At 42.6% G+C, this 111,818-nt stretch overlaps 2 protein-coding genes across 3 annotated transcripts; one reads left to right on the forward strand and one right to left on the reverse strand.

Annotated features, from left to right (window-relative positions):
• The first annotated feature begins 25,647 nt into the window (after positions 1-25,647).
• LOC129178575 (adenosine receptor A3-like) lies at positions 25,648-38,501 on the forward strand. The gene is made up of 4 exons (XM_054770914.1): positions 25,648-25,879; positions 30,190-30,255; positions 33,957-34,321; positions 34,409-38,501. Exons 3-4 carry the CDS (start codon positions 34,036-34,038, stop codon positions 35,320-35,322), a joined length of 1,200 nt encoding a protein of 399 aa, XP_054626889.1. The 5' UTR covers positions 25,648-25,879; positions 30,190-30,255; positions 33,957-34,035; the 3' UTR covers positions 35,323-38,501.
• A 16,166-nt stretch (positions 38,502-54,667) lies between these two features.
• Positions 54,668-79,587, reverse strand: dhodh (dihydroorotate dehydrogenase). Of its 2 annotated transcripts, none has more exons than XM_054771739.1 (9): positions 79,528-79,587; positions 73,091-73,303; positions 72,825-73,024; positions 68,536-68,618; positions 68,177-68,364; positions 62,542-62,655; positions 60,600-60,753; positions 60,376-60,535; positions 54,668-56,299 (listed from the first exon to the last, which is right to left on the reverse strand). In XM_054771739.1, the coding sequence occupies exons 1-9, from the start codon at positions 79,543-79,545 to the stop codon at positions 56,227-56,229; spliced, it is 1,203 nt and encodes a 400-aa protein (XP_054627714.1). In that variant the 5' UTR covers positions 79,546-79,587; the 3' UTR covers positions 54,668-56,226. The 2 variants fall into 2 exon arrangements, with proteins under 2 accessions (XP_054627714.1, XP_054627715.1); XM_054771740.1 differs by having other exon boundaries at positions 73,091-73,300; positions 79,528-79,575.
• Between the last annotated feature and the right edge of the window lie 32,231 nt (positions 79,588-111,818).

The following is a 111,818-nucleotide window of genomic DNA, read 5'->3' on the forward strand; positions in this document are numbered from 1 at the left end:
ACATATTGGGAATGTGTTCTGGGGTTGTGGCCTCGGGGACGAATACCAAAGCAAAGGTCAATTGGGAGACGCGGTTCTTGTCCAAACATAAGAAGAGAAGGAGCTTCACCTGTTACGTCATTTTTCATACAGTTATACGCATGTACAAGTGGCCTCACATATTTCCTCCACTCCTCCTTTTTCTTGTCCTCCAAAGTTCTCAGCAGATCAAGCAGAGTTCTGTTGAACCTTTCCCCTTGGGTGGTAGGGCGCTGTGCGGGACTTAGCTATACCAGCATGTTTACAAAGCTCCGCAACAAGTTCAGACTCAAAACAAGCTCCTTGATCGCTAGCCTACGAAGAAAGCCATAGTGACTGATAAAATTCTCCCACAGCACCGTGACAACAGACTTAGCAGTCTGATCTCTTGTTGGATAGGCTTGTGCATTATTTGTATAATGATCAGTCAACTAGTAAGTTTCTAGTGTCTTTTTTGTCAGGTTCTAATGTCAGAAAGTCAATGCAAATTAACTCAAGAGGACCACTAACCTTGATGTTGACCAGTTTAGAAGCTCGTTGGGCTCTAGCTTTTCATCTCACACATCTCTCACAGCTTTTACAGTTTGTCTCAATATATTTAGCCATTTTCGGCCAGTAAAATCTTGCTCTGGCTAGTTCCACCGTTCTTTCAATGCCCATGTGACTGACTGTGTCATGGACACCATGGAATGCTCCCTCTCTATGACTACTGGGCATGACAAGCTGATGAAAAGGTTCACCTCTTTGGTTATTGACTCTTCGGTGCAACACTCCATCCAGTAAAAGCAGCTCTCGGAGTAACAGAGCTACTTCGGACTCCTCGCACATCCTTTCTAGTGTCTCAGTGTTGACAGAGTGTTGACTGTCTCTTCATTCAGGACCTGGAACTCACCAGGTGACAAGCTAACACAATCTAGTGTGCTCGAGATTCTCTGATCCTCATCATCTGGCGATGGTTCATGAGGTCTCCTAGAAAGTCCATCAGCATCAACATTGTGCTGATCAGCCTTGTAATGGATGTCAAAGTTATACATTGACAGAGCTGCGAGCCACCGGTGGCTTGTGGCATCCAACTTTGTACTAGTCAACACGTATGTCAAAGGATTGTTATCTGTCAGTACCTTGAAATGAGCCCCATATAAATAAAAATTGCTCACTGACTGCCCATTTAAGGGCGAGAAACTCCATCTTATGCACAGGGTAGTTTTTTTCACTTTAAGAAAGACCACGACTAGCATAAGCCACAACACTGGCCTGACCATCTTGTACCTGATACAGTGCTGCACCTAAACCAGTCAGGCTGGCATCAGTATGGAGCAAATATGGAAGCGGCCAGTTGGCGAAAGCAAGCACAGGTGCTGATGTTAATTTACTGATGATAATGTGAAATGCAGCTTGACATTCAGATGTCCATTTTTCCCCAAGTGACTGGGACTGTTTTCTTGGCCAAGAATTGGAACTTTTGTACCTAGGAGCTAGATCTCCTTTCAACAGGTCGTTTAAAGGTCTGACAATACTTGCATAATCTCTCACAAAACGCTAGTAGTACCCAGTGAAACCCAAGAATGACTGAAGTTGTTTGACTGTTTGTGGCCTGGGCCATTCTTTTACAGCGGCAACTTTGTCAGAATCTGGTTGGATCCCCTGAGCGGAAATGACATGGCCTAAGTATTTCACAGAGGTCTGAAAGAATTTGCATTTAGAAGGGGACAACTTAAGACCAAATTCGGCAAGGCACTTGAGAACTTTCATAAATCTCTCCTCATGTTCTTCAAGGGAGCTTGAGAATATTATGAGGTCGTCAAGAAAAGCCACCACTTCTTGGAAATTAATGCCTTCCATCCCCTTCTCCATGGTTCGCTGGAAGGTGGCTGGCGAGTTGGTTAAGCCTTGTGGCATCCTGCAAAACTGCCACGTACCAATAGGTGTGGTGAATGCTGTCGTTGGTCGGTCAGCTAGTTCAACATCAAGCTGGTAATACCCGCTTTTAAGGTCAAGTACAGTGAACCATTTAGAGCCTGACAGCAAGGTGAATGTTTCCTCTATACGTGGTAGAGGGTAGACATCTTTTTTGGTCAGGTTGTTAAGCCTGCGATAATCCACCACCTTCCGCAAGAACAACTGGAGAGGCGTAGGGGCTATGACACCTGTAGCCAAGAGTTCCTGAAGATGCCGTTTCAAGTCATTCAAGTCATACATGACAAAGAGTAGTGAGATTGTATTCTATTGTATTCAAGGGCCAACTCATTGACGTGCTCACTAAAACTAGTGGTTAGGTCACCAATGACACGAGCAAGAGGCACGACATCCTCTCTGAGTGGCTCACTTGAAGACTTGGGTGGACAGTATTTATCTACTTGAATAACCTCCCAACATGAACCCTCAACCTGATACTCTTCTAGGTGAGAATGCTCACCTAGGAGGAAAACAGTGTAGTGTCATGCAGTGATGGATTGAGCGGACAGGCCTGGCACACACAGGTGGCTCTCCTATACACTTTCTGACCATGTGCGAGCCTACAGCACTCACTAGGGGCACCATGGTAACCAATTAACGACTGTCGCAAGACTGTCGTAAAGATGTCTTACAGACAATCACATACAATTATAATGAAACAACGAATGCATGAAATTTAGTAGCATTCTACTTAAGTTATAAGAACAGAAAGTGGCATTAATCCCTGAACATTACATATAGAAAAATAACATTTCTTTTAATTACACAAAAACAGCTGGGTTACAACTGCAGTAAGGTGCTCCATTAGTGACAGGATGATACAGTACATCCAAAGTGTGTGCGAAGGAGAGATATCGCAGGTCTTTCCTTCCTGCAGCTGTCACACTACATAATATAAACTGCTCCAATCATCATGTACAATTACTGTGCAATAAACCATGCAATTACCATGCAATAAACCAGTGCAATAACCGTGCAATAAACCCGTGGCTGACCAACATGTACATAGCTGTAAATAGTGTATATAACTTCTTGATTTGCATTACCTTGATTTTGCACTGTCTATGCTCTTGTGGGCTTTTGTACCCTGCTTTTGCTGCTGTAAACCTGGGATTTCCCCTTGTGGGGCTAATAAAGGCAAATCTTATCTTATCTTATCTTATCTTATCTTATCAAAGGAGCAACGCAGTAAGTGTCAGTAAGGCAAGCAGTAGCCGGTCGTTACCGTGCAGGTGGCGTAATGAGCGTGGACGCCGACTGAGGGAGGAAGGGTGCACCTAAACCACACACACAGCCACAGCTCCGTCAATGACGTCTCCTTGTAGAAAAAGGGGAGATCAGGCACAACACACACCAATGGCGAAACTGTTGACATAAATGGATTACACAGGTAGCTGGACGCCACAAACAGCTAGGACCACATATAGCACCGGGAGAATGAGACCACCTGAAGCCAACAACCCGTTTTGCAATAACAGGAACTCTATAACAATATAACCACAATATAACTACCTACAACTTTCTAATTAATTTTCATAATTAATTGTCATGTACAAACCAACCCTTTATTTCCTGAGGATCCGGCTTACACGAGGCGACCAGAAAGGGGCGTACCTCAGCAACAACAAGCAAGAGACTGGGGATGGTAACACGGCCCCTCACTCATGCGTTTGACTCGCTGTGGCGACTGCCGACAGGGGCAAAGCCGAAAGACAAAAAAATTATGGTGGTTCAACTTATAATAATTTCACACCTGATATAGATTGCGATGTGACAATAGGGGGGTGCACTTACACACTTAAACAATGGTATCCAAACATTTTCCGCGACGAAGGAGGAGGAAATTTCTGCTGTTGTTTTTTTTTTTATTTTCAAAATATTTATATAATCTTCGGAAATTTACCTCTCGTAATATTATGACTTTATTCCCATAATATTATAACTTTTCCTCAACCTAATTTGCCAAAATCTTTTTGTTCAGTTTTTTTCCCATCATATTACTCATAATATTACACCAAAAAGCGTATATTTTCTTTAATATTTCAACTTTACGCTTCTAAAATGACATTATTTTTCCTCATATTACGTTATTTTTGTAAAATTACTTTTTCTTCTTACATTACAACTTTTTTCTCTTAATATTGACCTTTATTCTTGTAAAATTACTGCTGATTTTTCCATTTTTGCTGTTGTTGTTTTTAGTTGTCTTGTTAAATTATATTAGAATGTGCCGCGGGCCAAAAAAAAAAATTGCACTTAAAAGACAAAAATGGTCCCTAATGTGTATTTTCTAGAGTCATCAGCCTTAAATGATATTAGGGCGTTATTGGTGGAATTCTTCCCTTTGAGAGCCACACTAGTCTAAAAGAACACACATACACAAACACATGCACACAGGCGAGTGAGAAGCCACTTTACACCTTGCTGTACGTATATCAGGCTTCTGCTGAAGGGAAGGGGACAAAAGGGTAAAGCTGGTGTTAGTGTTAATTGCCTTGAGAGAGAAAAAAAGATGGTGGCGCTTGTGTTTTTGTTTAGAAGAGGTCAAGCTCGGAGGAGAGCGTCAATATCAAGCAGGAGGTTAGGGGGCTGTTATGACCATGACATGCATGACTTTAGTTACTACAAAAGCACAATCTCTATTAATGTATTCATACAAAGTGCAGATTAAATTATTTGTATACTTGCTTTGACAATTTAAAACTCTGGATCTACTTGAGGGTTCGGCCTGTTCAACATGCCCACTGCTTCAACGCTGCTTCCCATTAATGGCAAATAGAGGGCTCATTCTGCTCTACCACTGTGACGTGTCCATGCAAAGTTGCAAAAAGTACGTCAGGATCTAGTCTTTTGGCATGCCCACCACAATCCTGAGTTGCTTCTACAGATGCACTATCGAAAGTGTCCTTACCGCCTCCATCACTGTTTGGTACGGTAACTGTACAACACGTGATAGGAAGGCACTCCAGCGGGTGATCAAGACCTCACAGAACATTGTTGGGGCAACCCTCCCCTCACTGCAAGACATTTATAAAACCAGAGTCCTACGCAGAACACACAACCTCATCAAGGACAGCACACATCCACAACACTCATTATTCACACTCCTACCGTCAGGCAGACGCTACAGGAGTTTGAAGTCCAGGACCACAAGGCTGGCAAACAGCTTTTACCCACAGGCCATCAGGCTTCTCAACGAAGCACTCACACACGCCGCACGCAACACACACTCATAACACTTTATTTATTTATTACTTATTTATTTGTATATTTATTTGTATGAATGTCTCTTCTTTTTGTTGCTGCTTAATTTATTGGTATATATGTTTATCTTTATGTTCTTATTCTTTCTTGTGTTTTCTTTCTTTTCTTGGGAGAATGAACAGAATAAGATTTTCATTGCATGGTATTACTGCTGTTTTACCATGCACATGACAATAAAACTCTCTTGAATCTTGAATCTCTTGAATCTTTGTCTCAGAAGAGTAAAATTAGAAGACTTTTGTGCTAATACTGGCATGAAAATTTCAGATTTAGCACAGCCTTTCCTTCCAATAGATATTGCAACACCTCTGCTCCATTCTTTGGCACTGACTGATTAAGACTGATCGATTTGGAGGTGATTTATCTTTTATTTAGATTATTAGCTCAGTATGCATCAAAGTCCTAAGCAAATCCTAGACCCGCCCTCACATATACTGTGTAACTAAAAGCCCTTTATGCAATAACAATTTCGTAGTAAATATCACAAACAATTCCAATTCATTCAAACTATCGTCCAGTTTCAAACACTGAGCCATTAAAAAAAAAGTTAATTCAGTGGCGGTTCTGGCTTGAATGAGACTCTTGGCAGAAACGATGTGCACCACCCCCATCCCTCCTGCCTATTTGGAGGCGGACGATGGCGAAAACGAAAACATGCACATGGCAATATACTGAAGCGGGCACAATTACTTCATTTTCATTTATTGTGTGATTAGTTTATTATCGTCCCAGGCGTAGTGCCCACGAGACAGTTTTTTTTCTGAACGAGAACTCTTGTCACGTTTTAATCCCGCGAAATCTTGTGACATGAGATCTTGTGACATCCCTAAAAGCAACTATAAATGATTCATTGCCACAAAATGTACAAAATATAATCAAAACATTTTAACTACAACACAAATAGAATGAAATTATTTTTTTTGCAGTGCACAAATTCTTCAAGTACAACCTCCCCCGAGCCCTCCTTCCCTCAGCCTCAACACACTCAGTCCCACAAGTGTTGTTTACAAATGTTTTTTCCAACTGCAGAAGGTGCTCCAAAGTATTTCACAAGCTCCCCTTAAATTGCATTTGGAATATAGTATATTATTTACACAATTAAAATGCTTATTCAAGAAAACAAGCACAGTTAGCCTCTAGCCACCAAGTCATATTAGCTTATTTGATCACATGATAATAAAATGGGAGACATAAAGTGATGATATGATATACTGTAACTCCATACCTTTATCTTTGGCCCATTACTCCTCTTCTTTCTAAATTGTGTACCTGATGGCTTTCACTTTCTCTTTTCTCTGGTTTGTTGACACAAATAAACATGCATGTTAGGTTAATTGGAGACTCCAAATTGTCCATAGGTATGAATGTGAGTGTCAATGGTTGTTTGTCTATATGTGCCCTGCGATTGACTGGCGAACAGTCCAGGGTGTACCCCGCCTGTCGCCTGAAGTCAGCTGGGATAGGCTCCAGCATACCCCCGCGACCCTAATGAGGAGAAGCGGCATAGAAAATGGATGGATGGAAATTAACAACACTTTGTCGTTATCTCCCACCGTCACTCACAAGTAGTGAAGGCTAAACTAACCCATATTGACTCACAATTCCCTCCTTTTTATTTCACAGTTTAGTAGTGAAATAACATTTATTTGGGATTCGTGATCAGCTATAACTGATCTAATATCAAGAATGAAATTTATTTTATTTATGAGCACTTACTGTTGTAATGTGCTTTTTTACCTTAAGCGATGAACCCCGATTGCTGCTCAGTATGGTTTGACCCATGTCACGTGGTAGACATTTGATGACGTTTGAGCATAATGTGGCGTGCGTATCCCGCCTGCAGAGGGTACCCATCTGCCACACATATCCTGACTTGATGCACAAATGAGTGCTGAGTATAAAGAAATGTTCCCCCATAGCCCCCACCCCACCTTGGGGCACCCCCTGGGGAATGCCGCCCTGGGCAATTGCCCATGTGGCCCTTAGCTAGAACCACCCCGGAGTTAAATACATTTAACATGTGATAATTTATGCAGCAGTCCATTTTGAGGTAGATGTTGTTTATTTAGACACTGCCATGAAGGTTAACAGGCAGACAGTTCACAGCCATCAGTCATGCGTCCTAATGAGCATGAGAGAGTTGAAGGTTGTTGTGACAGCCACAGAAAGTGTGACCAGTATCCATTTACATCCTTTTATTACCTCCATCCCAGCTATGTCATTCTTACACATTGTGTGAAAAACTGTGTGAAGACTGTGTTGAAATATATATACTGTATATAATGTATACATATAATGTAATTCAGGTCTACAATAGCCAAACATGTACATAGATTTGTGCCTGTGCCTTTTCATTTCAGGCAATGTAATTAAAAAAACAACAACATTTAATTCTTAGCATACTTTGAGTTGTTTTACAGAAATTACATTTTTTTTGGAATGAAATCAGTATTATTTATTTACACGTCATTTTAACCCTACACTACATAATTTTGCTTTCAACAGCAGCAAGAGACTGTCAGTGTTGAGCGCTCTACAGGAGTGATGGAGCCACAAAAGTCCACTCTGAGACTGGTCCAAAGTAATGGTCTTTGACAGGGATATTAATATTTTAGGAGCCATGGAGGCAAACCTCCCACACCCTTCTGTAGAGCTGTTAAAAGACTACTTCTTTACCCCCAAGCTGCCCCTTTTGTTGGTTCTGACAACCAATAACTAAAATAGATCAAATTATTCTGGATAACCTTTAAGCAGCCAAAGGACTAGTCAGTCATGAAATCACCTTTGTTGCCAATATAATATACGTGTAGTTACATTTATTTTAATATGTAAAATCAAAGCCGATTGCATACTTTCTGTAGTTCGTTCAATGTTTTAAGGTTGTTCAGTGGATCTCCGCACAGTCGCAATTCAGCATTCACGACCCTGCAAATTCACAGATTTTTGGTCAAAAAAATATTTGTTATAATTCTAATTCTACAGCATGCATGTACCACTGTAATTTTTTTTACGTTACAGTCGTCCCTTGTTCTTTGCAGTTAATTGGTTCCAGACGCAACCCTTGATAAGTGAATTTCCACAATGTAGGATTCAATATTCAATACATCCCCCCCTCAGCGGTCGCTGCTGCAGCTATAGAGCAGATCCACACCATCGTCTCTCAACTTCAGAACCAGCACCCCCAATCCCTCCTCCTCATCTCCGGTGACTTCAATCATGCTTCCCTGTCCTCTGCTCTTCCCACCTTCACCCAGTATGTCAAATGCCACACTAGAGACAATAAAACGTTGGACCTCTTGTATGCAAACATCAAGGATGCATACACCTCATCCCCCCTCCCCCCGCTGGGTCGTTCTGATCACAACCTCGTCCATCTCGTCACAGACTACACTCCAGTAGTGAATAGGCAACCCCCTGTGAAGAGGCCTGTGAAGCAGTGGTCTGAGGAGAGCAGTGCTAGGCTCAGAGACTGCTTCCAGACAACAGACTGGGAAGCGCTCTGTAGTCCCCATGGCAGTGACGTTGACAGCATGACGCACTGCATCACAGACTATATCAACTTCTGTGTGGAGAACACTGTGCCCTCCAAGTTGGTGCGGTGTTTTCCCAACAACAAACCCTGGGTGACCTCTGAGATTAAGGCCCTGCTAAACAAGAAGAAGAGGGTCTTCAACTCAGGGGACAAGGAGGAGTTGTGCAGAGTCCAGAGGGAACTACGGCACAAGATCAGGAAGGGGAAGGACTGCTACAGGAGGAAACTGGAGAAGCGGCTGGAGGAGAATAATGCCAGGGAAGTCTGGAGAGGCCTGCAGACCATCACAGGCCATGGTAAAGGAGTGGGGAGAGACCAAGCCAGAGGGGACAAGATCTGGGCAGATGAACTCAATGTGTTTTTTAACAGATTTGAGTCTGCCCTCCCTCCCTCCCCTACCAACTCACCACTCTTCACCCCCACATCCCCATCCCAGCCATCCTCTACTCCCCTCTCCATAACTGATGATCAGGTGAGAAGTCAGCTGAGGAAGATCAAGGCAAGGAAGGCCCCGGGACCGGACGGCATCAGCCCTAGAATCCTCAAGGACTGTGCTGACCAGCTCTGTGGAGTTCTCAGGCACTTGTTCAATATCAGCCTGAGCCTGGAGAAAGTCCCGGCCCTGTGGAAGACCTCCTGTGTGGTCCCGATCCCAAAGACACCGCGTCCCAAGGAGCCTAACCACTTCAAGCCTGTTGCCTTGACCTCTCACCTGATGAAGACCATGGAGAGGATTATCCTGCAGCACCTGCGACCCCTGGTGGGCACTCAGCTGGACCCCCTGCAGTTTATTACCGGCCTCGGATCGGAGTGGACGACGCAGTGATGTACCTGCTGCACAGATCACTGCTACACCTGGAGGACAGCGGGAGCGCTGTGAGGGTCATGTTTTTTGACTTCTCCAGTGCCTTCAACACCATCCAGCCGGCACTACTCAGAGTGAAGATGGAGAGTGTGGGAGTAGACCAACACCTGACTGCATGGGTTATAGACTACCTCACCAACAGACCACAGTATGTGAGGCTCCGTCACTGTGTGTCTGACATGGTACTCTGCAGCACAGGTGCCCCTCAGGGTACGGTGCTCTCCCCTTTCCTCTTCACCCTCTACACCTCGGACTTCACACACAACTCCACACAGTGTCACATCCAGAAGTTCTCCGATGACACAGCCATTGTTGGTTGTGTTTCAGAGGGGAATGATCTGGAATACAGGACGGTCATCAGGGACTTTGTCAGCTGGAGTGAGCTTAACCAGCTGCAGCTCAACACCAGCAAGACAAAGGAGATGATCATTAACTTCCAGAGGAAAACACCTCACTTCACACCGGTGAACAACCAGGGAGCGGACATAGAGTTGGTAGACAGCTACAAATTCCTGGGTGTTCACCTTAACAACAAGCTGGACTGGTCCGTCAACACCCACGCCCTCTACAAGAAGGGCCAGAGTCGCCTCCACCTGCTGAGGAGACTGAGGTCCTTTGGTGTGTGCAGGACTCTTTTACGAACCTTTTATGACTCTGTGGTGGCCTCAGCCATCTTCTATGCTGTGGGCTGCTGGAGAGGGGGCAGCACGGACAGGGACAGGAGCAGGATCAATAGGCTGATCAGGAGAGCGAGCTCTGTCCTGGACGGTCCTCTGGACTCCGTGGAGGAAGTGGGGGAGAGAAGGATGTTGGCTAAGCTGACATCCATCATGGACAACACCTCTCACCCGCTACATGACACTGTGGGTTCCCTTAGCAGCTCCTTCAGCAGCAGACTGTTACACCCACGGTGTAAGAAGGAGAGGTTCCGCAGGTCCTTCATACCGACCGCTGTCAGGCTCTACAACACCTGCACCACCTGAACCATGTTGTAGTCACGATGCCTTACTTTACTTTACTTTACTGTTCTCTTTACTTGTCTTGCTTGCTTGCTGCTGTAACAAGTAAATTTCCCCACTGTGGGATAAATAAAGTACATACAATACAATACAATACAATATTAATAAATGGAATATATTCGTAGTTAGATTATAGAAAACCTGTTTATGACCTTCTAAATATGTTTTTTAACATTATTATAGCCCTTGAGACATGAAATAACACCTTTACACTTGTATTACCCAATATAGTAGATATAATAACAGAAAATAAGCCATTTTAGACATAAATAAGATAAGATAGACTCACACATTAGCAGTTAGAACAGCAGCGTACTTCCTGGTATTGTCTCATCAATGTTACGTTACAGACATCTCAACACCAGTGTAGAATACTACTCTACTGCTGCTGTTTATTGTTAAAGAGAGACTCACGATGTACTACAGTCGCTTTACTAACAAGCAGAGAACACATGCAGTGAACATTCACAGGTGCTGCTGTCGGAAACGCTCTACACTGCTAACCAAGGACTAATAGCATCGTGATTAGTAGCATTTTGTCCACCGTTAACTCATAATTAATCACATTTAATCACACATGAAAAGTATTTATCTATAATAAATAGGGATGTAAATCTCTTGGTAATCGATTCCATACGCAACTATGATAACTACAGTGAACAAGGCTGACAGATTATTTCCCTGTTTGCCATCAATGGATGTTTGCATGAATCACCAACTTCACGCAGACCATTAAAAACTAATTAAAGATCACTTACATACACAGTACACATATAGCACAACAATAAATATAGCAATCTCTGATCAATCTATGTCAATTTCAGTCTTAAAATAATGTACCGATTTAAGCATCACCTATTTCTGGTTTAACCACGCCCACTTCCGGTGTATGCCCCGCCCACTCAGAGTAAAGCTACAGATAAAGATAATTTAAATGGGTGAACAGATACAGATACAGATAGTGGTGTACTCGCTCATCCCTAGAGGATAGCCACCTGCCGTGGCTGGGAGAGTTGCATTGTAGGCGGACACATGCTCCTAGCAGCCCCCACACTGCCACGGAGCTCTGCAATATAGAGCGGGGTTAACCACCCGCCATGGCCGAGAAAGGGCACGCTTTAGTTAGACACAAACATGGCAGGCTCTCGGCCAGTTCAGTAATGTAAATTCCTCTCGCTGGCAAGAGATTTTGAAATACAACTTACAATTAACAGGCTATTGTGGTCGCTATCTAATCATTGTCTAATCATTTATGAAATGTGTTACGGGTCCCAGGATATGGTGCCACAATAGCAAGATACAAAAATCTGTAAGAACAGATAAAGATGGATAACAGCAACGAGACACGGAGCACTCAGTTCTTCGTCCGGACGCGTCTTGTATTGAAACTCAAAATTCACATACTCCATTCACATTCTTCCAGTCTCAATGGTAACATTAAATGCAAACAACATTCATCCATCCAATATCTTCATTACATTTCCCAAAATATTTTCACTCTATGGTAAATCCCATTTCTGGTGCTGATTTCACTGTTTTGGTTTTACACTTGCAACACAAACATGTGAACATACACCATCACTTGACATAAACGCATAGAATTACATAAGACAAATAATACAGTTCTGTTCTGCTGCAGTTTAAAGAAGCAACTTGTTAATTTGCTACAATTCTGGACATGTGCATTTAGTAACAAATTAATCACAGATAAAATATAATGTGTAAATGTAAACCCTTTTTGACAACTAATTAAATATAATAATGTGGGCGTGGGTGTGTATGTGTGTGTGCAGGAGCCCAATTAACGCATACAATGAGCTTGCCTGTGAGACAAAGGTCAGGGCTATCCGAATCCAAAATGGCCACAACACGGCACTAACTGCTGCCTAAAACACGGTCCTACCAAAGTTCTCAGTTTCCAAGCACTTAAAAGGCTCTTACCTCTTTCAAATACTTCCAAATACTACTTGTTATGGCGTTAAACAGATGACCTGTAAGAACAGATAAAGATGGATAACAGCAATGAGACACGACGACTCAGTTCGGCAGTTGGGCGGAAGTTCCCACCCAATACAACAGCTTTTGTGACAAAGGCTCCACCTAAATGCTGCCCCCACTGCATAATATTTGTTTTTACATTTTTCACAGTATACATATATGACAAAAGCACACATTTTACACTTGTTGAATCAAATCAACAAAATATTTGCAATGTTTTTTTTGTTTTTTTTGGTGTATGACAAATGCAGTAGATTGCTGCTAACTTAGATATCGGTGTTAGCTGGCTAGCAAAAACCAACAGTTTAAAGCATGGCTAATATTTAAGTGGACTAGCAAATGATTGAATAGCTAATAAAACATGAGTGATGTTACTTTAAAATCAATAATTCTGTGTAATTACTTACATTTACAGTATATGCTTGTTTCGGTCTCTGCTCTGGTGTCTTGTTTGCGGGTGTTGTAGCTCTGCCTACCCTTTAATTTCAAGTCTGGTACCCCTTACCCCTCAATTTAAGGAGAAATAGGACACCACTTGATTCTCGTGAATGTGTAAAACCAAAGGGAAAGGGGTAAGATGAGGGGTATGGGGGTAGAATTGGGATTCAGCCTTAGAGTCAAACCTTAGATGTGTTACCGAACCAATCCTACCACCTGGGCAGAACACTTTGTTTGGATTCAGTATACACACAAATCTATGAGCAGCTCTGCACTGGGTATGTCCCCCTTTGAGGCCACGCTAGGCTATCAACCGCTGCTGTTTCCTGCCCAGGAGTCCGAACTTCATGTGTCATCAGTGCAGGCCCACCTTGAACGAGCCCGGCGTGTCTGGAAAGAAGCATGCGCAGCCATGCAGAGAACATCGGAGGAAATCCCGGCCCCACAATACGGTCCCTTATACCATGTTTGGCTCTCATCCAAAAACATGCCCATCAAGACTGACACCCACAAACTCGCTCCCCGTTTCTAGGTCCTCCTCCCATAGAAAAGATGGTCAATCCCTCCGCAGTGAAGCTCAGGTTCCCCCCCACTTTACGGATACACCCTGTATTTCATGTTTCTCAAATCCGTCCTGTGTCTACCAGCTCTCTGTCCACTCCTTCGAGACCCCCGCCTCCTGTCCGCCTCATTGATGACCATCCAGCCTTCACCGTCCGGTGTATCCTTGATGTTCGTCAGAGAGGGAGGGGCTACTAGTGCTTGGTGGATTGGGAGGGTTTACGGCCCTGAAGAGCGTTGTTGGATACCCCACTCTTTTATCTTCGACCCTGACCTTGTCCCTGACTTCCATCGCTCCTATCCAGACAAGGCTGGTGGGTTGCCTGGAGGCGCCCATTGGGGAAGCGCTGTCAGGATCCCCCAGAGCCCTCCTCCTCTTCCTCCCCTACCAGAGCCCTCGTCCCCCTCCTTCCATTGACTATGTAACGGATGCCAGCCTGTGAGGCTGCACAAGTGTACGTTGATAAAAACTCACTCTCTCTGCCTTGAGAGCTACACTGAACACGCGTTCGACAGTCCGGGCTTTTGGCCGTGTGGTCAGCACTTTTTTTGTGTTTTTGTCACTCCTTTTGACCACCTGTTTTTTTGTGCACTTTTGCAGTGGTATTCATTTTCTTCCCTGTCTGGCCTTCTCAGCCGTCCCTGTACTTCCCTCCAAGGTTTACCACATACCCTTATTCCAATAACTGTGAGCATCAATAAACTCTCATCTTTTACTCACACTAAGGTGTCTGCATTTGGGAATTCAGCCCACAACCCTTTCCTGCCAGATTCCATCTGTTCATCTTTCATTTTCATCCCTTAGTGGTGAGCACCTATCCAGTACATTATGTATTTACATGGGATTAATAAGTGTGAGGCATACTTTAACTTGGATTGCGTTGCAACAATTGAAGAGAGATGGGGAGGGTTCTGAAGTCACTTATTGCCAATTTTTATCAGAAACTGAAGGAGCTCGTCAAAGTCAAGCTAGCAGGAGGATTTGAAGAGGCCCCTGGGAACGAGCTAACATGTTCAATAGCCTGTATTCTGGTGAAAATGCAGCCTCGGTCTTGTTTGGCACATACCGACTTTTCTGAGCAGAAGAATGGTAGCCTTGAAGGGTAAAAAATGAGACGTTTTAGAAGAAGAAGGAAAAAGGATAAATAAGGTGTAATAGTAAAGTCTAGATTGGGTACACAAAATGAATGGTATTTATAAAGAGACACTGTTTTTTTTTTTACTTCTTACAAATCGCACTGAAATTATAACCAGAATTTTGTTCCCAGAAATTGCATTCATTTCTTAGGTTTGAACAAGTTGTATGTGCTCCTATCAAGACCTCAATATCTAACTATTTTTCATTAATGTTTGTGGTGTCTGATGTGTTGCTTATTATGTAGAATGACTTACTGTGCATTTTATTAAGATGTAACATCTACTGCACAGCCCCTGAACTCAATGAATAAATCAGTCGACAACAATCCCCAAGGAGTTTTAATTTGCAAACTGAACCTCAGGTCTCTGTGTCACGAATCTAATCAGCCACCTCCTTTGGTTGAACCCACTCAATTGACAACTTTCCACAATGTTTACAATATTTGAAGGACAGAAGCAATCAACATGACCGTGCGTCATCTTACAGCCTCATCTTATAATGAAGTGGCTATATCTTTTCTTGGTGAGAAACACAGTAGTTGACTTCTGGCCAGGATGAGAATATTTTTAGAAGGTTTGCTGCATCCTGAAAATCTGCAAGCAGCTGGTGAAAAATGCACACAGTGTTTGTTTTTGAACTATTACATGCAATCTCATCTGATTTGCCGAGTTCCTTATTTGCCGCATTTTGTTATGAATGTGTACTGCGTTGTCAGTTATATTGTTTATCTTGCTAATCTATCTCTTTTGCTTATGGCAGGGGTCGGCAACCTTTCCTATCAAAAGAACCATTTTGCTCCCTCGCCCACTCAAGAAAAATTGTCTGTAGCCGCAAAACATCAGTTTAAAACATCTTATGAACTTTTATGTTTGAATCTTTCTTAATCTTACCTATTATAACAGCATAATAGAACACATAGAAGTGCAGTGTGCATGTGTAACGGATGCCAACTAGTAGGGTTAGGATAATATCATCTTGGTGAAACCTCACTACCTGACGCCTCAGGAAATCTGCAGCACAGTGAATTGACAGCCTGTTTGTTTTAGCTCGCTGGCTATGGCGACAAACAGGGGCGGCCATCGACAACGGTGAGCGATGCGCTCACATCCAGAGTGAATTAAGAGTCTCCCGAGGTTTCGATTGTCTGTCAAATTTGGAGGAAATTTTGGGGTATCAATGCAGTTCCGACAAGAAAAAGCGGTGTTGATCGAGTTGATCAAGTACTCTTGCTAGGATCGAATCTTGCTTGTATTGAAGATAAACTTACATGAATGTAAACCAATGTAAACTTACCTGATATGTTTACTCTGGCACCAACAAGTTCCCATGCCGGTGTTTTTTCTTTATACAGTCAAACCTGTCTTAGCGGCCACCTTTATAGAACGGCCACCTGCCTATAGCCACTGAAAAATCCCCCACAGCAAATTTAGATGTTATAGACCCTGTGTATAGCAGTCACCTGTCTAACGCGGCCAGCGGCCACCCATTTTGTCTCCCTTGGTCAATATCTGACCGCATATAGCGGCCAAATTACTGACTCAAGTAGAAGCTTCATGCACGAAAAAGTTTCGTTTTTCAATCAACTGAAGCCGTCGTGTGTAGACTTTAATTACTGAGTCCTAGCTCAGTCACAATCATTCACAAGATCCACACAAACTGTCAGTTGTTCCACATAAAAAAGCCGTCTTCTTTTGAGCTTGCTATTTCCTGGTCAAACATGTAACTTTAAGAGCATTTGCACCAAAACATTACCGCAAAGTAGGCTGGGAACAGGACGTGCTCCCAGCGACGCTACAATACAATACAATACTGCCTGCACGCTAAAACCATGCTATCATATGTTTTTAAAAAGCAGCGGGAGCGGGGGTGGGGGTGACGGTGGGGGGGATTGGCGCTTCCGGCGGGGGCGGGCTTCTTTCCGGTTGTGGGGGCGTCTCTGGGCCTGCCGGTTTGTGGACCCCGGTACTCGTCTGCCTTTGTGGGGCGTGATCTCTCGCTGGTCTCAGGGGTTGGCTGTCCTCCGGCCCGCCAGAGCCCTGTCTTTGGCTGGGATTACCTCTCTTCGGCCCCTTGCTGGTCTTCCCGGGGGGGATGGCTCTCTGGGCTGGCTCTTGGGGCACTGATCTTTGGCCTTCTGGCGGTGGGGGCTCAGCCTGGCTATTTGGGGCGGGGCTCTCTGGGAGGTGGAGTGCGGCTTCTTTCCTTTCATGCATTCTCAGTGACAATTACACGCCCACACATTCTTGCACCTTTATATATATGAAGTCTTCCCCACATACAGAGATACCTGTACATATGCACACTCACAGTACATATGTACTTCCCCACATTACTCACTGAGTTAACCAGGGTGTTATTATGTTGTTGGTTTTATTACAGCGACGGTGATATCAGCATTGTGTGTGCATTACAGTAATTATCATTCTGTTCACTATCATAGATAATCATTTCATTACTACATTTATGTGTGATTGTTTCAATGCAGTATTGTCATTGTGATCACTATCATAGTACATCATTTCATGACTACTATTGTTGTCACAATTGATGTTGTTGCGGCTGTTGTCCTTGTCTCTTGTCTCTCTTTTTTTGTCCCCCTCTCATCCCCGCACGCCCACCTGTTTTCTTTTCTCTTCTTCTCTGTCCCCTCCTGCTCCGGTTCGGTTGCTCCAAATTTGCTTAATAACAAGCATCAAAGTAAAATAAATTCTGTATAACAGGGGAATTGTATATCACACTTCTCACTGGCAGAGTAAATCTGTTGAGCACTTGACGGCATTTAGATGTACAATTCGGTTGTACTTAATTGAAGTATTTTAGAATGTACTCACATTATTTTTGATTAATCCTCATCCACAAATCCATCAAAGTCCTCATCTTCTGTATTCGACACAAAAAAAAAGCCGTCTTCTTTGCCGTTCGCTTAACTTGTCAGTGTTATTCGGCTCCGAACCGTAGTAAGGGCGACCTGACTCCAGCAAAGAAGGAAGCTTCTCCTGTTGCTTCTGCCAACTTTATTTATTGAATGCGGCCACCAGAGAGCACACAGAACACACACACCTCCAATCGCGTCTCTCCTTCCTGCTTGCCCACAAGGCAAAGGTTAAACAAGCCCCACTACATACAGTAGCTGTCCAGGCAATGCTTGTAACAAGTGACACCATTTATTTCCTGGTGTGAGACAATGTGCACTGGTCAATACTGTAATGCCCCTTGTGGGGAAGGAGAGACCTACGTCGCCGATGCACTTTAATCGCTTTATTAATGGCGGAGAACACTGCAGGACTTTACATCCACGCCAACATACTGTAAACACACTTCCCAACTCTCTCGAAACTCACAGCTAGCACTGAGCCTAGCTCTCCTGCTCGGGACGCCCACCGTCACTTCCCGTCACTTCCTGATGAACTAAAGCTGTAATGACACTCTGCCCAGCAAGCGTAAGACATTACTAGCACAGCTTTGTTCTGTGGGTCGTGGATAATAACAAGCCTAGTAGTGCTGTACAACTTTTATCCGCGGTCCCACAGTGCCCTTTACTGTTCAACATAAATTTTTTTCCCCCCCTTTTTTTTCTTTTTTTTCCTCTACTGGTCAACATTCAAACTGGACGCCAACCTGTCTATAGAGGCCACCTGTCTATAGCGGCCACTTTTGCAGTCTCCTTCTAGTGGCCGCTATAGACAAGTTTGACTGTATCTCTAATTTCTTTTTTTTTTTTAAATGTCTAATAGCGCAGAGAAATCGGACACGGCAATTATTATTTTTCTCCATGTTTACCTGCGAGTGAGTACTGAATAGCCTCCTGTCTGCTCATTAGTCCGTCAATGAAACTGCCGCTGATTGGTCCTTGTCTGGGCGACAACGATGAAAAGTTGAACATTTTTCAACTTTCTGGGGTCGCGTCGCAAGCCAGCATGTGCACGATGACGTGCACAAGCATAAAATTGAACACACACAGATTTCATGTGTCGCTTGGCTGGACAGAGACTGGCAATAATCGCCCTGTCGCGCAGGTTCAATTGAAAATTACTGGACTAGAGGTGACGTTGCTTCCCGTGTGTGGAGCCCATCAATCAGATGCCGTCGCTCGTTCGAGCCAGTCGTGTGGAGTGCTGAACTGCAGGGATGTCCACTGTTACATATGCAGATTAGCTTTGAAATAAATGACAACTTTTCAGAAAGTGTTGTTGCTTGTGTTGAAAATTGTTGTTTCTCGACACATATTAAGCATAAATGTAAGCCAGCATTGTTGGCAGAGAAGACAAAGGAATCTGTCCGTGCTGTATTGATTGTTACTTTAGCGCGGGGGAGGGAGACGTGTCTGTCACATCTCGACCAAAGTAGGCAGGCAAACACCAGCTTCCCCTTCCTTCCTCGCGCTCATCCAATCACCAGTCAGATCTCAGCCAGGATGCATTCACAGTCTCACAGAAAGTCGGATATTTTTAACTCATTACAAAGATGCGCATTTTCTCCAGTTAATTAAAAACATTGCGAAGGGAGCCACAACAAATGAAGAGCCATGCGGCTCCGAAGCCGCGGGTTGCTGAGCCACATGCCACATGGAAGATTAAGGTCGTCAGAAAACCTTTCTGCCTTCAGTTAATTAAATACACCCGTGGAGCTTTTATAGTGTCTTCTATCACCGAGTCTCCACGAGCAGATCTTGTCACTACATTATTTAAAATGTTCAACAGCGTTAGAACAACATGTACAGGAATTTGGATGCAGAGCAAAAAGCAGTGAGCTTCCTCATTATAAAGTCAGTATGAGTCAGTGGTAGTCAGACTGATGAACACTGATGAAGCAACAGGATATCTAGCGTTGGCTTCCAAGTGTGTGAAGCGGGGGTGTATTTCAAGAAGAATTTGCAGCACGTAATTAATTCAAAATCAAAGACTGTTCAAGCAATTTATTTCATGCAGTGTGCTGTATAGAGCTTTGTGATAATCGATGACCCAAGGCACAAATGGAAATATCAATCGTCTTCCTGTGGAGACGTCTCCCTTCACTCTTATTCTAAGTTTCCATGTGACACGTTCTCCAAAACTGCAGAGATCTTTACAAGGGTCTTCTATTCTATGTATATTTTCGAAACTGTTAGTCGTAGGTGAAATGGAAGTTCCATGGTTGTAATTAATACATTATTGAGGTATAGTGAGGATAAAATTAATCTCGGATGACGTTTGCTATTTCCTTGATTGATGATGTAATCCTGAGTATTGGGTGAAAAAAAAGGACACAAAAACCGTTATTGAGTGGCTCTGATATGAACTGTCAGTGGCGAAGGCAGACATTTTTCATCGGGGTGGCAAGATGATACCTGAAATGTCTCGATGGCCGGTGGGGTGGCTGGAGAGTGGCCACCACGTAGCTCTGCCACTGTGAACTGCAATTGCATCCTATAAAATGATTTGATGTGCTGTTTGCAAAATACGCACACAATTTTTGCTACACATATAATACTGACCAAGTACAGGAACTTACCTTTCATGTCGGCTGCCAACACGCTTCTTAATTAGCGTGGGAAGTCCCTTGAACACCTTCTGCTTTGCTTCTAAAGGCCCTGTCACACCTTGACGATTTAGCCAGCGCATGCCCGATGTGATCATTTTGATGGCATACGAACTGTCGACGTTTTTTTCAATTTTGGGCGTATACATAGCGTATTCATAACAAGTTCGACGTAGACATGACGTATTAGTAACTTATATAGAACGTTTCTATAACTTATAGACAACTTATACCAACGAATGCGTAGCGTGTTGCCGGTGTTCACAACATATGCCCAACGCCAGTCTAACTTATGCAAACCGCACGGCAGCGTATGGCCGACAATCACGTGCCGTAGCCTATAAAAGGCTGCCACTTGATGACTCAAATCATAACCTCACTAGACATCGCAGTGTCAACATCACCATTATGCCGAAGAACATTTCGAAGACCGCTGCCAAGCAGTATCAGGGCAGTGATGGAGGGCGAGGACGAGGACGTGGACGTAAGAAGGATCCATCACCACCCACATCCTCCCCCTCCCACTTTCACTCTGATGGAGATGACGCAGGTTCTAACGCCTCTCAGGCATTGTCAATGCTATCGGAAGCTGCTTCCCCAGTGGCCTCCATCTCCGCTCAGCCAATCCTTGCCAAGAAGATAGCCAAGAAAACACAGTTTTGTCTCAATGTTCAAGAGGAGCAGCTTATGTGTGATTTCCTTCATGAGAACACCATCCTCTGGAACATCAAGAAGACTGACTACCCGAGAGTGGACAAGAAGGCAAAGGTACGCTTGATATTATCTTGACGTATTACGACTTGTGCGTAACTTACAAATAACGTGTGTGAACAGGCGTCAACGATCACATAACTTATTGCCCGCATATGCGGGACGTATGAATCATATGTTGACATACGTCGAAAAGTTTTGTACATGCACAAAATTTTGGGTTGACTTGGACGTACTATGACGTATGCCGGCGTGCTTCAGCGTGCTCTTAACTTATACAAAACTTACCCATAACTTATTCGACGTATGCCAGCGTATTGGCCTTAACACACACCAGCTGCAAAGCAAGACGACAGGCTCGTGTTATGGGGCCAAATTACTCCACGTGAGTGAAACGTCATTAAGTTGATTATGTATTGATATCTAAAAATCATGTGGTGTCCAATCATCAAGATTGTCATCACTGACATATACTTTGGTGGGGTTTTAACTTTATATTGTGCTGTTATCTGTTTACATGTTCATACAGTTACAAATAAAGTTGTAAATGAAAGCAGAAGTAACACGTTTTGAACACAGCAAAAAATACACACGTTTCGAGTGCATCTTAACTTGAAAGCTGAATGGTCCGGAGGTGAGTGATTTTGATACTTCTTCCAACTTTTTACATATTAGTATCAAAATGTCATCATAACATGGGTGATCGCTCCTGGAAGCTCTGCAGACTTTTCTATCATGTTGGCATTTATGGTGCATAGTGAAAACTTTCAAAGAAAACAGGAACAAACATCTTGACATTTTCAAACCATGATCTATTTACATATGATTAAAATCCACTTTTCCTCATTGATGATTGAGAAATGTATTCTGTGTTGTTACTTACAGCATGCGAGCCTTTAAAACCTCTGAACTAACGGTCACAGCTGCATGCCTTTGATTTATTGACATAAGATTATGAATTCAAGCAATCAGTTTCCTGACTTCTCCCTTTGTGGGTCTAATAAAGGTTTAAATGTCTTAATTAAATGAGAGAATTAACTAAAATGTTATTAAGCACTATGCTGTAAAGATTTGTAAATATAATTTCTTGAATTTTGATATTGTTCCATTCTTAGAAAAATTAAATTAAATTAAATTAAATTAAATTAAATTAAATTGAAACTTCATAACCAAAAGGTTATGGCATAAAGTTTTTGATTAAAAAAAAAAGAGAAATGGCATGGCACTATCCTCAAAGCCATGTCAAGAGTAGCAGTGCAGAAAATAGATTATAAATTGCAACCCAGAGAGCATGGAGCCTGATTTTCTGAGCCGTGATTTGATCGCATAGATTTCACTTCATTCAAAACTTAGTTGCGTTTGACTTTCATTTGAAAAACAGGTGGAAGTAGTGAGCGTTCCATTACTGTGGTGTCAATCAAAACTATGCTATCTGCTGTGTATAAAGTAAATTCCAGCATAATAAGCCACAAATACTGGATGAGCCCATAAAAAGCGCTGAAAATGCCCATTTTTGTTACATTAGACCCCATAATATACCTCCACAGTTATAAAACACATTTTAGATCCAGTTTACACTTTAAGTATACAGTATGTAAGTATAAGGAACTTACAAAACGTGCAGTTACACAACATCACATTTTGTCAAAGCATCTTCCTGCTGTGATTGACTCGGGAGACGGCGTCCTCTTTTACAAAGTGCTGAAAATGTCCTGGTTTTCATTGTTTTTCACTGGGTAATTAAATTGACGGGCATTTGGGCATGTGACGTAATCCCTGAGACGTTGCCGTGTGGCAGATTTTTGAATAAGTTTTGCCAAAAAGGTTTGCCAAAGAAAAAGCAAAATATAAGATTTAATCCTCGGACACCTGCCAAGTTGAAGTCTCAGAAAACTGAAGATGTTGTGTATGACGGTGGTTGAAATTCCCGAGTTCTTTTGACTTTAGACGGCACACTTTTTCTGAAAATATTGGTTACTTTCCAAAACTTTGCAAGCATTTGACCTCAGGTTTCTGTGACATTCTGTTTTTGGAATCATTTTCTTGACGGTTTTTAAACGTTCTTTCTTTGGAGTTTGTTTCTTTGGTTATAGGCAGAAGTTGGAGAAAGTCAGTGTTTTGTAAGTCCAAGTCAAGTCTCAAGTCAAGACAAGACAGGTTGACTCAAGACCGAAGTCATAGGCTTGAAATTTTCATTACGTGTCATAAACACTGTTTAGTGTCTCCCAAAGAAAATTCCATTTTAAGAATAGACCAATCTAGTAACAATCTATTTGACAAATACAATGAATTCATTTTGAATTATTCAATTTTTTAAATAAAATACGACCAGTGTGACAGAAAGAGTGCTGATTTATTATTCAGGATTTATGTAATCCACTTTCGTTGTTCTTAATCCTGATTGGACATTAATAAATGCATTCAAGGAGGCAAATTCAAAGGAACAAAATGTTGTCTTGCTGGAAATTACATAATGGTTGATTTAAAAAAAAAAATCAAATAATAGTCATAAAATCATCAAAACAAACTCTTTGTTTTTATTTGATTTTGAGAGTAAAAGTTAAATCCGGCCGCACGGTGGTCTAGTGGTTAGCACGTTGGCCAATACAGGAACAGCCTGGAGATCGGGAAGACCTGGGTTCGATTCTCCCCTGGGCATTTCTGTGTGGAGTTTGCATGTTCTCCCCGTGTGCGCGTGGGTTTTCTCCGGGCACTTCGGCTTCCTCCCACATTCCCAAAAACATGCAGGTGAGGTTAATTGGCGACTCTAAATTGGCTGGCGACCAGTCCAGGGTGTACCCCGCCTGTCGCCCGAAGTCAGCTGGGATAGGCTCCAGCATGCCCCCGCGACCCTAATGAGGATGAAGCGGTATAGAAAATGGATGGATGGAAGTTAAATCCACATTGACCAAAAAGTAAAATACAGTACATACTGACCAACCACTCCCCTATATCCGAATGAAATGGTTTGGTCCTGCCTTAGCAACTACCGGTGACGGGGCTTTATAGATGCCTGAGCACTACAATGTTGCTACAATGTACAATGTTGCTTTGGACAAAAATAAAATAAATTTTTGAAAAGGAAAGCCAGAAAGGAGAGGGAAGACAGGCAAAAGAAGGAGATTGGATAGTACTACTAAGGTTGCCCTTGAAAAACACAATTGTCCCATATTTAGTAACAAAAGTACAAGTCTTGTTTTGAGTTCAAAAGGGGACGTGCTTTGTCTTTTATTACCATCGGAAGTAAAAATAGCCTGTGAATTGTCAGTGGCCTTAATGAATGACGGGGCGCCTCAGATTATGTATTACGGCAAACTTTCTTTCCTGCTTTGTCCCCAAAAGGAAACATGATCAAAAAATTAATCCTGTTTTCTGAAAAATCCATGGTTGTGTAATGGTATACACTTCTACCTGTCAATCCGAAAGACGTGTGTTTGATCCCAGGCTATGACATATTACTTTTTTATTTTTTGTACTTTTAAAAAATGTACTAAAAATAAATTATTGAACAATTTATTTCCCATGTACTTGTATTACTCCAAAACATGCATCTAACTAATTTCAGATTCAAGTCAAATGGCAGTTTTTAAAAGGTTAGTTAGGTCCTAGAGATGGGGTGACATTTTTTCATGGGGCCCAGAATTCCTGGAGGCGCCCCTGTTTGTAATACTGCATAACAATTTTCTAGTCATACAGAGGAGGCAAGGAGACTTTAAATATATTGAAATTATAAGGCATCTTTGAGTTAATTTAGAATATCATTTGAGTATCTGATGGCCAAGTTCCTAGTTTTCGGCAATCACAATATGGTCACCCTAACATATACAGCATCATAAACAAAGCGCATTTTGGAGCACAGTAATAAAAAGATAACCATCTGAGCAGTAAAATATTACACACTATAGTCCACATACGTATTTATAGTGTGTGCAGGTTTTCAAAACCCCTGAGGGTAATTTTGTTGCTGTTTTTTTTTTTGTCTGCCTGGCCCCATTAACCTAAACCAGCTTTCATAGTAAATTCATTTGAAAGTAGTGTGGCGCACCGTGATTGTACATCATTTGCAAAAGGAATTTGACAATGCAGATAAATTAACTCTGGATGCGCATTTCGTGTGTTGTTTGCAAATGGTCGGGTTGAACCTTGCACTGAATGGGAACTTAACTTAATGGGAACTCACTCTTAATTTGCTTGCGCCTGGGAGGCGACTCGCTTCACAGCAGTCGCTAAACACATGGTGCACGCTCATTTTCGTTCATTTTTTATGTCAACTTCTGCTTCTGTGCTTATTGCGCTGACCCCCTTCTGTAGTGGCATGGAAAACATTAAAAACACACTTGTAGAGATGCACACTGAGCTGAGGTCTCACGTGACATGCTGAATGGTCCAGCTGGGTGTTCACCTCCCAAGCTTTTCTTGTGGCGTATTTTTCCTGAAATCTGAGAAGAAAATCTTTTAATTTTAAATTGAAGTGCACCAGATATGGAGATTGCATTGCACAAAGCTGGGATGAGGTGAGGAGGAGGGCTGTGAAGGAGGAGGCACGTCCGAGAGCAGTGTGACTCTAATGCTGCTTTGAACTTGAGAGCGGCGTTGTAAGAGTGCGTGAATGTGTTACACCATGCAGAGCTGGGCTGAGAGGAAAAGAGGGCATATGTGGAGTATGAACGTGCACCAGCACATAGAGCGAGTGAGCGAGGATGCAGAGAAGAGAGATGCTCTGCACTTCAACAGTGTGTTTCAGGCGCTACGACCACAGCACCATTCCCAGCTTCACTGGAGGCGCTTTAATTGCCGATTTTCAATTTTCTAATTTAAACCTCTGCTCAACTGCTCTCTGGTTCATATCAGTCAAAATGCAGGTAAGAAAATAATTCTTTTTTATGTGGAATAGTTCATTTGGAGGATTTTTATTCTGTGTAATTATCAAATAAAAGCAAATTTTCGTTTTTTTCAAACAAATTAAGTATCTTGAAGATAGTTGAAAGATGAAGGCTTGTAATGTTACAAGCTTTATTATAAAATGTATTTATCAATATGGATAGGACTAAATGAGATATGAATTGATGATATAATACATTATTGAAGCTACTTTGTTTACTTATTATTTTTAATTGAAAAAGGAAAACAACATACAACCATGCTTGCTTACCAGGATTTTTTCTATATAATACCTTATATCATGATTTGCATCTATATATGTTTGAAATTCTCTACACTTTCTATTGTGATGGCATTATTGTACAGTATTCATATTATACATTAAGTAGTACTTGTGCATCTGAACAAATAGGAAGCAATTATTAACAGAAAGCCGTAGGGAAAGCGTGATGTGTACTGTGTGGTATTATTAGTGCGGTGGACGCAACACTTTTTGTGCATCAGATGACCTCCTGTAGCTTTAAAACCCCCTGTGTACATGCGCCATCTGTCAATCATTGACCAAAGGCCAATCATTTTACACTGGCTCTGTGTAGCAAGCAGTAGGAGTACATAAAGTACATATCAATACCAAAGTACTGGTCCAACATGACAGCTCCCCAGTGCACAAAGCAAGGTCCATAAAGGCATGCTTGGATGAGTTTGGTGTTGAAGGACCTGAGAGCCCTCACCTCAACCCCATCAGGCAGATGACAGGCCTTCTCATCCACCATCAGTGACCAGTGATGATCAGGGACAAACATTCCAACAGACAGAGAAAATCTTGTAGCTGCTATGTGATTTTGACATGTTGATGTAGATCAGGGCCGTCCAAACTTGTCCCACCGAGGGCCACATACTGAAAAATGAAAGGGTGCAAGGTCCACTTTGACTCAGCTTTGTGATATTGGTGAAAAAACGTATTATTAGTATGAACTTCGGTCTTTGCTCTTCTTTTCCATGTTTTTTTTTTTCATTTTCCAAATGCTTCAACTTTCATCTTGTAAATGTTCTTCTCGTAATACTAGGGATGCTCCGATCAGGTTTTTATTCTGCCGATACCGATTATTTCAACCCAACCAAACGGAATATGCTTGTTTTACCAGAACATGAACAAAATTCTGGTATCCACAACTCACATTTTATATTTCAAAATGCATTTCTTTCTAGTGTTCTCACATTGTTAGCTGAAAACCTGAATCAAAAGCAGGCTTGCAGGCACATGCTTTTTCACGGAAATCAACTGATACTGATCAGTGGCCAATCGATCGGAGCATCCCTAATATATACCCATAATATTTTGACTTTATTCCTGGAATATTATGACTTTTTCCCCAACTTAGACTTTAATTGTGTAGACTTTAATTACTGAGTCCTAGCTCAGTCCCAATCATTCACAATATCCACACAAACTGTCAGTTGTTCCACATAAAAAAAAAACTGTCTTCTTTGGAGCTTGTTGCAGACAGTGACACTGTTTATTTCCTGGTGTGAGACAATGTGCACTGGTCAATACTGTAATGCCCCTTGTTGCGGCCACTTTTGCTGTTTCCCTTTAGTGCCCGCTATAGACAGGTTTGACTGTATTTAAAAAATTTTTACTGTTGTTTTTTTTTTCTTGTTAAATAATATTTTTAGAATGTGCCGTGGGCCACAAAAAAAAAACAGACATGGCCGCAAATGGCCTCGCACTTTGGAGACCCCTGACGTATGTAGCTTCTGCTGCACGGCCATTGCGTTTGGGTATCACGGGTAATTATGGGTAATTAGGGTATTATGCCTAAAAGAGATCTGTTTCCCAATATTTTTTTTTCTCTGTGAATTAAGGGTGTCACAAGACACTCAATTCACAAGGCGAGACAATACATGAGACTGGATCACATGGCAATATACATATTGAAGCCAGCAAAATTATTGAATAAATTTAATTTATTGCAAAATTAATTCATTTATATATCATTCCAGGCCTTTTTCTAGATGGGAAATCTCGTCACGTTTTAACCTTGTGAGATCTTGTGACATGAGATCTTGTGACACCCCTACTGTGAATCTATTCAGTCCAAGCAAATGATCTTGAGAAGAAACAAGTTTTATATATAACTGGTACATTAAATTCACATCTACTTTATTCAAGTTGTAGGTTTTATATCTCCACAAAAAACTAAATCCAACCATATGTTTTCTGCCACTTAAGTAGTCAAATCTTTGGATAAATATACACGTTTAGGACAGAGATTTCATTCTCCAGCTCCAATGTCAGGCAAAATAAGTGTCACCTGTACTTTAAAACTGGATGCCAACGCAGTATAAACATAGAGAATACACTACATATATTTAGTATATTTATGTACATTGTACATGTACACTCAACAAAAATATAAACGCAACATTTTTCTTTTTGCTCCCATTTTTTATGAGATGAACTCAAAGATCTAAAACGTTTTCCACATACACAATACACCATTTCTCTCAAATATTGTTGACAAATCTGTCTAAATGTGTGATAGTGAGCACTTCTCCTTTGCTCAGATAATCCATCCCACCTCACAGGTGTGCCATATCAAGATGCTGATTGGACACCATGATTAGTGCACAGGTGTGCCTTAGACTGCCCACAATAAAAGGCCACTCTGAAATATGCAGTTTCATCACACAGCACAATGCCACAGATGTCGCAAGATTTGAGGGAGCGTGCAATTGGCATGCTGACAGCAGGAATGTCAACCAGAGCTGTTGCTCGTGTATTGAATGTTCATTTCTCTACTATACTGTAAGCCGTCTTCAAAGGCCTTTTCAGACAATTTGGAAGTACATCCATCACCTCATGTTGTAGGTGCAACATGAAGCAATGAAGCCGTCGTGTGTAGACTTTAATTACTGAGTCCTAGTTCGACATAAAAAAGCCGTCTTCTTACTTTGCAATGTCGCCCTGAAAAGATTCAATGACGGCCAAAACGGTAATCTTCCCACTTTGCAATACCGTGAATAGATTCTAAAATAGCCAAAACACCTGAATAAAACATCTAAAATATCACTTAATTGCCGACTAATTAGAGATTAGAAGCCCATTCAATAAGAAAGGAGCGATGGTATTGTTAGTTTACGACGATCTTCGCACCTCCTCCGCACTCAATTGTTTAAACACACACCCATTCATGACTGCTTCACGCGTATCCTGTACATATATCCTCGGGCTCGTTCACTAAAAATTTTATTTCTTGCTTTTAAAATCGTGTTTAAAAAAAAATCAAAGATGGAAATTTGTGACGTTTTGCAGGACAGGAGCAAGCATCCCCTGTCCTGCGCTCCTATTTAGCGGGCTGTGCCTTCTCCGGGGAGGAAGAGGCAGCCGCTTCATGCCTGGCGGCCGCGCAGCTGCGGTCAATTAACATTTGTGGTGGATAAAAGGCCAGCGCCGTCGAATGGGCGGCGCTGGTTCATTGTTGTTATTGATATTACTAGTTTCCTCACCGGAGCTGTTACCTAGATTTACCTACCTGTTTATGTGTCAACGGAGCGTTTTCCCCTATGTCTCTTGGTTTTGCTCCAGTCTTTTTGTGAATACATGTTAATATGTGTGCGCAAAAATTCAAAATGGCCGTCAACCTGTCTATAGCGGCCACCTGCCTATAGCGGCCACTTTTGCCGTTTCCCTTCAGTGGCCGCTATAGACAGGTTTGACTGTATGTAAAAATGGTGGGCTTTTTTAATAGTGGTACACATATGCTGTACATTTTACCTGTATTACCATAAAGTATTACCGACTTAGAGTGAAAGATGTGTTTTTTTGTGAAAACCAGCCTATTTTTGGATAATTTTATTTTCACGCATGCTGAATCCCAAATGTGTGGGCATGCATTCATACAGTATATACACTATGTATTGATGTATTGATATATTATGCGTTCATTTTCTGTTTTTGCCCGTGGCTGCCTCTTGACTGGGTTGTCATTGCAATGTAGACCTTGTTCTCATTTAACTTGGAAAATAAAGTTGAAACAAACATTTTTTTAAAAACAGGCTGGTTTGCCTGAGACGAGATACTCTCCTTCCTTCCTATGCCTGACATCAATGCACACTTCATACACACACAAAGTTGTACTTATAGATGTAGGGCACATTGAAAGGTGTGAACAGAATTTAAATTGATCAACACACAAGGGGACCCTGTTAGCATGCATATTTTTAACAACAGTGTGTGTGTGTGTGTGTGTGTGTGTGTGCGTGTGTCCGCGTGCGTGTGTGATGTCAGCTGCTGGTCTCACTGAACTGGAGGTCTTGCCAGAGGGAGGACTTTGACCTGTCATCTTCACTAAAGGTAAAAAGCCCTTTAATTAGTTGTTTTTCTCCCTCTAGTAAAGATTCAAGTCTTTGTCATTTCAGCTGTACACAATGTACACAGTGAAAATACATGCGCAAGCTGGTGCAATGCAATAGAGACTATTGGTGCTGACTACAGAGGCTCAAGGGCCACTTTGGTTTTTTTAAGTGACAAGCTTAATGCAAGATCACATGAAAAATTTGCTTGCTTAAAGTTTAAAATATCCCCAGTTAATCATTAAAAGGGCAGTCAGAGTACTTTAGTGTGTGGGCAGCATGAGAGACAAAAGCAGTTAATTGGAAATTGTTTTTTTTCCCTTCATGTTTTCTTTCTTTTTTAATTAATTATGTATTTCATGTATTTTGTTTGGTGATTCCAGACATGAAGAAGAAAGAAGGGAAGAAACAACTAACATAAGAAAAGGGCAGCTGTGTTTGCAGTAGTAGAACTAAATAATAACACATCAACTGTGGAAACAAAATGTCACATAAATACAAGGTAATTCATCATAGAAAATCATTTTTAAAAAAGAAATATAATAAATCCAAAATATAAATACAGGGGGAAAAATTTAATAACATTCCATCCATTTTCAGCTGCTTATGCTGTTCAGGGTCACTGACCTCTGGACTGGTCACCAGTCTATCACAGGGAACATATTATTATTATTATTATTATTATTATTATTATTATTATTATTATTATATTATTATTCAAAGCCACATTCACACGCTCACTGAGCGGGAACTGAACCCATACTGCCTGAATGGATGTAAGCAACGTGAACTGCTACAATATTTGGGACTGTTGATAAATTAATAAGCATTAAAAAATACATGACAAATATAAGATTTTAAACATATTGCTTTGTGGCTGTAGGCGCAAATTGGCAGTCACGTTTTCCACTACCCCAGGGCAGCTGTGCTACAGTTCCAGTTTACCACCACCAGTGTGTGGCTGAGGAGTGAATGAATAATGGGTTCACTTCACTGTGAAGCGCTTTAGGTACCTTGAAAAGTGCTATATGACATCTAATCCATTATTATTGTTATTATTGTAGTGACATGTAACACTGTGCTATTCTATGCAAACACGGTGATGTCTTTGAGTTACACTGCTTCATCTTCTTTCATTTAACGCAACAGTTTTCATATTAATGAGTCATTAGCCCTTTCACACTGAGAGCCCGCAAATTAGCTCTCATATACAAGAACTCCACGGCATGATGACATGTCACCTAGACAATGGGAGAAAGCCGGTCCCGGCAAATAACCGAGTGAACTTTGTCCCAACATTATTTATACAGTCGAAAAAAAATATTAGAAGGTGAGAGAGAATGAAACGCTGAATATATTATCTCAACTTACCATGGTGGTGACGTGTTATGGAATAACATGCATTTATATGAACAGTGTCAGCACTTCTCATGCAAGCCTTGAACAATACAGCTAATTAAATGTAACTGTAGCTTCAGCTCGGTGTTGTGTGATGTGGATGCTCATCTACTTAATTTGTATGCGTTGAACAAAAACTGCCACGCAGCCTCATCAATCATGTCAAACGTGCTGTGTTCAATAGGTTAACCAACATGTTCAAAATACCAACTAACAGTGCGGTTTGAGCAGGTTGAAACATTCATGTTTTATCGTATATGTGCCGGCAGCTACATAAACATTGTTTTTGTTTAAATGTGTCTTTTCCTGTGACCATTTGTTTTGTTATGGGTCCCTTCTTGCTCTCCAGATCAGTGAATGTCGTAAATGATTGAAGCTATGTTGTCAGCCCACAGAACAGAATTTAAGATGTTCTGAATAGGTGATGACAGTGCTGAGGCACTCCAAACAGTGTTCGAGAACAAGAACCGAATATCCAGGACACACTGATAAAAAAAAGTAGGCAGCTTGTACCCTGCCTGGCTGGAAATATTTGAAAAGCAAGTAGTTTGTTTGTCTAAAATTGCATAATGAACCCACATCCACAGATTACGTACACATTGTACACGCTGCACCAATTACATGCCACCTCTTTGTCTGTACTGCATTTAGTTCTTTTCTGGCTTTTCTATTCAAGTAGTAAACAACATTACCCTGCATTATACTGAGAGGTACCTCTTATATCTCTTATGGAGCTAAATAAAAAAATAACACAAGCACATCTCAGTATAATGCAGTGTGGTTATAAACCACAGAGTCACACAGCGTCTGATGCTCTTTTATAACTTGGTTCTGATCCGAACACATCAACTGCATTGCAATTCCAACACCGTATCTGTATCTCCAACTCGCAAACACGTCTCTCCCTCCACCCTCAGAACAACACTTCCTCATTCTGAGCACACTCATGCAAGTGTCATGAACTGGTGGAACGCCACAAGTAGAACCCCAAGATGCAGAGAAGCAGAAGTTTGTGTAACAAAAATGTATTCATAGTTTATACAAAAATAGTGAAGACAAAAAGTCAAAGTACAACTCAAAACAAAAAACTACACAGAAAGCGCTGCTACCACGGTACTAGCAGGAGAAAAATGTTAAACTGAAAATCACTTACAGGTCGACTGCCGAAGACCAGGCAGGAAAAATTACTCAAACACAAAGCGCCACTACTGCAAAAAAGCCAAGCAGGGGAAAAGCTATACTAGCTATACAAAAGAGTGGACCAGAAAGCTAAGGCAGGTAAGGAACACGAGGCAGGGAGGAGCAGGCAACAGGTGTGTGTGATGACAGGGTATAAGTAGTCAAGGTGGAGTTGCTTGCAGGTGTGTGACGAGCTCCTCCCAAGCCAATCAGCAGTGTACTGCAGCACATGACAAGCAGAGGGCAGCAAAGCAGCACCACAGCACATGACAGTATCCCCCCTTCTTACAAGGCGCCCCCTGGCGGCATACCTGGCTTGTCAGGATGGAGAGAGTGGAAGTCACAGATGAGGGACTCTGATATCATTTAGCTTGATTTTAAAGTTCAGTTGGCTGGGTTTGGCTCCAGCATACCCCCGCAACCCTAATGAGGATAAGCGGCATGGATAAATTCTCAGTTCATTTGGAGCTGTTAATACAAGCAAATACGTATATACAGTAATTATGTCTGTCATCTATCTTTCTGTTAATAAAATACAGTAAAAATGGGCATATATGGTTTTTATCCATCCAACCCACCCATTTTGTATACCACTTGTCCTCACTAGGGTCACGGGTATGCTGGTGCCTATCCCAGCTGTTTTTGGGCGACAGGCGGGGTACACCCTGGACTGGTTGCCAGCCAATCGCAGATATTGTATTGTAACCATCCATCCATCCATTTTCTATGCCGCTTCTCCTCATTAGGGTAGCGGGGGTATGCTGGAGCCTATCCCAGCTGACTTCGGGCGACAGGCTGGTACACCTGGTTGCCAGCCAATCACAGGGCACATATAGACAAACAACCATTCACACTCACATTCATACCTATGGACAATTTAGAGTTGCCAATTAACCTAACATGCATGTTTTTGGAATGTGGGAGGAAGCCGGAGTACCCGGAGAAAACTCATGCAAGGGGAGAACATGCGTATTGATGTACGCACACAGAAATGCCCAAGGGAGACTCGAAGCCAGGTCTTCCTGATCTCCAGACTGTGACTATGTGGCCAACATGCTAACCACTAGCCCACCGTGTGGCCCGTATTTTAATCATGATTAATTAATTTGAACTTTTTCCCAACAGGATTATCTCTGAGCTCAGGACATGGTCTCTTGACTGACCCTACCACACATCAAAAGTGAAAACCAGAACATCCTGGGCCATGACTGCTCTCCTGACCCAAACTGCTACTGCTGGGACTGCAGCAGTTCTGCTGGCTAGCACAGACTCACCCTTTAACCTGACTCTGACCTCTGCACGGACAGAACTTGAATCAGGCCGGCCGCTGGCTCCGCTCTGTACTGTCTGTTGCTGCGGCTTTCTCAATCGCACTTTTGCTGTCGTCTTCATGGTCAGCCTGGCTTTTGCCATCGTGGCTGGGAACGTGATCACTCTGACTGTATTTGTGCAGACAAGACAGTCTAGAACACCGCAAGGCTACCTGAAAGGTAACTGACACTAGATGAATGGATTGAGGTGCTTTATAATACTGTATAAATCCTGTGTGCTGCTCCTAATATTTCTCTTGTTGACAGTGTCTCTGGCCATAGCTGACATGATGGTTGGCCTCCTTGTGGTTCCTTTCTCCATCTACACCGAGATCACATTGATGGTCACCACCGTGCCTCCCATTTGGTATCAGGGGGGTTCTACATCTGCATCCTCCTCTCTTGGTGCACAGCGAAGCTCATTCCAGCCATGCATGCTGATTGGACCTGTGTTTGCTGGCTGTACATTTGTCTCCATCAGTACCATCTTCCTCATGACAGTGGAGCGAAGTGTAGCCATCCTGTGGCCACTCCACAAGGACGCCTTGGTGACACGGAGGAGAACTCTGCTTCTCATCCTGCTCTCCTGGACCACCAGCTTCCTGCTGGCACTTTCGCCCCTCATCTTCAGCGGCAATTTCACTTTGGAGTACAACGAGTGCAGCCGGATGTGCAACTACACCCCGCTGATGCTCGGCAAACAGCTGCCGCCCGATGCCAACATCTTGCTGTTGTTTCCAGCGTTTGACTTCACCCTTCTTGGTGGAACGCTAGTAGTTAACATAGTGTCTTTCACAAGCATCAGGGAGTACTCCAGGAGACGCAAACTGCTCTCAGAGGGCAGTTTGAGCGACGGAGGTGGAGGAGGAGGTGGAGGAGGAGGTGGTGGAGGAGGAGTGGCTTGCCCTCACAGACCCTCATTTTCAGACATCAAGGCTGCGAAGACAATAAGCATATTAACATTCGCCTTCACCGCCTCTTTTTCCCCCATTGCAGTGTTTGTGCTTGGGAATGTGGTGGGATACACTTGGTGCAACTTCTCCTTTGTTGCCTTCTGGATTCTAACAGGAAACAGCTGCTGCAACGTCATTATCTACAGTGTCAGGGATCACCGTTTTCGGAAGGGGATGACCCTGCTCTTTCAGCGTGAACACTTCCCCCCACAGGTGGAGAAAACCTGAGGCACGGTTTTAAGTACAAGAGATTTGCTGTGGGTGGTGGGATTGGTGCTCATTACATGAAGTTGTTATCTTTACTATGTTACTCTGGCTTAGTGAAGTCTTCATTGGGAACCTGTGGACCAGTAGGTTAGATGCAGTCATTAGACCAGGCCAGTCCAGATTCTTTCCACAACAATCAGTGACTTTTCTATGCATGGTGTGGCTTTGTCAAGGACAAACACACATACTGTAGATCCTGAAGGAAATCCATCCTGAATCAGGTTCTGCTTTACTGCCACAATGAGATCCTCCTTTCTGGACTCCTGGTCTTAGCTTCTTCTGTGCCCACATCTCAGGAACAAAACCTGGAAACAGCACAACGGGATCAAGTGAACAACAAGGCATATCTTATAAACATAAATAATGTGCTTGTTCTTATTTCTGATTCTGTCCATTCTGAACATCATTGTGCAGCTATTATGCTCTTACTAGCTTTGGCACATGAGTTATGAAAACTATAATGTGTTCATAATTGCGATATTTTCCTGCCCCATGACAAACTTTATACACATAGTGAGAACAGGCAGATTTGTACAGTTTTTTTTACATCATGCTCTAAATTGATATGAAGAAAGCTTCAAAAAAGGAACAGGAACTTTGTCCCTCAGTCAGTTTGGCACAACAGCACTGACTTTCACTGTAGCATGGTGTTTCTCTTCTCGTCTTCTGCCCCAATAGAAGAAATCAAACATAATAAATGAAATCTCCACAAGTCACCCTTTGTAGCCACATAAAACTCTATGGTAATAATTATCTGCCTCAAGTATCGTAAATAAAATTAGGTCAGTGTTCAGTCATACTGAATAATGTAAACGCAAGTGTTGTTTTTCTAAATGTAGATAAATACAATGAATGGGATGGCAGCACAGTGGAGTAGTGGTTAGCATATCTGCCAACATGGTCAGGAGATCGAGGTTCAAATCTCTGTTGCATGTTGTCCCTGTGCCTGTATGGGTTTACTTTACTTTCCTCCCACATTCCAAAAACATGCATGTTAGGCTAATTGGAGACTCTAAATTGACCATAAGCCCGAAGGCAGCTGGAATAGGCTCCAGCTCTGCTACAACCCGAATGAGGTCAAGCAGTATGGAAAATAGTGGATGGATTAATGAGACGCCAACGAAACAGCAGATACTCATACCTCAGCATACGTTTTTCTTTTTTTAATTGATTATGATTTCAATTCAAGTATGAAGAACAAGTTTGATTGGTCTCACACATTATATTGGTCCTTACACTGTTTCTGTAACTCAGATATACAGTGTTTCCTCGTTTATCGCGGGGCATAGTTTGCCAAAATAATAAAAGAAGTGAAATCCGCAAAGTTAGCCAACTATACTTTTGTACAATTATTATACTCTATATGTTTTAAGGCTGTAAAACCCCTCACCATACACTTTATACACTTTTCTCAGACAGCCATTAACATTTGATCAAATTCCTCTCTTGTTTAAACACTAAAAGTTCAAATTTTGATTGAATTTTAATGATCAACTTACCAGATTGAGGGCTGCACAGTGGTCTAGTGGTTAGCATGTTGGCCACACAGTCAGGAGATCGGGAAGACATGGGTTCGAATCTCCGTTGGGCATTTCTGTTCTCCCTGTGCGAGCGTGGGTTTTCTCCGGGTACTCCGGTTTCCTCCCACATTCCAAAAACTTGCATTTTAGGTTAATTGACGACTCTAAATTGTCCATAGGTATGAATGTGAGTGTGAATGGTTGTTTGTCTATATGTGCCCTGCCATTGGCTGGCGACCAGTCCAGGGTGTACCCCGCCTGTCGCCCGAAATCAGCTGGGATAGGCTGGAGCATACCCCCGCGATCCTAATGAGGAGAAGCGGCATAGAAAATGGATGGATGGAAATTACCAGATTGGGCACAAGAAATTAAGTGGCTCACACATATTTCACTCCTCTGATCGTGGCTGGCGACCAGTCCAGGGTGTAACCCGCCTCTCGGCTGACGTCGGCTGGGATAGGCTCCAGCATACCTGCGACCCCAGTGAGGGTGAGTGGCATAGAAGATGGATGGATGGATGATTGTGGCTTGCCCTGGCGCCATTAGGCTGTCGCGTTTTGTCTCTGTTTGTTAAAACATATTCCTCCTTGTCATCCTCCATGAACCGAAGATTCATTTACAGTATTCCAGGCCCCCTACAGCCGCGTAACTTCTGCCTTCATGCAGCATGTATGATACAACAGGAAATAGGCAGTCCTGTGTGAAGGAGGACTGTTGTGGCTCTATATTTACTGAGACAAACTGGACACGTCTTCAACTCTCACATGAGTCTACAAAACCCTCTACTGGTAGCAGTAGTAAATACAATAGACCCATGCAACAGAGCACCGATAGATCACTCTAATACACCACAAGGACGCAGAACACAATGTGCGTTCATACGGTGTTAAAAAAAACTTGCACATTGCAAATCCACAAAAGAGCGAATCCACGAAAGGTGAACCGCGATATAGTGAGGGAACACTGTATGTGATCATTTTATTGTATTTCATAGCAATTATGTCTTTATAGCTTCAAGATTATTCATTGTCAGAAAATGGGCTGTACTCTATAGGCCCAAAGAAATGTAAAGGCTGAACGGATTCTCAGCGTGAGAGCTGCTGTTAGAATGATTACCTCTTCATTGAAGGCCTCTGTGGTATTTTCGTATCTGTTTGTACAATGTGAAAAGCGGCATATTTTTTTTTTTAAAAGATCTGTTTTAGTCCTTCTGTTGGCATGCAAACATAAAAATATAAATGTGTGACAATAAATGCACAAATGGAAACATATTGGTAGGTTGTGTGAATAAACGTGATTGATATTATTATTATGCTGCCACATATGAGAATTGCTGTACAGTGAAATAAAATGTGATTTGTAACATTTCATGTGTGACGTTGATCGGTTCAGCTCCTGCAAAACAATAGAAATTGTTTTTAGTTGTTTAGCTTTTACCTACGTACGGGCACCTGAGGACTTCAGGGGTGGCACGGCAACTAAGTAAAAACACATTTTCAACCTTCGGAAAAACTTACCAAGAGAGCATACCAATAAGACGGGTGAGCACAAAGTCCACAAAATATGCTGCAGAAGATAACTTTTTGAGGGATTAAGGGAGACTCAACTGTACTACAATCAACAAAAATATCAATGCAGCACTTTGTTTCATGAGCTGAAGTCAAAGACCTAAAACCTTTTCTATGTTCATAAACCAACCAGGATATATATGTGTATATATAAGCACCTAGAAAAATATATATTCAATATATAATATAAAATATATATTCAATATGTGTTTAAATTATACTGCGATTGGCTGCCGACCAGTCCAGGGTGCACCCCGCCTCTCGCCCAAAGTCAGCTGGGATAGGCTCCGGCATACCACTGTGACCCTAGTGAGGATAAGCAGCATAGGGAATGGATGGATGGATATAGTCTATATATATTTTGTAGAAAGGCTTACTTTTATTTTGTAGAAAGTCCATCCATCCATTTTCTATGCCGTTTATCCTAATCTTCCTGATCTCCTGATTGTGTGGCCAACATGCTAACACCTCAGCCACCGTGCGGCCCTTTTGTAGAAAGTGACATATTTAAAGATTTGTCTTTAAATACAAAGCTTTGTGTTATTATTGGTTGTTGGCATCAACATTTCAGCCTTTTTTCATTATGCCTTTTGCTCTATTTTTACAATTTTTGCTGTTTTTTTAAATGTTGTTTCTGCTTTGATGCAATGAGAAAGGAGCCATGGGCCGCGAATGGCCCTTGCGCTGCACTTTGGAGACCCCTACTTTTGTGGATCTTCATCGAGGTCGGGCTTGTGGCGTCGTCTCTCAACTACAACTCGGCTTGTTGGCTCAGTGTCGTGGGAGAGCGATCATGGCTGAGGTGAGACAGACTGGTCAATGGAGTCTATGGAGTTATATTTGAGCCTTAATTTTGAGGTAGCAAAAGCAGATTTCAGCCATACTAATGTGCAATAATTGCTTTTGTGTGCTCAGGCACATCGCTGCTCTGTGTCACTCTCTCTCTCTCGCTCTCGCAGTCTCTCTCTCTTTTTCTTTCACTTGTCCCACACAAGTGACGTTTTAACAAAATGTATGTCTAAAAAAACACATTGTGAAGTTTTATAATAATGTACAGTATGTCCACATAAAAACACATTCACCAGCTGTCACGCACATTTTGTCCCAACCTGAAAACGCAACCACAAGGGTGCATTATGTAGTATGTTCCAATCCCGGCACAGGGGCGCGTGGCGTACCGGGATGAAAGGTGTGCAGGCTGCTTGCTTATCTAGCTGTCAGTGCTAATGAGACATTTTGTCAAAATCTGAAATATGCAGAAATATACAAGTGTTGAAAATTTCAGGATGAATAAAGGAAATTGTGGGTTGGGGTGTAATGTCCACTGCGGCCCACAACCTAAAGTAGGCTTTGAGTTTTGGCCACCTGTGCGATTGAGTTTGACACCCCTGGTTTTAATTTATTTTGAACATGCATACAAGTTACACTGGAACACATCACTGATTAAAATTCACATTTCCACATGTCCAAAAAGGAGTAGGAAGATGCAAAGCTTATTTAATCCTACCCCCACTCTCTTTTTCACATCAATTGCAATACATTTGTTCACATCCTGTATTCCAAACGTACTCTTTGCCAATTTTAATATACATAGGAAAATGATAAGGCAGTATAACAATGTGGTGCAATAGAAGTCAAGGTTGATTATCACTATAAATAGATTATATAACAGCCATAATAAATAATAAGAAACATATAATTATAACTGATGAAAAGGTTAATAGTTGACAGAAATATTGTCACGTTCTTCGGTGACACTTGTCGCCTGTTGTAAACATAGTTGGATGAGTACAGACAATGTAATACGTCAAGACGTTGTAAGAAATGAAGAGTTAAGTAGTAAGTGCAAGAGACTGAAGCTGAAATAAAAAGGCCACCCCCAAATGTGCAGTGTTACTGTTTTGAAACCCCATTTTATGTCACATGAAAGCAAGAGCAATAAGGCATGTCTGAAAGTGCAGCATAACGGCATTTTTGTAAATAGGCCATGAAGGTGAGCACTGGTTCATATCTACATTGTAGGCAAGGGAAGCGCAAAATAAAGATGAGAGCGCATTGTATGTGAAAGCTGCTCATTCGCTCGATGCTAAATGGATTATGTTCTTCACTTTCACTCACTCTCTTAAGGATTTGCTCTTCATTAGCATTCCCGGCCTACTCTATTTAACATGCAGCTATACTGTATAATAAGCCCACTGCTGAGAAATCACATAGCTAGTACAATATATGAGATTGTGTGCAAGTCAGATGTTGCTTTATGATACATAGGAGGGATATATAACCAGTCTATTGTCTGCCTTCCGGTAAAAGAGCATTGCACATGACTGTTTGAGCATGATAGTGTCAGGTGATTTATCCTATTCAGGGACATGGATGAGCTGCAGTGTTGCCAACTTGGAGACGTTGTCGCTAAATCTGGCGACGTTCCAAACCCTCTTGGCGACATATTTTCTCAAAAGCGATTAGCGACAGATCTAGCGACTTTTTTTGGCATCAGAGAGTTTTCTGGTATTTGGGGAAAGCATGTATTGTTGTGCAGGTTCTGTTTTCACTGAGTAGCAGGGGGTGCTGCTGAAATGTCCGCTCCACTCTCAGCTTCACTGAGAGCATAATGGAGCTCTACGCATCTATGAATCACGCAGGCGTGATGCAGCCGAGGTGGATCTCGCCCTGTTTTACAGAGCGGGATGTAAAACGTAAATGTTTCTTAATCTTCACTAAATTACTATTCATTACACTCAAGCCTCATGCAGACTCAGTCGCTTACCTTTGTATCAGAATGTGTGATGGAAGAACGCTGTGTCATAAATGAAAAAAGGTGGTAGGCACTGGCCGAGATAAAAATATTTTATTTGGATGAAGTGATGGCCAATTTTAAAGTAACAAACCAATCATTAAGTTGAGTTGCAGTTCTAAATGTTATTAAGACATTTTTACTTACTTTTTTATCTCTCCTATGAGGTTATGCTTTTTTCCTCCAGCATCCGCTACAACGTCATATGCAAATAATATTCAAATTAGCCAATGACATCATCTAGAGACTTATAGGACAGCCAATAGCTACTTTTCTTACTGAGGAGTTGGAGCTGGAGTCTATCCCACAATACTTTGGACGAGAGGCAGGGTACACCCTCGACTGGTCACTGGTCCCACCTAATGGGAACTGAATCCATTAATTGACATGTTTATATACAACTCTTATAAGAGCGATAGGTGGCTTCATCGATTATAATGAAATCATAATTACAAGTAACTATTAGCATTATTACTATTTAGTAGAGGCGGATGAGTGAACCCACCGACTGAAGCTGAACTCAGACATAAGACACATCCTTCCTTGTGGCAGTAGTCGGCATTACCTCCACCAAGGACAAAGCGCCTTTTCCATTTGTTAAAAAGTGGACAAAATTACGCAAAAAAAGCGACACAAACGACGGGGGGTGGGATTAAATAAGCTTTGCTTCTTCCTACTCCTTTTGGACATGTGGAACTCCTAAAGAATGATTCACGAGATGTATTCAATTGTAACCTTCATGTTCAAATAAACTAATACCAAACCAAACCAAACCAAACAATCAATTTCCAATCATTTTGTGCACTTTGCTAGTTTTGTCATCTATATTGACTTACATTGTTGTTGCACTCGGACAGAGATTCATCCTTTGTATCTCAAACACATCTTTTGCCAAGTGCTACCTCATTCTTGTCAGGGTGCACATTGCTGATTGCAGAAAGTGTCACTCAAACAAAGTGAAAAAAACAGCAGCTGAGTGCAGAAACAGGTGTTGGGGAAGGGGGGAGGGGCACCTTGTATGCCACAGCACATGTGGGAGTGAGATGTGACAGCTAATGTCAGCAGAGAAGTGATAAAAGTGCACTCTGTGACCCGACAGCTGCTCATGTGACCAAGCCTGAGAAATATGTGGCGCACACAGAGAAAACACCCTTCATCTGAAACATCGCATCACAAATGTGTGCACTTCTTTTTAGTTGATTATGACTAAAGAAATTAAATAGAATTAAATAGACGGATGCTCTAAAAAGCACTTGCTCCTTCAAAGTAAAAGTGCTGAATAAAGGCACAAACAACAATATCACACGGGGTATTTTCTAACGTGTGTGAGCTGTTTATTTCCATAATAACATAGCAGACAACAACAAACGCTTAACACACAAAGACACACACAATATTTATGGCAGATAGAGAGCTTGTTGACAAAGGATGGGAGGTCAGCGCCTCAGCAAGGTTACATATTGCTGTCTGCCACTGTGTGCCCTTTTCAGCCCCTCTCGTTTCATTGTACTGATGCATTTTTAATTGTCTCTCCAAGCACTTAAGGCAAGAGATGTGTGTCACAACCAATAAAGTGCAGAGACCACCTGTGGCTGGGCTCTGTTTTTGGCAAAGGCAGAAATGGCTGAGGGGGGGGTGAGTCTTGGGAGCAGTACAACAATGAACCACGTCATGTTTTTAGCAGTGAAAAAAAACAGTAATTGAATAGGAATAGCTTGACAAAAGAACTATGTAGTTATCATGGGTGACCTGCTTACAAACTAAATAATACAAGAACAAAATGTTTGCTGTACTGTACACTCACTGGCCAGAACATCAGGCACACGAGTACATCTCATGAGAGCCAATACAACTGCAGTAATAAAGAAGTAATGCTCCATTTTGATCGACACAAGGCCGTACGGAACAATTTATTACTGGGATTATTTAAACCAGGGTCTCAAACTCGCGGCCCACGGCCCATTTGCGGCCTGCCGAATCATACCTTGTGGCCCGTGACTTGACATCAACGAGTAGTGTGATTGTGGCCCGCCACATCCTTGCAAGTTCAGTGTTACTTCCTGTACACAAGTACTGTAAATACCAACACTGAACTAACAGTGGTGTTATCACATGGAGACATGGCGGGGGTCAGTAGACCGAACACTACCTACAATCACAGTCCTAACACAAAATGACAACAAACACGTAAACACATCCTTTGGGGAATAATAAACAACTATGTTAAGTCTAAACACAAAACATCAGCAACTTTTTACAAACCAAGTACCACAATGCATGCTGGGAGCTTTCATCACTCCCACTTAGGGGTGTGACAAAACATCTTTATCTCAAGCTATCGCAATATTAAACCTTACTATGGATTATCGAGGGCCGCACGGTGGCCCAGTGATTAGCATGTTGGCCACACACTGGTTCGAATCTCCGCTTGGGCATCTCTGTATGGAGTTTGCATGTTCTCCCTGTGGCTTTTCTCCAGGTACTCCGTTTCCTCCCACATTCCAAAAACATGCATGTTAGGTTAATTGGAGACTCTAAATTGTCCATAGGTATGAATGTGAGCGTGAATGGTTGTTTGTCTATATGTGCCCTGACATTGGCGATTTGAAATGTACTACTTTTTAAAATTTACCAGTTTTATTTGCACAAGTATTGGTATCGGATCAGTATCGCCAACACCAGCCTGAATTTTGCTCAGTATCGGATCGGAAAGGAAATCAGTGATATTGTGGTGGACACAAGGGGGCATGTCTCTCACCCAGTCGGCAGTCAGGTTGGGGGCGTGGTTTGTATCTCAGGATTGGGCGCTCAAATGTTAGCGCTAAAAAGAGATGTTCCATCTTTGTAATTGAGTTGTTGTGAGCAGGTGGATAATGACGTTCCGCATGAGACCGAACCTCGAGTGTTTCTTGCAACTGCCACATTGGTGACCCCGTTGAACATGTTGCGAGCAGTGTGATTCCTCTTCGGCCATGTCGCCCCAACTCCCAGCTCCAGTTGTAGGCGTCACAGCGAAGCTCCCGGAGTTCTGGCAGAGCGATTTTCCAGCGCCTGATGCCGCCTCCTGTACAAGTGGTTCTCCTTGCTACAATTCGCGGTGCATGGTGTGGCGGCGGAGCCCCAGCAGACGGGGGACGTGGACCCGGCGGGGGTGGCTGGTGTGGTGTCTCAGAAGTGGCGCGGGAAGGACCTGTGCTTCTTTCATCAGCGGTTCAGCACAAAGGCTCGGCGTTGCGTTCCCCCCCGCACCTTCGTGGCGCTGGGAAACACAGCTCACTGTGTTCCTGGGCTTTGTTGCCGCATGGTCTGTTACTGCTCAATGTTGTGTGTTCCACAGTGCAAAGTCAGTCAGTGATGTCTCAGTCCAAGTGAAGTTGCAAGTACTTTGATGAAGTCGAGTCATCAAAAATGTGACTGAAGTCTATGGCCCTACTATTCCCTGAAGAAAAACAAAATGATGAAATTTACATGAGAGTTCCACCAGACTTTAAAAAAAGTTTTTTTACAACGTTGTCCTCGATGAAGCGGTGGGCGTATACATGGGGAGAGCTCAGTTAGCCAGTTGGGTCAGAGGCGGTATCATGTCCTTTGTTCACAACGTCGTTAAAAGTTAGAACTTCAGAACCGTTTGAGTGCCTCTTGTCTCAAAAGTAGTGACGTGTGATACCACCGTTTTCGATCTGATTTTGAGTCAAATGCAGACTGGTATTGGCCGTACTTTGTGCAAATACACCTAATGCGTCTGGTAAATTGGAAAAAGTGTATTTCAAATCACAGCCTTAAGAATAGAATCAAAGTAATTATTTGTTTATGTTGTACCTTACGTTTGAACCCCTGAAGTACATTGAGGTAGCGGGGTGATTTACAAGATAACCAACCTAATCCACAACAGAAAAAAAACAGAGGACAAAATCATATACGATATGTGAAAATGGTATTTTAAACAATAAAAAAAGAAAACAAGTAAAATAAAAAAACAATCATTTAAAATATAAAATAAATGATGAATTATCAAGAACTACGATAAGAATGAAAACTTTATTCACAATTCACACATGGGTCAGTTTGCGATCGGCCATCGTTTCAAGAGACAGAGACTGACTGAGCAGTGTGCTGCTGCACTCACGCATTGCACACTTACTCAGGCGGAAGAAAAGGTAGTTCACACCAGCCACGTATCATTTAGACAAGATCTCAATAATTGAATTTTTATTCCACAGTGGAATAAAAATTAATTATTCCTTTTAATGTTATAAATTACTGACTGAAGTATCAAAAGTATTGATACTTTGAATTGAGAACCCATTTTCGAGCATGAAAATCTTGCATCAAAAGTATTGATATTTGAGTATTGATCCACACATCACTACTCAAAAGCGGCGCAAGCGGCGTTTCTTGCGGAGAAACCCAATATGAGCTCCTCTGGAATTTGTGATGCAGCTGCATCTGTCCATCCAGTGGTATCCCATACCTTACAGGCATGTCAGCTAGATTATTCATCTAGAATCACAGTCCTGACTTGAGTGATGTCACCTGTCCAGCACAGCAAACTAGCATGTGCTTGAAGCAGGTACACTCGGAGTCCTCGCTGACGTCCTCTATAAATAAATCCATCTGCACAGTTCATCCAAATGTCTCTTCAATTCAAACTTGCACTCTTGCACTTAACTTGAGTGGTCGCGCCACTGCAGCATGTCTGCCGGGAGAGGCGTTTCTGTAATATTTATCACAGAGCAATGGCGACTCTGCATAAAATATTTTTGAGGTCATTGTTGCGCAATAAAGTGACATATAAGTGATCAGCGGCGTCAGCAAAAAAGGTGGTCTTTAGAAGTTAACGGCGGGTCTTAATTCAGACACAAAAATACTACCGTATATCCACGCACCTACAGTAACTGCAATGAAGGACAGCACGGATTTTGGATCTGCCGAGATTTGCATCCCCTGTTTTTTGGGCCAAGATGACTTCTACATGTATGTAATTCACATCATTTGGTTAGAAGACACCCACATCTAATGTGGTCTGCATCATTTGATTGGAAAAGTTCTGCAACAGCAAATAGGAAGGGATGCATTATTCGGCAGGACAGATATTGGATCTGCTGAGATTTGCATTCTCCTCTTTTTGGGCAAAGATGACTTCTACATGCGTGTAATTCACCTCCAATGTGGTCTGCATCATTTGATCAAAAAATTTTTGTAATCGCGATTATGGGGAGGGTGCATTATTCATCAAAGCCAAAATCCGTCCTGCCCCCAAAAAACGAGAATAAACACTAGTAAAAAAAAAAAAAAAAAGTTTAAAACCACAATAACTAATGAAATAGATAAAACCCCTGGAACAAGTAAAACCGCGTCAAACAAAAGGAAAAAAAAAACAATAAAAGACACAGGACCACTCAACTCATGCAGAGTTAAAAGCCAGAAAATAAAAGTGGGTTTTAAGATGAGACGCGGTCCTGTCCACACAGTTTGGTTTAGTTTAGTTTAGTTTATTAAGGACAATGTGCAGTTTCATTAAAAAGATGTCTGCACCAGATTTAGCTCAGAGCTAATTTCCATCTGCAGTCCTCACATCATACAATACAATACAAAAATACAATAAGGTGCAATACAAATACAAGAGAGTACATCTAAATACCAGGTACAAAAAAACAGGAACGTTGCAGTTTTTTTTTTTTTTTTTTGGCAGTTTGGAAAAAGTCACATCCATACTGTGCTGGATTAGTAAATAGTTGCATCCAGACGGGAAGGAATCGCTGAGTGAAAATGATGTAATAGACAAGGCACACCTACATGTGGCGCTGTAAACAAACACCACGCGACACACAAAACCATAGAAGAAGAAAGAACGCATGCGCATAAATGCGTCGTCTTCCGCTTTTCAAGGCTCATTTTGACGTACAAGAAGTGGAATTACTTCTGCGAGTCATTGTGGAGGATAAGACAACCAAATATGAGGAGATTTTCCACTGGTGGGATTTATGATCGTCAAAATGTTCCGATATTATGTTGGCTTATCGGCAATGCTCACTTCTGGTCACGTGATGGTGATGGGTCTGTCACGTCATAGTTCTTGTATTACTTGTCCACACGGCAACGACACGCCGTCGATTTTGGATTTTCCCATCTGAAAGACGTAAAAAAAAAAAAATACAATTTCAGGTCACCCAGAACGCCGTTCCCGTGTGGATGAGAGGCTGAAACGATGCACTACTTTGGACCTGATAATGTTTCTGTGTGGATAGCCCCTTAAAGCATTGGCACTGTGGGGGCATGAGGGGGTAGAGTGTTCCACGGCTTAGGGCCGACAAAAGAAAAGGCCTGGTCTTCCCTGGTCTTAGGTACGTCGTAAGCGCCATGAGTTGGAGCTCGCCCTTGGACCTCAATGAACACGCTGGAATGTAATGTTTGGATATCTTCCATCGTGTCAACCTTCATCACACCTGTGACTTCCTGTAGCTGGAGGCATCACTAGCTTTCATTCCCGCCAACTGAAGAACCACATGGGTCACACAGTACTCTGAAAGCATGCATGAGTTAGGTCCACAGCAGGGGTTCTCAAACTAATTTCTCAAAGGTCCATATAGCCACTTTCCGTTGAGGGCCAGTTTCAACAACAATTGCAATCGCATAACATGTATTGAGCTTTCCCACAGTAACTTATTTTCCATGTTAAAACAACAAAAAAAAAACATGACAATAATAATAATACTAACAATCAACACATCAGTTCATTCGAATGAACTTCACAACCTTCATATTCACTGTGAAAAATAAAAAAAATCACTCAAATAAAGGAAACACGGTAAACACAAACATGCACACCATTTGTCATATAAACTGTGTTGCCAAGTGGAAAAAAACGGTGCAGTTTCAGGTGACACCGCTAGGGGTCAGTGTGCTGTTTACGGTGTTGTTGGACAGTGGTGTTAACAGAAGAAGTCAGGGTTGGACGAGAGCCAAGAAGATGCTGTACTTGTGAATGTGTCAATTTTTAATGTCAGAAGATAAATATCGTAAATAATATGCATTTTTATATGCATACATCATGTTTTGCAGTGAAATGGTGTTACTCGGTATGTGGATTTTGTTGTTTGGGTGATCTTTTGGTTGCTACTAGCAAAGGAAGCAAGGAGAGCTGCTCTTTGCACAAGCTGGCACTTTGCCCTTCTGTTGCTAAACGTTTATTTAATCAGTTAGTGAAGTATGTCGATTTTCTTTCTAGTTACAAATCATACATTTGCATATAGTGTTGAATATCTGTTATCATGTGTGTCATGTTACAAAAAGGTTTAATGTGACAACTTTTGTTGCAGAAATGTGTGGATTGTTGTTGCTGCCACTGTGGCAGTTGTAAGGAAGACTCAAGGTTTGGTCTCATGCAGAACTTTATTCTCCAACTGCACACAACTGACTTCACAAAAGATGGAACATCTCCTTTATAGCGCTAACACTTGCGCGCCCAAACCTGGACTCTAACCACGCCCCCAGTCGACTCCTGACTGGGTGAGAGACATGCCCCCAAGTGTCCACCACACAACCCCCCCCCGAACACCCAGAAGGAAGTCCTAGGGAGCAGGAGAAAACCTAACAGGGGGCCTCACCCTACGCCCACAACGACTGCGTTGACCATGTGCCTGAGGAGAAGGCGAAACCTGCAAAGGGGAAGAGGGGCACGCCACTCTGACCTGTGTAGGGTCAGCCAAGGACCTCGGGGGGCGACCACGATGAGGGACCTGGGCTGGCAACAACATCTCCCCAGCTACCATGTGCGCCGGCTTAAGCCTGTCCAATGTAACAAGCTCCCGACGCCCACTGAAATCAAGCACAAAGCCCTTAGGACCACGCTCGAGCACCCGAAAAGGGCCATCATAGGGGGGCCGGAGGGGCGAGCGGTGGGCGTCGTGGCGAACAAAAACAAAGCGAGCCGACCTAAGTTCCAATGGCACGAACGACCGAGGAAAACAGTGGTGAATCGGGCTAGGGGCCCAGGGGCCCTTCGCCAAAAAGGGGAGTGGCTGCGACGCAGAACTCTCAGGCAAAAATTCACCCGGAATGCGAAGCGGCTGTCCGAGCACTAACTCAGCAGGCGCAGCCTCGAGGTCCTCCTTGGGAGCCGAACGCAATCCTAGCATGACCCAGGGCAAACGGTCAACCCAGTTGCTGTCTGAGAGCGCAGCACGCAACGCCGCCTTAAGTGACCGGTGAAAGCGCTCACACAAGCCGTTAGCCTGAGGGTGGTAAGCTGCCGTGCGGTGTACCTGCACACCCAAAGACGTCGCCAATGTCGACCAAAGCTCCGACACAAATTGGGGCCCCCTGTCCGAGGTGATATCAGACGGCGTGCCAAAACGTGCTACCCAGGCCGACAGAAACGCGCGGGCCACGTCAGCAGAGGTAGTGGTGGACAAGGGAACCGCCTCGGGCCATCTGGTGGTGCGATCCACCATGGTGAGCAGGTGCGTAAATCCTTGAGACGGAGGCAGGGGACCCACCAGGTCCACGTGCACGTGGTCAAACCGCCTGTCAGGGATCAGGAATGGCTCCAGGGGGGCCTTTGTGTGCCGGTGGACCTTGGCCCGCTGACACGCCACGCATGCAGCCGCCCACTCCCTGACGTCCCTCCGAAGGCCAGGCCATACAAACTTCGCACCAACCAGCTTGACCGACGCACGAACCCCAGGGTGTGAGAGGGAGTGAATTGACTCAAAAACCCGGCGGCGCCAGCCCGTCGGAACCACAGGCCGGAGGCGGCCAGTAGAAACGTCACAGAGGAGCGTGGGGCCGCCATCCTGCATCACCACATCCTCAAGCCTCAGGGCTGTACCTGCGGACACAAGGGAGCGGATATCCGGGTCACTGAGCTGGTCCGCAGCCATTGCGGAAAAATCCGTCCCGAGGTGCACAGGTGACACCAGTGCACGAGACAGACAATCAGCAACCGGGTTAGCCTTGCCCGCCACGTGCTGAATGTCCGTTGTGAATTCCGAAATGGCCGCCAAGTGTCGTTGCTGACGGGCCGACCATGGCTCAATCACCTTGGACATGGCAAAGGTCAGCGGCTTATGATCGACATAAGCCGTGAAGCGGCGGCCTTCCAACAAAAAACGGAAATGCCGGCACGCAAGATAAAGCGCCAGTAGCTCCCGGTCAAAAACGCTATACTTCCGCTCGTTATCCCGCAGCTTACGGCTGAAAAATGCAAGTGGCTGCCAAACCCCCGCCACCTGCTGCTCAACTACTGCCCCGACAGCAATGTCAGACGCGTCTGTCGTCAAAGCCACCGGCGCCGCGGCAATGGGGTGAGCGAGAAGCGCGGCGTCTGCGAGGGCAGATTTAGCCTGCTTGAAAGCACGGACACGCTCAGGAGTCCAGTCGAGAGGGTCATTGGCCTTCTTCTGCCGCAAGGCCGTGTAAAGAGGTTGCAGGAGGTGGGCCGCGCGAGGAAGAAAACGGTTGTAAAAATTAACCATGCCCAAAAATTCCTGCAGTGATTTAACTGACGCCGGGCGGGGGAAATCCGCCACCGCCTGTACCTTGGAAGGCAATGGAATCGCGCCCTGCGATGAAATACGGTGGCCCAAAAAATCTATCACCGGCAGCCCAAACTGACATTTGGCCGGGTTAACGATGAGGCCATGTTCATCCAGACGGTGAAAAACCTGCGTGAGGTGCGACAGGTGTTCCTCGGCCGAAGTACTGGCCACCAATATGTCGTCGAGATAGACGAACACAAAGGTAAGGTCACGCAGTACCGAGTCCATGAGCCTCTGAAAGGTCTGCGCTGCCCCCTTAAGGCCAAAAGGCATGCGCAAAAATTCAAAAAGCCCGAACGGGGTAATTACCGCAGTCTTAGGCACATCGTCTGCGCGCACAGGAACTTGGTGATAACCACGGACCAAGTCGACCTTGGAAAAAAACGTTGCACCGGCCAGGCGAGCAGAAAAATCCTGGATGTGCGGAATGGGGTAGCGATCATGCGTGGTGATATTGTTAAGGCGGCGGAAATCGCCACACGGTCGCCATGACCCATCCGCCTTGGGCACCATGTGCAGGGGCGAGGCCCATGGACTATTAGACCGTCTCACGATGCCCAAACGCTCCATTGTAGAAAACTCCTCTTTAGCTGTAGCTAATTTGGCCGCGTCCAGGCGACGCGCGCGCGCGAAAACTGGCGGACCTACCGTAGGAATGAAATGTTCAACACCATGCTTAGTACTCCCGGTAGAAAAAGCTGGTGTGATCAAAGCTGGAAAATCCGCTAGCAAACGCTGAAAAACGTCCCCCGACGCCAGAAAATTTGCTTTGGTCAACGGCCCAAGTCCCCCCGTCTCACACGGAAATGTGGCAAAAGACACAGCGTCAATCAAGCGGCGATTAGAAACATCAACCAGCAGTCCATTAGCACACAAAAAATCTGCTCCGATAATAGGGACAGTTATTGAGGCAATGACAAAATCCCACACGAAATTACGCCCGTGGAAACAAACAGTCACCGACCTTGTGCCAAAAGTGTTGATGGGAGAGCCGTTCGCGGCACTTAACGGTGGCCCGCAGCCCTCGGCCACCTTGTCCGTGTTCTCCGGGGGAAGCAGGCTGACTTGCGAGCCGGAGTCCACCAGGAAACGCCTCCCTGACCGCGAATCACTAATGAAGAGCAGCTCACTCCGTTCACCGACGCCCACAGCCGCTACTGGACGCCGGCGCTGGCATTTCCCGGCACTTCGAAGGCGCAGGGGGGAACACATCGCCGAGCCTTCGCGCCGAACCGCTGGTGAAAGAAGCACAGGCTCTTCCCGCGCCGCTTCTGAGACACCACACCAGCCACCATCGACGGGTCCGCGTCCTCTGTCGCCGTCTGCAGTGGATCTGCCGTCACACCGTGCACCGCGAACCGCCTCGTAGCAAGGAGAACACGATCAGCTTCCTCAGCCAACCCCCGGTAATCACCGGCGTCCAAACAGGGGGAGTTAGCCAACACCGCTTGCACCGCAGGCGGGAGTTGGCGCCGGAAAATGTGCGGGAAAAGAAAACCGCCGTCATCCGAGCCCAAAAGTGAAAGCATATTGTCCATCAAATCCACGGCCGAGCCGTCGCCCAAGCCCGGCAGGGAAAGCAGTCTGTCCGCCCTCTCCGTGGGTGACAAACAGTACCTCCTGAGCAGAAACTGTTTGAGCGCGTCGAATTTTCCAAGACGCGGGGGTGCACGCAACAGCTGCATGACACGGCGAGTGGTCATCTGGTCGAGAGCAGCAACGACTAGGTAGTACTTTGAGTCGTCCGTCGTGATCCCCTTCAAGTGGAACAGCGCCTCGATATGCTGGAACCACGAAGCCGGGTCGCTTTGCCAGAACTCCGGGAGCTTCGCAGCGGCGGCGACGGCCGGAGCTGGGAGCTGGGGCGACAAGGCCGACGAGGAATCACACTGATCTGCAGCTTGAAACATGTTCAACGGGGTCACCAATGTGGCAGTTGTAAGGAAGACTCAAGGTTTGGTCTCATGCAGAACTTTATTCTCCAACTGCACACAACTGACTTCACAAAAGATGGAACATCTCCTTTATAGCGCTAACACTTGCGCGCCCAAACCTGGACTCTAACCACGCCCCCAGTCGACTCCTGACTGGGTGAGAGACATGCCCCCAAGTGTCCACCACACCACCACTGAGGCCACTGAGATGTTGACCCCGCTAAGGTAGTATTTTGCGGTGTTCACATGAGATATTCACAATCAAGTGTGTATTGTTCATGATACTTGATATGGAAATGGGGTGTAACGAGATGTAACACGAGGATGCTTTTTGATGTGGCAGGGTATACAGCCACTGCAGTTATTTTATAGACATTTTATTGTATTTTGATATTTTCTGAAATAGGAGTGAGCCACATAAATTTAAATTCCAGAATAAAGAACCCCATAATGACTTTGTGTCCTGTGTTTAATAACATTTTTGCCACGCAACATTTGCTTTTTTCTTTTTACTTTTACATGACATACAATGGTGAAAACAATCATCAGAAAAGTCCAAATGCGCCAAGCCTAGTAAGAGACATGGCAATGTTTGCTTGCAATAAATTGCTTGACCCTTGGTACAAAAGGTGGCACAAAATTGGTCAAACTGCTGCAGTTTTCACATTCGTTGTGGAAAATGGCGACTCACACTAACATGTGGAGCCGAACATGGTCGGCGCAATGTTCTGAAATGTCTTTCAGAAGGTTCGTCAAATTTCCTCCTGTGACCATCTTAGTCCACGTCATTCTCATGGAAAGATGCTCTTGGCCTCCATTGATCACTTAGGAATTTTTCCACAACAAATGGGGATCCAATGCAAGCAGCACTTGCCTAAGTGGAAGCTGTCAAATCTACGTTTAAATGTTTCTGCCAACGTCTCAAGAAAGGCAGCATGGTTGTGATTGTGATTGCCAACAGTCTGCTGCAGAAGAGTTGTAAAGCCTCTCCGGTCTCGCTCAAATCTTACACAGTGTTGCTTTGGCCTTCGAGTTTGAGATTCAGCGCATTTAGACAGTGGTGGGTGGTGCATTTGGTACCTGGGCCTTCAGTGGGGACTTGACCAGTAAGAATCTTTTTTGGCAGACACTGTGATAATCGGTATTAAAAAAAAAAAAAAAAATCATACAGACTTGATCAAAATCCTAAGACTAGTTGAAAAATTGATAGAATTTGCATTTTGCACATTTGGATCCTAATGAGGTTTTAAGTAGAGCTACAATATGCAAAAGCAAGAAGGGGGAGTTTGACAAAAAGCACTTTGAAAAAATAATTTATTTAAAAAAAACAGTTAAACTGAAATAGGCTGTTTATCAGCTGATCAAAAGTTTAAGACCACTGCAAAAAAAATAACAAAAAACTCTCAAAACCAGAACAAAAAATGTTGTCAGTAGGACTCAGTAATGACGAGCTCCACCGTTCTTGTTAATCACCTCAAAAATTGGTTTGGGCATGCTTGATGAGTGTTTCCAGGAGGCTAGTGGGAACATTGCTCCAAGTGGTGAAGATGGCTTCACCAAGGGCATCAACTGTCTGGAACTGATGGCCATTTTTATAAACTTCCCTTGCCATCCATCCCCAAATGTTCTCTATAGGATTTAAATGAGGGGAACATGCAGGATGGTCCAAAAGAGTGATGTTATTCTCCCTGAAGAAGTCCTTGGTCAAGCGAGCATTGTGAACTGCAGCGTTGTCCTGTTGAAAAACCCAGCTGTTACCACACAGACGAAGGCCCTCAGTCATGAGGGATGCCCGCTGCAACATCTGCACGTACAGTAAGCATAAAATTGCTAAATGAACTAAAATACAAATATAAGGCAATCAAAAGACGCATTCATGACTTGTATTATTCTTCACTGGTCAGTAGGTGTCAGTAATGTTACTGTAATGCTCGGTGAGACACACAAGCAGCAGACTTGGCCTCCGGAACAACAGGCTTTTATTGCAAGTTTGAATTATTTCAAAACTGGCACAATAATCCCGAACACGAGCCACTCTTGTGGTGGTAAATCACGCCACACTAAAACTCGACTCTGACACCCTGATGTCATTTCCTGTCCAACAAGGGAACACATTTACAGTAAGACACACGAGTACAAGGCTTATTTGTGTCTTTAATGGCTTATTTTCTGTTATTATGTCTACTATATTGGGTAATAGGACTGTAAAGGTGACTAGGCATGCAACCAATTAACCACAATAAACAAGGGATTAGTGTATTTAGACAATAGAATCACCAGTGTATTTTTTTATTGATTACATTGCAGTGTGATTGAATCATTCTTCATTTGGAAAGACACCAACACAAATACAAGGCCAAAATAAACAAACCTTTAGGATATCAGAAAAATATTTTCTTCACGTTTGTGTGCATGAGATGACAGACATGCAGCACTGCCCCGAAAATCAGCCAATGAGAGCATGAAGCGTCAGAAGGTGTCACACAGTGTACTTTTTTTTTTTTAATCAACTTTATTAAACAAGTGCACCGACTTGACGCATTACGCTATATGGAATTTCTTCCGTAATACGATGCAAAAACTTTACATAAATTCTTTACGTTCAGTGGAATTTACGTAAAAGGAGGTTTATGTTATGCGAGGTACTAGTGTATCAGTTTGGGTAAACTGTAACTGTGTGCAGTTTGCACGTTCTCTCTGTGCTTATGTGGGTTCTATTTCTATGTTGTGCTCACTGAAGTGAATAGTGGTCTGTATGTTTCAGCACTGAGACAGGCTGGTGACCAGCACAGGGTCTAACATTTGCTCTAACATTGATACACTCTAAACAATTATTTTTACAGACCACAGTGGGCTAGTTTTTGTACCTGACAGTTTTGACTGCCAACTTGCAATCTTCCTCAGCGTGGTCACGTGATGGTCCTGTGGCATGTCATGTCAGCTGAAACATCATTGGGACAGAGGACAACAAACACCACCGATGGCAATTGAGATTTGGAAACGTGCCCATAGGAGCATAAACCGGGACAAGGGGCCTTTGCACTCTCTCACACCTGGGATGTGGTCCTAAAGAAGTCGGACAGCGGATGGAGCTTTCGCCCTGTCTTCCCTGGCAGGAAGTCAGTGACAACAGGAACGTCACGTGACCACTCTGAAGAAGACTGCAAGTGGGCAGTCAAAACTGTCAGGTACAAAAAAACTAGCCAAGTCTGGTCTGTAAAAAGAACTGTTTAGAATGTACTGAGCGTTATTTGGGATGGGCTCCAGCTTCCTAGTGACTCTGAACAGATAAATGAACATGATACCAGGCAGTATGTCATATTATTTATTTACACATATGCATGTGTAAAAACAAGTAGTAAGGCTAAAGTGTGTAGAGTTAAAGCACTCTGCTGATTGCTGTTACACTGTAACAAAAGATAGACCAAAACATCTTTAGTATTATTTGCAGTCCAAGTCAAGTTGAGGACGGAAGAAGGACGTCTTAACAGTCCATGTCAGAAGGCTTCGCTAGTTAGCGGTCGTATGTGCTCCTCTGTGATCTGCTCCAATGGCCTCAGAAACACTCCTAAATCCTTGTTCTCTGTTCAAAGAAAAGCCAATGAGTTTATATTTACGTTGACAATACAATTGACATTACAAGACAATAACGCTCTTACACACACACACATTAGGTACACCTAATTCAATTTAAGAGCTCTATCAAAAGCTTTGCCTATACAGTTCCCCTATTATGCAAAAGTGACTTTTTAATGATGGTATTAGAGGAATGTGTGTCCCTAGAGCCTGTTTAGGACCACCAAACATGAGAAAAAGCTACCATGCCTATGTTTTTTGCTTGACTTTTGAGAGAAGAGGCGCTGTAATGAATGCTTTTGAAATTCAGGTTGATGACATCATAGACAAAAACCCTGTTGGATGTCGGAGACAAGTGTGGACCAACACAGCTCATTAGCATTAAAGCTGCAGACACACAAAACTACACGTCACCATTACGGCTAACTAAAATTACTTTTAAACTGTGTAAATTCCAGTATCAAGGCTAGATTTTGGGCATACATTTGATTATATAATATAGGACCTTTAAAAAAAAAAAGCTGAGAAGTGTGTAGTGTTGCACTGCTTCATAGTGGGAAGTGTTTTTAATATTTTCAATACCTCATCAAATGTAGAATTGATCGACTGCACAAGCAATAGGGTGTGAGCATCTCTGAAGGGTATGTGGCAACTCTGCTGCTGACATTTTAACATGGCATTCTGCCTGTGAATATTGTCATTCATCCAAGTCATTATATTTGCAGCGCATTGAATCTATCGCCACTGGACTGTTCAGGTTCTCTTAGAAGACGCTTCGCCTCTCATCCAAGCAGGCTTCATCAGTTCATGCTCAATGACTAGGTGGAACAAACACTAGTTTGTGTCATAGCAAACGAATAGCACAGGCACAAGATGCGTTCACGGATATCGGGTCATTACACTATTTTTTTGGCAAAGACCCCTGCGACCCGAAACCCACCAGTTGAGAATTACTGCTCTAAAGCAGGGGTCCCCAACCACCAGGCCGCAGCCCAGTTCGGCACTCACCCACGGACTGGTGCGGGGCGGGGAAACTTTCAGGTACACTAGGTCCCCAACTTACGAACATCCGACTAACGACCACTCGCGGATACGAACACAAACCGACTGGTCTATATTTTATTTTATTTTGTCTTGTAGTCGCTCAATCAGTATTTATACTGCTACTGTACATGCTTGACCAGTAGAGGGCACTGTGACACTGCTAATGGGACCAACAGAGGAAGAGTTAGGCGCTGGGGAGATAAAACTAAATGGAAAGCTAAATTATACAACCCGGACAGAGCATGTGATTAAAGTTTATGAAGAGTTAATAGGCCTGCTTAATTCTACACCACCCACAGAACACTACCTCTTTTAGAAGAGTCTAACGAAGACGACGATTTGTCCTTTTTTTTTAATATCTCCTCCTTTTCCACCACAACGACGTATGCTCAACCAGTCCTCTTCAAAGGTAAATAACATTTATCATTACGTATTATTATATCACTTTTATTATTATTGTTTTTTTCATCAATTATCCTCGTTTAATATTACAACTGCATCTAAACTCATATTTACATACATACACATATACTGTATATGTATACACGTACATGTAGTACCTATATCATTGGTAATATTACCTTTTCCCCTACTTAAGAACAATTCGACATAAGAACGGTCGTCTGGAACCAATTGTGTTCGTAAGTTGGGGACTTAGTGTACAAATGATAATGAAAAAAAAAACACATACAAAAAACTACATTTAACTTTATGTAAATGTGTATACATTTTGGAAATATGGGCTATTATTTTATTCAAAAAACTAATAACGACTTTTGTCTGAGTACTAATCTGTCTGTCCTACTTTAATGCTAAAAGTCAATGATTGATACAACATTTTGGTAAAATAAGCATAACCTAGACCCTTTTACCATTCATATAAACCAAATGATACCAAATGATCAGTGCAGTCGGGGAGGAAGAGCCTCACCAGTCAAGATGAAAAATTTTAAAAAGACAAATAATGAGGACATCAAATAAATATTAATATTTGTCCATTGAACTGTATTCTAAATTTATTTTATGTAAGACTATCGTTTAACATTTTCTTAAGTAAAAATCTCTGAATCTGTACATTTCCAGATCAAATACAGGGCAGAAACCCAAGATGAGGCTGCCACCAGCGTTTCTTCTCAGCTAAAGCCCCGGTCACACCGCCCGAACTTTGCTGTAGCGTCCCTGGAGCGGAGAAAAAAAAATCATCACCGCTTGTAACCGCGCACAAAATGGGAAAAAAAAAAATAGAAAACACGGGCGTTGTCCTAGCGGTGCACCACTGAAGCCGCCGTTGCTTTAGTGTTGGTTTAACGGTAGCGAACGTTGGTTTAGCGGAGACGCGAGCGTCAATAGAGCGGCGTTCTGTGCATGCGGGCTGGTGGCACTCTCATGACTTGCTGGAAGGCTCGTGGATCCTCATTCGCAGTCCCACAGTGCCCTCTAGTCTGTCTCTGCAAACACAACAACTGTCTGACCCACACAACTCTGTCTCTCCTTCTTCTCTGTCTTCTCCTTCTGTCAACAGCTTGTTGCAATCTGAGAAGGTTCTGATTCTGCTGCTGGACTAGTGCACCAATCATAGCAAGTCTCTCAGCATCCATGGTAGTACAGTTTTACTGTAACTTTGAGCAAATTCGATATAACTGAGGTCTGCACTCAACGGCTATTCCAAATGAGCTCCTGGTCCATTGCTCCCTGTATTTATAACAAAATTATGCTCCGCCTCCGACACCTCCATACCAACGGCAAACCAAAGTTCATCACTGCAATGGATTGCTGCTTCATCGCTGCTTCAACGCCTGACACCGTTCCAGCAATCCCGTGTCCGCTCATAATACGCTTACAGCCGCTCCAACTAAGTTTGTGCAACGTTTAATCACCGCCCGGGCAAAGCTGGCGAAGCAGCAGTGGTCCAGCATTCAAGATTGGCGTAGCGGACCCAAGCGTCCACGAACTTCCGTCTAGCAGCGCCAAACTTTGACTGGGCATTGTTGGAGCGGTGATGAACTTTGCCGTAGCGGAAAATTGCCCACTCCTCACCGCTGGCAATATTTTGTGCAGCTCAAAACCTTCCGAGCGGTAGGAGGGACCATCAGCGGTGGCCGAGCGTATATGACGTTGCCTTAACGGGGGCCAACTTCTGTTAAACGGTGGTGCGCGTTTACGAGCGGTGATGAATTTTTTCACCGCTCCAGGGACGCTACAGCAAAGTTTGGGTGGTGCAACCGGGGCTTTAGTATAGAAGCCCGGCCTTCCATCTGGAGTTGGATCAATTTGTGTTTGTCAGCATAATATAATGTTGCAGAAACATTTATTATTAACTATGACCTTCTCCAGCCTGTGTAATGTCTTTAATATAAGTGTGACATCATTATTCGTGCTAATTGGACATTAAAATACATAGAAATGTAATACGAGAGGCACTTGCTGTACTCGCATCATCTTGAGGAGTGGGACGTGAGCTGGTGCTTGTCCATATAGAGATGAAAAGCCAATGTTTTTTTTGGGAGACCAACAAATCAAGTGAAAGATTTTTTTAATGCTCTGCTGAATGAATGAATGAAAAAATTTGACTGGCAAAATGTAGGACTTATACCCAAGCTCACCAAGAGGTGATCAGACTTTTACATCAAAGTATCAGAGCTCTTCCTAGAGAAGAATGGGGTGCATGTACTTCATATACAGATAAAAACACAAATGTTTTCAGTTAATAAAAAAATAGGACTAAGTAGTATTTGAAAACAATAGGGAGTTATTCTCTTCTTTTTCTTGTCTATGCAGTATGTTTATGATGAGCAGCCGTCTGAGGGAAAACTTATGCTCAGGATGAAAATGAGTTTGACACGCCTGCATTAGTTTGTGACAGTCTATCCAATGTAAAGGCTCTCTCTCTTGCTGATGGAAGCAAAACTCCACTAAAAAATCATGAATATTCTCATGCTTCTATGGATGAATATTCATGTCAGGGGCCACACAGGAACTGCACCAGCATGTTTGGAGATGATAGCATCATAGCAGTTATCACATCAGAATAATACTCACTTCAGAAGGTGTTCCAATTCCCGCTTTATCTTGGTGACGACAGGTGGACCCTGGTATGCAAAAGCTGTATAAATCTGAACTAGTGATGCACCAGCACGGATTTTTTCCATTGCATCCTGTCCACTGGCCACACCGCCAATTCCAATAATTGCTACTTTACCTAGAAGAACACGATGATCACAGATCTGTGTGATGTATTGGCTGCAACTTGCAGAGGAAAATACCTTTGGTGAGGCTGTACATTTCTCTGACTGCATTTGTGGCGATATCTTTGAGAGGATGCCCACTAAGTCCTCCAGCCTCACACCTATGAGGATCTTGTAGCATTTCTGGCCGGCACACAGTGGTGTTGGACACCATTAAGCCATCCACTCCAAGCTGGGAACACAAAATGCACAAGTGAGTGTGTGGCGGGAGTGACAAACATGCTTCTCTCTGACGTACGTGGCTAACTTAGCCATCTGGACTTTCATGGACCTCTAATGTGAAGTCCACCGCCCAAAAATAGGAGTGCTGTAAAAATATTTGCCATTTCCATTTAGGTTTGTCTTTTATTCGCTCCGTTGAACAAAGAACACTGCTGTGTACTTTCTAAAACCAACCTGCTCAAGTACGGCTAAGGTCACAGTGAGAGGAAGGGCAACGCTATTTTACTCAGCTTTGGTTAGCCTGCAACAAGGAACTAAAATGTAGTTGAAAAAAGGAAACATCTTGAAGGACAATCTTACAACCAAACTGAATGCAATGCAAGATTCAATGCTACACTGTGAATCCCTCGCAAAAAGTGCTTTTATTTTTCCATTTTGGATGAATCTTTTTTTTGGTGACTGTGAAAAATTAGAGCAGGAGTCGAGAACCTATGGCCTGCGAGCCACACATGGCTCTTGATGTCTGCATCTGGCTCTCACACGTTTCTTAAGACTATATATTTTTTTCTTTTCTTTTCTTTTCTTTTTTTGCTGACAGTTTAAAATACATTCAAAATATAAAACATTATAATGTATTTTACAGTAATCCATCTATCCATTTTCTGCTGAAATGCGAATGCCAACTGTCATTCCGATAGTTTTCGGGTAGACGCCAAAACACGATTATAGTTGGATAATGCGGTAGCCTACTGGGTCATTGAGAGATCAAAAAGAAAACTTCCCGCCTAGCTAATTCTGCAGCTAGCGCAAGCACTTTTGACAAAGAAGATGGCAAAAAGAAAGAAAGATGAGGAATACCGTACATTTCAGCACGAATGGACGGAGGAATTTGTCTTCGTAGAGAGAGCGGGTTTGGTGGCACGTCTAACATGCAGGTCATAGATGAAACAATCAAATACGAAGCGGCACTTTGACACACGCCATGCTCCATTTGCATCTAAATATACAGTGGGGGACAGTCGGAACCATTATTAAAAAGAATAAATGCAGAGACTTACTGTATTCTAAAATTGTTGGTCTTGCCTAAAAATACACACATTTAGTTGTATTCAGTGTTCAAAAAATATTATATGGCTCTCACAGAAATGCATTTAAAAAAATGTCGCTTTTGTGGCTCTCTTAGCAAAAAAGGTTCCCAACACCTGAATTAAAATTGTTCATGTGTATAGTATATCACAGTTGTAATGCTAGGTTGAAAACGAAGGGAGCTCTTACAATTGTGCCATTAGTTCTGTGCCTGTTAACATTCTGGTTCAGAAGTTGCTTGGTGATGTAGCTTACATCATCTATACCTGTCAACCCTCCTGTTTTCCACAGGGAAACTCTTCTTTCCCATCATAACTCTTGTTTTAATAGTTTTCTGTATTTTTCCCCATATTTTTATTGTCATAAAAAAATCAAATAAAAAATCCTCTCCGATACTGATAGAACAGCACAGCTTCCGGTCTGCTTGGCAACATGAATCTGTTAATGCTAGGCCTTCCAAATAAAAGCACGCTAGCAAAATAACAAAGTTGCCCCAGATTAGGCAGCGAGGTCTTTTAACCAGCATCTGGTTAAAAGACCAGAATTTCTCTAAATTGCCGGAATATTTTATTTATTTTCAAATGCAAATGTTAACAGGTATGATGTAATTTCATGCTGATATAACTTAATGCAGTTGTTCATTCAGTTTCACTGGGTTGTTGTTGAGATTTTAAGAGTAAAAAGGGTATCAGATTAAAATCTAACTTCTCACCTCAATAACAACATCAGCAATGTCCTTTTTGTCCTGGGCAGTGAGGTCAGGAGCGATTTTGACCAGGACAGGAGGCTTGTGTTCCCCCTGCAGTCCATCCCGCTCCTTCAACACCTACAATTCATTATATGACAACATATGTTAATAGCATGCAATAACCGGTCAGCAGCAGGCAACTGATGACTGTTGTCAACAGTCAAAAAGAGTAGTTTTAGGTTTAACAAGTTGAAAATGTGTTTTATAAAGCTAAAATGTGCAAGGGGTGTGCTTTAGATGTGTCAGTTGTAAACTGCAAACATTTCCTTCCTATAAGCACAGCTCCAGACTGCAACGAAATGGTCACATTTTGTGACTAAAATTTGAGACATACATTTTTTCATCTACTCCAGCTAAAAGTACATGTCCCGTATTGAGTTGACAAGGGCGCACAATTTTCTTTGTGTGCTGGCACGCAGCCCCGCACAGTTTACACATACGTCACACCTGTTTATGACCAATTTACACATTGGCACGCAAAATTACATACCACTGTGGGGACTAAATGTGTGAAAGTAGAAACTAGGCTTTAGCCTATCGATGCTAGCGTGTGTAATCGCTCACCTTTCAATCTGATTGCTGTTGGACTTTCCTGGCATCTTTGTTTACACACTTTTCCTGTCATTCTGCCTTACTGGCGGCAGCTAGCTAGCTAGTTTTGCGCACAGCCTCTGGTCTTTGGACTCCAAATGTGTCGTTATTTTTTTTTTAACCATAGTGAAATTTTGTCTTTAAAACATACCAGCAATGCAGTTAGTTTGGAGCTTGTTTTTGTCCCACGGGGAAGCTACAATTGGCTATCACGTTCATAGGGTACACACCAACTTACTTTTAAATTGTCACCTAACGACCTTGCTCTCGTTATCATTATAATAATGGCTTCCAACGTTACTGGCATGGCAAGGAAATTCCACCTGAGATGTTTTCCACATGGCACAGTGGAGGCGCGCCATCATGTGCTGGGGTACTTTTTCCTTCAATTGAACAATGGAGCTTCAGGTTGTGCAGGGGCGTTACACAACAGCTGGCTATGTGGAGACGTTGCAGGGGGTATCCCACATGACTAAAGGCCCTCGTCTGTGCGGTAATGACTTGCTTTTCAACAGGACAATGCGACAGTTCACAATGCCCGCCTGACAAAAGACTTCTTCCAGACTTCTTCTCACTCTTTTGAACCATCCTGCTTGTTCCCCTGATGTAAATCCAATTGAGAACATTTGGGGATGGATGGTAAGGGAAGTTTAGAAAAATGGACATCAGTTCCAGACAGAAGATGCCCTCCATGAAGCCATCTTCACCACCTGGAGCAACATTCCCACTAGCTTCCTGGAAAGACTGGCATCAAGTATGCCCAAACCAATTTTTCAGGTGATTAACTAGAATGGCACAGCTCCACAGAGTCCTTTTTTTGAACATTCCATTCCATTCCATTTCATTTTTCTCCGCTTATCCGGGTCCGGGTTGCGGGGGCAGCAGTCTCAGTAGGGAAGCCCAGACTTCCCAGTCCCCGACCACCTCCTCCAGCTCCACCGGGAGGACACCAAGGCGTTCCCAGGCCAGCTGTGAGACATAATCCCTCCAGCGTGTCCTAGGTCTTCCCCGGGGCCTTCTCCCGGCTGGGCATGCCCGAAACACCTCACCAGGGAGCCGTCCGGGAGGCATCCGGACTAGATGCCCGAGCCACCTCAGCTGGCTCCTCTTGATGTGAAGGAGCAGCGGCTCTACTCTGAGCTCCTCCCGGATAACCGAGCTCCTCACCCTGTCTCTTAGGGTGAGTCCCGCTACCCTACGAAGAAAACTCATTTCAGCCGCTTGTATCCGCGATCTCGTTCTTTCGGTCATGACCCAAAGCTCATGACCATAGGTGAGGGTGGGAACATAGATCGAACAGTAAATTGAGAGCTTTGCCTTCCGGCTCAGCTCTCTCTTCACCACGATGGTCTGGTACAGCAACAGCATTACTGCAGACGCTGCGCCTATCCGCCTATCGACCTCACGCTCCAACCTTCCCTCACTCGTGAACAAGACCCCGAGATACTTGAACTCCTCCACCTGGGGCAGGACCTCATTCCCAACCCGGAGGGAGCAATCCACCCTTTTCCGACTAAGAACCATGGCCTCGGATTTAGAGGTGCTGAGTCCCATCCCAGAAGCTTCACACTCAGATGCAAACCGTCCCAGTAAACGCTGCAGGTCACAGCCCGATGAGGCCATCAGGACCACATCGTCTGCAAATAGCAGAGATGAGATCTTAGTGCCCCCGAACTGGACTCCCTTGACACCTTGGCTGCGCCTAGAAATTCTGTCCATGAAAATTATAAACAGAATCGGTGACAAAGGGCAGCCTTGGCGGAGGCCAACGTTCACCGGAAACACGCTTGACTTACTACTGGCAATGCGAACCAGGCTCCTGCTCCGGTTGTACAAGGACTGAATGGCAGGTAGTAGCGCGCCACCAATCCCATACTCCCGGAGCACCCCCCACAGGACACCGCGAGGGACATGGTTGAATGCCTTTTCCAGGTCCACAAAGCACATGTAGACCGGTTGGGCAAACTCCCAAGTACCCTCCAGGACCCTTGCAAGGGTGTAGAGCTGGTCCAGTGTTCTGCGAGCAGGATGAAAACCACACTCTACCTCCTATAGCCGAGGTTCGATTAACGGTCGTAACCTTCTCTCCAGCACCATGGAATAGACTTTCCCAGGGAGGCTGAGGAGTGTGATCCCCCAATAGTTGAAACACACCCTCCGGTCACCCTTCTTGAAAAGGGGACCACCACCCCACTCTGCCAATCCAGAGGTACCGTTCCCGACTTCCACGCAATGTTGAAGAGACGTGTCAGCCAAGACAGTCCCGCAACATCCAGAGCCTTAAGGAATTCAGGGCGAAACTCGTCCACCCCTGGAGCTTTGCCACTGGGGAGCATTTTGACTACCCCAGATACCTCAGCCACGGTGATGGAACTGTCCGCGTTCGTATCCTCAGTCTCTGCTTCCTCTATGGAAGGTATGTCAGTGGGATTGAGAAGAGCCTCAAAGTATTTCTTCCACCGCCCAACTACAGTATATCCTCAGTCGAGGTCAGCAGGCCCCCGTCCCCACTGTAAACAGTGTGGACCGGGCACTGCTTCCCCTTTCTGAGGCGCCGGACGGTTTGCCAGAACCTCTTCAAGGCCGACCGAAAGTCGTGTTCCATGGCCTCACCGAACTCCTCCCACACCCGAGTTTTTGCCTCGACCACCGCCGAAGCCGCGTGCCGCTTGGCCTGCCGGTACCCGTCAGCTGCTTCAGGAGTCCCACAAGCCATCCATGCTCGATAGGACTCCTTCTTCAGCTTGACGGCAGCCCTGACCTCTGGTGTCCACTATCGGGTTCGGGGCTTTCCGCCACGACTGGCACCGACCACCTTGCGGCCGCAGCTCCGATCGGCTGCCTCAGCAATGGAGGCACGGAATAGAGCCCATTCAGATTCGATATCCTCATCCTCCCCCGGGATGCAGGAGAAGCTCTGCCATAGGTGAGAGCTAAAGACTCGACGAACAGGAGACTCTGCCAAACGTTCCCAGCACACCCTCACTACACGTTTGGGTCTCCTGGGTCTGTCCGGCATCCTCCCCCGCCATCTAATCCAACTCATCACCAGGTGGTGATCAGTTGACAGCTCAGCCCCTCTCTTTACCCGTGTGTCCAAAACATGCGGACGCAGGTCTGATGATACAACTACAAAGTCGATCATAGACCTGCGGCCTAGGGTGTCCTGGTGCCAAGTGCACTTATGGACATCCTTATGTTGGAACATGGTGTTTGTGATGGACAAACTGTGGTTCGCACAGAAGTCCAACAACATCACACCGCACGGGTTCAGAATGGGGAGGCCGTTCCTCCCAATCACGTCCCTCCAGGTCACACTGTCATTGCCCACATGGGAGTTGAAGTCTCCCAGTAAAACGACAGAGTGACCAGTTGGGGTGCTCTCCAGCACCCCTCTGATGGACTCCAGGAAGGCTGGGTACTCTGAACTGCCGTTTGGCGAGTATGCACAAACGACAGTCAGGACCCTTTCCCCAACCCGAAGGCGTAGGGAAATGACCCTCTCGTTCACCGGGGATGACTCCAACACAGAGGCACCGAGCCGGGGGGGCTATTAATAAGCCCACACCAGCTCGCCGCCTCTCCCCTGCAGCAACTCCAGAGTAGAACAAGGTACAGCCGCTCTCGAGGAGTTTGGATCTAGAACCCAAACCGTGGGTCGAGGTGAGTCCGACTATATCTAGTCGGAATGTCTCAACCTCTCCCACAAGTTCGGGCTCCTTCCCCGCCAGAGAAGTGTCCCAAGAACCAGATTTGGCCGCCAAAGACCAGGTCGCCTAGGTGCCCGCCCTCGACCGCCTCCCAAAACGCAATGCACCGGACCCTTATGCTTGCCCCCGCAGGTGGTGGGTCTACGGGGGGGAGATCCCGTGTGGCTTCTTCGGGCTGAGCCCGGCCGGGTCCCACGGGTGAAAGCCCGACCACCAGACGCTCGCCTGCGAGCCCCTGCCCCAGGCCTGGCTCCAGGGTGAGGCCCCGGTATCCCACTTCCGGGCGAGGTGCGGTCTCTCGTGTGTCTTCTGAACTTTTTTTGAACATTTTATTTCTATTTTAGGGGGTGTTCAGGTTTTTATTTTTTTTTAGCTATGGTCCTCAACTTTTGATCAGCTGATGAACAGCCTTTTTCACTTACATAGTTCTGCTTAGTTGCTGGCTCATTTAAGGAAAGAGTTTGGCTTCTCAAAACAATATGCGCTCAAAGGAGTAATACATTTGCATCATAAAAATGCCTCCTCAAAAAAAAATCAGGCTTTACAAATCGCTCTGCATTATATTTGTCTCCCGCCGTGTCCCTGTGCACTGTCGCTTCTCCAGTCATGAGTATGTGATCTGCGATGGAGCGCCGCTGCCATCTTGATTATGTGTGTTCCACAGCTGAAGAAGATGCAAGCATCTTAATCACATACACACGAATGGAGAGGTGACGGTGCACAGGGACACGGCGGGAGACAAATATAACGCCAAGTGATTTGTGAGGTCTGATTTTTTTTGAGGAGGCATTTTTATGATGCAAATGTATTACTCCTTTGAGCGCATATTGTTTTGAGAAGCCAAACTCTTTCCTTAAATAAGCCAGCAACTAAGCACCACTACGTTCCTCGTCATGGAAATCCGACTAACTGGACTGGACTCACGGGACCAAATTTTGGGGGTTCACTGCTGATGGGGATGTCATACAACTTCATGTCAAAAAAATCCAAACTCTCTCTTTAAGTTAGGGGCCACCGTGCTCCTTGCAAAAAGTGAGTCTGGAGCCCTGTATAAGAAAAGAAGGGCTATATTGTGTGCACATCTTCTCAGTAAGCTTTATCGGCTTGTTCCCTGTTTTGTTAAACCTGGACATCATAATAAATCTGGCATTTGAACACGAGTCAGTTTGCTTGGTATAAACTTATGAATAGACTACGTATCAGGAGAAAATGAATTCATTCAATCTGTATAGTCAGTCAGTTTCCAGGAGCCTTGGTAGAATTCATTAATTGTACATAATCTTTTATTTTAAACATACCGTACGCAGGAGCTGGTAGAGCTCAGCTTTGCCTTGTAAGCTGCGGAGACCTGGTGTATTGGGACTGCTGACATTTACCACCAGGTAGTCAGCCAGTGGGCCCAGCACTCTCATCCCTTCAGAATAATCCGACTTTGCATCCTGGGACTGCTTGTTCTTCCCCAGGTTGATGCCCAGGGGAAGGCCAGCTATAAATGCATGAATACGCACATGCACACAGAAAAGACAGAACAAGACAAACAGACTGCATCATCAGACACCTGACTCAACTAGGACACAGACTGTTAATGAGGTCAAAGAAGTAAAAGCAGAAAGGAGAAAGGTTTCGTCATTAAAAATATTGAGACAAACAAACAAACCTTTCGTTTGCTCCTGCTGAGCTGCCTCCCGCACCTTCAGCCGTCGCTGTGCTTCGAGTAGACCACAGCTGTTGAAGCCATATCTAAAGAGGACACATAGAACTACCGTCAACACCGCTTATGAATTATGTAGTTAAGTGGTTCCTGGACAACGCAATACAATGCAGTCAACGTATAGAAGGTTTAACAAAACATATTTTTAAAATATGCACTTGGCGAGCCAAGACATAGATCCAACAGCCTAACTTGTTTAAACAATCCAGAGGATTGTAATAATCCTGTAAAGCTTGTTGGAGTTATCACGATTGTAGAAGCTACGTTATGGAAATTAAACCAGATAAGCACATTAAATTATTTGAATGCTAAAAAAAATAAGCAATTATTTAAATCAAAGTATTCTCATATCATGCATTTGAGTAACGAACCAGCAAACTATAAAGCTTCCGGACTCAGTCAAGGTAATAAAATACTTATTACCCAGACTACTTGGAGTAGGAGGCATTATCTCTGAACCTAATGTGACTTTGTGGCTTGATGGTGTAGGGCTTTTCGGAGTAGCTCAGTAAAATGGATATACCTATTTAGCATGTTGGCATCCTGTGTGGAATGTGTCGTTAGGCAATCCGTATTGAAAACGCGGTACTATCGGTTCTATGCATGTGCATGCATGCACGTCCGTCCAGTTTTTCGGCACTTAAATGTTAGGCATGTGTAATCTTCGCCAATGTTTTTCAACCTTTTTTGAGTCAAGGCACAGTTTTTTTAATTGAAAAAATTATGGAAAATGTTAACAAATGAACTCTGTAGCCTATATTGACAATTTAAAGTCGTTCAGTGTCAGTATCGTGATCAAATAAACACAAAGAATAAGTATTTTACAATCATTCACATTTCTACTCAGTTTGAAACCTGGGCCTGTTTGGATGAACACAGAGCTGATATCCTGGCAGAAATTTAAGAAAGACACACACAAAGCTCTTCCTCAGCCGCTCTCAGTATCTCTCTATCTCTCTGTTTTTGTTTTTTATAGCAGTCAGGCTTGAAAAGCTCACCTTACACAGATATGTTGTGGAAAATGGGAGCAATGTCAAAATAGCTTTGTTTCCCAGAATGGGGGCCCTCTTGCCCTTTTGGCGGTAGCCAACCAAAAACGGACCAAAGGTAGATCAGCAAAGCTTAGCTTTACACCAGGATTTTGTCTCAGTTCAGTTAGTTGGTTGTGCTCCTGTAAAGTCATGTCCTCTCCACCAACTGATGCTGAGCTATATTGGTCCCCAATCCTGTCAAGGCATTCAGTTGAGGCTGAAGAGAAATAAAATGACATCTTCTCCACAATAGTTTTTAAATTATATTATTGCACAGTATGCACATGTCTTTTTTGATGCAGCAGATAAAATTGGTATATTTGAAAATGCTTTTTTTTCCCATATCCATATACAATTACTTTGTTGTACTATTTTTGTTATACTATTCTTTACCAATGATTAAATCAGTCAGGGTGGGGATAGACAACTTAGTACCCCTTGAATCTTCATTCATCTTACATGGTGGACAATTATATGCATTCAACTTTGCAGGAGCTGCTTAGGGACATCTGTTTGAGCATGATTTGGTACATGAATGTACACTGTAGGGCTACACAGTGGACGTGTCGTTAGCATGTTGGCCTCACAGTCAGGATGCGATCGAGGGTGTGAATCTCTGTTGGGCATCTCTGTCAGGAGTTTACATATTGTCCATCCACTTACATATTGTCCATGCATTCACTTCCTTCCACATTCCACAATCCACACAAATATGCATGTTAGGTTAATTTAATATTATAAATTGTCCATAGCTGTGAATGTGAGTGTGAATGCTTGGGGTCCTATATGTGCCATGCGATTGGCTGGTGACCAATCCAGTGTGTACCCGACCTCTCCCCTGAAGTCAGCTGGGATAGGCTCCAACTGTTAGCAATCTGTTGCTTTATTGAATGAACATCTCTTGACTTGGGTGTGATTTGGAGCCCTGTGAGGACCACATCATTCATTCGTGCCATCTGATCCATCTCGTCAATGAAGTTTTTAATTTGCTCCTTGATATTCTCCTTTGCTTCTTTCTCTTCCTCAAAGGTGGTGCGAAAGTCAGCATTGTCCTTCAATAGTGCCTTGATATCATCCTGTAGAATGTTGATATCATTGCATAGTGCTCTGTTTTCTTCCCTGGGGTCTTTAGCATCCTTAAGATCAGGACCTGAGGCAGCTTCCATATGGTTTGTAGCCTCCTTGAGAGCAGTGCGCAAGGCAGCGTTATCTTCCAATAATGCCCTAATATCATCCTGCAGAACCCTAACATCCTTGCATATTGCTGTATTTTCTTTGCGGTTTATCGCGTCCTGAAGAGCAGAGCGCAAGGCAGCATTGTCATTCAGCAGTACCTTAATGTCGTCCTGCAGAGCCTTGATATCTTCCATAGGGTATTTAACCTCCTTAAGAGCAGCGCTCAGGTCTGTAGTTTCATCTTGCAACTTCTTGACTTCTTTTCTTAGTATTTTGATATACTTGTTTTGTGCTCTATTTTCTTCAGACTGTATCTCTGCAGTTGAATGCAGCTTCTCAATTGCTCGCATTATTTGTGGTAGAGTGATCTCTCTACTCTCCAAGTGACTAGCGAAGGTTTTGTTGAACTTTTTGGTAGCATTTTTCCACTCTAGGTATCCTGGAAAATTTAGGTATCTTGACTCCACTTCGAATTCAGAGCCAGAATCGTTTTCCTCCGCAAGTTCAGAGCCAGAATCATTTTCCTTTGTGTTTGACATTGTTGCTAAGCAACCTCTTTGAACTTCAGCAGTTCGCTAGTTAGCTAGACTTGCTAGCAGGTATCGATACTTGTATCTGTACCTCTCGACTAGCCAAGTTAAAGTTGGGGGATTCAGCAAGCAGCACTGATCTTGTGTTCATGAAGTATCGTCAGGAAAGCACCAAAATACTTAAAATTTCCAGTATCATCAACAGAGCTCCTGTTATACACGTCCTTCCCCGTCAAGGAAAAAAAAAAAAGATGAGAAGAAACCTGCACCCATCCATCCATCCATCCATTTTCTATGCCGCTTCTCCTCTTTAGGGACGCGGGGGTATGCTGGAGCCTATCTCATCTGCCTTCGGGCGACAGGCGGGGTACACTCTGGACTGGAATTCTGCCCATCATATGTGAAACATGAGCACAAATCTTGCCCTTTTCTAAAGAACTAAAAACAGTTAGCATGAGGGTGCTAACGATGCACGTCATGGGACACACCTGTATGAACTATAAAGCCCTCTAAAAAAACCTCCAACAACATTTTATCGTTTGATATACATGCTGTGATTGTGCAGTAACAGGTACATGTTAACATGCAATACTTTCAGTCTTTTGCTGGATTTTGATAATTTTTTAAATTACTGGAACTTTTTTCCTGGGTGCATTGATTTCAGATCTAGCTCTACTTCTTTCAACAACAGCAGTATGTCAAGCATGTGTCTGTTTGCTACTACTAATCATGGCACACCTTATCTTCTTGAGCCTGAATATACGGAGGATGAGCTACAGGTTTTAGAAGCTGAGGCTGCAAGAAGAGAGAGTGAAACTTCATAGCAGATGGGGGGCAAGTCATTACACCGGCATGGCTTGGTGGTAGAAATGGGTTCCTGGGAGCGTCACGTTTGATTTTTCCCATGCCAACAGAAATGGAGTGTTTCTGCTGCACTGAGTGGCATACAGTGTTCTCATAGATGGCTTTGTGTGTACGGCGAGGAGTTCATTGCTCCAAGAGATTCCAAGAAGAATTGATAAGACGACCCAGACTAGCTGGACCAGGCGGACAACCGTACATCGAGTAAGTCACCATGATATCGATTGTGATACACGGAGCACATAGCAAATTATATCACAACACAGTCCATCTAGCCGTATATAAAAAAAAAACATGGAACGTGGGCTAGTGCTTAATAATAAGTAGGGGTGTAACGGTACACTAAAATGTGAACGGTTCGGTTCAGTTTCTTGAAGTGTTCAGATCGGTTAATTTTCAGTACAAAAAAGGCTCCCACATGCTAACAGTTTTTCTCTCTGTAGAATGTGCAGAAAAGAGAAAGACACGTGTGGTCATGTTTCACATAAGTATTGTGGATGATGGGCAAAATAAAAAAAAAGTGTAATTTTTCTTTAACATGTTGTGAGGACCTCTGGACTTCTTATAAAGGAATATTTTGTCAAGAGATGGCCAAGGGCCAGCAGATAGCATGATGGGAAAGTTAGTGGCAACCAACCTGTTGATGATGGCATGGTCTGCTGCCAGTCGAAACACACGCGGTTTGGGATTCCCCTCTTGTGGTTTTGGCGTGATGGTTCCAACTTCGACAAAGCCAAAGCCCACCTTGTACAAACCATCCACTGCCTCTCCATGCTTATCAAAGCCTGCCGCAATCCCAACAGGGTTTTTGAACTTTAGGCCCAAGACGTTTACCTCCTATAAACACCAGAACAGAGTTACAGAGGACACTGTATTCTCTATAAGTGAGACCGATGCACTCACCAGTGACTTGGGGTCCTGGTAGCGGTTGAGAGGAACCAAACCCAGACTGATCATTTTCACCGCTAACAAGTGGGCTGTCTCGGCCCCCACAGCCCTTTGTAGCAGGGGCATCAGCTGGTTGGCATAGAAACGTTCATCTCCCACCGTTGTGAGGTACGAGGCAAAGAGGAGGCTGCCTGAGCCGATGACCTTCACCGCCTCTTTTAGCTGCTTCTGTTCAGACACACAAGATGGTACTGCTAGTAATTTAACGACATGTTTATTATTGTGGTTGTAGTTTTCTGCACTACATCATACTGAAAGTGGAAGTAATATTTTTGAAAAAATGTGACAGTCTAGTAATACACACACTTGAAAATATGATGGTACTATATTAGAAACCAAGTTAATGCCATGTGTTAATAATTTTTGTATATCCACTTATTCATTCTTTTATTTTATTTTTTTATAAATCTGCATAGTGTCCACGGTTGTATTCCTTCTTCACGTTGGTATAAGGAAGACAATCAATGTTAACAATCTTACAACCAAAGTCTAGGGGGGTTGCCCAGTACACTGTTTTCCAAATTATTATGCAAATGATATTTTTCTCTGATTTTGCTACATAGTCAATATAAATTACAGTCATCTTACATTTCAAGTCATCACCTTTAGAGTACAATTTTAATGTTATTGAGCAAACCTCCCAATGATAACAGTATTTTTTTCCAAAAAGAAAAACTTAAATGCACCGTTCCACATTATTATGCACAACAGAGTTTCAAAGCATTTCACTGGTTAATAGCCGAAAATGGTCATTTGTTGAATTTGCAGCATAAGGTCATATTTACTGAAAGCAAAAGCTATTTAATCACTAACATTTTAACAGAGCAAGTTACATGTTAACATAAGATCCCTTCTTTGACATAACCTTCACAATTCTTACATTGAACTTGTGAGTTTTTGGAACGTTTCTGCTTGAATTTCTTTGCAAGATGTCAGCATAGCCTCCCACAGCTGCTGTTTTGTTGTGATCTGTGATCTGCCTCCCACCCTCAAATTTTTTGCTTGACAATGCTCCATAGGTTCTGAATTGGGTTGAGGTCAGGGGGAAAAAAGGGGACCCACACCATGAGTTTCTCTCCTTTTATGCCAGCCAATGACAGAGAGGTAGGTATTCTAGAAGAAAGAATCCCAAATTCCCGGCCAGTGGAGGAAGGGAATGGAAGTATAGACAGGAATCCCAGCTCCATATTCCTCACTGAGGTAACAAAAGAGGTAATAATTTATACTGTCAACATATGTAAAGAAAAACAAAACAAAGAAAAACTGATTGTAATGAAATTGAAATAAAATTTAAAAAAAGGTCATTTATGAGGTCGCAGAACCACTGATGTACATCAGTAACGTATCATTTCAGACTGGCACATTTCCAAACAAAATTAAAATAGTTAAAGTAGTTCCTATTTTCAAAACTAGACTAACTAAACTAGACTAACTAAACTAACTAAACATAAAATCACAAACTACCAACCAGTTTCTTTATTGCCACAATTTTCTAAAATCATCGAGAACCTATTCAACAATAGGATAGATAAATTTATAAATAACAATGAATTACTTGAGGAAAGCCAATATAGATACAGAACTAACCTTTCAACACCAATGGCACTAATTGAAATAACTCGGGAAATTACCAATGCTATAGACCGCATAGATTGCGCAGCGCAAGTATTAATGGATTTAACAAGAGTTTGATACAATTAACCGCAACATCTTAATTAATGAACTTGAACAGTATGGTATCAGAGGATCTGTTTTGAACTGGTTAAAAAGCTAATTAGAAAATAGGATGCAATATGTGAAGCTAGGAGAATATACATCTGATTGCCTAAGTATATCTTGTGGCATATCCCAGGGGTCAATACTAGGACCAAACCTGTTTAACCTATATATAAATGACATCTGTAAATTTATGAAAAAACTGAAGCTAGTACTATTTGCAGATGATACTACTGCATTTTGTTCTGGTGGAAGCACGCGAGCTAAGTCACAGATGAAATAACCATACTAAAAAAATGGTTTGATAAAAACAGATTATCCATGAACTTAAGTTAAACTAAAATAATGGTATTTGGTAATAGCAGAAAGGACAATCATGCACAAATACAAATAGGTGGCGTGGACATTGACATGGTGAGAGAAAATAAATTGCTCGGTGTTACAATACAGTAGATGACAAAATTAGTTGGAAACCCCACATTAAGAATATACAACATAAACTGGCAAGAAATACTTCAATACTGAATAAAGATAAATTTGAAATGAACCAAATATCACTCCATACTCTCTAATGTTCTATATGGTATTACCATATTTAACTTATTGTGTAGAGATATGGAGAACTAATTATAAAAGTACACTCCACTCGCTAACCCATCCATCCATTTTCTATACCGCTTATCCTCATTAGGGTCGCGTGGGTACGCTATGCTAAAGCCAATCCCTCTTGACTTCAGGCTGGTCACCTGCCAATCGCAGGGCACATATAGACAAACAATCATTCACACTCACATTCACACCTATGGACAATTTAGAATCCCCTATTAACCTAACATGCATGCTTTTGGAATGTGGGAGGAAACCAAAGTACCTGGAGAAAACCCACACACACACGGGGAGAACATGCCAACTCCGCACAGAGATGCCCAAGCGGCGATTCGAACCCAGGTCTTCCCCATCTCCTGACTGTGTGTGGCCAACATGCTAACCACTCGGCCACCGTGCAGCCAACTCACTAACCGTGTTACAAAAAAAGAGCAGTTAGGATAATGCATAATCCACAATGCAGCTTATTGAGAACATACAAACCCTTTATTTGTAAAATCACATTTATTAAAATTTGCTCATCTGGTAAACTTCCAAACAGCTAAAATTATGCATAAAGCAAACAATAACCTGCTCCCCAAAAACATTATACAATTCTTTTCAACAAGGGAGGAGAAACATGACCTTAGGGTAAAACTAAATTTAAAACTTATATTAAACTTATTAAACTCATATACACGAACAACGCAAAAAACCTTCAGCATATCAGTATGTGGAATTAAATGGTGGAATGGATTGAGTAAAGAACTCAAAAAATGCACTAAAATGAGCCATTTTATGAAACAGTACAAGCAATTGATGTTTACAAAGTACAAGGAAAAAGAATCATGAGCCAAAAAAGATTTATCCGTGCGATGCCAATTCAAATGCCAACTGCACTACTCTTCATTTCTTATCACTACTGGAAAATTACATTGTCTGTATTCATTCATGATCCAACTGTGTTACTGTCACCTGTTTATTACATGTATGTATTATGATTGCTGTATGAATTATTTATTGTGAAAAAAACGTGACAATTACATTACCACATTGTTACATTGCCTCATTATTTGCATTATGTATTCACTGGTAAAGACTACATTTGGAATACAGGAAGCCAATAAACGTGTTGCAATTGATTTGAAACAGATCGAGGGTAGGATTAAATGAGCTTTGCTTCTTCCTACTCCTTTTGGACATGTAGAACTGTGAACTGTACTATGTGATGTATTACACTGTAACCTGTATGCATGTTTAAATAAAATTAAACTATTACCATTCTTTGCATCATGAGGTGGTGCATTGTCATCCATGAAGGTAATTTTGCTCCAGAAGGTACGGTTCTATTGTACCATGGAAGAAAGTGGTCAGTCAGAAACTCTACATACTTTGCTGATGTCATTTTTACACCTTCAATGACCATAAAGGGCCTACCAGCTCTCACCCAATGATTCCGATCCAAAACATGACTCAGTCACCTCCTTGCTGACATCACAACCTAGTTGAGATATGCTGGCCATACTCTGCTTCAGGGGTCACCAACCCGTTGATCACATTTTGACCACTGAACATGCCCATACACCTCACCGCCCTCCAGGCACGCAACCTGCAAGCTCTCGCCAGGAGCCCAGTCCCCAAAACCCGAGCGAAGGTATCAGCGCACGTACACAGGATCGCCTCACCACAAAAGCATGTAGCAGTTACGTGAGGGAGAGAGAGTGAGTGACAGAGCGCAGTGAGGTGCTTGTGTACACAACAGTAGTTATTGCACGGTAATATGGCTCAATATCTGCCTTTGCTACATCAAAATTAAGGCACAAATATAACTCCATAGACGTGCACCTCCCAAAAAATCTTCGAGCTGCGGCTCATTAGGGCTATGCTGCGTTGACCTGTCTCTCTCTCTCTTCACCAGCCCTTACCAGTACCCCAACTCCACCTTGCTGGCATCCGAGTGGGAGTGAAGCTCTCTGCCCATTGCTGATGCATCCACGGGCTACTTTCATCTCATCAGTCTGTAAAACTTTTGAAAATCTGTCTTCAGATATTTCTTGGCCAAGTCATAGCCTTTCAACTTGTGTGTCTTGTTCAGTGGTGGTTCAGCCTTTCTTACCTTGGCCATGTCTCTGAGCACCGAACACCATGTACCGTACTTCTGGACACTCCAGGTAGATTACAGTTCTGGATTATGACAGCACTGGAGGATAAGGGGTTCCTGGGAGCTTCACGTTTGATTTTTCTCAAATATTTGGCAGTTAATTTGCATGTTTTTCTCTCGACACGTTTCTTGTGACGCTTTTGTGCACTTGCAACACAGCATTTAATGGTTCTGTGGTCACGTCCTAATATCTTGGCAATTTTAAGAGTGCTGCATCCCGATGAAAGATGTTTTACAGTTCTTGACATTTCCGAGTCTGTTAAACCTCTTTTCTGGCCCATTTTGCCAGAGGTAAAGAAGCTGCCTAATAATTGTGCACAACTAATAAACAGTGTTAATCTCCTAAGGCCACATCCCCCCTCAGCACACACATGCACATCACCTGGTATGCTTAAACCCAATAGGCATTCAAGTTTATTCAGCTTGGGGTTGGAAAATTTGCATAAAAATTAGAATACGGTCAAAATACCGACTTGCCTAATAATTGTGCACACAATGTATGTATGTATGTATATATATATATATATATATATATATATATATATATAACATTTAACATATATCTTAAATATATCTATTTTTTGTAGGCATATATGGGGGGTATAGATCTTGCGCAGGTTCACTGCTTTTGGTCTCAAAATGGTTGGTGACCACTGCTCTACTTCATCCATCCGGACCACGCATGGTTGCATGACTCTCATCGGTAAACAGGATTGTTTGAAAATTAATCTTCATGTATTTGTTGGCCCATTGCAACCGTTTCTGCTTGTGTGTATTGGTAAGAGCTGGCCAAGTAGAAGGTTTATGCATAACTGCAAGCCTCTGGAGGATCCTACACCTTGAGGTTCATGGGACTTCAGGAGGCACCAGCAGCTTCAAATACCTGTTTGCTACTTTGTAATGGCTTTTTAGCAGGTGCTCTCTTGGTTAGATAAATTTGTCTGGGAGAAACCTTTCTCATTACGGCTTTATCAGTCATATGAATTAGCCACAAATTTCTTCACCATACGAAATATTTTGTGAATTATTGACTGTTTTCTTTCCTTGTCCAAGGCATTGCAATATTTGACACTTTTTTTGTCCACAGAGATCCTTTTTCTTTCCCATATTGCTTGAAATCTGTGGCATGCTTAATAATGTGGAACATCATTTTTAAGTCGTTTTCTTTTAATTGGGCTCACCTGGCTAACTAGTTATGACAGTTTTCTGACATTGACGTCAGTAATCTCAAGAGGAGTCTCAAGACATCCATGAACTTAATTGAATAACCAAAAAATATGTTTATGATACTAAAATAATTTGCGTAATAATTTGGAACACAGTGTAGTGAATACAGCAGAGATACATTTACAACATACAACATTTATGTGCAGGTATGTGTATACTCATACCTATTTATGCGAGTTATTGAAAAAGGTAAGTGTGTCATACATCGGTGCAGTGATACAACACAAACTACAACAAAAATATATATTAAACACATTGTTAAATGAATATTGTAGACACTAGCATTGCAAAAGTTGTCATTTTGCACATACTGTACTCTTATAGCTCATTTCATAGTACAGTCCATTATATTACGACATGTGTTTGCTGTACAGCATGTGCTGTAGTTTCTAGTTTGCTAGGTCACAACAGTTAACGATATACTATAGTTAGTCCATTATAGCTACAGGTCTGACTTCAGTGAGTGCTGTACGCTTCCAGATAAGGATAATGATAACGAACAGGAACATGACTAACGCACCAAATACTACTTAGCGTTGTTTTGGTATTCAAGCTATAGCCCAGCGTCTTTCACTTCCGGTTTTGTTTAGGCGAAACCACCGAGTGCACTAATTTAGCCACCTTCAGAGCAAACGGCAAGACGTTAGTTCGTGTTCTTGGTGAAAGTCTACCGCTAAAGACAAAATAAAGCGTAATCATTTACCTTGAAATGTGCCGCCATGAGTCCGCTCTGACTTTGATTGAATGGAAGGACACATTTCCTAACGCGTCACACACTTCTGAGCATGCGCATTACATTACAGTATGAGTCCTGAAATGTGTTCATTCATGTTGATAATAATACGCCTGGAATGTCATTTTACCAACGGCTCGATCAGTATGTATAAATAACGTTTTATCTACGGCACTACTATTAAAATCAGTTAACTGCTTTCTTATACCAAACACCACAAACCCTTCGTCACCTGGATTACACGTAAAAAAAAGACTAGCATTTGCATATCTTCACCATCAGATGTCACTTGCACAGCTCCTGAAAATGTTGCCACGACTAACGTGATTCAGGAACATGCCCCTAGATGGCAGCAGATGCTCCGGTTATCATTTTTCTTATGTATTATTCAGTTTATACATCAAAAGTACAACAATTTAGGGCCTTATTCGATAACAGGAGGTACAGTTTTAATGAACAAAATGTAATGTAAAGACAAATTAGTTTTCAGTGTGATATAGTACCATTTTCACTGCAATCTGAATTATATAAAGATGAAAACCGGTTTAACATTGTATACACTATATAACATTATATAAATAAACAAACAAACCAATAAATAAACCCTGAAATTCTACTGTACATAAAAAGCATTCATAAAATACAGGTTAACACAGTATCTCACAAGAGTGAATACGCTCCTGAAATGTCAGCATTACATTATATCTTCTCAAGGGACAATACTATAGAAATAAAACTTGGATATACTGTCTATGTCTATGTCTATGTTGCTGGCAACATAAGTGAGTATCTAAATAATCGTGTCTTTGTAGTCGTAGTGTCATGGTCTGGGCACTGGGGAGCTGTGGTTCATAAACTCCAACAACCAACATGTACTGTGACATTCTGAAGCAGGTGAAACACAGGTGAAGTTGATGGAGTGGCCAAGTATGTTTCCATAACTGAATCTAATTGGGCTGTAGGGCGTAAGGTGGAGAGAATGTGGTGGAGCGCAAGGTGTCTAACATGCACCTGTTCAGTGATATCATCACGGTGCAGTGGAAGAGGATTCCAGTAACAACCTGTGACGCACTGGTGAATTTCATGCCCAGGGGGATTAAGGCAGTGCTAGATAACAATGGTGTTCACACAAGATGGATACAATTTGGACATGTTCACTGTGAAGTAGGGGTGTAACGATTCATCTACTTCAGTACATCGATGTATCAATTTCCTATGATCCAACTACATTGATCTGTGTTTGACAAGTTGCCATTCCGGACGACATATGTCGATCTAACATCGTTTAAAAGGTAATCAATTGGTTGCACCGATGCTACACTGCCCCGGATAAATGATGAATGCAGAAGATTGATGACAGACAAAGACATATCGTTAAGAGAATCACTCAAATCAGGACAGGCCACAGACAGGCGGACATTTAACTCAGTTCGAAACAAAGTAATAAGTACCTTGCGCAAGGCTAAGGACAATTTCTTTCTAACTCTCAAAGAGGAAGCTAAAGGAAACAACAAGCTTATTTGGTAAACAAACTAATTGGAAGGAAACAAAAAAAAATGCACTAATAAACTTGAAATAAAAATTCATAATGTACTTGAGCAAAATCTGTTGATCGGAGCCACGGATCATAGCTGCCTCACAGTGTTTATCATCCTCCTGATCCCAGTCATGAACCTTTTATGAGGAAATATCAGAAGTAGAGGTAAAGAATATTGTTAATTCTCTCAAGCATTCAAAGTCTAAGGATGTTTATGGGATAGACACAGATTTTTTACAAATGTACAAAGGCTCACTACTTTCACCTATCACACATTTGGTAAATTTATCTTGTAAACAGAGCGCTGTGCCCTTAGCATGGAAGTTGGCTTTGGTCTTCCCTGTTTTTAAGTCTGGTGATAAAGCAGAGATGACTAACTATTGACCAATCAGCATCCTCCCTGTAATTTCCAAGATAGCAGAGAATTGGATGGCTATACAATTGAACAAACACATAAATAATGACTGCAGATCCCTACATCCAATGCAGTTTGGATTTCACAACCACCATTCCGCCGTCTGCAAACTGTGTCTTCATTGAAAAAATCAAAAGCCTACTTGATAAACATGCATTTGTGGGTGCAGTGTTTTTAGACCTAAAAAGGCTTTCAAAATTGTTAACCACAATGTACTTCTCTCAAAATTGACTCATTTTTATTTTTCGCAGGACTCGCTACTTTGGTTTCAGTCTTACTTGTCTCATAGAAGTAGTGTGTATCTCTGTCTGGCACTAAATCTAATTACCTTGACTGTCCAACATGGGCCCCCAAGGCAGCATTTTGGGGCCAACTTATTCAACCTGAAGTGTTGGTTGCACTCTACGATTTAAAAAAATGTGAATGCATTTGCCATTAATTGTTGTTTACTTGTTTGTCCCATCCATCCATCCATCTTCTACCGCTTATCCGAGATCGGGTCGCTGGGGCAACAGCCTAAGCAGGGAGGCCCAGATTTTCCTGTCTTTGTCCAGCTCCTCCCGGCGGATCCCGAGGTTTATACCCATAATTCATTTATACCTGATTCCCTAACAAAAAACAACTAAGAAACGTCACCTGCACTGTCCAGTATCCAGGTATTTATTTCACAGTCACACTAGTTGTATTTTTTGCTGAGAAGTTACTGAATCGATTTGAAGTTACTGAATAATTTCTTATTGTATCGTTGTAAATGAACCCATATCCCATATCGTCCTTAAATCGTATCGGCAACCACAAATCATGATACGAAAAGCGATACAAATCGTGACACCCCCACTGTGACATGTTCTCACTTGTGTTGCCAGATATCGCGACAACAATGGCAGAGAGACAGTAAATCTATGCTGATATACAAGGTGCACACTGTCTACACACAGTTATATCCAAGTTTCATTTCTGTAGTACGCTCCTGATCAACATTTTAAGAGCAGTTGAAAAATTGCAAAAAATTACATTTTGCACTGTTGGACCGTAAAAGAAAACTGCACTTTTTTGGGAATTTTGTCCTTCATCCACAATTCTTATGTGAAACATTACCACATATTTATTTCCCTTTTCTGTGCGTTCTAACGAGAGAAAACAAGTTAGCACGAGCCAGCTAACATTGGGAGGCACCTATGATGATAAAGTCCTCTTAAAAAAACTCTCTAACAACGTTTTAGCGTTTTATATAGATGTGATCATGCATTAATAGGTACATTCAAGATAATATGTAACACTTACAGTATCTTGCCCTATTTTGATGATTTAAAACATTACCCCGAAGTTCTTTCCTAGGTGCATTGATTTCACATAGCCCATAGGACCTAACGATACTTCCGCCAGAAACAGCAGCATAGAAACAGCGACAGCATTTGTCCGGCACTTGTACAATGTCCGCTCTCATTGAGATGGCTGTGTCTTTCAGCACAAGACTTGTGCTCCCGTCCTCAGGTAAAAAGCATCTTGTTGAGTCTTCGTGGCGAAATTGAAAGCCAGTAGTATCCGTCTGTCCCGTTGCAGTGCTGTGAGGCGTTGTGAGTGACGCTGAGACTAGCGAGTCGGTATGTTACTCTGCCAGATAAATATAGTCTTTTGTGTCAGCTGCTACAATACCAATGTCGCTGTAGTTTGGTTAATATACAGATCAGTTATGTAAATATAACACTGTTGCCCTTTTTTAGGGTTTTTTAAGGGCTTTATCGTCGTAATAAGTGCCTCCAGTGACATGCTGGCTTATGATAACTTGTTTTCTCTTGTTAGAATGCACAGAAAAGGGAAAAAAAATACTGTATGTATTCATGTTTCACATAAGGATTGCGGATGATGGGCAAAATATTAAAAACGTGCAATTTTCCTTTAAAGAGGACCTATTATACAAATGTCCAGACCTTTGTATTGAGTTCTGGACTCCGATAGAGCAGCTACACACAATAACCCGCACAGAAAGCTTTCTAGATCTTCCAGACTCTGCACCTTACTGCAGTGTTTCCTGCCTCTCGTCCAAATGGTTTGTAATTTAGTCCAACCCCGGCACTCCTCCAGGTACGCATCCCACCGAGTCCACTCCGCTGTGATTGGTCACACCCCCAAAGTCTCCCGAGGACTTCCGGACAGCTGCCGAACCCCCTTTGTCCGATTACTTCCACAGAACACAGTTGGGACACTGATAAGTTGTTATTTACAGCTTGCTCTGCTGACTTTTCAACACGACTCCAAGTCCAACCCCTTCTGCCTGATGCTTGCCTCTTTAGGCACACCCAAACAAATATTTCCTGGTGAACAGAGCAAAGCGAAGCAGAGCAGTGGAAGGGCAGGCCTACAGCGTTTGCCAGGGCATGCCCACAAAAGGAAGTCAGGGATTGTATTGAAGTCAATGGAACTGGCGTTAAAAAAAACTCAGCGTGCAGAGCCATTCAAAACTGCTGTCTCACGTCCAAATGTGCAAACCTCATTATCTGACGCGTTGGCATAGTTGAGCACGAGAATACAACATTGTAACAACATTTATACAGTAGGTCAGAAAAGAGGAAAAGCATAATATGTCCCCTTTAAGGAGGTTCAAAGTAGAGCTTCAAAATGCAAAAAGAAGAAATGGGAGCGTGAAATGAAAAGTGAAATAGGCTGTTCATCAAAAGTTTAAGACCACAGCCTTTAAGAGCCAAAATTTCTGTCAGGTATTCACACTGTTCTGATCTCTTGACGGCAAAAGTGAAAAAGCTTTCTCTCTTTGAATGCGGTCGGATTGTTGAGCTGCATAAGCAAGACCTCTCGAAGCACTCCATTGCCACTGAGGTTGGACGCAGTAAAACTTAAAAGAGTTACAGAACAAAAAAGTCAAGTAGTAGACCCAAAAAAATTTCACCAGCCCTGAGCCACAGGATCCGATTGGCTGTCCGTCATGACACAGCCCAAATGAAGGTTGTTATTGGTGCTGGGTGCAGTCCAATAACCATCAGTTAATCGCAACAATTTTTGAAGTGATAAATAAGAATGGTGCAGTTATTCATTACTGAATCCTTTTTGGAACATTTTATTTGTATTTTAAGTCAGGTTCTGGGTTTAATTTTTTTTAGCTATGGTCTTAAACTCTTGATCAGCTGATGAACAGCCTATTTCATTTTAATTGTTGTTTGCAATAAATTGCTTACTGATTTTTTTTTTTTTGTCTCACTCCCATTTCTTCTTTTTTGCATTTTGAAGCTCTACTTAGAACCTCCTTAAAATTAGGGTTGGGCATCGAATCTCGAGCATTGATGGGAACTGGGACTAACATTCCGATTCTCCCGGAATCATTGAAATATTTTTATTTCGAAATCCAGAAATAGCTGAGAACACCAACGAAGAAGAAGCCGGCGAGCACCAGCGAGGAAGAAGCGGCTAAAAAGTTTTGCTTAACTTCCTAAAAAAAAAAAGAGCGGTCGGCTCAGTGCAATAAACTTGTCTTTGATGCACTTCGTCGGACTTCCTCTGAGCAATCAGATTCAGGGTAGTAAAAATATAAATGACGTCTGTCTCATGCCAATGGAACCGAGGGTGTCAGGATGCTAACTGTGGAACAGTGGAAGCTCGGTGTAAATAAAGGCCGGGGGCTACGGCTAGGTGAGTTTATTCATTTGCACAGTAAGCGTCTGTTGGCAACAGTCAAGGGCCCTTCTCAACTCACACAACACACTTCCGGCCTTCAAAATAAGACCACCTTGGGCGGTTAACTTGTGTTAACAAAATAAGGGGTGTCATAAAAAACAGCTTACACCACAGCAAACAAACTACACTACTTTTATCTATCTATATTTTGTGGGAGTGTACTCCTGTGAAAAGAAACTTCATAAAATTTCCATTCACGTTGATATTTATATGCTGGTTGAAAATAGCCCTGTAAGGAATTCATAGTAAAGTTGATAAAAAGTTCAAAATATCGTCAAACAATTCATGGAGAAATTCAGACATTTCATTCCAAAAGAACTCTGGTTAGCGCCCTCATTTAAACCATGCAAACTTTTATATCAATGCCTTTTAAAAGCACCGGAATTGAGAATCGTTAGGAATGGGTATCGAAACGAGGAATCGGAATCGGAATCGGAACCTAGATTGTTCAAATGTACTTAAGATCCAACAGTGCAAAATGTAATTTTTTTCAGTTTTTCAACTGGTCTTAAAATTTTTATCAGGAGTGTATTGTCTCTTGGAGAGATATAATAAAGTGCTTGCTGAAATGTGGGATGTGTACTTTGTGCTTTTGTGAGATACTCTATGTCAAAGTGTAAACTGTAGACTGAAAGTTGCACACAAACCATAATACCTCTTCTTTGGTAGAGAATTTATACAGTATGCTGTATGCAAGTCTTTACTTGCTATTCCTGCTTACTTACAGTAGAACATATTTTGTTGCCATATTGCAGCATGTGATGTCACCAAATCCTGAGCAGGTGTCTCACTGTGTCCACAAAAGACCCCTATTTTGCAAGAATTCATTTAATACCAGATCACTGCTGTCTTAGTTTCATGGTAGGGGGTCAGTGGAGTGTATGTGGTGTCAGTTATTTTTCACAGATGTCACGAGTGGGATTCATCCAGCCAAAAACACCACCACTATACCGTTGCTTTACTTTGAACATGTGCATTATTGACAATTACAAGACTATTTTCAATACAATGCAGCAGACTAGCATCTCTCCAACATTGAATTTATTTTTGTCCGCAATGGAGTTTGGATTTGCTTTTGAATCTTCAGTCTTGATCAACATGCTAGAGACTCAAAGAAGTACGATTTGAAGGGTGTCACTGTATCTGTGTCCCCGAGGGGGGATGGCCCTGACCATAGGAGGGGGTGCCTTGTTACACTTGCCCCATTGAGTCAGGGGAGGCAGGACAATGCTGCTGTTAACACTGCTGGTGGAGACCTTTGTATCCCCTCAATGTTTAATGTGACTCTGTGTGCAACCTGCACTCACTGAGGTCAGAGATGAACCTGGCCCAGCGTTGGTCCAGGTTGCCTTGTGTTGGTGTACTTGAAACCAAATGCCATCAAGGGGGTGGGGAGGAGCATCAGGCCCTGGACCTGTTTTGTCCTCTCTGGCATGGATAATGAGGCATCTGTCTTCATGTGTCGCACTGAGAAGTGAGGCACCCTGTTCCAATGGAAAAAGAGCACAAGGTACCTGCCTGATTTGTTGTAGGAATCCCAGAGACACGATCAGAACCAATTGTGCCTTCGGGCCAAAAAATCATTACTTCACTTATTATCTTATTGAGTAAATGTGATGTAAATGAGTCAAATCAAGAGGTATGATCACAAAGTGGTACAGTTCAGTTATGCCTGCCACTTTATCATTTGTAGTATACCCTGAACTGGCTTGTTTTTGTGACAACTGATGAGAAGAGGACAGAGAGCTTTGTTATAGACAACGTTTTGTGCTCTTCTCGCTCAATTCCTGTTGCCACATACACAGACGCGAATATATCAGTGTCTAGCTACACTCTGTAGGTATTGTACTGCTGTGGCTGGTACCCTTTACAAACTGTGTCCTGGCGTAAACAGATTAGCCTAGCTCAGGAGTCTCCAAACTTTTTCGACCAAGGGCCACATACTGAAAAATCAAAGTATTTCACATTTTGTGAACCAACCCATGTAGATATGCAAATACTTTTTTTTATATTTAAACAAAAAAACAGCCTGAATCTCTGCTTTGTGTTATCAGTGACAAAGTGTACTATTAATATGAACTTTTTCTCCTTACATTACACATTTTTGCATAATATTTGCATAATATTATAACTTTTGCCCAACCAAATTTAATAAAATTGAAACCATTCAGGTTGAGAAATAAAAATAGAGTAGAGGGATAGATGGTAGCTTAAACCAGAAGTCTTAGTCTTAGTCCGAATATAGAGGAGTGTCTTTGATACATATCAGCGTATCGGGGTCAGTTCTAACTACACTAGGTCCCCAACTTACGAACATCCGACTAGCGAACATTCGCGGATACGAACACAAGCCGACTGGTCTATATTTTATTTTATTTTGCCTTGTAGTCGCTCAATCAGTATTTATACTGCTACTGTACATGCTTGACCAGTAGAGGGCACTGTGTCACTGCTAATGGGACCGACAGTTACAGGCAGACTGTGGGGAGGAGAAGTGAAGAAAAGCTACGTTGTAGCTGTATGATACAACCCGGACAGAGCGTGTGATTAAAGTTTATGAAGAGTTAATAGGCCTGCTTAATTCTACACCACCCACAGAACACTACCTCTTTTAGAAGAGTCTAACGAAGACAACGATTTGTCCTTTTTTTCAATAACTCCTCCTCCTTCACCACCACAACGACGTATGCTTGACCACTCCTCTTCAAAAGTAAATAACATTTATCATTGCGTATTATTATATCATTTTTATTATTGTTTTTTTCATTAATTATCCTCATTTAATATTACTACTGCATCCAAACTCATATTTACATATATACATATACTGTATATGTATACACGTACATGTAGTACCTATAATATTGGTAATATTGGTAATATTACCTTTTCCCCTACTTAAGAACAATTCGACATAAGAACGGTCGTCTGGAACCAATTGTGTTCGTAAGTTGGGGACCTAGTGTATATGCTTTAGCAAAGAGGTGAGTTTTGAGTATACTTTTAAATAGAGAGAGGGCGTCTGCCCCCCGGATTGAGTCAGGGAGATGGTTCCACAACAGAGGAGCCTGATAACTAAAGGCTCTACATCCCATTGTACTTCTAAAAAAAAAAAATCTAGGAGTAGCAAGTAATTGTAACTTCTGGGACCGAAGTGTTCTACTGGGTGGATAGGGTTCTCGGAGCTCTTTAAGATATATTGGTGCCTGACCGTGTAGCGCTTTATATGTAAGAAGACAATTTTAAACACAATTCTGAATTTTACAGGTAACCAGTGCAATGAGGCTAATAAGGGTGAAATATGATTGCTTCTTCTGGTTCCGGTTAAGACTCGTGCGTTAGTACTTTGGACTAACTAAAGGGTCTTGAAAGATTTCTTAGGGCGACCTATTAACAGAGAGTTACAATAATCCAACCTGGAGGACACAAAAGCATGAACAAGTTTTTACAAGACTGTATTGTGGGAGGTGAGTGCAAGACCATCTAGGGCAGTAAATATCATTTGGAGTCTTGCCTCTGAGGTGGTGGGAACCAAGGACTATGATTTCAGTTTTATCTGAGTTTAATAGTAAAAAGTTTGAGGTCATCCAGCTCTTTATGCCATTAAGACACGCTTGGAGTTTGGACAGCTGACTAATTTGGTTAGGTTTCATTGATAAGTGCAGCTGTGTGTCATCTGCAAAGCAGCGGAAGACAATGGAGTGATTTCTTATGATATCACCTAAGGGGGACATAACATAACAGCAGCATTTTTCTGATTGGTTGATCAGAGCAAAACTGTTCAACAAGCCAAGTTACGCCCACAATGCCTGACTTAGGACAAGAAATTAACATCTCTGGTGAGTAGAAGTATTTTCTTTAAATAGTTTTATGTTTTTGCCATATTTTTAGGTAAATATTGGTTCTGAACAGCTCCATTTGATGTTGTAGTGTAGAGGTTTGGAGTTGTCTAAACGCTTTATCACGCTTGTCACATTTGGCCAATTTGTGACAAATTTGCAAGCACCGCCAATCACTGGTAGAAGCTACTAATGCTAAAAGTTAGTAACCCTAACTCTAACCCCTAACCCTAACCTCTAACCCTAACAGTAAATGAAAGTCAGGTGTATTGGTGACAATGAATTGCTTTGTTAATAATTGTATCATAGCGACTTGGTTGTTATGTACTATGTAGTATTTGAGTTCTTTTTTTTGTGGCACAATAGGCAATGACGGCAGTGCTTGGTTACAATCCCAGTCAGGGTGAATGGCAACGCACAGTAATGTCTATTATTATCATCATTATTATTTTTCGAACAATATGAAGATATAGTGTTGACCTAGAATAGTTAGATGGACAAATAACTCCAAACAGAATCCAGAAAGAAAATTGTTCAATCTTAGTCCATCTCCCTTACTCTCTTACCCTGTCTTACGTGTTAATTAAGTGTGTTAAAATGTTACTTAAAATATTAACTGTACAGGATCTCCTCTGATGATCGCAACAGTTTGACCCCTGAAATGGATTCATTAAAAGTTTTGAAGCTGAAAATTAATTCAAAATCTGAACAAATTGAGAGTTGAAAAGCCTCCAGGAACAGACTGTGTTTGATATTTTGATGCGCATACAAAAAAAAGCATCAATCTGCGATATTTGTGACTAGTTTGGATTCTATGCTGGTGTGTATGTGGCAAAACCCAACAACCCCGTCAGCCTCCCTCAGTGGACCTCATGGAGTCTGTGGCGTTGGACACGAGAACGAAAGGTGATCTTGGAGGTGTTTTGTGTTGGTGTAATCAGACAGCGACATCATCAATCATGAGGGGGGGAATTACAGCAGGTTACAATGGGAGATAAGATAATGAGTAGTGCCGGGGCGACCTGCTGAGAGACAGCTCAAGTTCCCAACCCCATTACAGTGCAGCAGCCTGCCCTCCTGCCTGCCTGTCTGCTCACCAGCTGAGGACACTGCTTGCTTGAATCCAAAATGAAGGGGAACATGAGTGATGTAAAATAAAGTTAAAGTGGAAAGGAAGGTGGGATAGAATTTCAAGCTATATTTGCAGGTGATCAGTCCCCACCATTTTGTCCTTTGCTGACTTTTATCCAGATGTAACAACATTTCAGGGTATCCTATTATAATATACAGGACCTAGTGAGAACACAGGGAGACTGGCTTTGAACTTTAGCTGTGTGAAAGGGTCCTTTCAAAAAACAGTATTGATTTTTCTGATTTTGACTCTAAATGTGCTAATGTCTTTGGAAATATAGGTCCGATTTGGTGGTGTAACAATTGTAATATATATATTATTATAATTACTCGGGGTGCTCCAATAGATCGGCCACCGATCAGTATGCCAATTTCTGTGGAAAAGCACCTCTGCCCCCATTGCAGCATCCAGCCTATAGTGACTCACGTCTCCTGCCCACTTTCCCTTCACAAAGCCAAAACAAACATGTTTGCCGTGTGGGACATCCTGTCGTTGCTGGAGTGATATAAATTTTGCACCCTGCAAAACATCCATCCATTCATCCATCCATTCATTCTCTACGCCTCTTATCCTCATAAGGGTCGCATTGGCATATTGGCCTATTCCAGCTGACTGGACTGGTCGCCAGCCAAGCACAGGGCACATATAGACAAACAACCATTCACACTCACATTCATACCTATGGACAATTTAAAGTTGCCAATTAACCTAACATGCATGTTTTTGGAATGTGGGAGAAAACCGGAGTACCCGGAGAAAACCCACGCACGCACGGGGAGAACATGGGGAGAACCTGACTGTGTGACTTGCGTGGCTGTGTGCTAACCACTCAGCCACCATGTGGCCCCCCCTGCAAAACACATCACGGAAAATATCTTGCCGGGGTGGTGCCTTAAAAATCTTTAGTTTGGTGGGGTATTTGTGGAGTAGGCACTTGGCACAGCGATCGGGTGGCGGCTAATTAGCCAAAACGCGGAACACGCACCAATGTGTGCGTGGCAGTCGGAGGTCTAAGGCGGACAGCCCGAAAAGTGGTTGGATTTGTCGGAACGGATGAAGTCAAATGTGTTTTTGTCTAAATTTGATGGTTCCCCTTTCATATTAAATAGCCCAGGGGTCACAAACGTGGTGCCCTCAGGCACCAGGGAGACCCCCATCACCACATGAGGCGCCTGCAAGCCTGCTTTTAATTCAGGTTTTCAGTTAATAATGTGAGAACACTAGAAAGAAATGCATTCTGAAATACAAAATATGTTCTGGTAAAACAAGCATACTCACTTGTTTGGGTTGATTAAGCTATGAAAATAAATGTTACAAAAATGAATAGCTCTTGGCCATTTTCATTTTGTAAAAGTAGCTCTCTCAAGAAAAAACGTAGGCCAATAGTAATTTAAAAAATGTACACTTAATCTATCTGATCGTTATCGGTAGGGGCCAATTTCACTTATGGATGATCGGTATTGGTATCGGCAGCATAAAGACCTAATCAGAGCATCCCTAATAATTACTATTACTATATATTATTTATATGGTTATTTTGTATTGTAATGTTTTGTTTGACTCTATGTATTAATTTGCAAATGTCATTAACTCATCGCCCTATTCTCCCATGTGCGTAAGAGGGAAAAGGCAATTCTGGATTCTGACTGTGTGGGATCCCCCCCTCTATGTACTGTATAGTAAATCTGTCACTACACAAGATATGCATTGTGGATGGCACAGCCCTAAAATGTGGTCGATCCCTGACAAATCTGGCCTTGCACGCATTCTCCCCTCGACTTAAATACTTTTGCATCTGTGCGCTCCTGAGGCTGCAATCAGTCCAGCAACCCTGGAAGGTGAAACATTATATTGCACTTGAGTTTGGCGTGTACTAATCATTCATCTAAAAGAACACGCATTCAAGATTCAAGAGTTTTATTGTCATATGCACAGTAAAACTGGTAGTTCTGCTATGCAATGAAATTCTTGTTCTGTTCATTCTCCCAGAAAAAGAAAGAAAGAAAAACACAAGAAAATGAATAAGAACATCAGAAACATAAATACCAAATAAATTAAGCAACAACAACAGAAGAGACATTAATACAAATAAATAAATCAGTCAATAAATAAATAAATAATAAAGTGCTATGAGTGTGTGCGTGTGTTGCGTGCGGCATGTATGAGTGCTTCGTTGAGAAGCCTGATGGCCTGTGGGTAAAAGCTGTTTGGCAGCCTTGTGGTCCTGGACTTCAAACTCCTGTAGCGTCTGCCTGACGGTAGGAGTGTGAATAATGAGTGTTGTGGATGTGTGCTGTCCTTGATGAGGTTGTGTGTTCTTCGTGGGACTCTAGTTTTATAAATGTCTTGCAGTGAGGGGAGGGCTGCCCCAACAATGTTCTGTGAGGTCTTGATCACCCGCTGGAGTGCCTTCCTATCACGTGTTGTACAGTTACCGTACCAAACAGTGATTGAGGCGGTAAGGACACTTTCGATAGTGCATCTGTAGAAGCAACTCAGGATTTTGGTTGACATGCCAAATTTCCTCAGTCTTCTCAGGAAGTACAGTCTCTTTTGGGACTTCTTCATAATTTGTTGGGTGTTGTGAGACCAGGTGAGGTCCTCGCTGATGTATGTGCCAAGGAACTTGAAGGTTTTCACCCTCTCCACCTCAGTCTCATTAATAAAAAGAGCTTTATGCGGCTCCTTTTCCCTTGTTCTTGGGTGAATGATCATCTCTTTGGTCTTATCTGTATTGAGAAGGAGATTGTTATCATGACACCAAGCTATGAGGTCCGCCACCTCTCTTCTGTATGATGTTTCATCACCACCAGTGATCAGGCCGATGACTGGAGTGTCATCCGCAAATTTAATAATGCTGGTGTTGTTCTGGGAGGCCACGCAATTGTAGGTGAAGAGCGTGTAGAGGAGTGGACTCAGCACACACCCCTGTGGGGTCCCAGTGCTCACAATTCTTGAGCTGGATGTGCGATTGTGGACTCTGACTGACTGGGGCCTGCCTGTTAGAAAGTTAAACACCCAGTTACAGAGGGAGGGTGACAGGCCAAGTGTGAGGAGCTTGTTTGTGAGTTTGTGGGGGCTGACTGTGTTAAATGCAGAGCTACAGTATAGTTTATAAATAGCATTCTGACATATGTGTCATGGCCCTGTGGGTGAGAAAGGTCTGTGTGGATGGCAGTGTTGACTGCATCATCAGTGGACCGGTTCTGGCGATATGCAAACTGTAGAGGGTCCACGGTGGCCGGGATGCTCTTTTTGATGTGGGTCATGACTATTCTTTCAAAGCACTTCATAACAATAGGAGTGAGTGCTATAGGGTGATAGTCATTCAAGCAGGTCACGTTGCTCTTCTTGGGTACGGGCACTATGGTGGTGGACTTAAAGCAGGTCGGTACAGATGCTTGTGCAAGCGACAGGTTAAATATGTCAGCAAGCACATCAGCTAGCTCTGATGAGCAAACCCGAAGTGCACGGCCTGAGATGTTGTCTGAGCCTGCTGCTTTTCGTGGGTTTGTTTTGTTCAGAACCCTGCGCACATCAGCTGATGTCACCATGAGAGGTGAGTCCTGTGTGCTCCCCAAGTCCAGCTACCCTTTCTGCTCATTAGGAGTTTGGGTGTCAAACCGGGCGTAGAACTCATTCAGCTCGTCTGGAAGTGTGGTTTGGCTGGACGTGGCTACGCTACTCCGCTGTCGATACTCTGTGATGTGCTGGAGCCCCGCCCACATGCGCTGAGGGTCTGAGGTTCATCCAGGGTTTTTGATTAGGATATTTTATGTAGTACTTGGTGGTGGTAATACGCATCGTTCAATGATGATTATCAGCCAGTTAACTGATGTGAGATGTTTCATTTTTGGGGGATATATCGATGGTTATTATACCACGGGGGTGAAAGATGTGTCTGTCACGTATCACTTTCCCCACTCGGGTGTTAAAAAAATATTTGAGCATTGCGAAGGGAGCCACAAAAACGAGCTCCGGAGCAGCGGGTTGCCGACCCCTGTCCTAACCAAATATGAAATCACTACTATTAAACAAAATATGAAAGTAACAAATATTAAGAACAGTTGTGTTTTTAGAAATGGACGTTTATTTTTTTCAAACAAATGTATGGTTTGAAGTACTTATCCAGCCACTGTCCTGTCAGACCTACCAAGCTAACAGGGCTAACATCACACGTCCATAAATCAGTAGTGAAGCCTATGTCTTTATTTCCATCCATCAGTGTATGCAGGAGTGTGGCAATCAAGTAGTATTTTGCTGGCAAACATACATCCCATGCCCTGCCATTGGCCGGTGACCAGTTCAGGGTATACCCTGCCTCTCGCCCAGTCAGCTGGGATAGGCTCTCCATACCCCCACAACCCTAATGAGTATTAAGCGGCATAGAAGATGGATGGATAGATGGTTGAATGAACATACATCCAAAAAATGGCGTCAGCTCGTTTACTAGCCGACAAAAGCCGCTATCTTCAACCATGGTAAAGGGCTGGTCGTCCAGTGTGGCTAGCTTTGTGGCCGCCTCTTAAGCAGCGCGGGTGTCTTCATAAGCTTTCAAAAAACCCTGGTAGCGATGCTGGCATTTCAGGTGGCTGATGAGGTCTGATATACTGAAGGTTGATGATTTTTTGCCTTCCTCTGGGACAGTAAAGTCCCCCACGATCTACACCGTGATTGTTCACCTTTTAGCTCAGGGGAGGTGAGGAAATGACAACAACTACAGCATGTCACAGAAAAGGAGCACTTGATTTGCTCACCTTAGCCCAGTAATACACACCAAAGTACCATTAATCTCGCCCCAAAGGAGAATTCTTTAAAATGATCTGTTTCTCTGAGCCATTTTTAATGTTACCGGTTTTATCGGTATGAGTCTCCATATTGGTCCTCTACTATATAACAGGTGAAACAAACTTCTATGTATGAAGTTACTATTTCCATCCAGCCAGCTCTGGTTGTAGCGTATGTGCACACGCTCACATTACCATGATGACACACACGCACACAAAAGCACAAACAAGGAGGTTATGCAACGGAACACAATGTGCAAAATATTCTTGTTGGTGAAATGCACATATCAATTAAACCTGTTACATTCTCCTTCAATGGATAAGGCACTTTTAAATGAAAAGTGTTCTTTATCTTTTTCATGGATTTCAATGACATTCACAAGTGTTAGGAAAACTCCATGTTCCATGATTTTCAGACAGCCCAAAAAAATGACATCATGGCAAAGTGTGTCTCCTTTGTCGATGAATCACATAAGCCCATTTTCATTCACTTTCATTCACAACTTGTGCGCGTGAGCACGACTGCCACCATTATCCTAACAGATTGCTGCCACTCAACTGAGGATACCGTCACCATTTTTGGGGGGGAGAAAAATTAAAATATGGGAAATTTACGGGAAACTATTTAAACAAAAATATGGGAAATACTGGGAAAAACGAAGGATTGACAGGTATGAAAGATTGTTTGGAGAATTGAGCAGGCCTTGCTTTTGTTTCAAGTCTATTAACACAAAATTAGATATATTGAGTTATTTAAATTGTTTTGGTTTTGTTGATTTATTGGAAACGATTGCAAATTTACATGCTTCAAATAAATGTAATTTATAGTGGGGGTTGAATAATTTCAAGCGCAAATCTGCACTACGTCCATTGCCTATGCACACATCGCAATGTAGGGGAGGCACGCACATCATTCTGGCAACACATAATATTCCTAAATGTCATACTCATACTGTCTCTTGAATAATATAAATACAAATTACTCACAAAGTCAAGAGTCTTCTTGCATAACATATAATTACTGCGATTGCTCATCTCGCTCATTGTGATAACCACCAACCACAAGAGAAAAAAACAGAATGACTCGACATAGCCACAAAGTCAGCAGAGTTGCAATAATACAACTTTGTATAATGAAGTGTTGGCAAATGCTGTAGAGCAGTGTGAGTGCGGGCCAGCACGGGGGATTCACGGCCACCACGGTAGAAAGGGCCCAGCGTAAGAGTGCCCCGTGACTAGATTATGTATTACCATTTATCGCAGGTGTTGTTTACCGCTTAATCCCAATAGCGTCACATGTGTGCAGGTGAGCGTCTCATGTGCGCACCAGTCTGTGTTGTATCATAATCTGCCTCCTGTGCATCTCTGCTGCAATGAAGCGTGTTGAGCTGCGCGTTGCCAGCTCTGAGCCCCATGAGGAGCAGTCTGTCTTGTATGCTTGGGTCCACACTCTCACTCCCTGACATGTGCTGCTACTTGCTAATCCCTCACTGACGCCTCTGTGACAACAGAACAATAAGTGACCACTGCGGCGACCCCGGGGGGGTGCCGGCTCTCCTTGTATCAAAAGGACATCTTCTCCTGTGTTTCTTAAAGCCATATTGGTTTTATATACTATACATAATGCATTGGAGCGGTTGTATATGTTTTAGGATTATTTTAAAGCATAACAGCAGACCTTTTGTAATATACTGTTGCTGAATGGAAATTAATTGTTTGTTCAGGATTATGATGGTTACCAGATAAAAAGAGAGGATGTGGATACTATCGTAATCGTGGCTGAGCCGATTATAACGATATAACTGATTCATTTGTCTAAAAAACACAGGAAAAGTGTGCCCAAGCAGAGCATCTGTTTGACTTAGTGGTTGTAAACTCCTGACTCATATGGAGTAGCATCTGTGTCCTGCTATGTCATATTGGTCAATCTACCATGAACAATGAGACTAATCTAATACAATAGAATCTAATATGGTTTTATACTCAAGTTTGGTTTGAGGGAGATTATCCCCACATGATCAAGTATTAGACTGTGCATCACTAAGTACTGTATATTTCCAAGACACTAAGTAATGAACATTAAAGGTTTTTAATGGATAAGGTACCCAATTTGAAAATGACTGGTCATCTCAAACATAACCAATAACATAATAACATAATCAACAGTGGGTTGACCAAACGTCCAGTTTGCCCACGACATGTCTTGTTTTCAAGACCGTGATGAAAAAGTCCTGCTTTTCATTGGGCCACTAAATTGATCAGCATTAGGGCACTCTGTGAATGTAAAGTAATCCCTGGGAGGCTGCCATGCAGGCGGCTCTTTGAATTAGCGTTGCCAAAAAGCCAAAGAAAAAGCAAAACATATGCACAGAGTTAAATTAAGTTTAATTGAGGAAGTAATGCACACAGACGGTTCAAATTCCCAGGTGCCTTTAGAGGGCACATTGGGGCACAATGGTTACATTACAAAATTGAACAAGCATTTGACGTCAGGTCCCCTGTGTTGCTATGTTCTTGGAATCATTTTTATGCCAGTTTTTGAAAGTTCTTCCTCTGGAATTTGTGTTTTTGGTTATAGATATTATTTTGCAGGCCGCACGGTGGCTGAGTGGTTAGCATGTTGGCCACACAGTCAGGAGATCGGAAAGACCTGGTTTTGAATCTCCGCTTGGGCATCTCTGTGTGGCATTTGCGTGTTGTCCCCGTGTGTGCGTGGGTTTTCTCTGGGTACTCCGGTTTCCTCCCACATTCCAAAAACATGCATGTTCGGTTAATTGGAGACTCTAAATTGTCCATAGGTATGAATGTGAGTGTCAATGATTGTTTGTCTATACGTACCCTGGCGACCAGTCCAGGGTGTACCCCGCCTCATGACCAAAGTCAGCTGGGATAGGCTCCAGCATCCGCGACCCTAATTACGATAAGCGGCGAGATAATGGATGGATGGATCGATATTATTTTGTAATATAACAATTTTCTAGCCATACTTTAAATGTACTGAAATTATAAGGCATCTCTGAATAAACTTTAAGTATCATTTGAGGCCGAGTGCCCTGGTTTTCGGTAATCAAAATATGGTCAACCTAGACTGCACAAATTGACTCATGGAGTCATTCTGACACTTGAACACAGGAAGTGATCAAACTTTAAAATGACAGTGCCAACATTTAGAAGTCATGGTGTGAATGAATTAACAGCAATACATGGAGAAGGGGTAGGATTAAATAAACTGAGCTTCTTCCAACTCCTTATGAGACATGTTGATATTTGCAAATGTAACTATGTCACCATCCTTAATGTAACTTTTTATGCATATTTGAAACAAATGAACCATGACCATTCTGAAGATGTAAAAGCTATCCTGTATATTCCCTGATTCACTGTCACTGTGAGCAACTGCAATCTCTGATATTTGGTAATGAGTTGATTGAACAGATATAAATGAGAGTACAAGCACAACATACTCCAAAACCGGTTGTAGTCACTGCTAAATGATCTTAAATGCCTCTGATATTTACTCAGGCAATTGATTTCCTCACTCTGATTATTATTATTTGGATGGCAGATGGTGGAACTGTGGTAATCTCAGATGCTCATTGGTCTGACCCTTTGCACTCCACCCCTCCCCAAAAACCTTAACGAACCGGCTCAGCTGCACAGCCAAAGAGCTGCTTTAAACTGGTGAGTAATGGCTGTGTCAGCAGTCAGTAGATGAGCCAGAGGGTAAGAGGGGGGAGAGCGGAGGCAGGTGGATGGGTATTAGAGCACCACTGAAGCCAAGTGGGCTTCATTGTTTAGAAGACAATGTAAGGAAAACACTGCAGCTACTGTATACTGTATTGCGGTGGTTTCCAAACTTTTCACAGTCCCATAACTGTTTAGACATATGACCTGAAGTCATGTATTCCCTAATCCTGCACAATAAAACATCATACTCTGACTTAATTATTACTTATTTGATATATTTGATCAGTTATTATATAATTATTATTTTTTGGGGAAAGGAAATCTCAGAAGAGCTTGTCCTCCTTAATTGTCCCTTCATGAATGTATGCACATCCACAAGGACATGCGCCAGGCCGGCTATACTGTATCTGTTGCTCCATCACTGGCTCGTATGCGCTGTAGTCGCTTTTTAAAACATCCTCCGCCATTTCACTGATGTACTGAGACATTATTGTTTAATGAAGGCATGGTCTGTATAGTTTTTCTGTCCAGTAACACAACAAACTACAGGCTCCTAAGCTCATAAAATTCACTAGTTAGTCACAGCCCCACGTAAGAAGACCAGCTCTCATTTAGCACGCAATATCAATGAAATCTTCAAGATTAAGCACTCTTAATGCAAAACATAATCATCAAACTTATTTAGTTTTTCATACAACGCACACAGAACAATGAACAACTCTGTGTCTCCTTTCTTCTGCACTGTGCTGTGCTGTGCAGGTGCTGTTCAGGTGTACTCTTGAGTGTTATGTGCTGATGTAGTCATGCTCTTTGCAACTATTATTGAATACGTGTACCTCACTCAAAAGCCTTGGTTGTTTTATCATTGAACTGCCAACAGAAGTGCTTATTCTTTTAAGTAATGTGAACATTTTTACCATGGTTGATTTCTAATGAAGTTAAAGTGAAAAAAGGTCAGGCTGTTTAACTTTTGTTTGTAGAAAAATGTATTAGCTCAGTTAATTGTCTGAAAATTTTGCATTTTTCTGTGGTGGCTCTTTTTGGACTGGTTTTTGTTTCCCTTTATCTAAAACTATTGAAAGACATGCCAGTTAGAAGTACAATGCTCTCCAAAGTTCTCCCATCTGTCGAAGCAAAGCATACACATTTATCATAGCTTACATAAATGTAACAATGGTCATTTCAGTTAGCTCATTTGTTATAATCTTCTTGCTTCCTCTACATTTCCACAGCGGCCCTATAATCTAATCTAAAGTCATGCCTGATAATCCGCTGCAGCAACAGTGGCAGCAGTGGTCGAGGTAAATTAGGTATTTGAGTGATAGCCATCTGTCATACGTGTGTTTAATTAGTTTGTTTTACTCATCTAATACAAAAATGCTAGTGATTTAGATAGGTGCGATGGATTTAAACACACTCGTGTACTCAGTGTACATGTTTTCTTGCACCTTTTCTTTAAACTATGTCGCTGCAGTTACAATTTAAAAACCTGTGAATGAGTATTAATTTTTTATTTCAGTTGAGGACACTGCACAGCTGGATTTTGCACCACTGGAAATCCAATGAAGCAGAACATTGCCTGTTTTAGTTTTGTACTTTGTCATGTCAGCACAATGTATATCCAATCAACCCATGAAAACATGTATTTAATTTCTCCTCTGTGCACCGTTTACTTTTTTTTGGACGAAGCCTGAAGACTCGCAACACCATCAAGAACGGAGCTGCACAGCTCCGGAGCCACATGCGGCTCTTCAGCCTCCTTGTTGGGGCTCCCTTTGCTGAGCTCGGTGATTTTTTTTAACGCCAAAGTAGGTGAAAATGCATTTTCGAAAAGAATCTGAAATATCCGACTCACCGCAAGTCCGTGAATGCATCTAGACTGCGTTTTGACTGTTAATTGGATGAGCAAGGGAAGGGGAGGTAGGCTAGGGTATGCAGTGAGTCTCACTGGAGAGAAAAAAGCTGACCGAATTTGGAGTTGAGTCTGAAGCAAGTTACTGCACAGTAAAATGAAATGGAATTTACGAGAGCATAGCAATACGTTTTATAACGAAAAGCGCGCTGTAGCTATGTGTTCGGAGCCCGTGACACGCTAATCGCTGAGATGGTGACTCCGGGAGAAGCGGATAGTGTGCTGCGGGAGCTGACGGTGTCACCCCGCTTGTGACTGTTGTGAGGCGGGGAGGAACAATAAGTTTTTTCACTTTTACGTCTCCAAATATCAGTCCCTACATTTGTCGGCCGTCGCTTTTGGGAAAGTAAATCACCAAGAGGGTTTGGAAAGTCGCCAGATTTAGCAAGAAAATGGGCAAGTTGGCAACACCGGACATCGTAAGGAGGCGGAAGCCGTTCACAGACGGAGAATACGCAAAAGAATCGTTCATAAAAATATCAGAGCAGCTACTTGTATTCTTCAAATTAAAAAATAAACAAGAATTTATTCAGAAAATGAATGCCTCCCTCTGCAAAGACGTCAAGGACAGGCTTGAATGGTTATTGAGGGCATTTTAGCACAGGCATAAACGCTTTTGAGCAAACATATGCAAAAATGTGAACTGTAATGAGCTTTTTATGTTAAAGTTGGCTACATTTTGTTTTCTTAGACATCTTTGTTTTCCAAGACTAATAAATCTCAGCTTGAACAGTCAGTGTAAAATGGTACAATTAAACAGACACCATCAAACTCAACAATACTTCCATCCATCCATTCATCCATTTTCTTCTGCTTATCCGGGTCTGTGTCGCTGGAGTAGCAGCCTCATTGGGGAAGTCCAGACTTCCCAGTCTTTGGCCACCTCTTCCAGTTCCACCGGGAGGACACCAAGGCATTCACAGCCCAGCTGTGAGACATAATCCCTCCAGCGTGTCCTAGGTCTGAGTGGGGCGTTCTCCTGGCTGGGCATGTGTAACCACACTGCCCGCTCCATGGCTCGACACAGGACCTTCGCGATGGCAGACGAGAGCGCTGACCACACGGCCAAAAGCCCGAACTGTCAACCGCGTGTTCAGCGCAGCTCTCAAGGTAGAGGGAGTGAGGTTTACGAACGTACACTTGCACAGCCTCACAGGCTGGCATTCATTACACATGCCCGTAACAGGCGTCCGGGAGGCATCCGGACTAGATGCATGAGCATCTAGTCAACTGGCTCCTCTTGAGAGCAGCGGCTCTACTCTGACCCCCTCCCGGATGACCGAGCTCCTCACCCTATCTTTTAGGGTGATTCCAGCCACCCTAAGGTGGAAACCCATTTCAGCTGCTTATATCTGTGACCTCATTCTTTCGGTCACAACCCAAAGCTCATGAGGAGGGGGAGGAGAGGGTTGGAACATAGATCAACTGGTAAACCGAGAGCTTTGCTCCACCTGGGGCAGGACCTCACTCCCAACTCGGAGGGTGCAATCCACCCTTTCACGACTGAGAACCATGGCCTCAGATTTGGAGGTGCAGAGTCTCATCCCAGAAGCTTCACACTCAGCTATGAACCGCCCCAGTAAAAGCTGAAGGTCACAGCCTGATGAGGCCATCAGGACCACATCATCTGCAAATAGCAGAGAAACGATCCTTAGGTCCCCAAACTGGACCCTCTCAACGCCTTGGCTGCGCCTAGAAATTCTGTCCATGAAAGTTATGAACAGAATCGGTGACAAAGGGCAGCCTTGGCGGAGGCCAACGCTCATCAGAAACAGGCTCGACTTACTGTTGGCAATGTGAACCAGGCTCCTGCTCCGGTTGTACAAGGACCGAATGACATGTAGTAGCGCGCCACCAATCTTGTACTCATGGAGAACCCCCCACAGGACACCATGAGGGAAACGGTTGAATGCCAAGTCTACAAAAGCACATGTAGACCGTTTGGGCAAACTCCCATGTACCCTCCAGCACCCTTGTAAGGGTTTAGAGGTGGTCCAGTGTTCCACGACCAGGACGAAAACCACATTGCACCTCCTTTAGCCGAGGTTCGACTGACGTTTGTACCCTTATCTCCAGCACCGTGGAATAGACTTTAAACCACGGAGGCTGAGGAGTGTGATCCTGCTATAGTTGGAACACACCGTCTGGTCACCCTTCTTAAAAAGGGGGACCACAACCCCGGTCTGCCAATCTGAAGGTACTGTTCCCGACTTCCGTGCAATGTTGAAGAGACGTGTCAGTCAAGACAGTCCCTCAACATTCAGAGCCTTGATGAAGATGTGAGTAATGTTACCGTAATGTTCGGTGAGTCACACACTCACTAGACTTAATCGCCAGAACAACAAGCTTTTATTGCAGGTTTGAATTATATCTCAACAGGCACAATAATAATTACATTATAAAATGCAAATAATCATAATCTAATAATTAGACGGGCTACTGTTGCATGCGTAATCCACTCCAGCTAAAACTCAACCCTAACTCAGCCCCAGATATCACTTCCAGTCCTCTACATGTCCAGAAAACTTGCAGAGCCTGCAGATGGCGCTTTGTGGTTCCCTGGGCTTGGTGGATGCTTCAAGGAATCTTACTTCAAGACAATTCACTTATCAGGTCTAGAACCACTTAATCATGATAAACAAAGGATTACTGTATATACATTCAAGATCTTTGAGAGAATATCAGTGTTGTATAGCTGCATTAACACCACACCTATTCATGTCTAACACACATTTTTATAAGTCAATAGCAAAAAATAAGTTCAGTTTCTTCTTTACCCAGCCAACACAATTAAATGAGAGTCAATACACAATCTGGCAGTCTGGTGTTACTGTGTGGTCTATTGTAGGACTTCAATGGTAATATTGTTCATTGAAACAAGTCAGAGAATATTTAAAAAAAAAAAAAAAAAAAACAGCAGCAGCAGCAGTTGGCTGCCAAGTGTTTTAAGGATCGTCTAAACAAACCTCAGGGCACTGAGCTGCATCAAGAGGCTCAGCTAAGGTCCAATCTGACATTTATCTCTCCTGGCCGTTCTGCTGATGGCAGCACGATGTCGCTTTAGGAAGCAGCTGTTTACTGTCAGAGATCTAGGTCAGGACATAGAGAGAGTTGGTTGGACAAGGCAGGCCTGCACGTACAGTACAGTTATGGTGGCCTCCGGTTCTATTGTGGGCCCCTTGATGGTCCATGGGGCCCTGAGCTGAAAATGAGGCATGGAACATTACAGGGATTTCTGCTATGAGACAGTCAAGCTGTTTAATTGCTCAGGATACATAGTGTAGATACAGTGTATCAACGTATACATTGGATGGCATACTTTCATTTAGTGGAGGTGACAAAAATACTATGAACCTCTATCAACATAATGGTGTTTGAAATGAAAATTTGAAACAATTTGAAGCTTCCTGTGGCTCCACCCAGTTTCAATGACAGTTACAGTCTGGCGATTTTATTTTATTATTAAAACAGCAAAACAACTGTATGTATGCATATAAATTACTTTTGTTTTAAAAAAGTATTCAAATTGTTTTCAAATACTTCTTAGTCCCATTTATTTTTTTAATTTAATTAACTTTAAAAGATTTGTGTTCTTACCTTTTTATTTGTATATGAAGTACATGCAGCATTTCCATCCATCCATCCATCCATCTTCTATGCCGTTTATCCTCACTAGGGTCAAGGGGTATGCTGGAGCCTATCCCAGCTGACACCCTAGACTGGTCGCCAGCCAATCGCAGGGAACATATACACAAACAACCATTCACACTCACATTCATACCTATGAACAATTTAGAGTCGCCAATTAACCGAACATGCATGTTTTTGGAATGTGGGAGGAAACCGGAGAACCCGCAGAGAAACCCACGCACGCACAGGGAGAACATGAAAACTCCACACAGATGCCCAACGGAGATTGAAAACCAGATCCTCCAGATTTCCTGACTGTACGGCCAACATACTAACCATTAGGCCACCGTGCGGCCCTTCGGCAGGCTTTCCTTCTCCAGGAAAAGTTCTGATACTTTGTTGTAGAAGTCTGATCACCTCCTGGTGAGTTTGGGTATATAATCCTCCATCAAAGTACTGGAATTAGGAATCAATGTATCTACATTCAATGACACTCAAAGTACAACTCAAAAGATGGCAGGAAGTGGATCTGGATATCAACAGGGGTAAAAGGAAGAATTTTTTGTTTGCTTTGTTTGCTTTTTGTCTAAAAAAAAAAATTAGTAATGATAATAGTGATGATAGTAATAATAATAACAATTATTATTATTATATTATCTGCTTTGATGTGAATTGTGTATAATAAATGTTTCTGCAACATTATGTTATTGGCGACAATTATTACGATTATTTCCGACAAACTTAAACTGCACAACCACAAACTGGCAGGTACCAACTCAGTGTGCAGTGTGACGGTAGGCAGGCACGCTTGTGGCCGCCTCAGGATTAGGAAATGAGCAAATTCAGTGCTTTTTACTTAAAAAAAAATTTATTGGTCTCAGACAGAAAATACATTCAGAATACAGTTCAGTGGACAAATACGAGGCTCTGCCTCACCTGCCTTCCCTGACTGCACGTCACTGAGCTTACCAGACAGCTAGCCAGTTAGCCGAGGTTCTTATTCTGTTTTCCAGCAGTGTGGTTGCCCTATGGCACACTGCTGCCTCTCGCGGGTCAATCCAGGTACTTTGTCACAACCTCACGACATCTGATTTGGGGAGAGGGGCAAGACTTAGTGTTGCTCACAGCTATAAGATGTGCAATAAGATTATCAAAATCTTTATGTGTGTACCGGACTTAAGGCAGCACACATAGATCAATGACCCAAGACAGACTGAACGGAAACAAGGGAACTACGGTAAATACACTGAGCACACATGTGAACAGGAGGGATGGAGCTGATTGGATAAAAGCAAGGAGCATGGCAGACAGGCGGGACAGACCGGTCAAACTAATGAGAGATTAGGCAGCGTAGACACAGGAATGAATGAACAAAACAGGGAAGACTATAAACCAAAATCTACAAATGGCAAAAAAACACAGCCCACACAATTATTTAAAAAAAGGAACCCTAACAACTGTACTTCGGTGGCATTTTTCACTGTCCAATTTTAAAGATTGACTTAATTTACCAAATGTGACTTTACACAGTAAACTGTTAACTGACGAATAGTTGCCTCATATGAGTCCATAGAGCGTGTGTCTGTTCATGTCAACATCCACTGACCTGATTGATGTGTAAGATGAAGATCTGCTGTCAGACACACCTGACATACACGTAAGAGGCTCACTTTCCACAGTCAGATCCCAAAGGCAGATTTATCATAGTGTTATATAACACACACAGACACACACACACACACACACACACATACACGAGGATGCAGCCACAATGCTTCTGTCAGCACTGGTCAGATCAGATTTAACACCCCTTCATCTCCACACACACTCATCCTTGAGTTCCCTTCATGACTTAGGCAACACTCCTATCAGCGCGTGTCCTGAGTGGTTGGAGTGCGTCTCTTAGTAAGACATACTGTATATGTTGATATAAAGTCCTCCAAAGTCATGGAAACATGAGCGTTTATCCTCTTTGATGTGATTGCTTTGCTCAGTTCAATTTGTAAGTGTTAGTGTAGCGACATAATCGCAGTATCCACGGGATCGCTGTTGTGTGTTGTATGAGTGGACAAACATTGTAGTAAACACACACACACAAACATTCTTTATTTTCCTTTATGACAAAGTATACAGCTTTGATAAAAGGCATACTGTCAGCTTGTGTTGCTTGTAAATCTGCATGCATTTTCAGCATTATTGTTGGCTTCTCAGTTAAACCACCCATGATCCATAAATACTGTGTCAATGCACTCTCAGATAACTGTCACCTTTGACCTGGTTCACAATCTGCGCGGTGCTAAATTGCACTTTCATAATACATCTGAAAAAACTGCAATGCAGTGGTACCTCAGTTTTTGGCATTAATTTGTTCCAAACGCTCAGCCGAAAACTGAAACAAACATAAACCGAGACAATTTTCCGCATAGGAAATAATGTAAATCCAATTACACTGTTCCAGACACCCAAAAATATTAACAACAAAAACTTATAGAGAATAATTTACCGTAAATAAATAAATTTAGAAGAAAAAAAGATTTTTACATATATAAGCCACACCGTACTATAAGCCACAGGTGTCCACATCATAAAATGGGATATTTTTTAAACTTTTAATAAAATAAATGTTTTTTTTTTCCAAACGGTGCGTGCCAAAACAGTGGTGCAACATGGCTATTTAAACAATGCAGAGCAGTACACAGCTAGTTAAACAGTGCAAATAGTGCATGTAATATAGATAACAGTAGCCAACCAGAAAAGTTATTCATCGCTGTCCTTTTGGGAACTAAAAGCACAAAGGTCTTTCTCTTCTGTGTCAGAATTAAATAGTTTCATAATTCCTTCATCACATACGTTGTCGGTCTCTCTCTCTCTTTCTTTTGGTGTGCTCTTCATCTGGCAATAGTCCAGCCTTCTGAAAACCCTTTGATAGTGTGTTTTACTGCACCACGCTGTAAGGATCCACCAACAGACTTGTGCAAAAGTTGCTCTTTGCATGCGGCCCAGGCGCGGATTTAGATTGGGATGTGGGGGGTGAATCTGGTAACACAATTAACAGGCATGGGGCGACACAAGAAAACATTACATTTAATCAAAAGTCAGAACTTAACTATGTATTATCAAAAACAGACACCAATGTCCAACCTTATTCAGCAATCACAACAAATTGCAAAAAAAAGAGAGGAAACACCTATGCAAATATGTATGAGGAATTTGCTGTGTACTTTACAATACACTATGATACAATTCACATTCTTAGGATGCAACTTGCTGCAGGGGTGTCAGGCATGGAACTGTTGATGCAGATCCTACCTGCCTCATTAGATATCTTCTCAAAGTCTGACATGAATCATTCATCATTACATAACACAGCTCCTCTAATCATTCTTTGAATCCTAATATTAGACTGCTCCCATGCTAATCTATTTGTCTTGGCATAATCTATGGCCTGCTCGTGTAAGCATGTCTTCACCTAAAACTCTGCTTGGTGCTGTCACTGTCTTCTCCAGCTTCCATTGTATTCTTAATACATGAACTGTCGGTCTGTCTACAGTACCTGCAGGCTGGACATGCTCATCTCAACACAAGCAGGATTTTTAAAACACTATCCACACATTTGTACATCTTGTGGGCATGCTTGTGTATTTTATTATGTGTTCATTTGATGTTCTCAAAAATATTATTGCATGGATAATAGAGGTAATTTTGATGAATAATAAGAGCGTGTGTAGGATATTAAAAGGCATGATCGGTAAATATTAAGGAAATTATGGCTGCATAATACATGACTCCAGAGATTCTATTCCGCTGTTGATATACCGTAGATTGTAGCTCTGCATTTTAATCCGGTTGACGCTCATATTGGCACCTTTTTTTTTACAACTGATTTAATGCCAGACTGCAGTGTCCATTATTTAGTTTTCGTCTTAGTATAATGGTTAATGCCAATATTATAATCTCTGTACTCGGCGTGTCCAAAGTGTGACCCGATGGAACATATAAAATATATGTCCCGTCAGGTCACACTTTGCTCTTGGCATATTGTAAAAATAAAATTTATTCATTATTAATCATATATATTCTTAAGATATTACACTAATTTGTTTTGTCACCTATAACACAAAGTTATGAGGTTGATGTTTTGTTCAGTTAGCTTAGCATACATTGACTAACATTACTAACATTAGTATTTTTAATGAACAGAACGTTTTCAAGTGGGCCCCCGCATCCTTCAGTTTTTCCATATGCGGTACTCACTGGAAAATATGCACACACCCATGGTCTGTACCATAAACAACATACTGTACCTGTGGCATGGATACTGCAGCCGTTTGGTTAATATTACTGCAGTCCCTGCAGAAAAAGTGCTATAATTTTTTTTTTTCCACTTTCAATGCTTTAACCTTCAGAACTATGAATGAATTAATTTATGTTGCAACTTTGTTATCTAAGTAACCTTATGTTAGTCTTTTTTTTTTTACATTTTGCCACTCGTTTTCATGCTCATGTGCCCCTTTTGTTCTAAACCTTTATGAAACCACTTTTTGTCTTGTCTGCATTGGTTTCCAATTACACGGATGTGCAACTTCGGACACAAACACTCACACACACGCACACCCACCCACACATAGACACACAAAATTATTTCCCAAGAACATTCGCAGCATACCTCTTATCTCACAACCAACTCACCCAAAGTATTTTTGTTGGAATAATTTTATTTATATTCAATAATACAACAAAAACAACAGATGAGCTTCTTTACAACTGGTGGTTTAAACATGTAACTTCATTAAAAACAATGGCAAAAAATAAAATGTTTAACCCGTAGGGGTATCGCCTTATGTGATGTAAATTACAGTATATACAAAAAATGTGGTTTGAAGGGCTGTAAAAGGGGACCTTTGTAGCCCGTAACTCACAGTTCAACACAGTGTTCATGTAACTTGTAATAGGGACATTTTTAACCTTGATACAAACCATGGAAAATCTCAGGTCCATTACTATTGACACAGACAAAATTACTGTAGTTTCTGGACTATAGAGCGCACCAGTATATTAGCCACACCCACTAAATTTAAAGAGAAAAATGCAGACAATGCAGGTTTTCTTTCCAGCCGGTCACTAAAGCAGGTGATTTTAATGACCAACACCTCCTTCAATTGGTGAGAAAGAGTTTAGCAATTAAATCACCTGCTGAAGAAACTGGTTGGAGAGAAAATATGCAGTGTTTGACACATGTGGACTAGTTAAACAGTAGCCTACCAGAAAAGTAATTCATCGCTATCCTCATCCTCCTCCTGGGAACTAAAATCGCTAAAGTCGTCCGCTTCTTCACAATTGAACAGTCTCATAATTCCTTCATCACACACTTTGTCAGTCTCTCTCTCCCTTTCGTGTTGCTCTCGCTCTATCTCGAGGCAAATTAGACCTCTAGCTTGAATTGCCCTGTTCATCACACAGTAGTCAAGCCTTTCGAAACCCGTTGGCGATAGTTTAGCGTCTGAGGTGTAGGGCGTCTAAAGTCACTCATTGACAAGACAAAAACTCACAAACTTCTACTCGTCCCCTTTTACAGCCCTTTTTGGACGTTCTGGCACCGTTTATTCAACGCAACAGCCCCCTTTATATGACATCATCGATGCACCCCACTTTCTAGGCATGACCAATCATCCATCCATCTTCTATGCCGCTTATCTTCACTACGGTCGCGGGTATGCTGGAGCCTATCCCAGCTGACTTTGGGCGAGAGGCGGGGTGCATGAGCAATCAACCTACGCTAAATCAAACTGTTACAATAGAGACAGTTGGTGGTTTGAGCAGTTTAAACAGAAGCTGTAGTAATTCTACACTTGATCAAACTTACTGAAGATTTGTCAGATCAAAACACTATTGCTGCATAAGACTTCCAAACGTGATATTAGCGTCCTAACTTCCTGAAGCTGCACTCTTAGCATCATGGGAAATGTAGTCTTAGTCATGAATTAGTCGCATCACAGTACAAGCCACAGGGTTCAAACTGTGAGATAGAGACTGTGAGACTCTCTGGGGTGCCCAGAGAGTAAATAATCTATATCGTATATATAAAAAAAAAAATCATTCAAGTACAGAATGGGAAAAAGTCCCATTGTGTACTTGAATACCATGTAATACATCAGTAATCAGTGTGTAATTAGGTGAATCCATGCAGAAAGTCTTTAGAACGCTGACCTCAGAAGACTAATTAACTGTTAAATCTCAGAAAGGTCAACAGTGTGGCGGCCAAGGATGAAAAGAGTAGTCACCATATGGCTAAAGATGCCCTCAAGAAGTGTGTCTTCACTGCTCTTTTAATCTTTTGAGCTAATTGTGCCTCTCCCCCCCGTCTTGTATTGACTGTGACTGGTGTTCAGGCAGACAAAATGTGGTCAACCCCTAATCTACTTAACTGCTTTCCACCTTGTTTTTGCAGTTTTATTCAGCTCTTGTTATTGGGCTGCTTGAAACTTGCTGACATCAGCATCGAATTTGCTGTGCATGCAGTTTTAACAGTGGAGTGGTAGACACATGCAAACAATCTTCCAAAGATGTTTCTAAAGCAACAGGTGCTCTGCTGTCAATGAAAATATCCATTGAATTAAAGCCACGCGAATCAATTAATTGATAGTCAACACACATGGTGACCACACACATATTGATCATTGTATCAATAATCACAAGACTCCTGTTTTCAACCATGAACAAGCTCCTCAACTGCAACTATAACACTTCAACCTCATTCACCCTCTACAAATTGAACTCCGTGTTCTTGTTCTCTCAAAATTGATTCCATCTACAACTCCCTATCCGCACTGCCCCCTTCCCATGTCTCAACCCTCCCTTCTGTTCCCCTCTCATCTCCTCTCCTCTCACCAAATTTTCACCCATCTCCCAAGGTGATCTGTCTAAAATTATCGCTTCCACTTGCATTTTAAACTCCATCCCATCCTCTCTTGTTAAACACTCTCTTAGCTACTCTACTGTCCCTTTGTCTCTCAAACTGGACGCCATTGCCCCCATCCTCAAGAAACCTGGATTCAATCAACTTCCGGCCCATATCAAACCTACCTGTCCTCTCCAAGATCCTTGAACGTGCTGTGGCCACCCAAATCAAGACCCATCTCAACAACAAACTCTATGAACAATTTCAATCCATATTCCGTACTCACTATAGCACAGACACTGCCCTCAAACGACACAAACAACCTCCTCCTCCCTTCTAACTCTGGCCTACTCTCTATTCTTATCCCCCTGGACCTAACTGCTGCTTTTGACACAATCAACCATTCCATTCTGTTTTCCCGCTTAAAATCTTCTCTCCACATCACAGACGACGCCCTCACCAGAGTGACATCCTACCTCACAGAGTGGAAACAGTTAATCTTTTTCAATAACTGCCCCCTCTCCCAAGGTGTCCCTCAAGGTTCGGTGTTTGGTCCTCTCCTCTTCATTCAAAATCTTCTTACTCACCCATAAAGCAATCCACAACCGGGTCCCCTCTTACTGTACTTGCTACACCCCAACACCCTTTCCTGCACCCTACGCTTCTCAGATGCAAATCTCCTGACTGTCCCTAGGACCAAGCACCGAACCTGGGGGACAGAGTCTTCTCTGTTGCCG

Source organism: Dunckerocampus dactyliophorus, chromosome 3, assembly GCF_027744805.1.
Source record: "Dunckerocampus dactyliophorus isolate RoL2022-P2 chromosome 3, RoL_Ddac_1.1, whole genome shotgun sequence".
Taxonomy (NCBI): Eukaryota; Metazoa; Chordata; class Actinopteri; order Syngnathiformes; family Syngnathidae; genus Dunckerocampus; species Dunckerocampus dactyliophorus.

Coding starts and splice junctions, on each gene's coding strand:
- LOC129178575 (XM_054770914.1), top strand. CDS start 34,036: ATGACTGCTCTCCTGACCCAAACTGCTACTGCTGGGACTGCAGCAGTT. Junction 34,322..34,408: donor ACCGCAAGGCTACCTGAAAG/GTAACTGACACT, acceptor TCTTGTTGACAG/TGTCTCTGGCCATAGCTGAC.
- dhodh (XM_054771739.1), bottom strand. Junction 60,754..62,541: donor TTGCTGATGTTGTTATTGAG/GTGAGAAGTTAG, acceptor TTGTGTTCCCAG/CTTGGAGTGGATGGCTTAAT. Junction 56,300..60,375: donor GAATTGGAACACCTTCTGAA/GTGAGTATTATT, acceptor TTCTTTGAACAG/AGAACAAGGATTTAGGAGTG.